General features: G+C 43.6%; 2 protein-coding genes across 2 annotated transcripts; both read right to left on the reverse strand.

Annotated features, from left to right (window-relative positions):
• Positions 1-12,099: 12,099 nt before the first annotated feature.
• LOC310856065 (NACHT, LRR and PYD domains-containing protein 3-like) lies at positions 12,100-99,560 on the reverse strand (the record flags this gene model as incomplete). Its single annotated transcript, XM_083761282.1, has 7 exons — positions 12,100-12,180; positions 28,078-28,214; positions 96,217-96,263; positions 96,429-96,602; positions 96,806-96,976; positions 97,256-97,426; positions 97,930-99,560. The coding sequence occupies 7 exons, from the start codon at positions 99,558-99,560 to the stop codon at positions 12,100-12,102; spliced, it is 2,412 nt and encodes an 803-aa protein (XP_083617408.1).
• On the reverse strand, positions 28,420-36,925 carry LOC310855967 (NACHT, LRR and PYD domains-containing protein 3-like; the record flags this gene model as incomplete). The annotated part of the gene is made up of 6 exons (XM_083761183.1): positions 28,420-28,451; positions 33,992-34,047; positions 34,243-34,416; positions 34,596-34,766; positions 35,024-35,194; positions 35,286-36,925. The coding sequence occupies 6 exons, from the start codon at positions 36,923-36,925 to the stop codon at positions 28,420-28,422; spliced, it is 2,244 nt and encodes a 747-aa protein (XP_083617309.1).
• Positions 99,561-144,179: the final 44,619 nt, after the last annotated feature.

Genomic DNA, 144,179 nt, shown 5'->3' on the forward strand with positions numbered 1-144,179 from the left:
CTTCTTTTTGGGCTCTGTCTCAGCTTCCTCCACCATCTCTTCCTGCTCCTTTAGCATCTCTCTGCCCTCCTGTTGTCCATCCTCACCCCCCACATGCTCTTCCACCTCGGCACCACCCTCTGAGGATGGACAGGGCCTAGAGGAAGAGGATATATCCTCTTCCTCTAGGCCTTGTCCATCCTCACCCCCCACATGTTCTTCCACCTCGGCACCACCCTCTGCACCACCCTCTGAGGATGGACAGGGCCTAGAGGAAGAGGATATATCCTCTTCCTCCAGGCCTTGTCCATCCTCACCCCCCACATGTTCTTCCACCTCGGCACCACCCTCTGCACCACCCTCTGAGGATGGACAAGGCCTAGAGGAAGAGGATATATCCTCTTCCTCCAGGCCTTGTCCATCCTCACACCCCCCACATGTTCGTCCACCTCTGCACCCTCTACATCCACCCTCTGCAAGAGGATATACTCTTCTTCCAGGCCTTGTCCATCGACTCCATCCTCACCCCCCCACCTCTGCATCCATACCCCCTATATCCTCTGCAAACTGTTCCCCCATCTCTCTCTCCTCTACCTCTTCTCCCATGTCCTGGGTGTCTTTCCCCTCTTCACTCCCTTGTGAAAAATTGCATGCTTTGAAAGAACAAAAACAAAAAAGGTATAGTTAAGACATTTAAATTGGCTCCATCTGGACATAATACAGGACCATTGTCATGGATATAGATATTGTGCTCTAACTCACCTTGCAGTAGGCCATCAAAGAGGCCAAGGAGCCTACCCAGCAACACTTCTCCCTCTGCAGGGAGTTCAAAGGGGAAGAGTACGTCAGCCTTCCAGCCACCAGCCTTTCCCCTCTTAGGCGTCCCCCACAGGAGGATGGGGACATAGCCCAGCGCCTTCATCTTTTCCACCTAAAGCAATGAAAAGCATAAAAGCAAACTTAAGAGACATTGTAAATGGCAGGGTTACAAAGCCCAATGAACATCTATTTCAGCTGGTGCCGTTCACTGAAAAAAGATGATCAACATGCCCTGTATGCATTAGCCTAGGCATGGCCAGACTAATATCACATTTCATGACATGTAGCTCAAAGTGCTTTACAGAGAAGCAGAATTCTGCTTCGAGACCTGATGGCCCCATCAGGTCTCGAAGCAGAGACATGTTTGAGACATCTAGCCAGGAAGTCATAGAGGTAGTAAGGTGCCTGGCCAATGAGAGCTTTATAAACAACTGAAAACTAATTTTGAAAACTATCCTGAAAACAACCAGGAGCCAATATAGTCAACTAAAACAAGAGTAATTTGTTCTCTCATCTTACAGGTAGTTTTAGTCTCTGGCTCCCACATTTTGAACTAGTTGTCTGTCAGTTTAAAAAAGTGCATTGCAGTAACCAAGCCAAGAGAAAACAAAGGCGTGGATCAGAGGTTTTGCATCGTCCAACGACAGACAGGCCCGAATTCACACAATAAATAAATTTAAATACAAAGCATAGTTGGTGACACAATTTGAAATTCAATTCATGAATCAATAATAACCACCAAGTTATCTACTGTAGTGAAAGTAAGGTTACAGTGTACTTGATTCTCTCTGCTCACTAGAACCAATAATGAGAACTCCTGTCTTGCCCTCTATTCGCTTTAGCTAAAAAGTTCTCTCATCAAGCACTTGCAACATTGTTTTCTCACTCAACAGTAAGCAAACCAACATACACTATAAGTGCACATGTATAAAGTTACAATTTGATGACTTTTAGAACTTTTAATACCAAATTGGACAATTAGTGAAAATAGCCGATCTACAAGCTCATGCCTCACTCATACCTCGCAGTGCGAGGCGCTACCAAACGATCCGTTTTGATCTTTACAACCCATCCAAACAGTCTCTGGTACCATTATGGGTGCGTTCACATATGTTTGTGCACATGAAGCTGCAGACTAATTTATGCTCTGGCCCGCGAAGATGTCACGCGCGCAGAGAACAGCCCAGACTAGCAGACCTCTAAGGTCACAACAGTTGTATATCAGAAGTTCCCTGTTGCGCAATTAAGTATAAATGTCTCCTATAGGGTGCACCTCACTGCCAACACACAAGAGGAGGTTGAATGAACTGAAACCAGCGGCCCCCAAAACCACAGGTTTGGGAATTGATTACATGAAACTCTCACCCATGAGACCAGTCTCAATGTTTGTACACAGATAATTGGTCTATTGCACAGTGAGCTATATCTGAACCCTAGACAGTGCAGATTATACATGGTTTAATTTCTCAGAAATTATTTTGAATGCAACAAGCATTCTGATGATGAATAACAACACAAGTCAATGCACCCAAGTCTGTAAATAATACAAAAACGTCCATAGTAACTACAAAATAAATACAATAGTACAAAAATACTAGAATAAAATACAAAAATAGAAAGACACAAATATGTATTACAATCACCACAGTTTTGGAACCATTTCCAGTCTTCTTTGTGTTAATGGCCCACTCTTTGCTGATAGCGCGAAACCTCTGGAGGCTTTTGTTGTGCCGCTCTTTTCTGGCCAACAGAACCCCACACTGTGTAAGAGTGAGAGGATGAGAGCACTATAAGAGGTATAATTAAGATACAAATGGGTTCTCTTAGCGGTTATCCTGTTTAATAGGGGGAAAAGAATGTGCTGTTGAGTTAATACACCACCAGGAAAATGTCAATGTCCATATCACACAATGCCATAAGCTGTCATTATTGCAACGCTAGTGTTGCCATCTTCTTGAATTCCTAAACACCTGCTTGACTGACCAGAGTTTAACAGACTCAATATCCACTTTTAGCTATAATAGGATGTGATTTATAAAAACTTAGTCAAATTCTAATTCAACAGGTCAATCCATCAGTTCAGAAATGTTTCGAAAATACATACACACTGCCTAGTGTAACAAAACTAAACTCTCATCACTGTGTTGCTTATTTAATGTCAATCAAGTTCATTTGAACTTGACCTTAATGACTCTGGCCATTGACTGTTAATCATGGCAGTATGCTAAAGGCCTACTGTACTGTATATATTACCTACCTTTCTGCACGTCTGGAGCCCACATGGCATTGTGGCCTTGCAGTGGTGGCAGGTTCTGCTGTTAGATGCATTGTGGCCTTGCAGTGGTGGCAGGTTCTGCTGTTAGATGGCATTTCTACAATTGTTTTAGGGGAAAGGGGGAAAACAATTATTTAAAGCGGTACCATGTAGCCTTTTTAATGAATAAAATGTAAATGTCTCCAATCTGTATAGTAAAGTATGTTAATATAATAACCTACTGTGCACCAAAAATAAGATTGAATGTAGTCTGTGGATGAGAGAGAGAGAGAGAGAGAGAGAGAGAGAGAGAGAATTAACATACACAACTACACCATATTATACTGTATTCCTAAATACTCTTCAAGTTAGTATTGTCATCTTTATTATTATTTATTTATACAAAAATACAGTAATACGAGTGACATCTTCATATGAGATGCACCGAAAACCGAATTTGCTTCTACAATTAACTGACCACGGGCCAATTCGGGGAGGGGGGGGGGCGTGATTGGCATTGGCATGTACTGTATGCCACTGAGGTACTGTCGTTAATGCATTGATTAACGACAGACGAGGCCTGGCTGCAAACCTGATCATTCCAGCATCCGAGTCTTCCGAGATGAACGGCACTCATTTCCCATTAGCATTGATCATTCACCATGCAGGAAGCCGGACATGGAAAGGAAGCACAAAGAATGCTGATGAATAAGCATGATTATGATCATCGAGTCCGGTAGCTCATTTAGTGCTCTGCTTTAGCATGGCCATTATGTTGGCAGCAGACAGTGACTTTATCCACTGGCGTAACATAAGGGGGTGCAGCCAGTGCAGTGCACTGGGGCCCAGCGCCCCCTAGGGGCCCATGAAGGGGGAAGAAGAAGAGAAGAAAACGAGTCAGGACGAGACGACGGTGAAAGGCAAGCCTGGTTTCAGAGGTCGCAGGAAGAGTAACACCAAGGATAAGTCAGCGATGTCACTGACTGACTGGTTTATAAACAGCTTCAAGTCCATAATACTTCCCTGTTGCATAACAGTGACATCACTGTCCTCTCCTTGTTATCTTTACCACCTTGTTTCACAGTCTATCTATGCCTCTATGGTGTGTATACTGTGTTCATGGCGCGCTGTCTGTGCCTGTCGTCAGCACAACAGGCTCAGCTGTAGACTATTTTGTCACGTTCCGTCGCGCTAATGAAACACTAGATGGGAATCATGGGATTATTATGTCATGTCAGCAGTCAGCACTATCAGAAGATAACCCAGGTAAAGATATCTGTCACTCTGCAAGTTTAACTAAAGTTTGTCCAAAGTAATTTCTGATAGCCAGGCTGCAGCCCTGCAGTCCTACAGATTGATTGAAAGTGAAACATGCAAATACATACATACAGATTGAATTAATATTTATATATCAGATCGCATCACAACCCCCCCCCCCCCCCCCCCCCATGCCACAGATTTTGGGAGGCCCACACAAGATATCTGCACTGGGGCCCACTGTGGCCCAGTTACGCCACTGACTTTATCTGAGGGCTATTAGCAATGACGACGGCGGGCACATGACTAACCTTTTAGCAGTTGAAGCATTAGTTGAAGTGAAGCTGAAGGAGCAATGCAGTCGCCATGTGCTAGCAGGCTCATGACCAACCGAAATTTTAGCAGATGCAGCAAAAGCTGAAGGAGCAATGTAGTCAGCACGCGTTAGCAGGCTCTTGACCAACCTTTTGCAGTAGTTGAAGCAATAGCTTAAACTGAAGGAGCGATGCAGTTGGCAGTGTTATCATGACTGACCTTGTGGTAGCAGCATTAGAGGTTGATGAGATGTTTAGCAGGCTGGCAGCAGGCTGAGAAGACAGAACCATGGCAGGAGCAGTTGAAGTAGCGTAGCCGAGATGATTAGTTGGCTTGCGGCAGGCTCAGAAGACAGACTTCATGGGAGCAGCAGTTGAAGTAGCGTAACCGGGATGTTTTAGCAGGCTTGCAGCAGGCAGAGAAGACCGACCTCGTGGCAGCAGCAGATGAAGTACCATAGCTGAGATGATTAGCAGGCTTGCAGCAGGCTGAGGAGACTCATGGCGGCAGCAGTTGAAGTAGCGTAGCTGAGATGATCAGCAGGCTTGCAGCGGGCAGAGAAGACCGACCTCGAGGCAGCAGCAGATGAAGTAGCTGTGATGTTTGGCGGGCTTGCAGCAGGTTGAGGAGACTCCTGGCGGCAGCATAGCGGAGATGATTAGTAGGCTTGCAGCAGGCTGAGAAGATGGACCTCGTGGCAGCAGCATAGCTGTGATGATTAGCAGGCTTGCAGCAGGCTCAGAAGACAGACTTCATGGGAGCAGCAGTTGAAGTGGCGTAGCTGAGATGATTAGCAGGCTTGCAGCAGGCAGAGAAGACCGACCTCGGGGCAGATGAAGTAGCTGTGAAGTTTGGCGGGCTGGCAGCAGGCTGAGGAGACTCATGGTGGCAGCATGGCTGAGATGATTAGTAGGCTTGCAGCAGGCTGAGGAGACGATCATGGCGGCAGCATGGCTGAGATGATTAGTAGGCTTGCAGTAGGCTGAGCTAAGGAGACTCGGCAGCATAGCTGAGATGATTAGTAGGTTTGCAGTAGGCTGAGGATGAAATGCATTCTGAAATAAATAGCAGACCTGTTAGCACAGAGGTAGCATTAGCAGAGGATGCAATGTAGCATAAGCATGACTAACCACATGTTAGAAGCAATAGGATGAGTAGCATTAGCTGACTGAGCAAAGTAAAAGCATGCACAATATATATAGCTTATTTATATGGTTCACTTTTATCTAGACATCTAACCTGAAGCTGCATAAGCAAAGCAGACTCGTTACCCAACCTAACCTGAGATGATGGCAGCTGATTTAGTGGCATCTGGAGCATGACCTGAAATGAATAAGAACGCATAGCAGCAGGATTGACTGAAATGATAAGACTTCATGAGAGCAGCAGCATTGCCTGAGATAAAACTACATGTAAGCAGCAGCAGCATGGCCTGAAATGATAAAGACTTCATGAGAGCAGCAGCATTGCCTGAGATAAAACTACATGTGAGCAGCAGCAGCATGGCCTGAAATGATAAAGACTTCATGAGAGCAGCAGCATTGCCTGAGATAAAACTACATGTGAGCAGCAGCAGCATGGCCTGAAATGATAAAAGACTTCATGAGAGCAGCAGCATTGCCTGAGATAAAACTACATGTGAGCAGCAGCAGCATGGCCTGAAATGATAAAGACTTCATGAGAGCAGCAGCATGGCCTGAAATGATGACATGTTAGCCGCAGCAGCAAGTGGAGCATGACCTAAAATGATAAAAACATGTTAGCAGCAGCAGCAGCATGGCCTGAAATAAAAAACATGAGTTTAGCAGCAGCTGAAACATGGCCTGAAATGAAAGATCAAGTTAGCATTGGAACATGTTTGCGTCAGCACTGACTGTGGCATGACCTCAAATGGTAAACATATTATGGCAGCTGAAACCTGAAATGAAAATATTTAATAAACAGCTGCACTTTGATAGCTCACAGGAGATTCATTGACTCAAGACAGACATGCATGCAAATAAATGATTGCCTCCTCTGCTATCTCTTGATATAAAACTGGGGTTACCTTTGTAACCTATACTTTTAGAGCAGTAGCTCTAGCTGTGATATCATGTAAACAGCAATAAAGGTAGAATTGAAATTGCAGGCATGAGTTAAGAATTAGCTGAATTGTAGGCATGATAGTGGCTATAGCTAGCATTAGCTGCAGGCATGACAGTATTAGCTGTGTATATGCAGCATGGTAGTTAGCATTAGCTGGATTGCAGGCATGATAAATAGCATTGGCTGAAGCAGCAGTAAGAGCAAATGGCATGTATTTTGTTTGAATAATTCATAATGGCAGTAGCCTACAAACTGTTGAAAGCTGGAATTGAGGCAACCATTGCATCTGGGAGGAATGAAGTCAGCTTGTTGGATTGGAGTAGGCTGCAGGAGGCTGTTTGATGAGAGCAGGCCACATGGAGGAAGTGAAGTAAAATTCTTCGAGAGCAGCAGTTCTGAACTTAGCTCCAGCTAAAAATATTTGAAAGAGGCCAGCTAGTGAGCTGCCACTTGTGCACCGCAGAGCACAGAGAGAGCACATCTTTCTTGTTGCAGACTGAAAGGAGAATCTTCTTCTTCTTTTGGGTTTAATGGCGGTTGGCATACCTTAATAGGTGCATTACCGCCACCAACTGGATTTCGGTGTAAACTTTACATAGACAATAAAATAAAATAAATCAAAACCCCGACTAGCTCCCCTTCAATTATATTCTCCATTCTACCCAGACCCAGCGGTCTGAGTGGGTGCAAATCCTTCTCTCAGTGTGACATCAAGATCCTCTCCACTAATGTCCTTAATGTCCAAAAATCTCCCGGCCGTGTCCAGTACCATTTTAATTCTTTCGGATTTACCCTGCACCTCCACCGCGCAGTTGATTACCATTGCGATAAATGCGATAAATGCGAGAAACCTTCTTTTGTCCATACATATCATGTCTTGCCCATGTCTGTTTGTTTCCTCTTCCATTGTGTGTTTTGTTGCCCTTGTATCATTTCCCTCCATTCCTTTCACTGCGTGAGCATATGATATTCCCTTATTCTCCCTGCTCCTCTTTGCATTTCCTTCCTCCATCCTTCTCGGACACTTTGATGCCCCTGCATAGTGGTTCCCTTTGCAGTGCATGCACTCTGGCTCTTGTGTGCTACAGGCCCCAGAACAGCTCACCTCACCACATCTCCCACACTTCTTAACAGCTCTGCAGACTGCCGCAGCATGACCATATTCTTGGCAGCAAAAGCATCTTAGAGGTCCCCTCTCATATGGCCTGACCTTGTATGTGACATAGTCCACATATATTCTTTCAGGCAGTTCGCCATAAAACGTTAGACAGACAGACTGGGTGGGCTCCTTTTTCCCGTCTCTGAAACGCTGCATTCTTCGAGCTTTGTCAATTCCGGCATCTGGACAATCTATAAATGGTTCTATGTCCATTGATAATGGTACCCCACTTATGACTCCCACTCGCTTTGATCCTCCTGTTATCTCAAAACATGTCATCCTGTGCCCATCGAACTTCTTAATGCTCGACATAGCTGTCACCATTTGCCTTTCTGAGAAACATTCGACTATCACAATGCCGCTTCTAGCAACCCTAATGGACTTCACTTCTCCGAGCACTTTTCCAATAAACTTTACCACACTGTGTTGGTCCTTGAATATCCCATCCACTTTTGATACCGCTTTCATTCCAAATACGTGTGTTTCTTCCAGATTTTCATCACTTGTCACGCTGTTTCCATTTCCCTTAGACCTTTTCCTTTTGTTTTCATTCCCCCTTGTATCTTCATCCATTCGAATCTCGCTCTCCCTGCTCCCACCGGCGTTCTCCGCCATCACACCACATTAAGTGAAGGTGGGGGCCGCATGTGGCCCCCGGGCCGCCAGTTGCCCACCCCTGGCCTATTGCGTGTTTAATAAAATGATGAACAGGCCTACATACATCTGTTCTATTCAATTGGCCTCTCTGTGCGCTCCAAAGAAAGACAGCTATCAGCTATGACATTTAGCCCATTTTAACTTTGAGATTAATAACTTTCCCATTAATTTGTAGGGGTGTTATATTTCATGTTATATTTAGCCTATTTTTTAGGGATAAGATTAAGCATAATAATTAATAAACCATACGTTTCTAAATAATAACATCTGCATCACTGCATGTTTTAATAGTGTCCCACGACTACAACACTGTTCATGTTGCCCAACAATACCTATAATACCTAAAAGCTATACAGCCTGTTTTTCAAATCCCTTTTTAGATATGGACAGGCTATAGGCTATTTTACTCCCAGCCAAGAAGGATACAGGACAGAATATAAAGATTTAAAGTAGTCACTCACTAACCTGGGAAGACAAATAACTTTGAGCATTGAATAGACAAATAATAACAATTCAAATACACCTTATAACAATCTGTTTTAACCCGTGACGGTCAAACTTCCTCACCTTACTCAAAGGCACAACCTGCTGGGGAAACCGTGCACCACACCCACAAAAACAATACTAATTATAGGCTATTAATCAGGTTAATTATAGGCTATTAATCAGGTTAATTATAGGCTATTAATCAGGTTAATTATAGGCTATTAATCAGGGCTCTGCAACCTTTTTGACATGAAGTGCTGTGTCTTTATTTTCTTGATAGTCGGCGTGCCATATCGACATTACGTTTAATTATGACACCACATCCAAATTATATATTTCCATCCGATTTTGATTTGTAGCCTACATCTTGTGATATAAACATTATGTAGCGGCCCTCGATAGTTGAAATGATGATAAAGATCGATGTGGTCTCAACGGGTGTTTATTTTGTTACAACACCGTGAAAACTATAAAAGGACAGAAGCACTGTTATGATCACATCAAACAATTTCATAGCTTTCACTCAACAATAACATCTGTGCATTAAGTTCCTCACTTCAATATTACAACCAACAATAAAATGGTTTATTCATAGCAATTATAATACAGTGATAAAATAAATCAGTCCACTTCAATACATGACCAATAAAATACCAAAAAGGGAAAATGCACAGTAACCAAATATCATACACCAAAACATACCAGAAACAAATACAAGTAATTAAATCATAAATGAGACTCCAAACCAAAACAAACAAAGAATCATGTACCTCACTCCGCTTTAGTCTGCTTCTCAAGGGCGCTAAAGGGCTGCATCAACCAGTTGAACCTCAGGGTACATCATCAAACAGTCACAGGTACACCAAACATAGTGTGACAGGCGCTGCAGAACAATATAAACAACTTCAGTCATTCAGTCAACTGTTCACTAAAACTGCAAGTTACAGGCAACCTTACTTTGAGTACAAAGGTGCATGATGCATATAAATACCTTGCTGTGCAGTGTAACAAAGTCACAAACAAACAAATGCTGGGGTGTGTCTCTTTCCCTCTGTCACTGACTCAGTGTGAGAATGGGGTGTGTCTCTCCCCCTCTGTCACTGACTCAGTGTGAGAATGGGGTGTGTCTCTTCCCCTCTGTCACTGACTCAGTGTGAGAATGGGGTGTGTCTCTTCCCCTCTGTCACTGACTCAGTGTGAGAATGGGGTGTGTCTCTTGCCCTCTGTCACTGACTCAGTGTGAGAATGGGGTGTGTCTCTTCCCCTCTGTCACTGACTCAGTGTGAGAATGGGGTGTGTCTCTTCCCCTCTGTCACTGACTCAGTGTGAGAATGGGGTGTGTCTCTCCCCCTCTGTCACTGACTCAGTGTGAGAATGGGGTGTGTCTCTCCCCCTCTGTCACTGACTCAGTGTGAGAATGGGGTGTGTCTCTCCCCCTCTGTCACTGACTCAGTGTGAGAATTCAGTATTTAAGTCCGACGTCATTTTGTAGTGCTACGTTACGTCCGGGTCCAAGTGGCACCAGCTCCCGTCCGCATCTCATTGTAAATTGAATATCTAAACGCGTGAATCTTTTTACAGTGACGTTATTTTTCAGAAAGGAAGCCATTGAGGGTTAAAATGGGTCTTAATGCTTCCAACTCGAGTGGAATTATTAATGTTTTGTACAAGTGTCCATGACAACAAAAATATATGATGTGGAGACAATAAAGACTATTATTATCATTATTATTGAAGGTGGCAACAGTCCATTTGATCGGTAAAATATTTCTGGGGTATATTTAGAATGTGTGCAGGCTTGAGTATGTTGAATCTAGTTTGCAGTATGAGGATTTATTTGACACAATAAAATAAAATGGCGATAGTATTCCATGTGGGGCAGACGGCCTGTCACTGTCAGATTTGGGAGAGCAGCGCAGCTTTGTTGTTGCGAGGAAAGCGGTAAAATTAGACTTTCGTGGTTGTTTTCGTCTCAGATTTAGTCCGACGGAGCGTCACAGTATAACTCCATGGGGACACAAAAGCGACACAAAAGTTGGACCCGGAAGTATCTCAGGAGGGGGCGCTCACGTCACAGCTAAAATACTGAATGGGGTGTGTGAAGCTAGCAGCCTCAGCTAAGTGTGGTGTGGTAACAGGAAGTTTCAAAGTAAAAGTGAAACAAAATACAGGAAGCTTCAAAATAAGATGAACAAAATAAGAAAAGTAAATAACAAATTAACTTCAACTTAGGAAATGATTGAAGTTCAAATAACTATATATCCCGGCAGTTACACATTACCTGTATAGAAAATACATACATATTATAAGCAAGCAAATTTGTGTGTGTGACCATAAGGATAGATAAGTAAGAAAAGCTAATACTCCTTCTCATGTCATTGCAGATTCCTAGCCACCGATGACAGCTTCACCACAATCGCCACAAGTTTTCACCTTGGGGTATCTACTGTGGCACAGATTGTGCGGGAAACCTGCGAGGCCATCTGGGATGTCCTGAAAGACTCATGCCTGTTCCAGACAGGGATAGGTGGCTGAGCATCGCCAGGAGGTTTGAGGAGCGCTGGAACTTCCCCCATTGTATCGGGGCTCTGGATGGGAAACATGCCGTAATCCAGGCCCCTCCCAACTCCGGATGCCTGTTCTATAACTACAAGGGCACCTTCTCTGTAGTTTTGATGGCCATGGTCGATGCAGACTATGAATTCATCAGTGTCGACATCGGGGGTTATGGTGGCAACAGTGACGGGGGACTTTTTGCCAACTCCAAGCTGGGCAGAGATCTCCAGGCAGACCAGCTGGACATCCCTCCACCATCTCTCCTACCATCGGCAGCAGAGTTGGGACCTGTGCCATATGTGGCGGTGGGTGACGAGGCCTTCCCCATGAAGCCGTACACCTCCTCCGGCCTTATTCGGGGCGCCGTCTTCCTGAAGACTCACGGGTCTTCAATTACCGTCTCTCGAGAGCCCGTCGGATGGTGGAGAAGGCCTTTGGCATCCTCACCCAACGCTGGAGGGTCTACACTGGCCCGGAAACAGCCGACAGTGTGGTGAGGGCAACCTGCATCCTCCACAACTACATCCAGTCTTCAAAGACCGTGGGCCAGAATGAGGAGCCAGATGAGGACGACTCTGAGGATGGCGAGAGCATCCTCAGACCACTGAGGAACCTGCGGGGGAACAGGGCGTCGGAGGAGTCCCAGAGAACCAGGGACACATTTCACCAGTACTTTAATTCACCAGCTGGAGAAGTGCCTTGGCAATATGCCCATGTTCGCCGTGGTTCTCGTGTCGTGTGAGGAGACACGAGAACGTTAATGATAGGTCTCTAACATCACACCGTATACATGTTTAAGCATTTATTTCATATTTACATGTCCTCTGTGGTCTCTAACATTACACCGTATACATGTTTAAGCATTTATTTCATATTTACATGTCCTCTGTGGTCTCTAACATTACACCTATAGCTACATGTTTAAGCATTTATTTCATATTTACATGTCCTCTGTGGTCTCTAACATTACACCTATAGCTACATGTTTAAGCATTTATTTCATATTTACATGTCTTCTGTGGTCTCTAACATTACACCTAGCTACATGTTTAAGCATTTATTTCATATTTACATGTCTTCTGTGGTCTCTAACATTACACCTATAGCTACATGTTTAAGCATTTATTTCATATTTACATGTCCTCTGTGGTCTCTAACATTACACCTATAGCTACATGTTTAAGCATGCATTTCATATTTACATGTCTTCTGTGGACTCTAACATTACACCTGCAATTGTTTATTTTCTTTGAATGTCATTATGCTGTTTATTCTGTTTGAAAAGTTCAATATATCTTTAAATTCAAACTGCTGCCTCTGTCTCATTCATTGGTCTTCACTTATACAGTACACTGAGCTCCCATCCACATCTGCTTATCTGTTATCCTTGTGTAACTTGGTCTGTTGCAGAAAGGAGGAATGAAGCATCCTACTTAAATCTGCTATTTTTGTTATCGTGCAACGAAAATAGCAGTTTTTAAAAGCACACAAAGCGTGGCAGAAGGTATCAAAGCCATTGTCTAGTGCCAAGAAGTTGTTCAGTTGATGAAAGACAGCTTTAAAAAATATATTTTACATAAAAATTACGTCCCAGTAGCTACCCTCAATCAGTCCCACAAGGGAAAAACCAGGGGCACACAATCTGTTGGAACTACTCTGCCAGGGCTGGGAGGTACACTTCTGACACATGGAGGGACTCTGTGGGTTGTCTCCTGTCCGGGCCCCTCCTACGTCTCACCAGGTCCACTCCTGCTCTACACTATACTATACTATACTATACTATACTATACTATACTATACTATACTTACGCCAATTCCTACAGTACAGTATGTATGAGCCTACATACTGTAGGTGGTTCTGGACAACTACCTATCCATACAAAACGTGACACGGGACATATAAATGTCCCTGCGGTCAGCAGCAACGTGCATGAAAATGTAATATAAATGTAATATAAATGTAATATAAATGTCCCTGCGGTCAGCAGCAACGTGCATGAAAATGTAATATAAATGTAATATAAATGTCCCTGCGGTCAGCAGCAACGTGCATGAAAATGTAATATAAATGTAATATAAATGTAATATAAATGTCCCTGCGGTCAGCAGCAATGTGCATGCCAACTTTGAAGTTGGTCGGTTGGACTGTGGTTTAGATCCTGTGATCTTTTGTGGCCAGATGTAATTTCTTGGGATGCAGTAAAAAATAAATAACACTCACCTTTTACTTTCTCTAATAACAACCTAAAACATGAACCGTGGTTGAAAAAAACTAAAGTTGTCCTTTAAGCTTAAATTTAAGACCAAGATGACCTTTCTATCTTGAAAATGGTTCTTTCTGTAACCTAAAGTCTGCACTATACCTCAAATCACTATACCTCTTTCTGTAGCCTAAAGTCTGCACTGTACCTCAAATCACTAAACCTCTTTCTGTAGCCTAAAGTCTGCACTGTACCTCAAATCACTAAACCTCTTTCTGTAGCCTAAAGTCTGCACTGTACCTCAAATCACTAAACCTCTTTCTGTAGCCTAAAGTCTGCACTGTACCTCAAATCACTAAACCTCTTTCTGTAGCCTAAAGTCTGCACTGTACCTCAAATCACTAAACCTCTTTCTGTAGCCTAAAGTCTGCACTGTACCTCAAATCACTATACCTCTTTCTGTAGCCTAAAGTCTGCACTGTACCTCAAATCACTAAACCTCTTTCTGTAGCCTAAAGTCTGCACTGTACCTCAAATCACTATACCTCTTTCTGTAGCCTAAAGTCTGCACTGTACCTCAAATCTATATATAGATAGATTATATAGTGTAGCCAAAAGTCTGCACTATACCTCAAATCGGTGAAAATTGTATATTCAGTCAGTATCAGCTGTAGGCCTACATTTGGAATGAAATTAATGAATGTTAAAAAGTTGTGTCCCAGCTACCATTGTTATGCAAATTAGTGCCACCATTATCGAAAAATCTACTTTCACTATCTCTCAGCCAATATTGCACTTAAATGAACAAATAAGGTGTCTAGACCTTTATTTTGAGGGTCAGGGATGAAACTCAGTGAAACTATTCTTAAAGTAACCACATATCTTCACAGATATGGTATCTAGACAGATGAAACTCAGTGAAACTATTCTTAAAGTAACCACATATCTTCACAGATATGGTATACAGACAGATGCTGAATTCTAAAGCGAGCATTATAGCAGTGGTTTTCAACCCTTTTCATATCAGGGTCCATTATTTGCCACGGACCACCGTTTGCTGAAATGTAGCGTCTCAGACCCAAAACGTACAATGTTTTGTTGTCCACACTGTATATCCATTGGCTAATAACCGGTTTGTTTCTGACCAGTGATATGAATTCACTGTATAGTAGAGATGTTTAGAGAACAAACGTGTCCAGGTCCCTCGTAGACTCCCTGTTTGTTTGTCTGTCTCTCTAAGGTCTCCATCAGGCCGGTAACCAACGCCTACTTTATGGGCGTCAGTCTAACTCCAGACCCATGTCACTCAAAATATATCAAATCATAAACATAGTCTTTAAAACCCCCCAAATAATAACAAAATCACACAATAGACAGCACAGAATATAGTGGGAATATAGTATAACTTAATCCATCCCAGAAAGCTATAGCTACACGAACGATTACGCTCACTTTATGAGGAGGCTCAAGACATCCTGCAACGGGTGAGATGGTTCATCTTTTATTTATTTCAACGTCCCGCGAGGATCGGCGTTTTGGGACTTCCTCTTATTTTGGAGTAGCCTACATTGATTTGGATTACATTCGCTTCTGGGATGGATTAAGTTTCTTTTACATCATTTACTTTGCTTTGGAGGGACTTTTACGTGCGGGAAGGAACGCTTGGAGAGAAACAGACTTTGTTTGGAAACACGGAACAATACAAAACAATAAGGGAGCGCGTGCGTGTGTGCGCGAGAAACGGACATTCACTATTCATTCATTCAACTCTGTATAACTGTTGCTTTGATTACTAGATAAAAGGTTGACGTGAGCTTTGTTTCTGACTGTGTTTTCTGCTGCTTATTTAGGCTATTTTCATTACATTCCACTTTATCAGTTGTATCCTAAGAGGAGATCATTCACAACCCGTGATTTAAATAATTAGTAGCAGTGATAGAAATATCTGACCGTTACACAATTGCTAATTGCTGTTGTATTTCTGCGTTGGCTTTGCGTCCTGCGTGGTTCGTTGTGGGTTGTAAGAGCCAAGAGCCCAGGCCCAAACCACACCACTGATTGAAAGGGATGGCACAGACCATATGGAGATTTTAACTGGGTTTCACTCAAAGGGATGGCACAGACCATATGGAGATATTAACTGGGTTTCACTCAAAGGGATGGCACAGACCATATGGAGATATTAACTGGGTTTCACTCAAAGGGATGGCACAGACCATATGGAGATATTAACTGGGTTTCACTCAAAGGGATGGCACAGACCATATGGAGATATTAACTGGGTTTCACTCATACAATGACCACATACAGTTTCCTTCTTTTTAACTCTTCTTTACTTTGTTTGTAGTTGAGTACAGTTGTACACATGCATGGGCATTGAGTAAGCGGTAAGTGGGTAAGGTGAAAAACCTTAAAGGGAAAATAAAAAATAACTAATGTAAGTATAATGCACATTCATCAATACATACTTTACATGCTTTAAACACCTGTAAATATCATTTTTACTTAGTGTCTCTTAATCAACTCATTTCTAAATCAATTCATTTCTACTCAATTCGTTTTTAAACTGTTTTAAACATAATAAACTCATGAAATGTAAATTAAATAACCTGAATGAATTAGTATAATTGAAACATTTTTATCAATCAATAATCAATTCAAATGTATTTTAAATCAAATAATCATTCGTTCATTGTTCATGTCCAATTGGCCATCATGTTTCCTTTAACTTCAACTCAAGTCATCACAAACAACAACAACAAACAATGTCCATGAACTGGCATGATCTGTCACAAGTAAACAGTTCTCTCTCTCACCGGCTGTCTCTCCAGCATTTATATGGCAGCACCGTTCTGCTCTGCTGTGTCAGTGTGTGTTGCTCCTGTTTGGAGGCACACTGCTGTTTCTCATTTATATGGCAGCACCGTTCTGCTCTGCTGTGTCAGTGTGTGTTGCTCCTGTTTGGAGGCACACTGCTGTTTCTCATTTATATGGCAGCACCGTTCTGCTCTGCTGTCTCAGTGTGTGTTGCTCCTGTTTGGAGGCACACTGCTGTTTCTCATGGAGGTTTGTGTAGGATTCCTCTTTCCTCCTCCCTTCCTGTGTTTGGCCAACGCCCTCCTCTCAGGTGCAGCGAATGCACAGACGCTGATTGGTCAGGCAATTGGGGAGTGAGTGAGTGACAATCAGCTGAGTGTCAGTGGCAATGAGTGTCAGTCTAGATTTAACCCTTTGCTCTCCATTTCTCCAAGTTGACTTCACAATGGCATTATCCCCAATGGCAGTTGCAAGGAGTTGCATTGGTGTGACATGACCTTAAGTTGGTGGTTAAAACTGTTTAGTTGCAAAAATGGTGGACCCTGTTGTAAACAAGTGGACGTGACCACACTGAACCATTGGCGTGTCGTCTCGTATCACTGTTTCCACACCTAAGCGCAAAACGTCCGACAGCCGCGGACAGAAGAAGCTGTGGCAGCTTCTTTTTCCGGGTTTTTAGACAGCGGCTGGATGGAAATTAAGCTCCACCTCCGCGGACGACTGACGCGGAGGAGAGCGTTTCCGGGATTCTGGCCGTCGCGCAACTAGTCGGCGGAAGTGTAGCTTCTTTTCCGTCCACCAGCGGTCTAAAAACCCGGAAAAAGAAGCTACTCGCAGCCGAGAACGTGCGCGGCTCTTTAGTAAGTCTGGCAGCACCTTATGGCCGCAGACATTTTCTCCAGATCTACAAGCTCACGGCGCGTCACTGAGCCCGCCACGCGCTGTGGGCTTGTAGATCTGCTGTTATTCCCACGCCAGAGGAAGACACGATTCGATTGGTCCAGCTGGACTCCGGGCGCTTGTGTAAAACAGTTGGCGGTTGGTTGGTTCACTGACAGCGCTGGTTGCGCTGCTACGCCCTTTTCTGGGAAATGTTTTATATTTACGGTAAATGTTTTTATTCACGATTGCCAAATAATCAATGCCATTCCAATATATACTGTATGTTTTTTATTGTTTTTGTTTTTATTTATTATTACACTTTATTGAAATACACTGAACCAAAGTCTTGTTAAAATGTTATTGTTCCACTTTATTTTCCCATAGCTTACTTTTTAAAGTGTATTGTCTACATGTCTTTATAAACAAATACTAATAATACATTATCCTTATTCTTGTGCTGTTGTTATTATAATAGTGTTAATGTAATATTATTAGTGCACATGTGTCTGTCCCTGCAATGAGCATCATTTTGTTGAAAAACACATTTGAGGTCAGAAATAGGAATGAAAGACAGGCTCTGGTTGACATTTAGGACATCATTAGGACATCACTAATACATTGTTGGAAATCTACGGAAGGCTAAATGCTAAATGTGTGACAGGGTGATATGGATTCACCTATATAGCCAACTAAATGGTCCATGTGTGACAGGGTGATATGGATTCACCTACAGCCAACTAAATGGTCCATGTGTGACAGGGTGATATGGATTCACCTACAGCCAACTAAATGGTCCATGTGTGACAGGGTGATATGGATTCACCTACAGCCAACTAAATGGTCCATGTGTGACAGGGTGATATGGATTCACCTACAGCCAACTAAATGGTCCATGTGTGACAGGGTGATATGGATTCACCTACAGCCAACTAAATGGTCCATGTGTGACAGGGTGATATGGATTCACCTACAGCCAACTAAATGGTCCATGTGTGACAGGGTGATATGGATTCACCTACAGCCAACTACGCCACCTGGGGAATATTTAGGCTATACTGAGATCTAACACTGAACACCCGGAGCACTTAATGACTCCACACAGGGAACAGGTTGGTTATAAAATATGAAAGGCAGGCAGAAACGTGTGTAACAAAATGTACAAAAGTATTTATTCAGCAATAATAGCATTAATCAAAGGAAACCAATAGGACTTGTTCAACAATCAACAATAGAAATAGATGCTGAGACTAAAAGGGTTGGTGACTACTAAGTGCATAACTACAGGGATATCCCTCCAGTACTGGAGAGAGAGAGAGAGAGAGAGAGAGAGAGAGAGAGAGAAGCTGGGCAGGCCACCGGCCCAGGGTGTCGGTAATGCGGCAAAACACAACTCAAATAACCCACAAAGAAATAGAAACAGCAAACTAAAGAAAAGGGGCATTACCACCACCACTGGACGGCTGTCAACTGCTCCAACGTACAGCTTGTCTCCAGCACCGGCCCTGTAATGTGAATATGTATGTTAGATCAGTGGTATAGCTTGTCTCCAGCACAGGCCCTGTAATGTGAATATGTATGTTAGATCAGTATGTACAGCTTGTCCCCAGCACCGGCCCTGTAATGTGAATATGTATGTTAGATCAGTATGTACAGCTTGTCCCCAGCACAGGCCCTGTAATGTGAATATGTATGTTAGATCAGTGGTATAGCTTGTCTCCAGCACCGGCCCTGTAATGTGAATATGTATGTTAGATCAGTGGTATAGCTTGTCTCCAGCACCGGCCCTGTAATGTGAATATGTATGTTAGATATAATACAATGACATACATACATACATGGTGGTCACTCTCCCACCCGGTGGTCGTACTGGGAGTGTGTTGACCCAGGCCCGTCAGACGGTTAGCCCCTTTCGGAACCCTCGGTTACCTTTTCTGAGTTTTGGACGGCGGTGCCCTGGGGCTCCTCGTAGGTTTTTCCACCCTCCATAGGATGCAGATGTACTGTCTGTTCTGCTCGGTGGTTTGAGTGTTGGTATTTACTGTCTGTTCTGCTCGGTGGTTTGAGTGTTGATATTTACTGTCTGTTCTGCTCGGTGGTTTGAGTGTTGGTATTTACTGTCTGTTCTGCTCGGTGGTTTGAGTGTTGATATTTACTGTCTGTTCTGCTCGGTGGTTTGAGTGTTGATATTTAGGCCCTCATTTATCAATCGAGTGTAAAATCTGCCACAGATTCGAGTGCAGGTTTCGTAGTACACCCACGTCGCCACGGCATTTATAAAGTGATCGCAAACAGCTGATCCTTCCTTAATTTCGTTCTCACGTTAATAAATGTCACGGCTGAATTTGATCTGGCACGCCCTAAGAACTCAACTCGTTTTTGCGACATGAACAACGGCAATACGTTTCCTGAAACCATGGTTACATGAAAAAATAGGTTTCTCCCGTGCCTTGCTGCCCGCCTCACTCCCCTCTCTCATACACACGCACAGCACGCACACGCAACTTGCAAGCCCAACTAACTGGTGTGTTGTTAAACAAATAAAGAACGAACACCTGCATGAATTAAATAAAGTTGTAGGCCTACCCTGTCTGTTTCACTCTCACCTCGCTTGCCTTGCTGTCATGCACGCACGCACCTACATGACACATTAAAATAAAGCTGTCTGTTTCTCCTCTCGCTTCGCTTCCCTTGCTGCCCGCCTCACCCCCCGCACGCACGCACGCACATATCGCTATTTGCAACTTTCACTGTGTGTTGTTAGTTGTATATTAAATTATGAAAGTATTTTTAATTTAATATACAACAAGATATATTAGTGAACGAAAACCTGAACCTGTGAACCATAATTAAATAACAAATAGGCACACACACGCTGCTGTTTTGCAGGTGCTCCTCCTGTCTGTCTGTCTGTCTGTCTGTCTCTCTCTATCACTGTGGTCCGTCCGTGACCAACTGACCAAGTGACCATGCACGTTCGACAGTCTATTTAGATTGCCTCGCAGACGTCGTTAGTGGCCGGGCTGTCAACTGTCATTATATGAATGTGCAGCCAAAACCGTATATAGCCTCATGTGTGGCTGGTGGTGGGCTGGCTGGGTAATATACCTATATATCCGATGCAGTTCCCACTTGCGCTGGCAGCCTGGCACGGTACATTTGGCATTCGAGCGACGCATCAGGTTTATTATATTGCACATATACCGTAACTCCAGAAAGACATCGGCCTGCTGTAGATTAGGTTACAGTAGGCTATACCACGTTGGGACTCTCTGCAGCTGCATTGCACTATGGCTACTTTCCAACGTCATGGAAATATTCCAGCACAGACAGCCCAAATCCTCACATGTATGCGCTCATGCAAAACACTGTTTAAATGGCTTAAATCAAGCGTGATTTTAATTGTAAAGTTGGAAAGCTCCTACAAATTTCATATGACACAAAGACACATCTTGTAGGTCTATTCCTTTGTTCTTTTCCTTTTCTTTTTTTCTTTTACATGTAGCCCATATACATACAGTTTTATATTAACATTTTAGGAGTGAAAACATATGCTTAGATGCCTGTGACAGCCTCTCAGCTGGTCAAACAATGCTGCTCCGCTGTTCTAAGACAGAAAAACAGGTGAGGACAAAGCGTACGACAGCTGCCGAGCAGACGTGACTTTTGATCGTTGTCACGTTCAATTTCAAGCTTTGCCGGAAATGTTAAATGCCGAAAATGTCGGTAATTTCGGCGTGCGCCCATATTTTGGCGTACGCACGGTTGATAAATGAGGGCCTTACTGTCTGTTCTGCTCGGTGGTTTGAGTGTTGGTATTTACTGTCTGTTCTGCTCGGTGGTTTGAGTGTTGGTATTTACTGTCTGTTCTGCTCGGTGGTTTGAGTGTTGGTATTTACTGTCTGTTCTGCTCGGTGGTTTGAGTGTTGGTATTTACTGTCTGTTCTGCTCGGTGGTTTGAGTGTTGGTATCTACTGTCTGTTCTGCTCGGTGGTTTGAGTGTTGGTATTTACTGTCTGTTCTGCTCGGTGGTTTGAGTGTTGCTGAGATGTTTCAAAGATACATGACGCGGATAGGAGACAACAGAAACCTGGGAGAAACTGCATTGACCGTCGACGCCGTTTAGTATTTTTTGAAGTTCTGGCTTCTCTGAAATTAAAAGCGTTTACGCCACGGACAAAGCCAAGTCTTGTCGTGACAAATCATGACGACAAACACAATGTTTTGGGCCAAACAAAGAATTAGAAAGTAGAAAGAAACGGCAGGTTACAACACTTTTTTTGTTGTTTTTCATCTTTGTAATTATTTGTTTGGTCCAAAATATTGTGTGTGTGTTGTCATAATTTGTCACGACAAGAGTTGGCTTCGTACGAAGCTTAAAAGGTCTTTAAATAAATTAATAAGTTTTGAAATGCCAATGGGAAAAATGCATTGGGATTCATTTCCTGGGCCACTTGTTGTTCTGAAAGGGGGCGGGACTCCGACGCTCTATAGTGTAAAATGTCTAGAAATAATATCATCATTTATTGTTCTAAAAGGTCAGGGTTCTCAACCATTTTTTACGGGTCCATTTGGTTTCATTTTACACTCTCAAGAGTTAAATCATTGTTAAACATTTGCATTACTTAATTAATTTACTAGGAGTCTACACAATTAGAGAATGTAGAAGAATTGTTATTTTGATCGTTTGCCTGTTATCTCTCCTAATAGTACCAACATCATGTTATCTATCCTAATGGTACCAACACCATGTTATCTCTCCTAATGGTACCAACACCATGTTATCTCTCCTAATGGTACCAACATCATGTTATCTCTCCTAATGGTACCAACACCATGTTATCTCTCCTAATGGTACCAACACCATGTTATCTCTCCTAATGGTACCAACACCATGTTATCTCTCCTAATGGTACCAACATCATGTTATCTCTTCTAATGGTACCAACACCATGTCATCTCTTCTAATGGTACCAACACCATGTCATCTCTCCTAATGGTACCAACACCATGTCATCTCTCCTAATGGTACCAACATCATGTTATCTCTCCTAATGGTACCAACACCATGTTATCTCTCCTAATGGTACCAACATCATGTTATCTCTCATAATGGTACCAACATCATGTTATCTCTCCTAATGGTACCAACATCATGTTATCTCTCCTAATGGTACCAACATCATGTTATCTCTTCTAATGGTACCAACATCATGTTATCTCTCCTAATGGTACCAACATCATGTTATCTCTCCTAATGGTACCAACACCATGTTATCTCTCCTAATGGTACCAACATCATGTTATCTCTCCTAATGGTACCAACATCATGTTATCTCTCCTAATGGTACCAACATCATGTTATCTCTCCTAATGGTACCAACACCATGTTATCTCTCCTAATGGTACCAACACCATGTTATCTCTCCTAATGGTACCAACACCATGTTATCTCTCCTAATGGTACCAACATCATGTTATCTCTCCTAATGGTACCAACATCATGTTATCTCTCCTAATGGTACCAACATCATGTTATCTCTCCTAATGGTACCAACACCATGTTATCTCTCCTAATGGTACCAACATCATGTTATCTCTCCTAATGGTACCAACACCATGTTATCTCTCCTAATGGTACCAACATCATGTTATCTCTCCTAATGGTACCAACATCATGTTATCTCTCCTAATGGTACCAACACCATGTTATCTCTCCTAATGGTACCAACACCATGTTATCTCTCCTAGAGTTTTAACTATAGAACTAAGATGAGAGAACATATTACTCCAGTTTTGGCATTACTGCACTGGCTTCCGGTTGTTTTTAGGATTGATTTTAAAATTATTTTACTTGTCTATAAAGCTCTCAATGGTCTCGCACCTTCCTTCCTACCTACATGACTGCCTGCCTAAATATGTCCCAAACCGCCCCCCTAAGGTCTTCCACTGCCGGCCTGCTCGCTTTGCCTAAAGAAATGGCAACTAAAAAATACGGGGAAGCAGCTTTTTGCTTATACGGGCCGTCGGCATGGAACAAGCTCCCACTGTACCTTCGTCAGGCAGCCTCTGTAGACATTTTTAAAGCTCAGCTCAAGACCCACTTCTACAACATTGCTTTTAATTGATCATTTATGTTTTATTATTCATGTCCTCACTGTATTGCATTACTGCTTGTTTTTTAATGTTGTTGCCTTGCTTTTCTTTTATTCTCCATTGTTCTGTAAAGCACATTGAGCTGCATTTCATGTCATGAAAGGTGCTATACAAATAAAGTTTTATTATTATTAATATTACTAATGGTACCAACATCATGTTATCTCTCTTAATGGTACCAACACCATGTTATCTCTCCTAATGGTACCAACACCATGTTATCTCTCCTAATGGTACCAACACCATGTTATCTCTCCTATTGGTACCAACATCATGTTATCTCTCCTAATGGTACCAACATCATGTTATCTCTCCTAATGGTACCAACATCATGTTATCTCTCCTAATGGTACCAACACCATGTTATCTCTCCTAATGGAACCAACATCATGTGATCTCTCCTAATGGTACCAACATCATGTTATCTCTCCTAATGGTACCAACATCATGTTATCTCTCCTAATGGTACCAACATCATGTTATCTCTCCTAATGGTACCAACATCATGTTATCTCTCCTAATGGAACCAACACCATGTTATCTCTCCTAATGGTACCAACATCATGTTATCTCTCCTAATGGTACCAACATCATGTTCTCTCTCCTAATGGTACCAACATCATGTTATCTCTCCTAATGACCAACACCATGTTATCTCTCCTAATGGTACCAACATCATGTTATCTCTCCTAATAGTACCAACACCATGTTATCTCTCCTAATGGTACCAACACCATGTTATCTCTCCTAATAGTACCAACATCATGTTATCTATCCTAATGGTACCAACATCATGTTATCTATCCTAATGGTAACAACATCATGTTATCTCTCCTAATGGTACCAACATCATGTTATCTCTCCTAATGGTACCAACACCATGTTATCTCTCCTAATGGTACCAACATCATGTTATCTCTCCTAATGGTACCAACATCATGTTATCTCTCCTAATGGTACCAACATCAAGTTATCTCTCCTAATGGTACCAACATCATGTTATCTCTCCTAATGGTACCAACATCATGTTATCTCTCCTAATGGTACCAACATCAATACAGCATGGAATTGTGATCCGTGACTCAAATGGGTCTGAGAGGCTAAATGTCATCAAATGGTGGTCCGTGTCTCAAATGGGTCTGAGAGGCTAAATGTCATCAAATGGTGGTCCGTGACTCAAATGGGTCTGAGAGGCTAAATGTCATCAGATGGTGGTCCGTGGCTCAGATGGGTCTGAGAGGCTAAATGTCATCAGATGGTGGTTCCGTGGCTCAGATGGCGAATAAATAAATAATGGACCTTGAATGATGTGAAAAGGCTTGAAAACCCACTGTTGATTATAGTGTTGTGTAAAAGGCATAGAAATAATAATAATAATAATAATAATAATAAATACTTCTTACACCACTGTAAAAGCTGTTACACAATTTAAACAATGATAAAGACAATTAAAGCATCTTTTTTTAGAACAAATATTCAATTTAATTTCTTTGATTAAACATAATATTTCTTTCTGTATCTCTTTTACAACAGAGGATCTCAAAGTGAGGTCTTTTCTTTTACAAAATGCACCGAGGTGTTCAAAACAACATGCATCAAAATATCATCTAATAATAATAATAATCATAATAGCTCAAATTTATATAGCGCTTTTCTAAATACCCAAAGCGCTTTACATAGGAACACTAGGAACAGACTTTAATAAGAAAAAAACAAAGCCAAACATAACAGATACAACAACAGCACAGGGTTAAAAAGATAAAAGGATAAACGAGGCCTCAGCTGGGGTCGGGTGTTGTGGTCGTAGTGAGCTTGTAGATCTGCTATTTTCAGCATGCAAAATCTGCCATTACGACGAAAGCAAGACCCGCCAAAATGCATGTTTGTTGACTAAATCAGCTGTAGATTTAGTCGACTAAAATCACATGATATTTAGTCAACTAAAACTAGACTATCACTAAAACATTTCTTTTTCAAAAGACTAAAACTAAAATTCAAAATAAATTGAATGTCTAAATCAGCACTGACGTACGAATACACATGTACACACGCGTGCACGCACGCACACACACACGCACGCACGCACGCACACGCACCACTGAATGGACGCTGTTACAGTGAGGTACCAACTATACCCATTATGCTACAGTACTACATGTAGCTCCTCCTCCTCGATGTGACTGTGATGATATTACAGGTTATGCAGAGGAAGGCGGACAGTGTTTTCTCCTGTGTGTGTCTGTGTGTGTGTCTGTGTGTGTGTGCGTGCGCGTGCCTGTGTGTGCAGGCTCGCGTGCGTGCGTGCGTGTCGTGGTGTGAGTGGGTGATTGTGACAGGGGGGAGGACCAGGAAAAGACGCAGCCTCGCCGGATTGGTGCACAGAGGAAGAGGCCAAGTTTAAAGGGCTGTCAGAGAGGCGGCGACAGCGAACCCGTGCCTTCCTGGCTCCCAACCCGTCCGATCCGCTGTTAGCTCTATAGCCATTTGTACATTGTGCAGCCTGAACGGAGAGCTAGCTAAATGTAACCTGTGCCGCTTGATTCAGAATGTAACTGACAGATCACAGCCCGACTTGAACACGGCCTCCTGCCAAGTTCTACTTCGCTAGGCGAGGGTTCTCAGCTAACGATAAGGGAGGGGGGGGCTGATCTTTTGTTTTCCCGTTTATATATTGTTTTCTGACAGGGAGGTTAGCGCTTGTGTTTTGTTTGGGGTTCATTTGAGGCAAGTATTCTCTTTTCCGTTCTAGTTTGTTTTAATCAGACCAGTGTGTGTCCAGTGGAAACCTCGTATGAATCTGATCTCAGGTCAGAATGGGGTTAATCAGACCAGTGTGTGTCCAGTGGAAACCTCGTATGAATCTGATCTCAGGTCAGAATGGGTTAATCAGACCAGTGTGTGTCCAGTGGAAACCTCGTATGAATCTGATCTCAGGTCAGAATGGGTTAATCAGACCAGTGTGTGTCCAGTGGAAACCTCGTATGAATCTGATCTCAGGTCAGAATGGGTTAATCAGACCAGTGTGTGTCCAGTGGAAACCTCGTATGAATCTGATCTCGGGTCAGAATGGGTTCATCAGACCAGTGTGTGTCCAGTGGAAACCTCGTATGAATCTGATCTCAGGTCAGAATGGGTTAATCAGACCAGTGTGTGTCCAGTGGAAACCTCGTATGAATCTGATCTCAGGTCAGAATGGGTTAATCAGACCAGTGTGTGTCCAGTGGAAACCTCGTATGAATCTGATCTCAGGTCAGAATGGGTTAATCAGACCAGTGTGTGTCCAGTGGAAACCTCGTATGAATCTGATCTCGGGTCAGAATGGGTTCATCAGACCAGTGTGTGTCCAGTGGAAACCTCGTATGAATCTGATCTCAGGTCAGAATGGGTTAATCAGACCAGTGTGTGTCCAGTGGAAACCTCGTATGAATCTGATCTCGGGTCAGAATGGGTTCATCAGACCAGTGTGTGTCCAGTGGAAACCTCGTATGAATCTGATCTCAGGTCAGAATGGGTTAATCAGACCAGTGTGTGTCCAGTGGAAACCTCGTATGAATCTGATCTCAGGTCAGAATGGGTTAATCAGACCAGTGTGTGTCCAGTGGAAACCTCGTATGAATCTGATCTCAGGTCAGAATGGGTTAATCAGACCAGTGTGTGTCCAGTGGAAACCTCGTATGAATCTGATCTCGGGTCAGAATGGGTTCATCAGACCAGTGTGTGTCCAGTGGAAACCTCGTATGAATCTGATCTCGGGTCAGAATGGGTTAACTGTTTAGGCCGAGACATCACACTGAACCCCCCCCCCCCCCCACACTCAGAACCCAACATAGAGAGGTTCTCTCACAGAGACACTGAACCCCCCCCCCCCCCCCCCCACTCAGAACCCAACATAGAGAGGTTCTCTCACAGAGACACTGAACCCCCCCCCCCCCCACTCAGAACCCAACATAGAGAGGTTCACTCACAGAGACACTGAACCCCCCCCCCCCCCCCCACTCAGAACCCAACATAGAGAGGTTCACTCACAGAGACACTGAACCCCCCCCCCACTCAGAACCCAACATAGAGAGGTTCACTCACAGAGACACTGAACCCCCCCTGCACACCCAGAACCCAACATAGAGTGGTCCAGTGAAGGTGGAGTGGAAGGTGTGCAGGTGTGTGAGTGAGTCAGAGGACACTGCGTAGAAGGACACAGTGCCAGCAGCATGGTCTACATAAACTGCTACTCTGTCGGAGTAGGAGGAGCCTCTGACAGGGAGGTCAGTCTCCTTATCATTGTGCCTCACATAGTAGTCTTTATCATCACAGACCAGACTCCATGAAAGGTCATTGCATCCAAACCCACTGTCATAACCCCGTTTGCTGATATGTCTGTGCGTCACTGCTGCCACAACCCGTCCACTACACTGTACCTCACTGTAACAGCGTCCACTCAGTGGTTCCTTACACATCACCTGAGGCTTGGTCATAAATCTGTCTGCATGAGGAGGATAGTTCTGACCCCGGTCCACCAGTTCCACCTTCCTGTTGTTCTCAGACAGAGAGAGGAGTCCGTTTGCTGTGTTTGGATCCAGAGTGAGTTCACACACATCTGATGAGAACAACACACAATACAGCACCAGTTTACAATCACACATCATCACAATAATAATAATAATAATAATAATAATAATAATAATAATAATAATAATAATAATAATAATAATAATAATAATAATAACGATGTTGACACTGTGTGTGTGTGTGTGTGTGTGTGTGCGTGTGCGTGCGTGCGTGTGTGCCTGACCACCTGCCCTCTACAGCCGACTGCACGATGCAAAGCGTGCCCCTGGTGGACAAAAGAGGCGCTACAAGGACTGTGTACTGCGTCTGTGTCTGTGTGTGTGTGTGTGTGTATGTGTGTATGTGTGTGTGTGTGTGTGTGTGTGTGTGTGTGTGTGTGTGTGTGTGTGTCTGTCTGTCTGTGTGTGTGTGTGTGTCTGTGTGCGTGCATGCGTGCACGTGTGTATCATTTTAGTCGACTAAATCTACAGTAGATTTGCTTCTAAGGCGTCATAATGCCTGAATTTGGTTGCGTGCATGTGTTGTGTGTGTGTGTGTGTGTTGTGTGCTTGTGTGTGCATGGTGTGTGTATGCGTGCGTGCGCATGTGTGTGTATAAGCACACATCTGTATCATTTTAGTCGACTAAATCTACTGCTGATTTGCCTCTAAGGCGTCATAATGCATGATTTTGGTTGCGTGCATGTGTTGTGTGTGTGTTGTGTGTGTGTTGTGTGTGCAGTGTGTGCAGTGTGCACGTAACTGTGTGTGTATGTGCGTGTGCTAAGGCTGTACCCTAGCCCTTATTTTAGGACTCGAACTTCGGCAGGAATTTCCGAGTGTTTCTAATTAATTAAAAAAATAACCGTCTCGATCAGAGCGCACAGCGCGCCTCCCCCGCTCTTAGCTGCGCAGTTTACATCCAATGTCTCACTCTCTCTCGGTTCTGCACTGCTGTACTGGAGAAGTATATAGCACTTTCGGTTCTGTCGATGGAAGCGCAACACGTAGCCTACAGCGCAGCGAGAGAGAGAGAGAACTAACCTTTTTCTCAAATTGTGCGATCGTGCTGGGGTGTGTACACACACACACACACACACACACACACACACACACACACACACACACACACACACACGACGCCCGGCCGTCCTGTCGTGGAGCTTGTAGATCGGCCGCGCTGCCGCGCAACGCAGTCGAATTATACACACAATGGATGGAAAGTTGGAAACCAAACATAAACAAGCTGGACACATGTATGTATGTAGTTTAGCGCTTTCCAGTTCCCTCACAAACAAAACGACTCGTGTGTGTGTGTGTGTGTGTGTTTGTTGCTGATTGGCTGATTGGCTGCAGGGAGTGCAGGCCATTACCAAATTAATGTGCACAGGGGATTTTGGAGCACAAGGAGATAGACATAACTTCTGACAGGAATGCACTAGAAACTTACTTTTTTTGACATGCTCATATCACATTCTCGCCGAGATATATTTTCGAGTTAATAAAAAAAAAATATATATATATTTTTTATAAACAAATTAAAAAAAAAAAAAACGAATGGTTCAAACCCATTAATTAAGATTCGAGTGCCAACCCTAACGAGCGAACATTCGAACCTTGAATGTTTGGGGACAGCCTTAGCGTGTGCGTATGCATGTGTGCGTGTGCGAGCGAGCGTCTGTGTGTGTGTTCTTGTGTGTGTGTGTGTGTGTGTGTGTGTGCGTGCGTGCATGCGTCCGTGCGTACGTACGCATGTGTGTGTGCGCGTGCATGCATCTGTGCATGTGTGTGTGCGTGCGTGCATGCGTCCGTGCATACGCATGTGTGTGTGCGCATGCACTTGTCTGTGCGCGTGTGTATCATTTTAGTCGACTAAATCTACAGTAATTTGCCTCCAAGGCGTCATAATGCCCGATTTTAGTATGCGCGCATGTTGTGTGCGTACGTGCGTGCGTACGTCCGTGTGTGCGTCTGTGTGTGTGTATGCATGCATGTGCATACATGTGTTGATTTTGACAGCCAATTTTGACTTAGTTTTAGTCATAGTCTTTTGAATAAAATGTTCATAAAATAGTCATAATTTAGTCACCTGAATGTCTTAGTGTTAGTTTAGTTTTAGTTAACTGAATATCATATGATTTTAGTCGACTAAATCTAGCTAGTCGACTAAAAGCTCTATGAGCTTGTAGATCTGCTATTTTGGAAAAATCACAGCAAAATAAATTACTCATACCCTATCTTTGCTTCTGGTATAGAATTATATTAAGGTTTTTCATGAAACTGTTAGAAAACATTTGTAGAATCTGGTCTCAGGTCTCAATTGGTTAACCCATTAAGACCTGGAACACATCTGTGTCACCTTAACTTTTAACCACATTAGCTGTTGAGAAATAGCAGATCTACAAGCTCGTAGCGCGGCACTCTGATCTACAAGCTCATAGCACGGCACAGAGTGCCGCGCTACTAGCTTGTAGATCTTCTATTTTTTTTGTTTTGTCGTGAAAACAAAATAAAACGAAATATTCTTTCACAGTAAACGTTTTTAACTCTAATATTTGCTTCTGGGGGTCAGTGTAATTTCCGTGTATTTTCAGATGGGGGTCGACGGCCAATTTCTGATAATTTGTGGGGTCCTTTTATATTCTATGTTTTATAACATCCTGCATTGTTCTTAAAGATGTAGTGAAATGAAAAGTATGTTTTTGTTCACACTTTTAGATAATATTTGTGGTCCTATGGTCCTGTAGGCCTATACCTATAACAATGGTTGTTTTTTGCTATTTTCTTTCTTCGTGAAAACGGGTGCAAATCTTTTATACATCTTCTTTCACAGTGACCGTTTTTAACTCAAATCTTTGCTTCTGGGGGTCCATGGAACAACTTATTTTCAGATGGGGGCTGACGGCCAATTACATACCGGTACATTTTATATTTATATATTCCATGTTTTATAATATCCTGACCTACATTGTTCTTAAAGACCTACAGTAGTGAAATGAAAAATACCTTTTTACGGTCCCTGGAACAACATATTCTCAGATTTTTTACTTATTTTTATAGGGCTAATTTGCCCTATAGACCGATTCCGTACCGGTTTCATGGTCGCAGCCTACGTATTTCCTGTAGGCGGACTCGACGTAGCTGCGGGGGTAAAACCCTCACCAGGCGCACCTCTTCCACCACAGTGAACGGCAGAGTGACTGATGTTAGTTTGCCTCAAACTTTACTCCTTTACCTGCTTTTTTACTAACACTAACATTACAAAGATGCCCAGAACATCGAGATGAACCTGTGTAGTTTATGGCTGCTCCAACAGTAGAGATGAACCTGTGTAGTTTATGGCTGCTCCAACAGTAGAGATGAACCTGTGTAGTTTATGGCTGCTCCAACAGTAGTGGCAACATAAAAAATAAAATAAAACGGAATGTCAAAATATCCACCGTGGTGGCTGAGACCTAACCTGACGCTGCCAGATCCAAGAAGCTTGCTACACAAATTTGTTTCACAGCTTATTGGGATCTGGGATCGCGGAAGCAAATTCGATGACGGGGCTGTCCTTTTTTTCAAGATACTTGGTAGATGATTGGATGGGACCGTCTGTCTATCACCGTGTGGGCGTGCAAACACAACCAATCATATTGACGTGTCTATATAGCTTCACGTCCGGTTTCGCACATATCCCGCCCTTAGCTCACGCTGATTGGTCCGATACGGAACAGATTTTTGTCAGCTCAACTGCCTGAGAGATCCCAGATGAAGGCTGTGTTGGGGAACATGGTTACCCAATACCGCCCTCATCTGGCAGCGTCAGGTTAGCTGAGACCAGAGCCATTGAGTAATGGTTGAGACAAAGCAGTGAAGGGTCCTGAAAGATACATAATTTCAGTCTTACCCAATACCCAATCTTTCTGTTTTATGAACACAAGGCTGCTGTATTTTATACCTCATACTAAGCATTTAAAGTATGAGGTATAAAGTACAGCAGCCTTGTGTTAATAAAACAGAAATATTTGATATTGGGTAAGACTTGCGTTATGTATCTTTCACTGCTTTGTCTCAACCATTACTCAATGGCTCTGGTCTCAGCCATCGCGGTGGATATTAGACATTCCGTTTATTTTATTTGTTATGTTGCCACTACTGTTGGAGCAGCCATAAACTACACAGGTTCATCTCTACTGTTGGAGCAGCCATAAACTACACAGGTTCATCTCGATGTTCTGGGCATCTTTGTAATGTTAGTGTTAGTAAAAAAGCAGGTAAAGGAGTAAAGTTTGAGGCAAACTAACATCAGTCACTCTGCCGTTCACTGTAGTGGAAGAGGTGCGCCTGGTGAGGGTTTTACCCCCGCAGCTACGTCGAGTCCGCCTACAGGAAATACGTAGGCTGCGACCATGAAACCGCTACGGAATCGGTCTATAGTGACTGCTGTCTGTCTGTCAGACCGGCATGTAGTCGGGGGGGGGGTCTGTCTGTCAGACCGGCATGTAGTCGGGGGGGGGGGGGGGGGGGGGGGGGAGGGGATTTCACCCAGATTGGACTCGGTTCAGCGGCAGCATTCTGCTTTTTAACATGCAGCGTGAGTCCGCGAGAGCCGATCTACAAGCTCACAACGCGTTGCACTTCAAGTAGAAGGCTGCCGAGTGAGCATGCTCCAAATATCCTAATAAATAAATAAATAAAAAGGTGTCGTGCTTGCGGGGGCAGTTTCTGTATGGGACTCTAGGCTAACTTGACTCTAGAACGCATGCATTTAGGCATACAAGTGCATACAAGTGATTCTTGTTGGGGGACACATGCCTACATATTTTAATCTGAGATTTGGGAACTATTTATTGATTCAGCATGAAGACTAAAGCTTTCTGAATAAATGTACACCAGCGTATACCTTCTACACTACCTTGAGAGGTGGCGCAGAAATTTGCGGAGATTCCGACCAAACAACGTCACAGTCAAGTTCACAGAGATGGCCATGAATTCCCACGTAACGTGGGAATCCTCGTAAATGCCTGTCCGCTCACGCAACGCTCACATAACATCAATTATCAATTACCAATCAATCAATTATGAGCGTAAACGCCGTTGTGAATGAGGACCATAGTGCGGCACAGAGTGCTGCGCTACGAGCTTGTAGATCTGCTATTTATTTATTTTATCGTGAAAACGTATGCAAATCTTTTTAAACTCAAATATTGGCTTCTGGGGGTCCGTGTAACAACATATTTTCAGATGGGGGTCGACGGCCAATTTCTGATACTGTTGTAAGGAGATGTATAGTCAGTAAAACACTGTTGTAAGGAGATGTATAGAGTCAGTAAAAAACTTTTGTAAGGAGATGTATAGAGTCAGTAAAACACTGTTGTAAGGAGATGTATAGAGGCAGTAAAACACTGTTGTAAGGAGATGTATAGAGTCAGTAAAACACTGTTGTAAGGAGATGTATAGAGTCAGTAAAACACTGTTGTAAGGAGATGTATAGAGGCAGTAAAACACTATTGTAAGGAGATGTATAGAGCAGCTGCATGTCTCTCAGTGCAGTGACATTCTGGGATTATTTGCCATAATCATATTAAGAAATATATAATGTTGGTCTAAATACAACGATGAGCGTTGGGGGTACATCAGCTAGGCCAGGAGGTAACAGGGGGTTCACGGCCTAAAATGTTTGGGGACCGCTGGCCTACACGTTATGGTTATTATCATCTTTTTTCAGTTCATAATGTCACATACTGATGTGGATATGACCCCCCCCCCCCAATACAAATTAACGCTACGGTAACCTTAATAACAGTACAGTAATAATGAATGAAACAGAATATAAACTTACACGTCATGCTCTTCCTCAGACCTGGTGTCAGCCAACACTCTCCACCGTGGTCCACACTGGAGTTGGAGGAGAGACAAAGTCAATATTCTCTATGATAATATAAACTATGATTTTACACCATTAAACATTAGATAATACAGAACAGCATCACAGAATGACAGAGAACATTCAGTTCAATTCATTGTTCTGACCAAAATGTTGTCACGCACGCACGCACGCACGCACGCACGCACAGACCAAGTCTCTCGTACCTAAGAGCGTCCAGTCTGTAGCGTGGATCCTTCACAACAGCAGAGAGCATCGCTTTGCCTGATTCTCCTGGATGATTGAATGTCAAGTCCAACTCTCTCAATTGGGAAGGGTTGGAGCGCAGAGCTGAGGTCAGAGAAGAACAGCCTTTCTCTGTGACCAGACATCCTGACAAACTGCACACGCACACGCACACGCGCACACACACACACACACACACACACACACACACACACACACACACACACACACACACACAGAGAGAGAGTTTCACAATGTTATATTTTGTCCCATTGATTTTAAAAACGTTTTGTTTTATTTTAACACAGTTGAACCCAGTTTCAGGCATACTGACTTGAGAGTCTCCAACATGCAGTGTGGGCTCCCCAGTCCCTCAGCAAGAAGGCTGACTCCAGAGTCCTGAAGGTCATTATTGCTCAGGTCAACTTTTCTCAGGCTAGAGCTGGAGCTGATAGCTGACGATAACTCCTGACAGCATCTCTCCGACAGGTTGCAGCCACTCAGCCTGAAGAAACAATAGTGGTAAAGCATTTAGTCATTAGACTTCTGGAAAATGAAGATCATATAATAAAATAAATAGCATACACACACACACACACACACACACACACACACACACACACACACACACACACACACACACACACACACACACACACACACACACAGAGAGAGTTTCACAATGTTATATTTTGTCCCATTGATTTTAAAAACGTTTTGTTTTATTTTAACACAGTTGAACCCAGTTTCAGGCATACTGACTTGAGAGTCTCCAACATGCAGTTTGGGCTCCCCAGTCCCTCAGCAAGAAGGCTGACTCCAGAGTCCTGAAGGTCATTATTGCTCAGGTCAATTTCTCTCAGGCTAGAGCTGGAGCTGATAGCTGACGATAACTCCTGACAGCATCTCTTCGACAGGTTGCAGCCACTCAGCCTGAAGAAACAATAGTGGTGCATGTATTAGATTTCATGTTAAATAAAGATCAAATAATATTTGAAATGTATCCAGTTATCAGTGAACCTACAGAGCTTTCTTGGAGGCTTTGAGCACGGGCAGCAACCCCAGAAGAGCCTCCTCTGAAGCAGAGTATTTCTTCAGGTCAAACACGTCCAGCTCCTTTCCTGAAGACAGCAACACGAAGACCATAGCTGACCACTGAGCAGGAGAGATCTTGTCTGTGGAGAGACGTCCTGACGTCAGGTACTGTTGGATGTCGTCCTCCAGAGAATGATCATTCAGCTCATTCAGACAGTGGAACAGATTGATGCTTCTCTCTGGAGATGGATTCTCTGTGATCTTCTCCTTGATGTATTTGATGGTTTTGATGGTCTGGAAGCTTTTCCCTTTTTGTATGAGCTTTTGTACGACCTTCTGATTGGTGTCCAAAGAGAAGCCCATCAGGAAACGCAGGAACAAGTCCAGGTGTCCATTTGGACTCCTTAAGGCCTCGTCTACAGCACTTTGGTAGAGGTGATGAATCTTGTTTTTTTTTTGGATCTTGGTGATGAACCTCTTGGAGGTTGAGAGTAGGTTGTCACCAGTGTTGATGAAAGTGATGAAGACGTGGAGGGCAGCCAGAAACTCCTGAACACTCAGATGGACAAAGGAGAACATCTTGTCCCTTGTTCCGCGAACCTCTCCAAACAGTTCTGCGTACACTGCTGCGTCGCTGATATCAATGCCAGACACTGTCAGGTGTTCTTCCTCGAAGATCAGGTCGCCTTTCATCAGCCCTTTAAAAGCCAGTTCCCCCAGAGAGAGAATGACATCATACTGTTTCCTGCCAGGAAAGTTGGTATTCTTGAGTAAGGACTGGATCTCAATGAAGTGGGAGTACATGGCGCCCTGGCTCTTTGGCAGCTCTCCTTTCTTCCTCACAATTTCTTCCATAACGTTAGAAGTGATCCAACAGAAGGCCGGGAGGTGACACATGATGTGGACGCTTTGGGACTTCTCGATGTGACAGTAGATTTGTTTGGCCAGCTGCTCATCATCAGGGAACCTCTTGAAGAAGTACTCCTTCTTCTGAGGGTCTCTGAACCCTCTCACCTCTGTCACCCTGTCAACAGAAGGGATCTGGCCGGCGGCTGCAGGTCGTGAGGTTATCCAGAATTTGGCTTTTGGAAGCAAGTACCCCTTGATGAGGTTTATCAGGAGAACGTGCACTGTGTTTGGCTTCATCGGATCAGTCCATGTCACAGTGTTCAGGAAATCTAGAGCTGGCCTCGATTCATCAAGCCCATCCAGGATGAACAGAATGCTGCACTGTTGGAAGGTGCAGATATTTATCTCCTTGGTTTCAATGAAGAAGTGATGAAGAAGTCCCTCCATGCTGTACTTGTTCTCCTTGTTCTCCTTCATCTCCAAATTCAACTCTCGGAAAGTGAATGGAAACACAAAGTCGACATGCTGGTTGGCTTTGCCTTCTGCCCAGTTCTGAGTGAACTTCTGAACTTGTACTGATTTACCAATCCCGGCCCCTCCCTTCATCATCACTGTTTTGATGGGATCACTTTGTCCAGGTGAAGGTTCCACTATGTCGTCCATGTTGATTGGTGTTTCTGGTCCAGCTGTTTGGCTGTATGCCAATTCAATCTGCGTGATCTCATGTTCTTGATTGACCTGTCCACTGCCTCCCACTGTGGTGTAGACATCTGTGAACATGGCACTCACAAGTGGGTTTGTTTCATATTTTGAGCTCCAGTGATTCAAACGCTGATTCTTCTGACTCAGATTAAACTTGAGCTTTTGTTTACACCGATCAAGAGTTTCTAAATGACCAAAGACAAGATGACATCATTAAGCATGTGTTATAGAATGACATCGTTATAGATGAAGGTGGGGAAGGTGTACTGCTGTACTTGGAGATACAAAGGTAGAGAACCCGATCTAAGTTTCTTTACTCACCCTTGCTAGCCAAGTCTTGTGTTGGAAGTTTAGGTCCTGAATAAGGAGAGGAGGATAATGAAGTGAAACGTTAGTTTGTCTATTGTCTATTGTCATTATACGTTAGCATGTATTGATGCTCTATTGTCATTATCTAAGTAACAACATTCATGCAATGGATTGCTGTGTAGTAGTAGTAGTAATGCAGTAGTATATTTTACAGTGTACCTTGCTGTGTAGCAATACAGTAGTGTATTTTACAGTGTACCTTGCTGTGTAGTAGCAGTACAGTAGTGTATTTTACAGTGTACCTGGCTGTGTAGTAGTACAGTAGTATATTTTACAGTGTACCTGGCTGTGTAGTAGTACAGTAGTATATTTTACAGTGTACCTGGCTGTGTAGTAGTACAGTAGTATATTTTACAGTGTACCTGGCTGTGTAGTAATACAGTAGTATATTTTACAGTGTACCTTGCTGTGTAGTAGTACAGTAGTATATTTTACAGTGTACCTTGCTGTGTAGCAGTACAGTAGTATATTTTACAGTGTACCTGGCTGTGTAGCCATACAGTAGTATAGTTTACAGTGTACCTGGCTGTGTAGTAATACAGTAGTATATTTTACAGTGTACCTGGCTGTGTAGCCGTACAGTAGTATATTTTACAGTGTACCTGGCTGTGTAGTAGTACAGTAGTATATTTTACAGTGTACCTGGCTGTGTAGTAATACAGTAGTATATTTTACAGTGTACCTTGCTGTGTAGTAGTACAGTAGTATATTTTACAGTGTACCTTGCTGTGTAGCAGTACAGTAGTATATTTTACAGTGTACCTGGCTGTGTAGTAGTACAGTAGTATATTTTACAGTGTACCTTGCTGTGTAGTAATACAGTAGTATATTTTACAGTGTACCTGGCTGTGTAGTAGTACAGTAGTATATTTTACAGTGTACCTGGCTGTGTAGTAATACAGTAGTATATTTTACAGTGTACCTGGCTGTGTAGTAGTACAGTAGTATATTTTACAGTGTACCTTGCTGTGTAGTAATACAGTAGTATATTTTACAGTGTACCTGGCTGTGTAGTAGTACAGTAGTATATTTTACAGTGTACCTGGCTGTGTAGCAATACAGTAGTATATTTTACAGTGTACCTGGCTGTGTAGTAATACAGTAGTATATTTTACAGTGTACCTTGCTGTGTAGTAATACAGTAGTATATTTTACAGTGTACCTTGCTGTGTAGTAATACAGTAGTATATTTTACAGTGTACCTGGCTGTGTAGTAATACAGTAGTATATTTTACAGTGTACCTGGCTGTGTAGCAGTGGTGACAGTGATGATAACTGAACCACTGATGTTACATCCAGAAAAAACAGGAGCAACCACTGCACTTCCACCATGTGCTTCATTAATGGCTCCAGCAGGGGGCACTGGAGGAGCTGCACGATATAAAGAAACATATTAGTGTTACACTCAGAGAGAGAGAGAGAGAGAGCGAGAGAGAGAGAGAGAGAGAGAGAGAGAGAGAGAGAGAGATAGCGTGATTATAATATTACATGATTAAAACAATGTGTTGGCTGCCAATAATATGATGATGACACCTTAACTCATTGACTGCTGGAGTAAATACAGAAATAATCTGTTACTGTTTAACTAATTTACAAAAGGCTCCGTCCAGATTGTTTCATGACTCACCCTCGTTAACCTTGTTAGTCGAGTCTTGTGATGGAGGATCAGCTCCTGCATAAGGAGAGGAGGATGAAGTGTGAGTGGACATGGTAAATGGTAACTGCTGTATTTATATAGCGCCTTTATGATTGTGCATTACATTCATCCATTCACACTGCGATGGCGGAGGAAACCATGCAAGGCACCAACCTGCACATTGGAGCAATTAGCCCTTCGCTAAACCCAAAAGCGGTTGTCCAATGCCAATCCAAATCCAATTCTCCGTCACATCATAGCTGTCAGTGTTATTTTTCATGGCTGTGTTGTTGAACACACACACACACACAGCTTAACGTCATGGCTGTGTTGTTGAACACACACACACACAGTTTAACGTCATGGCTGTGTTGTTGAACACACACACACAGCTTAACGTCATGGCTGTGTTGTTGAACACACACACAGCTTAACGTCATGGCTGTGTTGTTGAACACACACACAGCTTAACGTCATGTCTGTGTTGTTGAACACACACACAGTTTAACGTCATGGCTGTGTTGTTGAACACACACACAGCTTAACGTCATGTCTGTGTTGTTGAACACACACACACAGCTTAACGTCATGTCTGTGTTGTTGAACACACACACACAGCTTAACGTCATGGCTGTGTTGTTGAACACACAGACAGCTTAACGTCATGGCTGTGTTGTTGAACACACACACAGCTTAACGTCATGGCTGTGTTGTTGAACACACACACAGCTTAACGTCATGGCTGTGTTGTTGAACACACACACAGCTTAACGTCATGTCTGTGTTGTTGAACACACACACAGCTTAACGTCATGTCTGTGTTGTTGAACACACACACAGCTTAACGTCATGGCTGTGTTGTTGAACACACACACAGCTTAACGTCATGGCTGTGTTGTTGAACACACACACACAGCTTAACGTCATGGCTGTGTTGTTGAACACACACACAGCTTAACGTCATGGCTGTGTTGTTGAACACACACACAGCTTAACGTCATGGCTGTGTTGTTGAACACACACACACAGCTTAACGTCATGGCTGTGTTGTTGAACACACACACAGCTTAACGTCATGGCTGTGTTGTTGAACACACACACACACACACACACACACACACACAGCTTAACGTCATGGCTGTGTTGTTGAACACACACACACACACACACAGTTTAACGTCATGGCTGTGTTGTTGAACACACACACACACACACAGCTTAACGTCATGTCTGTGTTGTTGAACACACACACACAGCTTAACGTCATGTCTGTGTTGTTGAACACACACACACAGCTTAACGTCATGGCTGTGTTGTTGAACACACAGACAGCTTAACGTCATGGCTGTGTTGTTGAACACACACACAGCTTAACGTCATGGCTGTGTTGTTGAACACACACACAGCTTAACGTCATGGCTGTGTTGTTGAACACACACACAGCTTAACGTCATGTCTGTGTTGTTGAACACACACACAGCTTAACGTCATGTCTGTGTTGTTGAACACACACACAGCTTAACATCATGGCTGTGTTGTTGAACACACACACACAGCTTAACGTCATGTCTGTGTTGTTGAACACACACACAGCTTAACGTCATGGCTGTGTTGTTGAACACACACACAGCTTAACGTCATGGCTGTGTTGTTGAACACACACACACAGCTTAACGTCATGGCTGTGTTGTTGAACACACACACAGCTTAACGTCATGGCTGTGTTGTTGAACACACACACACACACACACACACACACACACACAGCTTAACGTCATGGCTGTGTTGTTGAACACACACACACACACACACAGTTTAACGTCATGGCTGTGTTGTTGAACACACACACACACACACAGCTTAACGTCATGGCTGTGTTGTTGAACACACACACACACACACACAGCTTAACGTCATGGCTGTGTTGTTGAACACACACACACACACACACAGCTTAACGTCATGGCTGTGTTGTTGAACACACACACAGCTTAACGTCATGTCTGTGTTGTTGAACACATACACAGCTTAACGTCATGTCTGTGTTGTTGAACACACACACACAGTTTAACGTCATGGCTGTGTTGTTGAACACATACTGTAGGCCTGGTTGACTAGATTTAGAATACACGTGTCCAGTGCATAGCCTACTGCAGGCCTGGTAGACTAGATTTAGAATACACGTGTCCAGTGCATAGCCTACTGCAGGCCTGGTAGACTAGATTTAGAAGACATGTGTCCAGTGCATAGCCTACTGCAGGCCTGGTAGACTAGATTTAGAAGACATGTGTCCAGTGCATAGCCTACTGCAGGCCTGGTAGACTAGATTTAGAAGACATGTGTCCAGTGCATAGCCTACTGCAGACCTGGTTGACTAGATTTAGAAATATTTTGAAGCTCTTGCTGCTGAAAATATATTATTTATATGGAGAAATGCAATAATTTAACTTGCATCTCTGTGGGGGAGAAAGACAGCTTGTCCTGTCTCCTCGCTGCTAACGTGCGGGTTGGGGAGGGACTTAGCGAACGGCTAATTAGGGGTTCAGTCTTGCTCAAGGACACTTCGACACTAACTCTGGGGGAGCCCACTGGGGGATCGAACTGGCAACCTCACGCTTCCCAAGTGGCCACTCTACCCCTGAGCCACTGCCACCCCTTAAATAAATGAATGAATGAATGAATTAATGAATGAATGATCTTACCAAGGTCCACCAGCAGGCGGGGTTGGTGTTCCATGAGGGCATCATAAAATGCTGCCCGGGCGTCGGTTCCTCCTGGAACTACTGTTGATGTGAACAGAGTCCTCATTTTTTCCATGGTTGTCTTCTCGGCATGAATCTCGTTGTAGCTCTCAGGGTGGACCCAGCTGTCTCCAAGACTGTCTACTACAGCCATGACTGCGGACACCCTTTGGGTCAACTTTGCCCTGTGCTGCATCACAAACTGTGCTGTTTGCAAGAGAGAAAAAGAGTGGATGAAATTAGAGAATGAAAAACAAAGCTCTCTGCATCTCCATATGCCCCACATACAAAGTAATGTAACATATTGTACAACCCTACTGTACAGCCCTGGTAAACAGAACGTAGCACCAGCTACCAACCTACTCACCGGTCACCTCGGACACTGAAATAAAAGACTCACCTTTTCTGGATTTTTCTGCATCCATTGCTTCTGAAGTCAAGTCGTTATCAGCATCCTGTTGGATACAGTCATGTTATTTCAATCATAACAATACAGAGTGATGATCGTAATATGGTAATAAATATCTATATCAGTCAATGTGGAAACAATTAGTAGGATAATATATATTTCCATTCCGTCTAACTCTACTACATATATGGTCTAACTCTACTGCAAAGCACGGGGAGAACATCACATCTAATTCATTGTGTTGCCATGAAGACTAATCCCACCGAGACAAACATTTAATAAGAATTGGGATAAATGAATGATTGATTGAAGAATTAATGAACAGATTGGATAATTACAGTATACATTTCAAGCACAACTTAATACAAAACTGTTAACTGTGGTCGACGATCATAAAGCATTACACTTGTTTACAATGGGGTCCACCATGTTCAATTCGTCATAACATTTAGAGACGCACAAATAAACTGTGTAAAGATGTGAGTGCATTAGTAACCAACAGTACCGTGGTCTGTGGACCTGATGCTGATGCTGATTGGTCCATTGTGGGTTTGATTGACGCCTCGGAGTGGAGCGACAGCAGCTAGCACTGAAGAACCTGGATGCAGTGTTGGGAAAGGTGTTTATTTAAGAACCTGGATGCAGTGTTGGGAAAGGTCTTTATTTAAGAACCTGGATGCAGTGTTGGGAAAGGTGTTTATTTAAGAACCTGGATGCAGTGTTGGGAAAGGTCTTTATTTAAGAACCTGGATGCAGTGTTGGGAAAAGTCTTTATTTAAGAACCTGGATGCAGTGTTGGGAAAGGTCTTTATTTAAGAACCTGGATGCAGTGTTGGGAAAGGTCTTTATTTAAGAACCTGGATGCAGTGTTGGGAAAAGTCTTTATTTAAGAACCTGGATGCAGTGTTGGGAAAGGTCTTTATTTAAGAACCTGGATGCAGTGTTGGGAAAGGTCTTTATTTAAGAACCTGGATGCAGTGTTGGGAAAGGTCTTTATTTAAGAACCTGGATGCAGTGTTGGGAAAGGTCTTTATTTAAGTGGTGCAACCACTTCCTTAACCCCTAGACTGCCATTCCCAATTTTTTTGTTTGGGTAACAAATTGGCATATTTTTAATTCATCGTTTTAACATACAAGAAAGATCTGGTGGATTGAAGAGATGTTTTTTTTCATTGCAGTCATTGCAAATCTATTCTCTCGATTCGCCACCAGATGGCGGGAAAGCATCATTATGCTGATTTTGGCTAAAATAGACGGATCTTCCTAAGCCCCTCCTGGCTCAACGATCAACAACAGCCTGTAGTACTTTGACCCTAGTCAATAGCTTGGCTGGTCCGGATTGCTAAGCTAATGCTATATTTTTCATAACTAAGTCAAATTAACCTCAAATCAACCCCAAAAGATCGCAAAATATCACATTTTTTACAGCGACGCACATAGAGACGGCGCGCGTGCACGATAGCGCACGATCACGCGGATTTCGGCCGTTTTCTGGTAAATTACATCCAACATTAGTGATATTAGCGAAAAAATATTAATTTTTGATCTTTTGACCCCGCGATAACTGATATTGATTGTCATTCCGTTTTTTTCCGTTAACGGGAGGTTTAGATTTTTCGATTAATTCCGTTTTTTCCGTGAATTGTAGGCCAAGGGTTAAGTAGCTTTGTTTGTGCCTGGGTGGCCGGCTGGGTGGCTACCTGTGCCTGAGCACGGAAATTGCATTTGGTTGGTTTTCAAAACCAAGTGTCACTGTTGCACAGCATACATACATACATATTAACTGTGATGATTTCAGGTGTACAGTACAGTACAGTACAGTACAGTACAGTACAGTACAGTACAGTACAGTACAGGGTAACATTGAGTAATTTCTCAACCGTTTCGGACGCAGGGCGGGTCGCCGATACGGGCCCTGTAACAATATGCTTGTTAGTTGGCTACGTGTTTCCGCACGGACATGTTAGAGTGTAACACCAGAGCAGCTACGTTATGTGTACATTGAATAAAGTGTAAGCAGCTTCAATGCTTTAATCGTCCGTTCTTCAAGTAAGAGAGGCAAGAATGAAACAGGCCTGACCCCCCCCCCCCCCCCCCCCCCTGAGCGCGATCCTGGGGTCTGGATGTTCCGGGGACCCCCGCACGGTTACTCTGTCATTTCACGACCGTTTCGGACGCGAGGTGGCTCGCCGGAAGCGGGCCGGCACCATAGAGTTATATATCTATAGAGAAGACACCCGAGTTCTCCTCCCATCCACTTGCATTGAGTTGCTCAAAAGCGCATGAGGCGGATTCACTCCTCCTTCCGGGTAGGAACAGAGTGCATTCTGGGATGGATTGGCCCCAAACACATGAACGCGCTGCCTTTGACTATCATTGTGCCGTTTGTGCTGCGTTCACGTATGAAACATTCGTTCACGTGTCATGACCCCAATCACATGAACGTGCGCAATGATAGTCAACGGAGCAGCGCTGGCTCGAGCTGCAATACCAAATCCGGCCACTATGTCCGTTTCGCCTCAGGGTTTCCTCTGGGTGCCTTCTCTAGAAATATATACTCTAAGGCCGGCACCCTGGGCGCGTTTCCTGTGGGTCTGGAAGTTCCGGGGACTTAGGTAGCATTTCATACAGACTTATATCATGTGATGTAGACAGACTTAGGTAGCATTTCATACAGACTTATATCATGTGATGTAGACAGACTTAGGTAGCATTTCATACAGACTTATATCATGTGATGTAGACAGACTTAGGTAGCATTTCATACAGACTTATATCATGTGATGTAGACAGACTTAGGTAGCATTTCATACAGACTTATATCATGTGATGTAGACAGACTTAGGTAGCATTTCATACAGACTTATATCATGTGATGTAGACAGACTTAGGTAGCATTTCATACAGACTTATATCATGTGATGTAGACAGCACTAGAATGGCATTGTATGAAGTCATAGCACTTCATAGTATATATGTATAGCATGGTATATATGGGGTTCTCAACCCGTGGGTCGCGACCCCTCAGGGCAGGGATCTGCAACAGGCTCTAAAGCACACCCCTAGTGGCTCCCTATAGCATTCCAAATAAATCAATGAAAATGTATAATGTTATTATTTCACATTTTTATTTTTCATTTATGGTTTCTATAGGAGGCCAAACGTGACAAATACTTTTAAGTTTTCCAATTTTGTAAAAATGTGTAGAATAAATATTAAGTTTCAACACATATGTCAACTAAAATGTGCGTTATAACATGCAACACACTCAGCGCCGCGCGCCAGCCAGGTGTCTGTTATAAACAAAGCGGTGGGTGTGAGAGGCTGCTGCCTGCTACGCTACTATGGCTTATACCCGGGAGACAAAGAAAGATAGCCGGCGAAAACAGAGGATTTAACAGTTCGTGGACTTCAAACTCCACCACTGCTGCTAATTTCGTTGCAACCTGGGAGATAATAAAGCTTGGCAAGCTGCATTATAATGTGTAATTATTTTTGTGGCTCCAGATAAGATTTTTAATTTATTTTTGGTCGAAAATGGCTCTTTCAACATCTTGGGTTGCCGACCCCTGCCTCAGGGGGTCGCCAAATTATTTTGGGGTGTCCCCAAGAAGAGTTTACATAGTACACATGGTACATGCGTACACCTTCCCTAATTGTTATATCTGGTTTCAGTATTCATTTATGGTGTATTGTCTCTATTATTAAGGTTATTGTAGCAGTCCATTTATATTGGGGGTCGGGAGGGGCGGGGCGGGGGTCCCGAGACATTGCCAAAGTATTTCCGGGGCTCCCCGGCCAAAAACGTTGAGATATATAGTTTGTATGTATAGTTTCATTATATAGATATTCCACTGTTAGGTTCTTAGCTCACGCATGTTTCATGAAAACTACTTTTTATGTAGGCTATGTGATGTATCGCCATGCTTTTTTGTTACATTACACTTGTTGTTACATTACATTGCATGCGTAATGTAAGTCGCTCTGGTTTAAGAGCGTCTTATGCCTAAATTGTAAATTGTTATTAAATTAGACTTAGCTCACTCATTTGATTGCCTTCGGCATCCTTCCCTGCAGGCTGAATGTCATTCGATTGACAATCCTCATTAATTAATACATTAATACATACCCTTAAGGCATTCTCTTGGCTCTAGGACTAGTAGGGACTAGGAGCTGCCAGGTTGGTCTGGATAGCTACACTATAGTCAGGACTAGGAGCTGCCAGGTTGGTCTGGATAGCTACACTATATTCAGGACTAGGAGCTGCCAGGTTGGTCTGGCTATAGCTACTCTATAGTCAGGACTAGTAGCTGCCAGGTTGGGGGTCTGGCTAGCTACTCTATAGTCAGACTAATAGTTGCCAGGTTGGGGGTCTGGCTAGCTACTCTATAGTCAGACTAATAGTTGCCAGGTTGGTCTGGCTAGCTACTCTATATTCAGGACTAGTAGTTGCCAGGTTGGGGGTCTGGCTAGCTACTCTATAGTCAGGACTATAATATATATATATATATATATATATATATATATATATATATATATATATACAGGGGCGCAATAACCGCAGGGACGCAGGGGACGAATCCCCTGCCAGCGTCACATTGGTCCCCCCCAGATGAGTTAGGGGGTCCCCCCTGGCTGGGGGGTCCCCCCCTGTATCCCCCCTGGCTCCAAAGTTATCTTAGGAGTAATACTTTTGAAATCCTGCGTTCATAAACGCGATATATTTTGAAGCATATATTTGATCCACCCCTGTTTAAATCCCAAAATGGTTTGGCCCGTTCTGTTTTCGGAAGTTTGGGAGTTGTTACACCGCCATCAGTGACCCAATGTGCTTTGCACTCTGTAATTATTCTAATAATACAGGAACTTAATTCAATAGGTCACCACTTTTGGTGTCACGCACCACTTTTGGTAAGACGATCAGTAGATGAATGGATTTACTTTATCCTTTTCATGTCAAGGACCCCCAAATGGACACGTATTAGCCCGCGGACCCCCCATTTGAAGAGAAGAGAAGGACCCCCATAAGAGAAGATTTATACAGCTCGGACGGACCCTATTTTAATGCCATTGCTGTGGGACTCCAATTGATAATCAATGTTAATTTAAAAAACTGAGAGCGTCCACATGACCCTGGAACTCGCTCAATGTCCTCTGGGGGTCCCCGGACCCCGCTTTAAGAATTATATTATTACACCATGTTGGGATTTATGGGGAAAGGAGGAGACGCCGCTAAATGCGCTAATGAAAGCACAACTGTCAATTTACAATTTACAATTTAGGCATTTAGCAGACGCTCTTAATCCAGAGCGACTTACATTAAGCAAGAACAAAAGCATGGGAATACATCACATAAAAGCATTTATCATGAAACATGCGTAAGCTAAGAAAATAACAGTGGAATATCTATATAATGAAACTATACATACACTATACATATAAACTATACATATTCACTACTATGCTATACATATGTACTATGGCGTGCTATGACTATATACAATACAATTATAGTGCTGTCTACATAACATGCTATAAGTCTGTATCAGATGCTATCTAAGTCTACAGAAATGCTATCTAAGGGCGTATAGGGTAAGTGCTACGGGCCATGATGGAGTCTGAAAAGGTGGGTTTTCAGACTACGGCGGAAGATTGGGAGTGATGCTGCAGTTCTGACAATGGGAAGTGCATTCCACAGTTTTGGAGCCAGAAGGGAGAAGAGTTTGGGACGTGTGGAGCGTTGTCCCGGCGTTTTTAGTGAGGGTACTTCCAGCTTCCCTGCGTTGGCTGATCTGAGTGCGCGGGAGGGTTTGTAGGGTTCAATCATACTTCAACACCAGGTAAGGCGCTGCAGGTTTTCCTTCCTCTCAAGGTGCATGGGTTTAACACTATAACTACATGTTAAAACATCCTCTCCTGAAAACTTCCCAGGTGTTGTACATTTTATATAGGATATAGGCTAACTTACAGATCAGATGGTCAGTGAGTTTTGACCTGTTCGAGGCGCTGCTGATAATGTGGTTAAACGTTTTGAGACAAATGGGGAGGAGGAGGAATCACAGCCAGGTAATTCATAATAATAATAATAACTGTGCCAAAACGCAGTTTTGTATGTACATTGAGTCACTGGAACAACCTCTCTGTAGTCTGACCCCAAACCCTAACCCAGGGGTCGGCAACCCAAGATGTTGAAAGAGCCATTTTCGACCAAAAATAAATTAAAAATCTATCTGGAGCCGCAAAAATAATTACACATTATAATGCAGCTTGCCAAGCTTTATTATCTCCCAGGTTGCAACGAAATTAGCAGCAGTGGTGGAGTTTGAAGTCCACGAACTGTTAAATCCTCTGTTTTCGTCGGCTATCTTTCTTTGTCTCCCGGTATAAGCCATAGTAGCGTAGCAGGCAGCAGCCTCTCACACCCACCGCTTTGTTTATAACAGACACCTGGCTGGCGCGCGGCGCTGAGTGTGTTGCATGTTATAACGCACATTTTAGTTGACATATGTGTTGAAACTTAATATTTATTCTACACATTTTTACAAAATTGGAAAACTTAAGAGTGTTTGTCACGTTTGGCCTCCTATAGAAACCATAAATGAAAAATAAAAATGTGAAATAATAACATTTTCATCGATTTATTTGGAATGCTATAGGGAGCCACTAGGGGAATGCTATAGGGAGCCACTAGGGGAATGCTATAGGGAGCCACTAGGGGTGTGCTTTAGAGCCTGTTGCAGATCCCTGCCCGGACCATAACCCCACCATCCCCCCCTCCCCTAGGGTGGTGGGGGGTGTTGTAATATCCAACAGGCTGTGTACTGATAACAGGTACTTGTACGTGAATATGCAATGTACTTATATATGTATATGGATAGATGTGTATGGTGCACTGAACTGTAGCAGACTTTATGAGCTGCTAGGCCGCATGCTGGCAGGCAGGGATTGTGATGTCTAGTCAGTGACGTCAGTAGGACATGAAGTATCCAAGCATATATATGATCCTGTAAGTGTAATAAAACCTTGTGAGTGATTTGATGTGACCCCAGTCTCGTGTCACGTTAATGTCCTCTCCCGAGCAGGCCTGCCCGTAAATGTCCGTCTGTCCGAACCATGGAAATGTCAACCGGGTCGTCCCACACCAGAACCAGACGAGGGTCCGAGTACTTAGATATTTATCATAACAGGGGGGGACTAGCGTTCGGTCCGTGTTGCGCCACTGCCTATGTCTATATCAGTGGTTCTCAAACTATTTCATGTCAAAGACCCATTTACATTTTATAAATAAATGTATTTATTTGTAAAAACAAAAAGGTACAATCTTTTTCATTTCTACTACTTCAAGCATGAGGAGGCTGTCAGTGCAGGGAGAGCAGCTGGCATGGAGGTGAAGACATCAGTGTTAAGGTTAATTATCAACGTTAAAACGGGACAAATCCACATAAAAAAAGGACAATTATTTTCGCCGCTGCCCTTAGGGCGGCGTCGTACGCATTAAGACACTAGAATCTCACTCTTGACATTTTCTGAAATATGGCAGCCCTGTGTATATATATATATATATATATAATAGGTTTTTTCAGAAAACTGAGGATTTAGAGCAGGGGTGTCGAACAGTTGCGGACGCACGCTCGATGTCTCAGTCAGGCAATGCTATAATCTATCTATCTATCTACCGTAAATCCTCCAATAAATTACCGGGCCCCTATTAATCACCGGGAATGGCGTTAAATTAAGTAATAAATTCCGGCCTCCTTTTATGAGCCGGGGTTTTTTGTGTTGTTTTTTCCCCCAAGTGCCGTATCTGTTACTTTGGCTGCTCTGGCTGGCTGTGCCTGTCACGTCAGCGTCCACTGTCCAGATGCCGTGGCGCTCGGCTCGCACACAATACAACAACAAAGTTAACTTGGGGAGAGAGCCCCCACAGATCTGCCCTTCATGCAACCAACGTTGGTTCTATAAACGGCAGATCGATGAGCACATGGGGGGGGTTTGCAGCCTGGCGCACTGGCGCAGCTCCATGCGCGTTGTGGATCTCATTTTATGGAACGAACGTACCACCGGTATGCTGTTAGCTTGTTGCTAACGGGACCCTGTTAGCAACAAGTCTCTCTCTCTCTCTCTCTAACACGTGTTAGAAAGACGTGTTAAGAGAGAACGTCTCTCTCTAACGCGCTCGCGAGAGAGAGACGTTCTCTCTTAACACGTCTTTCTTTCTCTCTCTCTCTCTCCCCCCTCACGTTGAAGCACTGTAGTGTTGCACTGTTCTGATTTGATATTAACGGTATATGAAATAGCCTATCATACATTTTATTTTTATGTTATTATTTGCATCTGAACTTGTCAGTAGCCTAACTGTAGGCCTTTACCACAGTACTGTGGTAGTCTATCTCAGTTGAAGTTATATACCGGTATATTTGTGAATGTGACCAGATTTGACTGAGGGACTGCCATTGTATTTTTTTTTCATGTCATATGAAAGCAGGGAATCATATAGCTTCAAATGACATTGGTTATTCAAGTTAAATTGATGTGTTGATGTTATTATGGTATTTACCATAGGCAATATGCCAATAATGGAAAAACAGTTAAAATGACCATTGAGCACCTGCAACTGCACTGTTCAATACCGTATTTCATGAGGACTTGGTTTCAATAGGCTACAGCCTATGTGTCCTTGAACGATGCAAAAACGCTAATCCACGCCTTTGTTTTTTCTCGGCTTGATTACTGCAATGCACTTTTTTCAGGACTGCCTAAGAAAACAACTGACAGATTACAACTTGTCCAAAATGCAGCAGCCAGAGTTTTAACTAGAACTAAGATGAGAGAACATATTACTCCAGTTTTGGCTTCACTGCACTGGCTTCCGGTTGTTTTTAGGATTGATTTTAAAATTATTTTACTTGTCTATAAAGCTCTCAATGGTCTCGCACCTTCCTACCTACAGTACATGACTGCCTGCCTAAATATGTCCCGAACCGCCCGCTAAGGTCTTCCACTGCTGGCCTGCTCGCTTTGCCTAAATAAATGGCCTCTAAAAAATACGGGGAAGCGGCTTTTTGCTTCTACGGGCCGTCGGCATGGAACAAGCTCCCACTGTACCTTCGTCAGGCAGCCTCTGTAGTTTAGGGCCATCGGCATGGAACATTTTTAAAGCTCAGCTCAAGACCCACTTCTACAATATTGCTTTTAAGTGATCTTATATATTTTTTGTTATTCATGTCCTCACTGTATTGCATTACTGCTTGTTTTTTAATGTCGTTGCCTTGCTTTTCTTTTATTCTCCATTGTTCTGTAAAGCACTTTGAGCTGCATTTGATGTCATGAAAGGTGCTATACAAATAAAGTTTTATTATTATTACATGAGCCCAATATATTTTACTGTATTCTAACTGACCCAAAATGTGATTTGTTCATTATGTTCAGTTTGAACATTTGAAATAAATTCCTCCTCCTTCTTATAGCTGCCTCCTTTCAATAAAAGCCCGGTATCGGGATCGGTTGAGACAAATAATAGCCCGGGTTCCTAAAAGAGGATTTACGGTATCTATGTATGCTCAGACCCAGCCAGCCACACACACAGTGCTCAGACCCAGCCAGCCAGCCACACACGTTAGGTGAATCTCAATTGAGAGTGTAGACACTGAGAACTTAGAGTATATATATGAATAGAGAAGGCACCCAGAGGAAATCTTGAGGCGAAATGGACATAGTGGCCGAATGAAGGTATTGCAGCCTGGCCCCAAACACATGAACGCGCTGTCCGTTGACTAACATTGTACACGTTCACGACGGACGACGCTCGTGCGCGTTCAGCGGCAGCGCGTTCATGTGTTTGGGGCCACTCACCATTGCAATCCGTCCCAGAATGCACTCTGTTCCTACCAGGAAGGAGGAGTGAATCCGCCTCATGCGCTTTTGAGCAACTTAATGCAAGTGGATGGAAGGAGAACTCGGGTGTCTTCTCTATAGATATGTAACTCTATGACTGAGAAGTGCGTATTTCGTGGTATATGACGTCACAGCGCCGCGCCGGGAGTGCTTCCCATTCCACAGAGTGCAAAAGTGTCCTGTTGACACTGCACTAGGCCACGCACTATTTTCCCCCGCCCGAGCCCGCTTCCAAAGGCCAGTGGGGATGTACCCTCCCGGTGCAGTGTACATCGCCACGGCGCAGCCGTACTGCGCATGCAGGCTCTCGGCATTTCTACCCCTTCCCCACCAGCCCGCAGCAGAGCAGAGGACAGCAACAAGAGGAAAAGAAAGATGTCGGAAGAAAGTAAGTTAAATAACTTAATTACTTACTTTCAAGTTATTTTAGCGGAGTATTCAGTTGTTTAAACTTCATACATGCGGTCATTCAATCACAAAACAGCCCATTCAAAAATATCCCACAACGATGTCGGAGAATCCAGAGAGCCACAGGTCTCGCCCCGGGGGCTGCCAGCAAGGAGATGCACCCGCCTCCACCTCTCCCCGGTCGGCACAGGCCGAAGCGATTCCCCCCGTCCCTCCCACGGAACGAAACGATCCACGTGCATGACATGAATCCACTGTGGACACCCACAGCCCACATGCAACTCGCCCCCAACCGTTCCACCCCCCCAAATGTCAAGTGCACCACAAATAACAGCCACTATATTATTGTTATTATTATTATTATTATCACGTCGAGTCTATGGTCGAATCTGATTCAACCTGAGTCCCGATTCCTTGCAAAGAAAAAAAAATCCACCGACGTTGTGCTTAAACTAAACATGCGTTGTGTGTATGTGTGTCTGTCTGTCTGTCTGTCTGTCTGTGTAAGACACCAATTGTAATTCAGACGTGCCGTGAATGAAAGTTATTTAGAGGGGTACACTCAGTCAAATGTTTGAGAACTACTGCTATAGAGGACTAGAAAAGTCCACACCAAAAATAGAAGATATACAAGCTCACAACACGTTGCAGTGCGACATGTTGTGACTTGTGAGCTTGTAGATTGGCTATTTTCAGTCATTTATTAATTCATGTTATTTTAAGGTGAAAGTGATCAAACTAGCAATAGAATACAAGTTTAGAAGCATATTCCAGAAACACGAACAGTCTCAGAAATGCCATGATTTCTTCAGCTGGTCTGCCTAAAACATCATTACATTGAGATTCTATTTAGCTTTATTCCATGTATAGTATAATGCACTTAATACTTTAACCTTCTTATGGTTTCATCTGTGTTAAATTATGTATTGTCTCTATTGTGTTAATGTGGTGTATTGACTTCAAGTTCTAATGTTTATGACATGGCAACCTGTTGTAAAGTCATCATTGGACCACAACAGAACATAATTATTACCCAAGCACAAAAGCCATCTTTCTTTTTTTTAACAATAAGGGAATTCTGAGTTGTAGCACTACTGCCATACAAATAACCTGTTAAGCCAGTGGTTCTGAAACCTTCATTCTCCACTGCCTTAGGAGTGCATGTATCCAAAGACGGGTGAGGAGGTGGCCTGCAGCGGCGGGCCTACAGCAGCACCATCACGTGAGACTGCCATGTCTGGAAGTCTCTGGAGCGGAGCCGGACTGCTGGCCTACAGCACCACCAGGCCTACAGCACCACCAGGCCTACAGCACCACCAGGCCTACAGCACCACCAGGCCTAGCCGAGGCCATACCAGACCATAGTGGTACAGCTGCACTGGGGTCTGGAGCAGGGTCAGGAACACCAGGGCCCAATGTGCAATGTTCAATGAATGTACTTTTTATGTATTTATTTGTGTTCATTTTCTACTGGAATTACTTGATTTTGACGTTATTTTTTACATGATTGAGTCTGAGATACGGTATCCTTGTTCAATGTTCATTCATTTTTATACTGAAGACAAAATAACAATAAATAAATGTTGTATTTACAAAGTTGAATTGAACTATTTACATACTCATACATACAGTCATACAACTAGGGATGCACCGAAAGGGAAATTATTGGCCGAAACTGCAGTGAATACCGAATATAGGAAACAGTTGGCCCCCCGAAAACCGAATATCCGAATATGATTAATATTATATATCTTTTTTTCCTACCATTGCTGTCATGGCCATACCTTAAAGCTATCTGATTTATGGCAAAATAAATGGGTATGGCAAAACAACTTAAATTAATCACACACAAACACATTAATCATGTTACCAAGATTGCCTTTTTTCACCTTAGAAATATTGCACGAATCAGAGCCTATTTGTCTTTGGACGATGCAAAAACGCTAATCCACGCCTTTGTTTTTTCTCGGCTTGATTTACACTGCAATGCACTTTTTTCAGGACTGCCAAAGAAAACAACTGACAGATTACAAGTTTACAAAATGCAGCAGCCAGAGTTTTAACTAGAACTAAGATGAGAGAACATATTACTCCAGTTTTGGCTTCACTGCACTGGCTTCCGGTTGTTTTTAGGATTGATTTTAAAATTATTTTACTTGTGTATAAAGCTCTCAATGGTCTCGCACCTTCCTACCTACATGACTGCCTGCCTAAATATGTCCCGAACCGCCCGCTAAGGTCTTCCACTGCTGGCCTGCTCGCTTTGCCTAAAGAAATGGCAACTAAAAAATACGGGGAAGCAGCTTTTTGCTTCTACGGGCCGACGGCATGGAACAAGCTCCCACTGTACCTTCGACAGGCAGCCTCTGTAGTTTAACAAACTCCCACTGTACCTTCGACAGGCAGCCTCTGTAGTTTAACAAGCTCCCACTGTACCTTCGACAGGCAGCCTCTGTAGTTTAACAAACTCCCACTGTACCTTCGTCAGGCAGCCTCTGTAGTTTAACAAGCTCCCACTGTACCTTCGTCAGGCAGCCTCTGTAGACATTTTTAAAGCTCAGCTCAAGACCCACTTCTACAACATTGCTTTTAATTGATCTTTTATTTTTTGTTATTCATGTCCTCACTGTATTGCATTGCATTACTGCTTGTTTTTTAATGCTCCATTGCTCTGTAAAGCACTTTGAGCTGCATTTCATGTCATGAAAGCTGCTATACAAATAAAGTTGTATTATTATTATTAAATAATAATCACTATTATGGGTCCATAAAACATTTATTCAGCTCTTTTGAATGCATTAATTGCATACACTATTCAGTGATATATTTTCTGCCTAAATTAAATAACTGAGTGACAGCATTTGTAAGATTTGTGTTAGATTACACAGTAAAATAATATTGTGATAAATGTAGCCTATCCATTTGGAGCTGAGAGTTGGCCTGGTTTAACCTTTTCATTCATGTAAATGCAAATGTAATTAACTGATTAAGAGTATCATTCTGATTAATTAATTTCTCTCAGTTGAATTAACAGTTTATAGCCTACTCACTTTACAGTAGGTATAGGCTATAGGCCTATATGTGGTTGTTTAAATGTAAAAGTAGACCTATATTAAATGACATTATAGCAATAAACTTAGCCTATATGATCAGTGATTGATCGGTGCCTGCTAATACAAATCAAACAGCAGATGCGACGATAGTCTGTATTCTGTCCAAATGTAAAAACATTTATCATTATGAAGTGTATGGCAGGCTATATGCAGTTTGGTATATCCTTCCTTTCAGAAACTCTTTGCAACGAGTCAGGACTCAAGCCAAATCAGATTCGACGTAGTAATAATAACAATAATAGACTTTTTATAGAATAGCTTTTATTTACACTGCACCCGACACCCGGGGAAACAAAACAACTGGAAACGAACCGCATGCAGGCTGCAAACATCCACAACAAACAGACCCACATCACACACGGGCACCACGTCACCTCACAGGAGAAACATCCACAACAAACAGACCCACATCACACACAGGCACCATGTCACCTCACAGGAGAAACATCCACAACAAACAGACCCACATCACACACGGGCACCACGTCACCCCACAGGAGAAACATCCACAACAAACAGACCCACATCACACACGGGCACCACGTCACCCCGCAGGAGAAACATCCACAACAAACAGACCCACATCACACACGGGCACCATGTCACCCCACAGGAGAAACATCCACAACAGACCCACATCACACACGGGCACCACGTCGCCCCACAGGAGAAACATCCACAACAAACAGACCCACATCACACACGGGCACCACGTCACCCCACAGGAGAAACATCCACAACAAACAGACCCACATCACACACGGGCACCATGTCACCCCACAGGAGAAACATCCACAACAAACAGACCCACATCACACACGGGCACCATGTCACCCCACAGGAGAAACATCCACAACAAACAGACCCACATCACACACGGGCACCATGTCACCCCACAGGAGAAACATCCACAACAAACAGACCCACATCACACACGGGCACCATGTCACCCCACAGGAGAAACATCCACAACAAACAGACCCACATCACACACGGGCACCACGTCACCCCACAGGAGAAACATCCACAACAAACAGACCCACATCACACACGGGCACCATGTCACCCCACAGGAGAAACATCCACAACAAACAGACCCACATCACACACGGGCACCATGTCACCTCACAGGAGAAACATCCACAACAAACAGACCCACATCACACACGGGCACCACGTCACCTCACAGGAGAAACATCCACAACAAACAGACCCACATCACACACGGGCACCACGTCACCCCACAGGAGAAACATCCACAACAAACAGACCCACATGACACACGGGCACCACGTCACCCCACAGGAGAAACATCCACAACAAACAGACCCACATCACACACGGGCACCACGTCACCCCACAGGAGAAACATCCACAACAAACAGACCCACATCACACACGGGCACCATGTCACCTCACAGGAGAAACATCCACAACAAACAGACCCACATCACACACGGGCACCACGTCACCTCACAGGAGAAACATCCACAACAAACAGACCCACATCACACACGGGCACCACGTCACCCCACAGGAGAAACATCCACAACAAACAGACCCACATGACACACGGGCACCACGTCACCCCACAGGAGAAACATCCACAACAAACAGACCCACATCACACACGGGCACCATGTCACCCCACAGGAGAAACATCCACAACAAACAGACCCACATCACACACGGGCACCATGTCACCCCACAGGAGAAACATCCACAACAAACAGACCCACATCACACACGGGCACCACGTCACCCCACAGGAGAAACATCCACAACAAACAGACCCACATCACACACGGGCACCATGTCACCCCACAGGAGAAACATCCACAACAAACAGACCCACATCACACACGGGCACCACGTCACCCCACAGGAGAAACATCCACAACAAACAGACCCACATCACACACGGGCACCATGTCACCCCACAGGAGAAACATCCACAACAAACAGAGCCACATCACACACGGGCACCATGTCACCTCACAGGAGAAACATCCACAACAAACAGACCCACATCACACACGGGCACCACGTCACCCCACAGGAGAAACATCCACAACAAACAGACCCACATCACACACGGGCACCATGTCACCCTGCAGGAGAAACGGGGGGCAATCGCCCCGGCCCAACGCCGACAAAGGAGAGGTAAAAACAGGCACATCTCCCCGCTGGCAGCCCCCAAAGCCAGACCTTGACTCCTTCAAAACCGCTCTCAAAGGGCACCTACGGATGGCTGCAATTCGAAACTGGCCTCTGTAAGATCTGACCCCCCCCACCCCTTTCCCCTCACTGTATATGTATCTTTTCCCTTTTTGCTTCCTTTATGATGAATTCCTGTTCTGTTCTTTAGCTACATAGAAATGTCTATTTGTATGTCTCTAAATGTTTTGATGAATTGAACAAGGTGGACCCTGTTGTAAACAAGTGTAATGCTTAATTGGGTCGTCCACTCACAGTTAACAGTCTTTGTATTGAGTTTTGTGCTTGAAATGTACTGTAAATTCTGCAAACTGTTAATAAATATTTCAATCAATCAAATCAATCAAACCTACGGTTCTCTGAATTGTCCGACGCCGTTGTGGGATATTTTTAAATAGGCCCTTTTATGATTAATTGACCACATACATGAAGTTTAAACAACTAAATACTCCCCAAAAATTACTTGAAAGTAAATTCCGTGGGCTAAAAAAGTAGTTTTAACAACTTTTAACAACACTGCAGTCAGTCGGTGTAAACAGCAATGGCCGCCAGTCGAGAACCCAGCTCCACTCGGCTCCGCCCAGCTCAGCTAAGAGTGAACGTCGTCCCAATCCACAGACAGTCCTCTCCGTGTGCCCTAATGCAACCTCCACAGGGTAGTGCCCTAATGCCACCTACACAGGGTAGTGCCCTAATGCCACCTACACAGGGTAGTGCCCTAATGCCACCTACACAGGGTAGTGCCCTAATGCCACCTACACAGGGTAGTGCCCTAATGCCACCTACACAGGGTAGTGCCCTAATGCAACCTCCACAGGGTAGTGCCCTAATGCAACCTACAAAGGGTAGTGCCAGTGCAGTGCTCTACCCTATCCTACCTAGTACCGCACCTAGTAGGGTGAACACCCTGAATTGGGATTCACCTATAGTGCTCAGACCCAGCCAGCCACACACATAGTGCTCAGACCCAGCCAGCCAGCCAGCCACACACATAGTGCTCAGACCCAGCCAGCCAGCCAGCCACACACATAGTGCTCAGACCCAGCCAGCCAGCCAGCCACACACATAGTGCTCAGACCCAGCCAGCCAGCCAGCCACACACATAGTGCTCAGACCCAGCCAGCCAGCCAGCCACACACATAGTGCTCAGACCCAGCCAGCCAGCCAGCCAGTCAGCCACACACATAGTGCTCAGACCCAGCCAGTCAGCCAGCCACACACATAGTGCACTTTTAGGGCGAGTGGGAATGACCTTTGGGCAAGTAGAAGTTGACATGTAGCCTCTGAGCACTTGTAAAAGTCCGGGAATTAAATTTTTACTCAAGTGAAAGGTACAAAAGCTACATTTGAATCCACGAGAAAAAAAATGTTATTTTGGACACTTCCTGATAACAGTTTTTGTACAGAAGAGGTTTAATTCCCGGCACGCACACATGCGCACATGCACACGCACACACAGCATCATGTTATGCTTTAGCTATTGAAAAATAGCAGATCTACAAGCTCGTAGCGCGCCACTCGGTGGCGCGCTACGAGCTTGTAGATCTGCTATTTTTGAAAAATCAAAAGAACGACTGACATTTTTAGAAGCTGATCTCAGGTCAGAATGGGTTAATCAGACCAGTGTGTGTCCAGTGGAAACCTCGTATGAATCTAATCTCTGCAGGTCAGAATGGGTTAATCAGACCAGTGTGTGTCCAGTGGAAACCTCGTATGAATCTGATCTCAGGTCAGAATGGGTTAATCAGACCAGTGTGTGTCCAGTGGAAACCTCGTATGAATCTGATCTCAGGTCAGAATGGGTCCACTAGTCGACCTTGTTGGTATACTAGTTTTTTTTATTATAGTATTATTTTGTAATATAATTATAGTTTATAGTATTTTCTTTCTGATTTTATAGGCCTAAAGATCAGGTAGATTACAGTTATAGTCCCAATGTACATAGTTTAAAGAAAAGGGGGGGGGTTACACATATAGGTATAGTTAAACAACTAGTAGGCCTAAAAATGACTAGAAATGAATGCCCTAACACACACACACGCACGCGCACACACACCATGTAGAACTCTTTACGTCACTGACTGTCAATGTTGCACCACACACACACACACACACACACACACACACACACACACACACACACACACACACACACACACACACACACACACACACACACACACACACACACACACACACACACACACACACACACACACGTGAGCACACACACACCATGTAGAACTCTTTACGTCACTGACTGTAAATGTTGCACCACATGACACTTATAGGAAGTACCACACACACACACACGAACCTAACAGTAGAATATCTATATAATGAAACTATATTGTGCTGTATGTCTACATAAAATGCTATATTCTAAATGACATAAGTTGAGCATTTGCATTGGCCTGTAATGTCGTAGACTGCAGTCATTCACTGACAAATTGGAGGTGAAGAAATTCAACAGAAAAAGGGAGTTATCATCTCTAGAGGGGGAAGTGCAGCGGACTGTCTGGTTGACTCATTATTATCAGGACATTATACTTAGTGGACAATTGGTTGAGAAACAGTGGAATGTACAGTATACACATGGGAGGCATACAGTAGCAAGTGTTACAAAAGCATTGATCTTAGCCCTTAGCCCATATCCCCACCCAACACAACAGTGGTCCCCAGGTTGATTCTAAGTCAGGGTGGTGGTCCCTGGTTCACACTCAGTTGAAAACCCCTGTCGTAGAGGTCAGGACAGACAGACAGACAGACAGACAGACAGTGTCTCACCTCCATGTTGCTGTGTGTTTTCCAGGTGTCTCTCAGGGCTGTGTCTTCGCTCTGCTGTGTTCTCTCTCTCCCTCTCTGCTGTGTTCTCTCTCTGTCTCTGTCTCTGTCTCTCTCTCTCTCTGCTGTGTTCTAGTGCTATGAGGAAACAGATGCTCTCTCTCTCTCTCTCTCTCTCTCTCTCTCTCTCTCTCTCTCTCTCTCTCTCTCTCTCTCTCTCTCTCTCTCTCTCTCTGAAAAGACCGTTACTCCAAAACACACCCCTTCATTACAACACTTCCTCATTACAACTGATGCTCTCTCTACCCTCTCTCTCTCTACCCCCCCCCCCCCTCTCTCTCTCTATCTCTCTTCCCCTCCCTCAGGTTGGGGGTCTGGCTAGCTACTCTATAGTCAGACTAATAGTTGCCAGGTTGGGTGTCTGACTAGCTACTCTAAGGTGGAGGAACATTCTGTTTAAGCGGCCCGTGCGTGGACGCGAAATCGCCCTCCAGGGCGAGGCCGCTTCTCACCCCCAGGGTGTCGTACTGGTACTATATATTCATACGGTCATAATGTACAGCGTAATACAGTAGCAGTGAAACACTGATACTAGTTTGTGTTATTAGGCTCAGGATGGTGAATTGACATCCAGATGAAATCAAAGAGACATTTTACCTTCATAGAGGAGGCCCATCATCATGGCCCATAGCACTTATCCCACCCCCTTAGATAGCATTTCTGTAGACTTAGATAGCATCTGACACAGACTTATAGCATGTTATGTAGACAGCACTATAATTGCATTGTATATAGTCATAGCCAGGGCCGCTTTTAGGGTAGATCGACTGGTGCCGTCGCACTAGGCCTCGCGCATGCGAGGCCTAGTGCTATAGGCAGCGTTTTGATTTTTTTTGATTTTTATAAATAAAAATAAACACTTTCCATCTCAGATATTTCACATGACAGATTTGAGTGCCTCCCTCCCAGCCCCAGGCTCCTCTATTCTATACTCTTCCTATAGGCTCAGCCGCTCCGTCTGCGTGAATGCGTGATCAATCAAACGTGCTGTAAACAATGTCAGGTGGTACCATGGTTCATTGCGGCAATGCGGTGTGCTAGTTTGGAGGGAATTTTGAAACAGGTAACACACAAATAATGTCGAGACAACGCGATAAATGGAGGAGATTTGCCTCAGGATCCGAAAAAGAGAAAAAAGCAAAGAAAAAGGAAGCATTCAATGCCACGCTAAGAGGTTCATTTGACATATTCATTACGAAAATCACCGATCCGACGAGCCCCAACCAGCCGCGGGGCCTCGTGTAGAGACAACCGGGAATGACGAGGCAGGGGAAGGTAGACAACCGGGAATGACGAGGCAGGGGAAGGTAGACAACCGGGAATGACGAGGCAGGGGAAGGTAGACAACCGGGAATGACGAGGCAGGGGAAGGTAGACAACCGGGAATGAGGAGGCAGGGGAAGGTAGCAGCAGCTCCGCCGCCGGCAGCAGCAGGAGCAGAGCTGCCCACGGTGCCCACAGCCCAGGCCCGGCCGCCCGCTCAGAACCACGAGCAGCAGTGAAAATGAGGAAGAGGAGGCCGCCCCCTCTCAGGTAGCCAGTAGTGGCCTAATGCCCTTCTTTTATTCTATCATTTTATGTACAGCACCAATATTTATATTTTATCTGAAAGGCGCTTCATGAATGAACTTATCTTTTAACTTATAGGTGACGGCAAATACGAGCAGGCATGAAAATGAGGTGATGTTTTTTCTATAATGTTTTAGAGCACCTTACTTAGCAATTGTTTTGAAAGAAGCTTCAGGCTATTAATAAAATTACCGTACCGTACCTTACAGGACGAAGATGCAAGCACTGAAGAGGATTAAAAAGTTATGCGAAACAATCGGGTTGAGAGCGTGCAGCAATACAGTACCAACTTAAAGACATTAAGGCTGCCTTGCTTGAAGTGGCAGAGACCACTACTGATCCTAAAATTAACAGTGAGGCCAAGTCGCTGGCCAACTATGAGCTGGAGAGTTTTGAATTCATTCTTGGCATGATTATTTGGTATGACATGTTGTTTGCTGTAAACACTGTGAGTAAGAATATGCAGTCTAAGGATATGCAGCTGGATGTGGCTTTGTCTGATATTAAGGGACTGATTCAATTCATGACGAAATACAAAGCAACTGGATTTACGTCTGCAAACGTAACAGCAAAAGAGATTGCTGCAGAGATGAATATTGAGGCAGTTTTCAGGGAGACACGTGCGCGAAAAAGAGACGCGCTTGGTATCCCACTATCTGCAGAGCGCCTATTCGAAACGGACTATTTCATTAAAATAGTGGACCAGGCGCTCTCAGCACTAAGCTCCAGGTTTAAGCAATTGCAACAATTCGAGGAAACATTTGGATTTCTTTTGAACCTATCCAAACTTCGTGGAATAGATGAAACTGAACTGATGGAAAAGTGTAAAGCTTTGAGCACGTCTCTGACAGATGGAACGTCTACGGACATAAACGGAGATGACATGTTCACTGAACTGCGCGTATTGTGCCAAACCGTGCCCAATGAAGCCACGACTGCGTTGGAAACGCTGCAGTTTCTAAAAAAAAGGAACGAGACATTCCCTAACTGCGAAGTTGCCCTTCGCATCTTGTTAACAACCCCTGTCACAGTGGCATCTGGGGAGCGCAGTTTCAGCAAGTTAAAACTAATAAAGAACTATTTGCGCACCACAATGTCCCAGGAGCGCCTGTGTGGACTTTCCATTGTAGCAATAGAGCAGGACGTTGTCGCTAAATTAAAATATGAAGACATTATTTCAGAATTCGCGGCAAGGAAAGTGAGGAGGAAAATCCTCACATAATTATCTTCTTTTTTGTGTGGAATGTCAATGGCTGATTATTGCTGCATGTGAATGATGTTGTATAATAAACAAGCATATACAAACTTATGTCATGTTAAGGCTTCATTATTTATAATAATGATCAAACATGTATAAACTAACAGTGTTAAACGTGCAGTATATATATTTTTTCTTCACAGTAAGCCTCTTTATTTTTTTATAGCTTCCTTACAACAAATAAAATAACATAATGTGGACCACAATCTCTGCATTCACACTGTAAGGCTGCTAAACTGGGCAGTGCATGTCAATTTATTACTCATTGGAGATGAGAACCTGGCTTGATATTTGTAGAAAAGTGAAGGCAAAAGTAAGTATTACTTTTGCTGCGCGCGCAGGGCCTCGCACAGAAATCTCGCACTAGGCCTCGCATTTCTCCCAGACGCCCCTGGTCATAGCACGTCATAGTACATATGTATAGCATAGTAGTATAGATGTATAGTTTATATGTATAGCTTCATTATATAGATATTCCACTGTTACTTTCTTAGCTTACGCATGTTTCTTGATAAATGTTTTTATGTGATGTATTCCCATGCTTTTGTTCTTGCTTAATGTAAGTCGCTCTGGATTAAGAGCGTCTGCTAAATGCATAAATTGTAAATTGTAAATTGTACTGTGAAATATAATGAAATGTACCCATTCTACATACTGTGAAATATAATGAAATGCACCCATTCTACATACTGTGAAATATAATGAAATGCACCCATTCTACATACTGTGAAATATAATGAAATGCACCCATTCTACATACTGTGAAATATAATGAAATGCACCCATTCTACATACTGTGAAATATAATGAAATGCACCCATTCTACATACTGTGAAATATAATGAAATGCACCCATTCTACATACTGTGAAATATAATGAAATGCACCCATTCTACATACTGTGAAATATAATGAAATGCACCCATTCTACATGCTGTGAAATATAACGAAATGCACCCATTCTACATACAAAGCTCACATCACAGCTGTCACTCGATCCTGTAGGTTCACACTCTATAACATACGACGAATTAGACCGTTCCTCACCCAGGAATCAGCCCAGCTCCTAATCCAGACAACAGTCTTGTCAAAACTCGACTATTGTAACTCCCTCCTTACTGGCCTACCAGCATGTGCACTTAAGCCTCTCCAGCTGATCCAAAATGCCGCAGCTCGCTTGGTCTTCAACCAGCCAAAATTCTCACATGTCTCCCCCCTGCTCCGCTCCCTCCACTGGCTCCCGGTCGCTGCGCGCACAGAATACAAAACTCTGATGCTGGCATTCAAAGCAACCAAAGGTATGGCTCCCCCATATCTTACAAGTATGATCGAACCCTACAAACCCTCCCGCGCACTCAGATCAGCCAACGCAGGGAAACTGGAAGTACCCTCACTAAAAACGCCGGGACAACAACGCTCCACACGTCCCAAACTCTTCTCCCTTCTGGCTCCAAAACTGTGGAATGCACTTCCCATTGCAGTCAGAACTGCAGCATCACTCCCAATCTTCCGCCGTAGTCTGAAAACCCACCTTTTCAGACTCCATCATGGCCCATAGCACTTACCCCACCCCCTTAGATAGCACTTTATGTAGACTTAGATAGCATTTGATACAGATATGTCAGTCATTCTTCGATTTTTCAAAACAATAGCAGACCTACAAGCTCGTAGCGCGCCACTCGGTGGCGCGTTATGAGCTTGTAGATCTGCTATTTTTCAATAGCTAAAGCATAACATGATGCTGACACCAAAAGGCCCATAGCACTTACCCTACCCCCTTAGATAGCATTTCTGTAGACTTAGATAGCATTTGATACAGACTTATAGCATGCTATGTAGACAGCACTATAATTGCATTGTATATAGTCATAGCACATCATAGTACATATGTATAGCATAGTAGTATAGATGTATAGTTTATATGTATAGCTTCATTATATAGATATTCCACTGTTACTTTCTTAGCTTACGCATGTTTCTTGATAAAAAAAATTATGTGATGTATTCCCATGCTTTTTTGTTCTTGCTTAATGTAAGTCGCTCTGGATTAAGAGCGTCTGCTAAATGCCTAAATTGTAATTGTAAATTGAACGGGAACCCATTTTGGTGTTAGCATCATGTCATGCTTTAGCTATTGAAAAATAGCAGACCTACAAGCTCATAGCGCGCCACTCAGTGGCGCGCTATGAGCTTGTAGGTCTGCTATTTTTGAAAAATCGAAAGAACGACTGACATTTTTAGAATCTGATCTCAGGTCAGAATGGTGTTAATCAGACCAGTGTGTGTCCAGTGGAAACCTCGTATGAATCTGATCTCAGGTCAGAATGGGTTAATCAGACCAGTGTGTGTCCAGTGGAAACCTCGTATGAATCTGATCTCAGGTCAGAATGGGTCCACTAGTGGACCTTGTTGGTACTAGTTGATAAGATGTATTATTTTCTTTCTGATTTTATAGGCCTAAAGATCAGGTAGATTACAGTTATAGTAATAAAGTATAAAGTATAAAGATCAGGTAGATTACAGTTATAGTCACCAATGTACATAGTTTAAAGAAAGGGGGGGGTACACATAATAGGTTTAGTTAAACAACTAGGCAACTAGAAATGAATGCCCTAACACACACACACACACACACACACACACACACACACACACACACACACACACACACACACACACACACACACACACACACACACACACACACACACACACACACACACACACACACACACACACACACACACACACACACACACACACACACACACACCATGTAGAACTCTTTACGTCACTGACTGTCAATGTTGCACCATGACAGGAAGTACCACACACACACACACACACACACACACACACACACACACACACACACACACACACACACACGTGAGCGCACACACACACACACACACACACACACACACACACACACACACACACACACACACACACACACACACACACACCTAACAGTAGAATATCTATATAATGAAACTATATTGTGCTGTATGTCTACATAAAATGCTATATTCTAAATGACATAAGTTGAGCATTTGCATTGGCCTGTAATGTCGTAGACTGCAGTCATTCACTGACAAATTGGAGGTGAAGAAATTCAACAGAAAAAGGCAGTTATCATCTCTAGAGGGGGAAGTGCAGCGGACTGTCTGGTTGAGTCATTATTATCAGGACATTATACTTAGTGGACAATTGGTTGAGAAACAGTGGAATGTACAGTATACACATGGGAGGCATACAGTAGCAAGTGTTACAAAAGCATTCATCTTAGCCCTTAGCCCATATCCCCACCCAACACAACAGTGGTCCCCAGGTTGATTCTAAGTCAGGGTGGTGGTCCCTGGTTCACAAACAGTTGAAAACCCCTGTCGTAGAGGTCAGGACAGACAGACAGACAGACAGACAGACAGACAGACAGTGTCTCACCTCCATGTTGCTGTGTGTTTTCCAGGTGTCTCTCAGGGCTGTGTCTTCGCTCTGCTGTGTTCTCTCTCTCTCTCTCTGCTGTGTTCTCTCTCTCCCTCTCTGCTGTGTTCTCTCTCTGTCTCTGTCTCTGTCTCTCTCTGCTGTGTTCTAGTGCTATGAGGAAACAGATGCTCTCTCTCTCTCTCTCTCTCTCTCTCTCTCTCTCTCTCTCTCTCTCTCTCTGAAAAGACCGTTACTCCAAAACACACCCCTTCATTACAACACTTCCTCATTACAACTGATGCTCTCTCTACCCTCTCTCTCTCTACCCCCCCCCCTCTCTCTCTCTCTATCTCTCTTCCCCTCCCTCAGGTTGGGGGTCTGGCTAGCTACTCTATAGTCAGACTAATAGTTGCCAGGTTGGGGGTCTGACTAGCTACTCTATAGTCAGACTAATAGTTGCCAGGTTGGGGGTCTGACTAGCTACTCTATAGACCGATTCCGTACCGGTTTCATGGTCGCAGCCTACGTGTTTCCTGTAGGCGGACTCGACATAGCTGCGGGAGCAAAACCCTCACCAGGCGCACCTCTTCCACTACAGTGAACGGCAGAGTGACTGATGTTAGTTTGCCTCAAACTTTACTCCTTTACCTGATTTTTTACTAACACTAACATTACAAAGATGGCCAGAACATCGAGATGAACCTTTGTAGTTTATGGCTGCTCCAACAGTAGTGGCAACATAACAAATAAAATAAAAACGGAATGTCTAATATCCACCGCGATGGCGGAGACCAGAGCCATTGAGTAATGGTTGAGACAAAGCAGTGAAAGATACATAACGCCAGTCTTACCCAATACCAAATATTTCTGTTTTATTAACACAAGGCTGCTGTACTTTATACCTCATACTTTAAATGCTTAGTATGAGGTATAAAATACAGCAGCCTTGTGTTCATAAAACAGAAAGATTGGGTATTGGGTAAGACTGAAATTATGTATCTTGCAGGATTCTTCACTGCTTTGTCTCAACCATTACTCAATGGCTCTGGTCTCAGCCATCGCGGTGGATATTAGACATTCCGTTTTATTTTATTTGTTATGTTGCCACTACTGTTGGAGCAGCCATAAACTACACAGGTTCATCTCGATGTTCTGGGCATCTTTGTAATGTTAGTGTTAGTAAAAAAGCAGGTAAAGGAGTAAAGTTTGAGGCAAACTAACATCAGTCACTCTGCCGTTCACTGTAGTGGAAGAGGTGCGCCTGGTGAGGGTTTTACCCCCGCAGCTACGTCGAGTCCGCCTACAGGAAATACGTAGGCTGCGACCATGAAACCGGTACGGAATCGGTCTATAGTCAGACTAATAGTTGCCAGGTTGGGTGTCTGACTAGCTACTCTATAGTCAGACTAATAGTTGCCAGGTTGGGGGTCTGACTAGCTACTCTAAGGTGGAGGAACATTCTGTTTAAGCGGCCCGTGCGTGGACGCGAAATCTCCCTCCAGGGCGAGGCCGCTTCTCACCCCCAGGGTGTCGTACTGGTACTATATATTCATACGGTCATAATGTACAGCGTAATACAGTAGCAGTGAAACACTGATACTAGTTTGTGATATTAGGCTCAGGCTGGTGAATTGACATCCAGATGAAATCAAAGAGACATTTTACCTTCATAGAGGAGATGACATCGGGGTCATCAGAGGGTCTTCATCCCTCCTCTCAAAGTGGGAAGAACATCTGTGGTGTTTCCCCTGGAAGAGTCAGGAAGAGGAACACAGACCATGAGCACTGGACTAGAAACACAAACCATAAACAATGGACTAGAAACACAAACCATAAACAATGTGGACTAGAAACACAAACCATAAACAATGTGGACTAGAAACACAAACCATAAACAATGTGGACTGGGACGAAAGTCACTCTCACCAAGATGGGGGTGGGGCTCGATAAACAATATATTATTTGACCCCTGGTCCCTCTGAGGACCCCTAGGGGCCCCGGACCCCCTGCTGAAGACCCCTGCCTCAGCCCATATGCTAATTGTCCAGAGAATGAATAAAGATTCACTCAGTCTTACACACAACACTACTCTGCTACCTTACTCCAACATGAGGGTTTATGAGGGTCAAATGGTGGTTCCGTGGCTCAGATGGGTCTGAGAGGCTAAATGTCATCAGATGGTGGTCCGTGGCTCAGATGGGTCTGAGAGGCTAAATGTCATCAGATGGTGGTCCGTGGCTCAGATGGGTCTGAGAGGCTAAATGTCATCAGATGGTGGTCCGTGGCTCAGATGGGTCTGAGAGGCTAAATGTCATCAGATGGTGGTCCGTGGCTCAGATGGGTCTGAGAGGCTAAATGTCATCAGATGGTGGTCCGTGGCTCAGATGGGTCTGAGAGGCTAAATGTCATCAGATGGTGGTCCGTGGCTCAGATGGGTCTGAGAGGCTAAATGTCATCAGATGGGTCTGAGAGGCTAAATGTCATCAGATGGTGGAGGATTATGTGGTATATGGAACCACATTTCATTAATAATTGCTTTAAACTAGGGCCGGAACTAATTGCGATTAATTTAGATTAATTAACTACAGAAAAATTAATCGCGATTTATACAGATAAATTAATCGCACCTTTTTTTTCACCGTGGAACGTTTCTCACTGGGGGCTTTTCTATAGTACTGAAAACTGGAAATAATAAAAAGTCACCCCATTTTGTGTTGCCTAAATGCCTAGAACTGGAGGTCTGACAAAAAACAGTAACAATATGAAGTAAGTACAGCTTTGTGATGTCACTGAGATGTACTTGTTACTGTTACTAATTTCTTTTCAGACCTCCAGTTCTAGGCAACACAGAATGGGGTGACTTTTTATTATTATTTCCACAACAGGTATATTAATGACAGTAAAATGTTGAAAATGAGTGGTATCCTGTAGTCACTATTCATTGATTCACTGGGATACCAAAAAACATTTAAGAAAAAGGTTTCTCGGGTTGAATATTGATATGCGATTAAAATGCGATTAATCTAGATGAATTAATCGCAAAGCCTCTGATTAATTAGATAATTTTTTTTAATCGAGTCCCAGCTCTACTTTAAACTAAAAGTGTTACCCTGGTCCTTTTCTCCCCTGAGAAGAGAGACCAGGACAGACGCATTGTCACCATTCACAGCTGGCTCTCTATGGCAAATAGGTATGCTAAATAGATCTAGATCAAATAGGTATGCTAAATAGATCTAGATCAAATAGGTATGCTAAATAGATCTAGCTTGTTGATAGCAGCATCTAGAGCAGGGGTGGTGCAACTTTGACGATGGCGAGGGCCAATATATACTTCCACACTCACTCCCTAGGGCCACGTATTATTATTATTATTATATAATATGGTATTGACGCGTTTTGAGCTTGTAGATCGGCTATTTTTGCTATATTCAAATTGAAATCTTGAATTTTTGCTATTTTTTAATTGGAATCCTGAAAATTTAAATTTTTATGTCATTTCAAATGCCTTTAATTATACTTGTGTTGAGCAAGGAGCTACTCATTTAGACTGAAGTAATTAAAGCAGGTCATGTTTGCATGTTGTGGAATTGTAAACAGCTGAAACCAACATTATATCAGTATTCTGACATTAACCTGAGGGCCACATTAAGTGAAGGTGGGGGCCGCATGTGGCCCCCGGGCCGCCAGTTGCCCACCCCTGGCCTATTGCGTGTTTAATAAAATGATAAACAGGCCTACATACATCTGTTCTATTCAATTGGCCTCTCTGTGCGCTCCAAAGAAAGACAGCTATCAGCTATGCCATTTAGCCCATTTTAACTTTGAGATTAATAACTTTCCCATTCATTTGTAGGGGTGTTATATTTCATGTTATATTTAGCCTATTTTTTTGGGATAAGATTAAGCATAATAATTCATAAACCATACGTTTCTAAATAACATCTGCATCACTGCATGTTTTAATAGTGTACCACGACTACAACACTGTTCATGTTGCCCAACAATACCTAAAAGCTATACAGCCTGTTTTTCAAATCCCTTTTTAGATATGGACAGGCTATAGGCTATTTTACTCCCAGCCAAGAAGGATACAGGACAGGATATAAAGATTTAAAGTAGTCACTCACTGACCTGGGAAGACAAATAACTTTGAGCATTGAATAGACAAATAACAACAATTCAAATACACCTTATAACAATCTGTTTTAACCCGTGACGGTCAAACTTCCTCACCTTACTCAAAGGCACAACCTGCTGGGGAAACCGTGCACCACACCCACAAAAACAATACTAATTATAGGCTATTAATCAGGTTAATTATAGGCTATTAATCAGGTTAATTATAGGCTATTAATCAGGTTAATTATAGGCTATTAATCAGGGCTCTGCAACCTTTTTGACATGAAGTGCTGTGTCTTTATTTTCTTGATAGTCGGCGTGCCATATCGACATTACGTTTAATTATGACACCACATCCAAATGATATATTTCCATCCGATTTTGATTTGTAGCCTACATCTTGTGATATAAACATTATGTAGCGGATCGATAGTTGAAATGATGATAAAGATCGATGTGGTCTCAACGGGTGTTTATTTTGTTACAACACCGTGGAAACTATAAAAGGACAGAAGCACTGTTATGATCACATCAAACTATTAAACTATAAAAGGACAGAAGCACTGTTATGATCACATCAAACAATTTCATAGCTTTCACTCAACAATAACATCTGTGCATTAAGTTCATCACTTCAATATTACAACCAACAATAAAATGGTTTATTCATAGCAATTATAATACAGTGATAAAATAAATCAGTCCACTTCAATACATGACCAATAAAATACCAAAAAGGGAAAATGCACAGTAACCAAATATCATACACCAAAACATACCAGAAACAAATACAATTAATTAAGTCATGAATGAGACTCCAAACCAAAACAAACAAAGAATCATGTACCTCACTCCGCTTTAGTCTGCTTCTCAAGGGCGCTAAAGGGCTGCATGAACCAGTTGAACCTCAGGGTACATCATCAAACAGTCACAGGTACACCAAACATAGTGTGACAGGCGCTGCAGAACAATATAAACAACTTCAGTCATTCAGTCAACTGTTCACTAAAACTGCAAGTTACAGGCAACCTTACTTTGAGTACAAAGGTGCATGATGCATATACCTTGCTGTGCAGTGTAACAAAGTCACAAACAAACAAATGCTGGGGTGTGTCTCTCCCCCTCTGTCACTGACTCAGTGTGAGAATGGGGTGTGTGAAGCTAGCAGCCTCAGCTAAGTGTGGTGCGGTAACAGGAAGTTTCAAAGTAAAAGTGAAACGAAATACAGGAAGCTTCAAAATAAGATGAACAAAATAAGAAAAGTAAATAACAAATTAACTTCAACTTAGGAAATGATTGAAGTTCAAATAACTAGTATCCCGGCAGTTACACATTACCTGTATATACATATTATAAGCAAGCCAATTTGTGTGTGTGACCATAAGGATAGATAAGTAAGAAAAGCTAATACTCCTTCTCATGTCATTGCAGAATCCTAGTCACCGATGACAGCTTCACCACAATCGCCACAAGTTTTCACCTTGGGGTATCTACTGTGGCACAGATTGTGCGGGAAACCTGCGAGGCCATCTGGGATGTCCTGAAAGACTCCCTCATGCCTGTTCCAGACAGGGATAGGTGGCTGAGCATCGCCAGGAGGTTTGAGGAGCGCTGGAACTTCCCCCATTGTATCGGGGCTCTGGATGGGAAACATGCCGTAATCCAGGCCCCTCCCAACTCCGGATGCCTGTTTTATAACTACAAGGGCACCTTCTCTGTAGTTTTGATGGCCATGGTCGATGCAGACTATGAATTCATCAGTGTCGACATCGGGGGTTATGGTGGCAACAGTGATGGGGGACTTTTTGCCAACTCCAAGCTGGGCAGAGATCTCCAGGCAGACCAGCTGGACATCCCTCCACCATCTCTCCTACCATCGGCAGCAGAGTTGGGACCTGTGCCATATGTGGCGGTGGGTGACGAGGCCTTCCCCATGAAGCCGTACACCTCCTCCGGCCTTATTCGGGGCGCCGTCTTCCTGAAGACTCACGGGTCTTCAATTACCGTCTCTCGAGAGCCCGTCGGATGGTGGAGAAGGCCTTTGGCATCCTCACCCAACGCTGGAGGGTCTACACTGGCCCGGAAACAGCCGACAGTGTGGTGAGGGCAACCTGCATCCTCCACAACTACATCCAGTCTTCAAAGACCGTGGGCCAGAATGAGGAGCCAGATGAGGACGACTCTGAGGATGGCGAGAGCATCCTCTGACCACTGAGGAACCTGCGGGGGAACAGGGCGTCGGAGGAGTCCCAGAGAACCAGGGACACATTTCACCAGTACTTTAATTCACCAGCTGGAGAAGTGCCTTGGAAATATGCCCATGTTCGCCGTGGTTCTCGTGTCGTGTGAGGAGACACGAGAACGTTAATGATAGGTCTCTAACATTACACCGTATACATGTTTAAGCATTTATTTCATATTTACATGTCCTCTGTGGTCTCTAACATTACACCTATAGCTACATGTTTAAGCATGCATTTCATATTTACATGTCTTCTGTGGACTCTAACATTACACCTGCAGTAGTGTTTAAGCATTTATTTCATATGTTTTCTCCTCTCCTGAACACAGTCTTGTTTTCTCCCCCCCCCCCCCCCCCAATTGTTTATTTTCTTTGAATGTCATTATGCTGTTTATTCTGTTTGAAAAGTTCAATATATCTTTAAATTCAAACTGCTGCCTCTGTCTCATTCATTGGTCTTCACTTATACAGTACACTGAGCTCCCATCCACATCTGCTTATCTGTTATCCTTGTGTAACTTGGTCTGTTGCAGAAAGGAGGAATGAAGCATCCTACTTAAATCTGCTATTTTTGTTATCGTGCAATGAAAATAGCAGTTTTTAAAAGCACACAAAGCGTGGCAGAAGGTATCAAAGCCATTGTCTAGTGCCAAGAAGTTGTTCAGTTGATGAAAGACAGCTTTAAAAAATATATTTTACATAAAAATTACGTCCCAGTAGCTACCCTCAATCAGTCCCACAAGGGAAAAACCAGGGGCACACAATCTGTTGGAACTACTCTGCCAGGGCTGGGAGGTACACTTCTGACACATGGAGGGACTCTGTGGGTTGTCTCCTGTCCGGGCCCCTCCTACGTCTCACCAGGTCCACTCCTACGTCTCACCAGGTCCACTCCTACGTCTCACCAGGTCCACTCCTGCTCTGCTCTGCTCTGCTCTACACTACACTACACTACACTACACTACACTACACTACACTACACTACACTACACTACACTACACTACACTACACTACACTACACTACACTACACTACACTACACTACACCACACCACACCACACCACTATACTACACCACACCACACCACACCACACCACACCACACCACACCACACCACACCACTATACTACACCACACCACACCACACCACACCACACCACACTATACTATACTATACTATACTATACTACTATACTATACTATACTATACTATACTATACTATACTATACTATACTATACTATACTACTATACTATACTATACTATACTACTATACTATACTATACTATACTATACTATACTATACTACTATACTATACTATACTATACTATACTATACTATACTATACTATACTATACTAAACTATACTATACTATACTTACGCCAATTCCTACTGTACAGTATGTATGAGCCTACATACTGTAGGTGGTTCTGGACAACTACCTATCCATACAAAACGTGACACGGGACATATAAATGTCCCTGCGGTCAGCAGCAACGTGCATGAAAATGTAATATAAATGTAATATAAATGTAATATAAATGTCCCTGCGGTCAGCAGCAACGTGCATGAAAATGTAATATAAATGTAATATAAATGTAATATAAATGTCCCTGCGGTCAGCAGCAACGTGCATGAAAATGTAATATAAATGTAATATAAATGTAATATAAATGTAATATAAATGTCCCTGCGGTCAGCAGCAACGTGCATGCCCACTTTGAAGTTGGTCGGTTGGACTGTGGTTTAGATCCTGTGATCTTTTGTGGCCAGATGTAATTTCTTGGGATGCAGTAAAAAATAAATAACACTCACCTTTTACTTTCTCTAATAACAACCTAAAACATGAACCGTGGTTGAAAAAAACTAAAGTTGTCCTTTAAGCTTAAATTTAAGACCAAGATGACCTTTCTATCTTGAAAATGGTTCTTTCTGTAGCCAAAAGTCTGCACTATACCTCAAATCACTAAACCTCTTTCTGTAGCCAAAAGTCTGCACTGTACCTCAAATCACTAAACCTCTTTCTGTAGCCTAAAGTCTGCACTGTACCTCAAATCACTAAACCTCTTTCTGTAGCCTAAAGTCTGCACTGTACCTCAAATCACTATACCTCTTTCTGTAGCCTAAAGTCTGCACTGTACCTCAAATCACTAAACCTCTTTCTGTAGCCTAAAGTCTGCACTGTACCTCAAATCACTAAACCTCTTTCTGTAGCCTAAAGTCTGCACTGTACCTCAAATCACTATACCTCTTTCTGTAGCCTAAAGTCTGCACTGTACCTCAAATCTATATATTTAGATAGATTATATAGTGTAGCCAAAAGTCTGCACTATACCTCAAATCGGTGAAAATTGTATATTCAGTCAGTATCAGCTGTAGGCCTACATTTGGAATGAAATTAATGAATGTTAAAAAGTTGTGTCCCAGCTACCATTGTTATGCAAATTAGTGCCACCATTATCGAAAAATCTACTTTCACTATCTCTCAGCCAATATTGCACTTAAATGAACAAATAAGGTGTCTAGACCTTTATTTTGAGGGTCAGGGATGAAACTCAGTGGAACTATTCTTAAAGTAACCACATATCTTCACAGATATGGTATCTAGACAGATGAAACTCAGTGAAACTATTCTTAAAGTAACCACATATCTTCACAGATATGGTATACAGACAGAGGATGAAACTCAGTGAAACTATTCTTAAAGTAACCACATATCTTCACAGATATGGTATCTTGACAGATGCTGAATTCTAAAGCGAGCATTATAGCAGTGGTTTTCAACCCTTTTCATATCAGGGTCCATTATTTGCCACGGACCACGTTTGCTGAAATGTAGCGTCTCAGACCCAAAACGTACAATGTTTTGTTGTCCACACTGTATATCCATTGGCTAATAACCGGTTTGTTTCTGACCAGTGATATGAATTCACTGTATATCCATTGGCTAATAACGGGTTTGTTTCTGACCAGTGATATGAATTCACTGTATAGTAGAGATGTTTAGAGAACAAACGTGTCCAGGTCCCTCGTAGACTCCCTGTTTGTTTGTCTGTCTCTCTAAGGTCTCCCTCAGGCCGGTAACCGACGCCTACTTTATGGGCGTCAGTCCAACTCCAGACCCATGTCACTCAAAAGATATCAAATCATAAACATAGTCTTTAAAACCCCCCAAATAATAACAAAATCACACAATAGACAGCACAGAATATAGTGGGAATATAGTATAACTTAATCCATCCCAGAAAGCTATAGCTACACGAACGATTACGCTCACTTTATGAGGAGGCTCAAGACATCCTGCAACGGGTGAGATGGTTCATCTTTTATTTATTTCAACGTCCCGCGAGGATCCGCGTTTTGGGACTTCCTCTTCTTTTGGAGTAGCCTACATTGATTTGGATTACATTCGCTTCTGGGATGGATTAAGTTTCTTTTACATCATTTACTTTGCTTTGGAGGGACTTTTACAAGGAACGCTTGGAGAGAAACAGACTTTGTTTGGAAACACGGAACAATACAAAACAATAAGGGAGCGCGTGCGTGTGTGCGCGAGAAACGGACATTCACTATTCATTCATTCAACTCTGTATAACTGTTGCTTTGATTACTAGATAAAAGGTTGACGTGAGCTTTGTTTCTGACTGTGTTTTCTGCTGCTTATTTAGGCTATTTTCATTACATTCCACTTTATCAGTTGTATCCTAAGAGGAGATCATTCACAACCCGTGATTTAAATAATTAGTAGCAGTGATAGAAATATCTGACCGTTACACACTTGCTAATTGCTATTGTATTTCTGCGTTGGCTTTGCGTCCTGCGTGGTTCGTTGTGGGTTGTAAGAGCCAAGAGCCCAGGCCCAAACCACACCAATGATTGAAAGGGATGGCACAGACCATATGGAGATATTAACTGGGTTTCACTCATACAATGACCACATACAGTTTCCTTCTTTTTAACTCTTCTTTACTTTGTTTGTAGTTGAGTACAGTTGTACACATGCATGGGCATTGAGTAAGCGGTAAGTGGGTAAGGTGAAAAACCTTAAAGGGAAAATAAAAAATAACTAATGTAAGTATAATGCACATTCATCAATACATACTTTACATGCTTTAAACACCTGTAAATATCATTTTTACTTAGTGTCTCTTAATCAACTCATTTCTAAATCAATTCATTTCTACTCAATTCGTTTTTAAACTGTTTTAAACATAATAAACTCATGAAATGTAAATTAAATAACCTGAATGAATTAGTATAATTGAAACATTTTTATCAATCAATAATCAATTCAAATGTATTTTAAATCAAATAATCATGTTCATTGTTCATGTCCAATTGGCCATCATGTTTCCTTTAACTTCAACTCAAGTCATCACAAACAACAACAACAAACAATGTCCATGAACTGGCATGATCTGTCACAAGTAAACAGTTCTCTCTCACCGGCATTTATATGGCAGCACCGTTCTGCTCTGCTGTCTCAGTGTGTGTTGCTCCTGTTTGGAGGCACACTGCTGTTTCTCATTTATATGGCAGCACCGTTCTGCTCTGCTGTCTCAGTGTGTGTTGCTCCTGTTTGGAGGCACACTGCTGTTTCTCATTTATATGGCAGCACCGTTCTGCTCTGCTGTCTCAGTGTGTGTTGCTCCTGTTTGGAGGCACACTGCTGTTTCTCATTTATATGGCAGCACCGTTCTGCTCTGCTGTCTCAGTGTGTGTTGCTCCTGTTTGGAGGCACACTGCTGTTTCTCATTTATATGGCAGCACCGTTCTGCTCTGCTGTCTCAGTGTGTGCTGCTCCTGTTTGGAGGCACACTGCTGTTTCTCATTTATATGGCAGCACCGTTCTGCTCTGCTGTCTCAGTGTGTGTTGCTCCTGTTTGGAGGCACACTGCTGTTTCTCATGGAGGTTTGTGTAGGATTCCTCTTTCCTCCTCCCTTCCTGTGTTTGGCCAACGCCCTACTCTCAGGTGCAGCGAATGCACTGACGCTGATTGGTCAGGCAATTGGGGAGTGAGTGAGTGACAATCAGCTGAGTGTCAGTGGCAATGAGTGTCAGTCTAGATTTAACCCTTTGCTCTCCATTTCTCCAAGTTGACTTCACAATGGCATTATCCCCAATGGCAGTTGCAAGGAGTTGCATTGGTGTGACATGACCTTAAGTTGGTGGTTAAAACTGTTTAGTTGCAGAAATGGTGGACCCTGTTGTAAACAAGTGGAGGTGACCACACTGAACGATTGGCGCGTCGTCTCGTATCACTGTTTCCACACCTAAGCGCAAAACGTCCGACAGCCGCGGACAGAAGAAGCTGTGGCAGCTTCTTTTTCCGGGTTTTTAGACAGCGGCTGGATGGAAATTAAGCTCCACCTCCGCGGACGACTGACGCGGAGGAGAGCGTTTCCGGGATTCTGGCCGTCGCGCAACTAGTCGGCGGAAGTGGAGCTTCTTTTCCGTCCACCAGCGGTCTAAAAACCCGGGAAAATAAGCTGCTCGCAGCCGAGAACGTGCGCGGCTCTTTAGTAAGTCTGGCAGCACCTTATGGCCGCAGACATTTTCTCCAGATCTACAAGCTCACGGCGCGTCACTGAGCCCGCCACGCGCTGTGGGCTTGCAGATCTGCTGTTATTCCCACGCCAGAGGAAGACACGATTCGATTGGTCCAGCTGGACTCCGGGCGCTTGTGTAAAACAGTTGGCGGTTGGTTGGTTCACTGACAGCGCTGGTTGCGCTGCTACGCCCTTTTCTGGGAAATGTTTTATATTTACGGTAAATGTTTTCATTCACGATTGCCAAATAATCAATGCCATTTCAATAGGCCTATATAATGTTTTTTTTTATTCATTATTATTACACTTTATTGAAATACACTGAACCAAAGTCTTGTTAAAATGTTATTGTTCCACTTTATTTTCCCATAGCTTACTTTTTAAAGTGTATTGTTTATAAACAAATACTAATAATACATTATTCTTATTCTTGTGCTGTTGTTATTATAATAGTGTTAATATAATATTATTAGTGCACATGTGTCTGTCCCTGCAATGAGCATCATTTTGTTGAAAAACACATTTGAGGTCAGAAATAGGAATGAAAGACAGGCTCTGGTTGACATTTAGGACATCATTAGGACATCTCTAATACATTGTTGGAAATCTACGGAGGGCTAAATGCTAAATGTGTGACAGGGTGATATGGATTCACCTATATAGCCAACTAAATGGTCCATGTGTGACAGGGTGATATGGATTCACCTACAGCCAACTAAATGGTCCATGTGTGACAGGGTGATATGGATTCACCTACAGCCAACTAAATGGTCCATGTGTGACAGGGTGATATGGATTCACCTATATAGCCAACTAAATGGTCCATGTGTGACAGGGTGATATGGATTCACCTACAGCCAACTAATTAGTCCATGTGTGACAGGGTGATATGGATTCACCTACAGCCAACTAAATGGTCCATGTGTGACAGGGTGATATGGATTCACCTACAGCCAACTAAATGGTCCATGTGTGACAGGGTGATATGGATTCACCTACAGCCAACTAAATGGTCCATGTGTGACAGGGTGATATGGATTCACCTACAGCCAACTAAATGGTCCATGTGTGACAGGGTGATATGGATTCACCTACAGCCAACTAAATGGTCCATGTGTGACAGGGTGATATGGATTCACCTACAGCCAACTAAATGGTCCATGTGTGACAGGGTGATATGGATTCACCTACAGCCAACTACGCCACCTGGGGAATATTTAGGCTATACTGAGATCTAACACTGAACACCCGGAGCACTGAATGACTCCACACAGGGAACAGGTTGGTTATAAAATATGAAAGGCAGGCAGAAACGTGTGTAACAAAATGTACAAAAGTATTTATTCAGCAATAATAGCATTAATCAAAGAAAACCAATAGGACTTGTTCAACAATCAACAATAGAAATAGATGCTGAGACTAAAAGGGTTGGTGACTACTAAGTGCATAACTACAGGGATATCCCTGTGAGAGAGAGAGAGAGAGAGAGAGAGAGAGAGAGAGACAGAGAGAGAGAGAGAGAGAGAGAGAGAGACAGACAGAGAGAGAAGCTGGGCAGGCCACCGGCCCAGGGTGTCGGTAATGCGGCAAAACACAACTCAAATAACCCACAAAGAAATAGAAACAGCAAACTAAAGAAAAGGAGCATTACCACCACCACTGGACGGCTGTCAACTGCTCCAACGTACAGCTTGTCCCCAGCACGGGCCCTGTAATGTGAATATGTATGTTAGATCAGTGGTATAGCTTGTCTCCAGCACGGGCCCTGTAATGTGAATATGTATGTTAGATCAGTGGTATATAGCTTGTCTCCAGCACAGGCCCTGTAATGTGAATATGTATGTTAGATCAGTGGTATAGCTTGTCTCCAGCACCGGCCCTGTAATGTGAATATGTATGTTAGATCAGTGGTATAGCTTGTCTCCAGCACCGGCCCTGTAATGTGAATATGTATGTTAGATCAGTGGTATAGCTTGTCTCCAGCACAGGCCCTGTAATGTGAATATGTATGTTAGATCAGTGGTATAGCTTGTCTCCAGCACCGGCCCTGTAATGTGAATATGTATGTTAGATCAGTATGTACAGCTTGTCCCCAGCACCGGCCCTGTAATGTGAATATGTATGTTAGATCAGTATGTACAGCTTGTCCCCAGCACAGGCCCTGTAATGTGAATATGTATGTTAGATCAGTGGTATAGCTTGTCTCCAGCACCGGCCCTGTAATGTGAATATGTATGTTAGATCAGTGGTATAGCTTGTCTCCAGCACCGGCCCTGTAATGTGAATATGTACGTTAGATATAATACAATGACATACATACATACATGGTGGTCACTCTCCCACCCGGTGGTCGTACTGGGAGTGTGTTGACCCAGGCCCGTCAGACGGTTAGCCCCTTTCGGAACCCTCGGTTACCTTTTCTGAGTTTTGGACGGCGGTGCCCTATGGGGTCCCTCGTAGGTTTTTCCACCCTCCATAGGATGCAGATTTACTGTCTGTTCTGCTCGGTGGTTTGAGTGTTGGTATGTACTGTCTGTTCTGCTCGGTGGTTTGAGTGTTGGTATTTACTGTCTGTTCTGCTCGGTGGTTTGAGTGTTGGTATTTACTGTCTGTTCTGCTCGGTGGTTTGAGTGTTGGTATTTACTGTCTGTTCTGCTCGGTGGTTTGAGTGTTGGTATCTACTGTCTGTTCTGCTCGGTGGTTTGAGTGTTGGTATTTACTGTCTGTTCTGCTCGGTGGTTTGAGTGTTGGTATTTACTGTCTGTTCTGCTCGGTGGTTTGAGTGTTGCTGAGATGTTTCAAAGATACATGACGCGGATAGGAGACAACGGAAACCTGGGAGAAACTGCATTGACCGTCGACGCCGTTTAGTATTTTTTGAAGTTCTGGCTTCTCTTGAAATTAAAAACGTTTATGCAAAAGCCAAAGCCAACTCTTGTCGTGACAAATCATGACAACAAACACAATATTTCGGTCCAAACAAAGAATTAGAAAGTAGAAAGAAACGGCAGGTTACAACACTTTTTTTGTTGTTTTTCTTCTTTGTAATTATTTGTTTGGTCCAAAATATTGTGTGTGTGTGTTGTCATAATTTGTCACGACAAGAGTTGGCTTCGTACGACGCTTAAAAGGTCTTTAAATAAATGAATACGTTTTGAAATGCCAATGGGAAAAATGCATTGGGATTCATTTCCTGGGCCACTTGTTGTTCTGAAAGGGGGCGGGACTGCGACGCTCTATAGTGTAAAATGTCTAGAAATAATATCATCATTTATTGTTCTAAAAGGTCAGGGTTCTCAACCATTTTTTACGGGTCCATTTGGTTTCATTTTACACTCTCAAGAGTTAAATCATTGTTAAACATTTGCATTACTTAATTAATTTACTAGAAGTCTACACAATTAGAGAATGTAGAAGAATTGTTATTTTGATCCATGTTTGCCTGTTATCTCTCCTAATAGTACCAACATCATGTTATCTATCCTAATGGTACCAACACCATGTTATCTCTCCTAATGGTACCAACATCATGTTATCTCTCCTAATGGTACCAACATCATGTTATCTCTCCTAATGGTACCAACATCATGTTATCTCTCCTAATGGTACCAACATCATGTTATCTCTTCTAATGGTACCAACATCATGTTATCTCTCCTAATGGTACCAACACCATGTTATCTCTCCTAATGGTACCAACATCATGTTATCTCTCCTAATGGTACCAACACCATGTTATCTCTCCTAATGGTACCAACATCATGTTATCTCTCCTAATGGTACCAACACCATGTTATCTCTCCTAATGGTACCAACACCATGTTATCTCTCCTAATGGTACCAACATCATGTTATCTCTCCTAATGGTACCAACACCATGTTATCTCTCCTAATGGTACCAACACCATGTTATCTCTCCTAATGGTACCAACATCATGTTATCTCTTCTAATGGTACCAACATCATGTTATCTCTCCTAATGGTACCAACACCATGTTATCTCTCCTAATGGTACCAACATCATGTTATCTCTCCTAATGGTACCAACATCATGTTATCTCTCCTAATGGTACCAACATCATGTTATCTCTCCTAATGGTACCAACACCATGTTATCTCTCCTAATGGTACCAACATCATGTTATCTCTCCTAATGGTACCAACATCATGTTATCTCTCCTAATGGTACCAACACCATGTTATCTCTCCTAATGGTACCAACACCATGTTATCTCTCCTAATGGTACCAACACCATGTTATCTCTCCTAATAGTACCAACATCATGTTATCTCTCCTAATGGTACCAACACCATGTTATCTCTCCTAATGGTACCAACACCATGTTATCTCTCCTAATGGTACCAACATCATGTTATCTCTCCTAATGGTACCAACACCATGTTATCTCTCCTAATGGTACCAACACCATGTTATCTCTCCTATTGGTACCAACATCATGTTATCTCTCCTAATGGTACCAACATCATGTTATCTCTCCTAATGGTACCAACATCATGTTATCTCTCCTAATGGTACCAACACCATGTTATCTCTCCTAATGGAACCAACACCATGTGATCTCTCCTAATGGTACCAACATCATGTTATCTCTCCTAATGGTACCAACATCATGTTATCTCTCCTAATGGTACCAACATCATGTTATCTCTCCTAATGGTACCAACATCATGTTATCTCTCCTAATGGAACCAACACCATGTTATCTCTCCTAATGGTACCAACATCATGTTATCTCTCCTAATGGTACCAACATCATGTTCTCTCTCCTAATGGTACCAACATCATGTTATCTCTCCTAATGACCAACACCATGTTATCTCTCCTACTGGTACCAACATCATGTTATCTCTCCTAATGGTACCAACATCATGTTATCTCTCCTAATGGTACCAACATCAATACAGCATGGAATTGTGATCCGTGACTCAAATGGGTCTGAGAGGCTAAATGTCATCAGATGGTGGTCCGTAGCTCAGATGGCGAATAAATAAATAATGGACCTTGAATGATGTGAAAAGGCTTGAAAACCCACTGTTGATTATAGTGTTGTGTAAAAGGCATAGAAATAATAATAATAATAATAATAATAATAAATACTTCTTACACCACTGTAAAAGCTGTTACACAATTTAAACAATAATAAAGACAATTAAAGCATCTTTTTTTAGAACAAATATTCAATTTAATTTCTTTGATTAAACATAATATTTCTTTCTGTATCTCTTTTACAACAGAGGATCTCAAAGTGAGGTCTTTTCTTTTACAAAATGCACCGAGGTGTTCAAAACAACATGCATCAAAATATCATCTAATAATAATCATAATAGCTCAAATTTATATAGCGCTTTTCTAAATACCCAAAGCGCTTTACATAGGAACACTAGGAACAGACTTTAATAAGAAAAAAACAAAGCCAAACATAACAGATACAACAACAGCACAGGGTTAAAAAGATAAAAGGATAAACGAGGCCTCAGCTGGGGTCGGGTGTTGTGGTCGTAGTGAGCTTGTAGATCTGCTATTTTCAGCGTGCAAAATCTGCCATTACGACGAAAGCAAGACCCGCCAAAATGCATGTTTGTTGACTTAATCAGCTGTAGATTTAGTCGACTAATATCACATGAAATTTAGTCACCTAAAACTGGACTATCACTAAAACATTTATTTTTCAAAAGACTAAAACTAAAATTCAAAATAAATTGAATGTCTAAATCAGCACTGACGTACGAATACACATGTACACACGCGTGCGCACACGCACACACACACACACACACACACACACACACACACACACACACACACACACACACACACACACACACACACGCACGCACGCACGCACGCACACGCACCACTGAATGGACGCTGTTACAGTGAGGTACCAACTATACCCATTATGCTACAGTACTACATGTAGCTCCTCCTCCTCGATGTGACTGTGATGATATTACAGGTTATGCAGAGGAAGGCGGACAGTGTTTTCTCCTGTGTGTGTCTGTGTGTGTGTGCGTGCGCGTGCCTGTGTGTGCAGGCTCGCGTGCGTGCGTGCGTGTCGTGGTGTGAGTGGGTGATTGTGACAGGGGGGAGGACCAGGAAAAGACGCAGCCTCGCCGGATTGGTGCACAGAGGAAGAGGCCAAGTTTAAAGGGCTGTCAGAGAGGCGGCGACAGCGAACCCGTGCCTTCCTGGCTCCCAACCCGTCCGATCCGCTGTTAGCTCTATAGCCATTTGTACATTGTGCAGCCTGAACGGAGAGCTAGCTAAATGTAACCTGTGCCGCTTGATTCAGAATGTAACTGACAGATCACAGCCCGACTTGAACACGGCCTCCTGCCAAGTTCTACTTCGCTAGGCGAGGGTTCTCAGCTAACGGTAAGGGAGGGGGGGGCTGATCTTTTGTTTTCCCGTTTATATATTGTTTTCTGACAGGGAGGTTAGCGCTTGTGTTTGGTTTGGGGTTCATTTGAGGCAAGTATTCACTTTTTCGTTCTAGTTTGTTTTCATCAGACCAGTGTGTGTCCAGTGGAAACCTCATATGAATCTGATCTCAGGTCAGAATGGGTTAATCAGACCAGTGTGTGTCCAGTGGAAACCTCATATGAATCTGATCTCAGGTCAGAATGGGTCAATCAGACCAGTGTGTGTCCAGTGGAAACCTTGTATGAATCTGATCTCGGGTCAGAATGGGTTCATCAGATCAGTGTGTGTCCAGTGGAAACCTTGTATGAATCTGATCTCAGGTCAGAATGGGTTAATCAGACCAGTGTGTGTCCAGTGGAAACCTCGTATGAATCTGATCTCAGGTCAGAATGGGTTCATCAGACCAGTGTGTGTCCAGTGGAAACCTCGTATGAATCTGATCTCAGGTCAGAATGGGTTCATCAGACCAGTGTTATGAATCTGATCTCAGGTCAGAATGGGTTAATCAGACCAGTGTGTGTCCAGTGGAAACCTCGTATGAATCTGATCTCGGGTCAGAATGGGTTAATCAGACCAGTGTGTGTCCAGTGGAAACCTCGTATGAATCTGATCTCAGGTCAGAATGGGTTAATCAGACCAGTGTGTGTCCAGTGGAAACCTCGTATGAATCTGATCTCAGGTCAGAATGGGGTTAATCAGACCAGTGTGTGTCCAGTGGAAACCTCATATGAATCTGATCTCAGGTCAGAATGGGGTTAATCAGACCAGTGTGTGTCCAGTGGAAACCTCGTATGAATCTGATCTCGGGTCAGAATGGGTTCATCAGATCAGTGTGTGTCCAGTGGAAACCTCATATGAATCTGATCTCAGGTCAGAATGGGTTAATCAGACCAGTGTGTGTCCCAGTGGAAACCTCGTATGAATCTGATCTCAGGTCAGAATGGGTTAATCAGACCAGTGTGTGTCCAGTGGAAACCTCGTATGAATCTGATCTCAGGTCAGAATGGGTTAATCAGACCAGTGTGTGTCCAGTGGAAACCTCGTATGAATCTGATCTCAGGTCAGAATGGGGTTAATCAGACCAGTGTGTGTGTGTCCAGTGGAAACCTCGTATGAATCTGATCTCAGGTCAGAATGGGGTTAATCAGACCAGTGTGTGTCCAGTGGAAACCTCGTATGAATCTGATCTCAGGTCAGAATGGGTTAATCAGACCAGTGTGTGTCCCAGTGGAAACCTCGTATGAATCTGATCTCAGGTCAGAATGGGTTAATCAGACCAGTGTGTGTCCAGTGGAAACCTGGTATGAATCTGATCTCAGGTCAGAATGGGTTAATCAGACCAGTGTGTGTCCAGTGGAAACCTCGTATGAATCTGATCTCAGGTCAGAATGGGTTAATCAGACCAGTGTGTGTCCAGTGGAAACCTCGTATGAATCTGATCTCGGGTCGGGAAGGTCGGTTTTCCACACCTGATGTCTCGGGTCCCCCTAGGCCGAGACATCACACTGAACCCCCCCCCCCCCCCCCTCAGAACCCAACATAGAGAGGTTCACTCACAGAGACACTGAACCCCCCCCCAAGAACCCCACTCAGAACCCAACATAGAGAGGTTCTCTCACAGAGACACTGAACCCCCCCCCCCCCACTCAGAACCCAACATAGAGAGGTTCACTCACAGAGACACTGAGGACCCCCCCCCCCTCCACACATAGAACCCAACATAGAGTGGTCCAGTGAAGGTGGAGTGGAAGGTGTGCAGGTGTGTGAGTGAGTCAGAGGACACTGCGTAGAAGGACACAGTGCCAGCAGCATGGTCTACATAAACTGCTACTCTGTCGGAGTAGGAGGAGCCTCTGACAGGGAGGTCAGTTCTCTTCTCATTGTGCCACACAGCGTAGCGTTTATCATCACCTTTACAGGACAGACTCCATGAAAGGTCATTGTATCCAAACTGACTGTCTTCACCCCGTTTGCTGATATGTCTGTGCGTCACTGCTGCCTCAACCAGTCCACTACACTGTACCTCACTGTAACAGCGTCCACTCAGTGGTTCCTTACACATCACCTGATAGTAGTCCATAAATCTGTCTGCATGAGGAGGATAGTTCTGATACTGGCCCACCCGTTCCACCTTCCTGTTGTTCTCAGACAGAGAGAGGTGATTGTATGCTGTGTTTGGATCCAGAGTGAGTTCACACACATCTGATGAGAACAACACACAATACAGCACCAGTTTACAATCACACATAATAATAATAATAACAATAACAATAACAATAACAATAACAATAACAATAACAATAACAATAATAATAATAATAATAATAATAATAATAATAATAATAATAAGAATATGAATATAAACGATGTTGACACTGTGTGTGTGTGTGTGTGTGTGTGTGTGTGTGTGTGTGTGTGCGGTGCCTGACCACCGCCTGCCCCGCCTCTACAGCCGACTGCACGATGCAAAGCGTGCCCCTGGTGGACAAAAGAGGCGCTACAAGGACTGTGTACTGCGTCTATGAATATGAATATAAACGATGTTGACACTGTGTGTGTGTGTGTGTGTGTGTGTGTGTGTGTGTGTGTGTGTGTGTGTGTGTGTGTGTGTGTGTGTGTGTATGTGTGTGTGTGTGTGTGTCTGTGTGCGTGCACCTTGGCTCTAGAACACGGGTAGTGTGTGTGTGTGTGTGTGTGTGTGTGTGTGTGTGTGTGTCTGTGTGCGTGCACCTTGGCTCTAGAACACGGGTAGTGTGTGTGTGTGTGTGTGTGTGTCTGTGTGTGTGTGTGTGTCTGTGTGCGTGCATGCGTCATTTTAGTCGACTAAATCTACTGCTGATTTGCCTCTAAGGCGTCATAATGCCTGAATTTGGTTGCGTGCACGTGTTGTGTGTGTGTGTGTGTGTGTGTTGTGTGCTTGTGTGTGCATGGTGTGTGTATGCGTGCGTGCGCATGTGTGTGTATGCGCACACGTCTGTATCATTTTAGTCGACTAAATCTACTGCTGATTTGCCTCTAAGGCGTCATAATGCCTGACTTTGGTTGCGTGCATGTGTTGTGTGTGTGTGTGTTGTGTGTGTGTGTGTGTGTGTGCGTGCGTGCATGCATGCGTCCGTGCGTATGTACACATGTGTGTGTGCGCGTGCATGCGTCTGTGCATGTGTGTGTGCGTGCGTGCATGCGTCCGTACATACGCATGTGTGTGTGCGCGTGCACATGTCTGTGCGCGTGTGTATCATTTTAGTCGACTAAATCTACAGTAATTTGCCTCCAAGGCGTCATAATGCCCGATTTTAGTACGTGCGCATGTTGTGTGCGTACGTGCGTGCGTACGCCCGTGTGTGCGTCTGTGTGTGTGTATGCATGCATCAGTGTTGATTTTGACAGCCAATTTTGACCTAGTTTTAGTCATAGTCTTTTGAATAAAATGTTCATAAAATAGTCATAATTTAGTCACCTGAATGTCTTAGTGTTAGTTTAGTTTTAGTTAACTGAATATCATATGATTTTAGTCGACTAAATCTAGCTAGTCGACTAAAAGCTCTATGAGCTTGTAGATCTGCTATTTTGGAAAAATCACAGAAAAAATAAATTACTCATACCCTATCTTTGCTTCTGGTATAGAATTATATTAAGGTTTTTCATGAAACTGTTAGAAAACATTTGTAGAATCTGGTCTCAGGTCTCAATTGGTTAACCCATTAAGACCTGGAACACATCTGTGTCACCTTAACTTTTAACCACATTAGCTGTTGAGAAATAGCAGATCTACAAGCTTGTAGCGCGGCACTCTGTGCCGTGCTATGAGCTTGTAGATCTTCTATTTTTTTTGTTTTGTCGTGAAAACAAAATAAAACGAAATATTCTTTCACAGTAAACGTTTTTAAGTTTTAGTTGTTAACGATAGTTCAACTTAGAGCTGTAATGCTCCATCATCCGTCTGCTCCAATCAGATCTGCGTTACCTTGTCCGCACCCCTTTATAAACGGTCCTCACTTCCCTTCGCTCATCTGTGCTTCCGTTCAGGTAGTCAGGTAAACGCCCATCGATCATGTCAGATCCAGATGACAGCACCTCTCACCGCCGCAGCTCCAGGCTTGCTGCCGCCGAGTACGTCTCCTGGCCAGACGAACTTATTTACGCCGCGCTCTCCGGCCACGGCATCGTTCCCGAACGGGGCCTAACCCACTCTCAGCTAGTGGATCTCCTTCTCGCCACCATCGAGTCCTCGCAGACTCAGCAGCACGAGTCCCCCAGCCAAGGCAAGAGTAAGGGTAAAAAGAAAAATGCAACCCCGCGTTCAGCCGAGCTCACCCAGGACGAACCCGGCGGCTCCCAGGCCTACGCTGGCCCCGTTCAAGATCCGCATTCGCCGCCATCTCACGACTCCACCGCCCTGCTGCTGTCAGCCATGGCCACCCTGGCCAGCGCAGTCGGGGCACTCGAATCACGGCTCTCTCAGCAAGCGCCCGTGCTCCCTCCTCCAGCGGCCGGCAGCGCCACGCTCTCGTCCTCTTTTCCTCCTCCAAACAACCCAGTGCCTCCCCACCCGCGGTCCGGGTTCACACTCTCCTCCGCCCAGCCAGTTGCCCCTGCCGGTAATTATTTCATTTCTCCCTTTTCCGCCATTTCCTCTCACCTCAGAGCCCAAATAACCGAAGGGAAGGACGTTAACCTAGCCTCTCTCATCCTCCCCACTCCCGAATGCGACAGAAAGCTGGTAGGCTCCGACCAGCTCTCTGCCGTGTTCCGCGCCTCCGATCCCCGCCTTAACCGTTCCCTCGACTTCTGCGACTTCGTCATAGCCTTCGGCCTGTTTAGGGACACCCTGTGTGATGCCTTCCCAGAGCGTAGATCCGAGTTAGACTCCTACCTCGCTCTCATTAGCGAAATCAAACGTAGATACGGCGGCCCCATGTTTTACGATTATCATAAAGCCTTCTCAGCTAAAGCGGCTAACTTCCTCGCTCGCTTCAATTCTAGACTCAACTGGGCGTGCCTAGACACAGAGCTGCTCATTCTGCACGTAGGCGGCCACAGGGCCCTTACCTGCCATCTGTGCAACCAAGTAGATCACTCCGCCGAATCATGTCCCAAGTCCGTGTTTCTCGCTCCCTCTGTGAAAAAAGAAAACCGCCCAAAAACTTCGAATCCTTCCGCCTTCGATTCTCAAGATCCCTACCCCCAGGACCAGCCCCCCCCGGGCCAGAGGGACTCCCGCGGAAGAGAGCTACTGCAAAGACCCCCACCCAAAGTCCGTGTGCCCGAGGCGAACCCGCCCTCCGAGGGATGCCAGCAGGGAGGGTCCATCTCACAAAACTCCTCGATACTCCAAACCATTCTAAGTAGCCACCCCTCCACCCCCATCCACATTCACGCTTTATCCGCCGCTCTATCATCTCACCCCGACCCAGTATTCACGGACTATCTTCTCACAGGCTTATCGCAAGGTTTCCGCGTCGGCGTTCTCTCACCCCTCACTCACTCTCACGTGTTTCCTAATCTCCAATCTGCCCTGTCAGAACCAGAAATAGTCGCTTCTCTCCTGGAGAAAGAGGTTCTCAAAGGCTTCATGGTAGGGCCCTACCCCACCCCGCCTTTCAATCCGTTTCGCAGCAATCCCATCGGGATCGCTACGCGAAAGTATTCAGGGAAAAAACGTTTAATCATAGATCTGTCAGCCCCCCGTCACGACCTGTGCCCCAGCGTAAACTTCATGATTCCGCTCGAAAACTTTTCTCTGCATTACGCTTCTATCGACGACGCAATAAAACTCATTAAAATAGCAGGCCAAGGCGCTTGGTTGGCAAAAGCAGATATCACAGACGCCTTTAAAGTAATGCCAATCCATCCGTCCCAGTGGTCCCTTTTCGGCGTTAAATGGGAGAACTTGTTTTATTTCGCCACTCGCTTAACGTTTGGCTGTAGAAGCAGCCCCCACATTTTTAACCAGCTTTCGGAGGCGCTCTGCTGGGTTCTGCTGAACGTTAACCGTCTACCCTTCGTCCTCCACCTTCTCGACGACTTTCTGTTAATAGATTTTCCCTCCCAGTCCCCCCCCACCAGCCTCCGTTCACTCAAAGAAACGTTTAACGCCCTAGGGGTTCCCCTCTCGTCCGAAAAAACAGTCGGCCCGGCCAAGTCCGTCGAGTTTCTCGGCATCCTCCTAGACTCCGTAGAAATGAAAGCTTCCCTCCCGTTGGAAAAGCTAACTCGTGTCAAAGAATTAATCCAGAGCGCCGCTTCACCGCGCACCAAGCGCCAGCTGCTTTCACTTCTGGGTCATTTTAATTATGCAATCAAAATAATTCCCCAGGGCCGCTCGTTCATATCCCGGCTGCTGGAGCTGGCTAGCAGCGTCGATTCCCTCAGCGACGTAGTTGTTCTAGACGCAGGCTGTCAGTCCGATCTCTCATTTTGGTCAAAGTTATTGCAAGATTGGAACGGTATTTCCCTCTTCTATCACGACCCCGTAACTCCGGCTCACGAAATGCACTTATTCACCGACGCGGCGCCTTCTGCAGGTTTTGGGGGGATCTTCCAAAGGGAATGGTTCTCCGACAGATGGCCCGTCGAACTAACTCAGCCACCGGTTTCTATAGCCCACTTCGAACTGTACCCCATCGCCGTAGCCTGCAAGCTCTGGGGGTCCCGCTGGGCTCGCAAGCGTATAGTGTTCAACTGCGACAATGAGGCCACAGTCTTCGTCATAAATAAAGGCCGCTCCTCCTCCAATCAGATCATGCCCCTTATGAGATTCATCACCTGGTCCTCCGTCATGCTCAACTTCACGGTCCGCGCAGCTCACGTCCCCGGCCACCTTAACAATATCGCCGACTGCCTCTCTCGTTTCAAACTCCAGGAGTTCCACCGGCGATGCCCTTCCGCCAAGCCACTCCCCCTGATCTGCCCGGCGCACCGAGAACTGGTTCTGTCCTGATGCCCCACATCCATCACCTCCGTGCTCTCACCAACATCTATATTAAATCCGCTTTCTCCCCGCCACTGTTTCCTGCTATGCCTCGGCCTGGCGCAAGTTCGGTCAGTTCTGCGCCTGTCACTCCATTCCCCCCTTCCCAGTACTAGTCTCGACCGTCGCCCCTTTTCTCACTTTTAATTTCAAGTTTAACCACCTCAGCCACAGCTATATGAACAGCCTATTAGCAGGGGTCCAGTTCCACGCCCGCCTTCATGACCCCTTTTTCCCTAGCCTGTTCACCAACCAATATATCAAACTCCTCCTAAAGGGCTTTCAGCGATCGTCACGCCACGCCCCAGACCAGCGTCTCCCCATTACTCTAAACATTCTCCACTCCCTCGTCTCGGAACTCAGGAAAGGAGTCTTCACTCCGTATTTAGACCTCCTCCTCGAAGCCGCCCTTCTCCTCGCCTTCTATGGATTCCTTAGAGTAGGCGAGTTCACAACCAGGTCCACGGCGTTCGACCCCTCCAGAGACGTCTGCGTCTCCGACCTGCGCTTCACCCCCACCTGCTTCAACCTATCTCTGAAACACTCAAAAGCCGACCGTGACCACAGAGGCTGCCTCGTCTCGGTGGCCAAGGTCCCCGGCAGCTTCTGCCCCTTCTCCTCCATGCTGCGCTTCCTCTCCGCCAGAAAACGCTCCTCCGGCCACCTTCCTCTCTTCAGCCTCCCGAATGGTCTCCCTCTCCACCAGCACGCCTTCACCTCTCACCTCCGCTCCCTGCTCCAAAGATGTGGCCTCCCGCCTGACCGTTACTCCAGCCACTCTCTGAGGATCGGCGCCGCCACCACCGCTGCTGCCAGCGGCGTCTCTGTCCCGACCCTGCGGGCCCTGGGCAGATGGTCGTCCAACGCCTTCTCCTCCTACGTTAGACCTTCCTCCGCCTCCGTGCTCGATGCCCAGAAGTCCATGGCGTCCTCCAGCGCGGTACCTACATTGACTGGTGGATGTGTCGGGTGGCGGGTACCTCCTCTTCTGCCCACTTCTAAACATGTTCTCCCTCTCCAGGACGCCCATGACTCACTTCCTCCTAAACGACGGTCGACCCGTCCTCCGGCCACACGGGCCTCCTCCGCCGGGAGTCTCCCTGTCTCACCACCATCGCCAGGTGAACCAAAGTTCTCGCCACTGCTCCTTCTCGCAACCCTCTGCCGAGAGGTCGTCCACTCCTACGCTACTAACCCCACTCTCTCTTTTCCATCCGCCTCTGCAAGGTCCCATCTCCGCAGGCTCCTCTCTCTCTCCTCCAGGCCCCAGGCGGTCCAATGGCGCCCTAGGGCAACCCAAGCGGTAAACGACCTCCAGGTATGTTCTTTAAATTCCTTTTGGGGGGCAGGCTCAAGAGCCCCCCCTGCCTCCGCCAGGCAGGATCCGAACCGAGGCTCTGGTCCGTCCCCAGGGGGCCCACGCCAAAGCTCCTCCACTGTCTCCTCCTCGTACCGTCATCATTCTGTTATCATTCTGTTATCATACTGTCAGTCACTTCTCTGTCCATTCACTCAATCCCAGCTCCATACTGTAATCAATTCATCTGCAATAAATCTCACCTCCAACCTCCACCCTCCGTCTTAAGTGTAAGCTCGTTAAGAGTTGAAGTTTTAGTTGTTAACGATAGTTCAACTTAGAGCTGTAATGCTCCATCATCCGTCTGCTCCAATCAGATCTGCGTTACCTTGTCCGCACCCCTTTATAAACGGTCCTCACTTCCCTTCGCTCATCTGTGCTTCCGTTCAGGTACCCGCCACCTCCCCGACGACCGCCCAGCAGCAGGCTCCACCAGGTCGGCCCCAGGGGGGCAGGCTCAAGAGCCCCCCCTGCCTCCGCCAGGCAGGATCCGAACCGAGGCTCTGGTCCGTCCCCAGGGGGCCCACGCCAAAGCTCCTCCACTGTCTCCTCCTCGTACCGTCATCATTCTGTTATCATTCTGTTATCATACTGTCAGTCACTTCTCTGTCCATTCACTCAATCCCAGCTCCATACTGTAATCAATTCATCTGCAATAAATCTCACCTCCAACCTCCACCCTCCGTCTTAAGTGTAAGCTCGTTAAGAGTTGAACTCTAATATTTGCTTCTGGGGGTCCGTGTAATTTCCGTATATTTTCAGATGGGGGTCGACGGCCAATTTCTGATAATTTGTGGGGTCCTTTTATATTCTATGTTTTATAACATCCTGCATTGTTCTTAAAGACGTAGTGAAATGAAAAGTATGTTTTTGTTCACACTTTTAGATAATATTTGTGGTCCTATGGGCATAGGCCTACCTATAACAATGGTTGTTTTTTGCTATTTTCTTTCTTCGTGAAAACAGGTGCAAATCTTTTATACATCTTCTTTCACAGTGACCGTTTTTAACTCAAATCTTTGCTTCTGGGGGTCCATGGAACAACTTATTTTCAGATGGGGGCTGACGGCCAATTACATACCGGTACATTTTATATTTATATATTCCATGTTTTATAATATCCTGACCTACATTGTTCTTAAAGACCTACAGTAGTGAAATGAAAAATACCTTTTTACGGTCCCTGGAACAACATATTCTCAGTTTTTTATTTACACACACACACACACACACACACACACACACACACACACACACACACACACACACACACACACACACACACACACACACACACACACACACACACACACACACCTACAGTCAATTGACCCCATAACAAAACAATTTCAATAGGCCTACTGCAGGCATTACTACACTAAACAACGTTGGATTTGTACAGTGCAGAATGCAGATAAGTGTAGCCTATGTTCTTATTATAATTGTGAGTTTGTTTTTTAACATGCAGCGTGAGTCTGCGAGAGCCGATCTACAAGCTCACAACGCGTTGCACTTCAAGTAGAAGGCTGCCGAGTGAGCATGCTCCAAATATCCTAATAAATAAATAAATAAAAAGGTGTCGTGCTTGCGGGGGCAGTTTCTGTATGGGACTCTAGGCTAACTTGACTCTAGAACGCATGCATTTAGGCATACAAGTGCATACAAGTGATTCTTGTTGGGGGACACATGCCTACATATTTTAATCTGAGATTTGGGAACTATTTATTGATTCAGCATGAAGACTAAAGCTTTCTGAATAAATTTACACCAGCGTATGCCTTCTACACTACCTTGAGAGGTGGCGCAGAAATTTGCGGAGATTCCGACCAAACAACGTCACCGTCAAGTTCACAGAGATGGCCATGAATTCCCACGTAACGTGGGAATCCTCGTAAATGCCTGTCCGCTCACGCAACGCTCACATAACATCAATTATCAATTACCAATCAATCAATTATGAGCGTAAACGCCGTTGTGAATGAGGACCATAGTGCGGCACAGAGTGCCGCGCTACGAGCTTGTAGATCTGCTATTTATTTATTTTAACGTGAAAACGTATGCAAATCCTTTTAAACTCAAATATTGGCTTCTGGGGGTCCGTGTAACAACATATTTTCAGATGGGGGTCGACGGCCAATTTCTGATAATGTTGTAAGGAGATGTATAGAGTCAGTAAAACACTGTTGTAAGGAGATGTATAGAGTCAGTAAAACACTGTTGTAAGGAGATGTATAGAGTCAGTAAAACACTGTTGTAATGAGATGTATAGAGTCAGTAAAACACTGTTGTAAGGAGATGTATAGAGGCAGTAAAACACTGTTGTAAGGAGATGTATAGAGTCAGTAAAACACTGTTGTAAGGGGATGTATAGAGTCAGTAAAACACTGTTGTAAGGAGATGTATAGAGTCAGTAAAACACTGTTGTAAGGAGATGTATAGAGTCAGTAAAACACTGTTGTAAGGAGATGTATAGAGCAGCTGCATGTCTCTCAGTGCAGTGACATTCTGGGATTATTTGCCATAATCATATTAAGAAATATATAATGTTGGTCTAAATACAACGATGAGCGTTGGGGGTACATCAGCTAGGCCAGGAGGTAACAGGGGGTTCACGGCCTAAAATGTTTGGGGACCGCTGGCCTACACGTTATGGTTATTATCATCTTTTTTCAGTTCATAATGTCACATACTGATGTGGATATGCCCCCCCCCCCCCCCCCCCCCCAATACAAATTAACGCTACGATAACCTTAATAACAGTACAGTAATAATGAATGAAACAGAATATAAACTTACACTTCTTCACTCCTGGTATCAGCATGCAGACTCCACCGTGCTCCACACTGGAGTTGGAGGAGAGACAAAGTCAATATTCTCTATGATAATATAAACTATGATTTTACACCATTAAACATTAAATAATACAGAACAGCATCACAGAATGACTGAGAACATTGTTCTGACCAAAATGTTGTCACACACGCACGCACAGACCAAGTCTCTCGTACCTAAGAGCGTCCAGTCTGTAGCGTGGATCCTTCACAACAGCAGAGAGCATCGCTTCGCCTGATTCTCCTGGATGATTGTAGGTCAAGTCCAACTCTCTCAAATGGGAAGGGTTGGAGCGCAGAGCTGAGGTCAGAGAAGAACAGCCTTTCTCTGTGACCAGACATCCTGACAAACTGCACACGCACACACACACACACACACACACACACACACACACACACACACACACACACACACACACACACACACACACACACACACACACACACACACACACACACACAGAGAGTTTCACAATGTTATATTTTGTCCCATTGATTTTAAAAACGTTTTGTTTTATTTTAACACAGTTGAACCCAGTTTCAGGCATACTGACTTGAGAGTCTCCAACATGCAGTTTGGGCTCCCCAATCCCTCAGCCAGGAGGCTGACTCCAGAGTCCTGAAGGTCATTATTGCTCAGGTCAATTTCTCTCAGGCTAGAGCTGGAGCTGATAGCTGACGATAACTCCTGACAGCATCTCTCCGACAGGTTGCAGCCACTCAGCCTGAAGAAACAATAGTGGTAAAGCATTTAGTCATTAGACTTCTGGAAAATGAAGATCATATAATAAAATAAATAGCACACACACACACACACACACACACACACACACACACACACACACACACACACACACACACACACACACACACACACACACACACACACACACACACACACACACACACACAGAGAGTTTCACAATGTTATATTTTGTCCCATTGATTTTAAAAACGTTTTGTTTTATTTTAACACAGTTGAACCCAGTTTCAGGCATACTGACTTGAGAGTCTCCAACATGCAGTTTGGGCTCCCCAATCCCTCAGCCAGGAGGCTGACTCCAGAGTCCTGAAGGTCATTATTGCTCAGGTCAATTTCTCTCAGGCTAGAGCTGGAGCTGATAGCTGACGATAACTCCTGACAGCATCTCTCCGACAGGTTGCAGCCACTCAGCCTGAAGAAACAATAGTGGTAAAGCATTTAGTCATTAGACTTCTGGAAAATGAAGATCATATAATAAAATAAATAGCACACACACACACACACACACACACACACACACACACACACACACACACACACACACACACACACACACACACACACACACACACAGAGAGTTTCACAATGTTATATTTTGTCCCATTGGTTTTAAAAATGTTTTGTTTTATTTTAACACAGTTGAACCCAGTTTCAGGCATACTGACTTGAGAGTCTCCAACATGCAGGGACTCCCCAGTCCCTCAGCCAGGAGGGAGTCCTGAAGGTCATTATTGCTCAGGTCAATTTCTCTCAGGCTAGAGCTGGAGCTGATAGCTGACGATAACTCCTGACAGCATCTCTTCGACAGGTTGCAGCCACTCAGTCTGAAGAAACAATAGTGGTGCATGTATTAGATTTTATGTTAAATAAAGATCAAATAATATTTGAAATGTATCCAGTTATCAGTGAACCTACAGAGCTTTCTTGGAGGCTTTGAGCACGGGCAGCAACCCCAGAAGAGCCTCCTCTGAAGCAGAGTATTTCTTCAGGTCAAACACGTCCAGCTCCTTTCCTGAAGACAGCAACACGAAGACCATAGCTGACCACTGAGCAGGAGAGATCTTGTCTGTGGAGAGACGTCCTGACGTCAGGTACTGTTGGATGTCGTCCTCCAGAGAATGATCATTCAGCTCATTCAGACAGTGGAACAGATTGATGCTTCTCTCTGGAGATGGATTCTTTTTGATCTTCTCCTTGATGTATTTGATGGTTTTGATGGTCTGGAAGCTTTTCCCTTTTTGTATGAGCTTTTGTACGACCTTCTGATTGGTGTCCAAAGAGAAGCCCATCAGGAAACGCAGGAACAAGTCCAGGTGTCCATTTGGACTCCTTAAGGCCTCGTCTACAGCACTTTGGTAGAGGTGATGAATCTTGGTTTTGAAAACCTTTCCAAATGAGGAGGTTGAGAGTAGGTTGTCACCAGTGTTGATGAAAGTGATGAAGACGTGGAGGGCAGCCAGGAACTCCTGAACACTCAGATGGACAAAGGAGAACATCTTGTCCCTTGTTCCGCGAACCTCTCCAAACAGTTCTGCGTACACTGCTGCGTCGCTGATATCAATGCCAGACGCTGTCAGGTGTTCTTCCTCGAAGATCAGGTCGCCTTTCATCAGCCCTTTAAAAGCCAGTTCCCCCAGAGAGAGAATGACATCATACTGTTTCCTGCCAGGAAAGTTGGTATTCTTGAGTAAGGACTGGATCTCAATGAAGTGGGAGTACATGGCGCCCTGGCTCTTTGGCAGCTCTCCTTTCTTCCTCACAATTTCTTCCATAACGTTAGAAGTGATCCAACAGAAGGCCGGGAGGTGACACATGATGTGGACGCTTTGGGACTTCTCGATGTGACAGTAGATTTGTTTGGCCAGCTGCTCATCATCAGGGAACCTCTTGAAGAAGTACTCCTTCTTCTGAGGGTCTCTGAACCCTCTCACCTCTGTCACCCTGTCAACAGAAGGGATCTGGCCGGCGGCTGCAGGTCGTGAGGTTATCCAGAATTTGGCTTTTGGAAGCAAGTACCCCTTGATGAGGTTTATCAGGAGAACGTGCACTGTGTTTGGCTTCATCGGATCAGTCCATGTCACAGTGTTCAGGAAATCTAGAGATGGCCTCGATTCATCAAGCCCATCCAGGATGAACAGAATGCTGCACTGTTGGAAGGTGCAGATATTTATCTCCTTGGTTTCACTGAAGAAGTGATGAAGAAGTCCCTCCATGCTGTACTTGTTCTCCTTGTTCTCCTTCATCTCCAAATTCAACTCTCGGAAAGTGAATGGAAACACAAAGTCGACATGCTGGTTGGCTTTGCCTTCTGCCCAGTTCTGAGTGAACTTCTGAACTTGTACTGATTTACCAATGCCGGCCCCTCCCTTCATCATCACTGTTTTGATGGGATCACTTTGTCCAGGTGAAGGTTCCACTATGTCGTCCATGTTGATTGGTGTTTCTGGTCCAGGTGTTTGGCTGTATGCCAATTCGATCTGCTTGATCTCATGTTCTTGATTGACCTGTCCACTGCCTCCCACTGTGGTGTAGACCTCTGTGAACATGGCACTCACAAGTGGGTTTGTTTCATATTTTGAGCTCCAGTGATTCAAACGCTGATTCTTCTGACTCAGATTAAACTTGAGCACTTCTTTACACAGATCAAGAGTTTCTAAATGACCAAAGACAAGATGACATCATTAAGCATGTGTTATAGAATGACATCATTATAGATGAAGGTGGGGAAGGTGTACTGCTGTACTTGGAGATACAAAGGTAGATAACCCGATCTAAGTTTCTTTACTCACCCTTGCTAGCCAAGTCTTGTGATGGAAGTTTAGGTCCTGAATAAGGAGAGGAGGATAATGAAGTGAAACGTTAGTTTGTCTATTGTCTATTGTCATTATACGTTAGCATGTATTGATGCTCTATTGTCATTATCTAAGTAACAACATTCATGCAATGGATCGCTGTGTAGTAGTAGTAGTAGTAGTAGTAGTACAGTAGTATATTTTACAGTGTACCTTGTTGTGTAGCAGTACAGTAGTATATTTTACAGTGTAACTTGCTGTGTAGTAGTACAGTAGTATATTTTACAGTGTACCTGGCTGTGTAGTAATACAGTAGTATATTTTACAGTGTACCTGGCTGTGTAGCCATACAGTAGTATATTTTACAGTGTACCTTGCTGTGTAGTAGTACAGTAGTATATTTTACAGTGTACCTTGCTGTGTAGCAGTACAGTAGTATATTTTACAGTGTACCTGGCTGTGTAGTAGTACAGTAGTATATTTTACAGTGTACCTTGCTGTGTAGTAATATAGTAGTATATTTTACAGTGTACCTTGCTGTGTAGTAATACAGCAGTATATTTTACAGTGTACCTTGCTGTGTAGTAATACAGCAGTATATTTTACAGTGTACCTGGCTGTGTAGCAGTACAGTAGTATATTTTACAGTGTACCTGGCTGTGTAGCAGTACAGTAGTATATTTTACAGTGTACCTGGCTGTGTAGTAGTACAGTAGTATATTTTACAGTGTACCTTGCTGTGTAGTAATACAGTAGTATATTTTACAGTGTACCTTGCTGTGTAGCAGTACAGTAGTATATTTTACAGTGTACCTGGCTGTGTAGTAGTACAGTAGTATATTTTACAGTGTACCTTGCTGTGTAGTAATACAATAGTATATTTTACAGTGTACCTTGCTGTGTAGTAATACAGTAGTATATTTTACAGTGTACCTTGCTGTGTAGCAGTACAGTAGTATATTTTACAGTGTACCTGGCTGTGTAGTAGTACAGTAGTATATTTTACAGTGTACCTTGCTGTGTAGTAATACAGTAGTATATTTTACAGTGTACCTTGCTGTGTAGCAGTACAGTAGTATATTTTACAGTGTACCTGGCTGTGTAGTAGTACAGTAGTATATTTTACAGTGTACCTGGCTGTGTAGCCGTACAGTAGTATATTTTACAGTGTACCTTGCTGTGTAGTAGTACAGTAGTATATTTTACAGTGTACCTTGCTGTGTAGTAATACAGTAGTATATTTTACAGTGTACCTTGCTGTGTAGTAGTACAGTAGTATATTTTACAGTGTACCTTGCTGTGTAGTAATACAGTAGTATATTTTACAGTGTACCTGGCTGTGTAGTAATACAGTAGTATATTTTACAGTGTACCTGGCTGTGTAGTAATACAGTAGTATATTTTACAGTGTACCTGGCTGTGTAGTAGTACAGTAGTATATTTTACAGTGTACCTTGCTGTGTAGTAATACAGTAGTATATTTTACAGTGTACCTGGCTGTGTAGTAATACAGTAGTATATTTTACAGTGTACCTGGCTGTGTAGTAATACAGTAGTATATTTTACAGTGTACCTTGCTGTGTAGTAATACAGTAGTATATTTTACAGTGTACCTGGCTGTGTAGTAATACAATAGTATATTTTACAGTGTACCTTGCTGTGTAGTAATACAGTAGTATATTTTACAGTGTACCTTGCTGTGTAGTAATACAGTAGTATATTTTACAGTGTACCTGGCTGTGTAGTAATACAGTAGTATATTTTACAGTGTACCTTGCTGTGTAGTAATACAGTAGTATATTTTACAGTGTACCTGGCTGTGTAGCAGTACAGTAGTATATTTTACAGTGTACCTGGCTGTGTAGTAATACAGTAGTATATTTTACAGTGTACCTGGCTGTGTAGTAGTACAGTAGTATATTTTACAGTGTACCTGGCTGTGTAGCAGTACAGTAGTATATTTTACAGTGTACCTGGCTGTGTAGCAGTACAGTAGTATATTTTACAGTGTACCTGGCTGTGTAGCAGTACAGTAGTATATTTTACAGTGTACCTGGCTGTGTAGCCGTACAGTAGTATATTTTACAGTGTACCTGGCTGTGTAGTAATATAGTAGTATATTTTACAGTGTACCTTGCTGTGTAGTAATACAGCAGTATATTTTACAGTGTACCTTGCTGTGTAGTAGTACAGTAGTATATTTTACAGTGTACCTGGCTGTGTAGTAATACAGTGGTATATTTTACAGTGTACCTTGCTGTGTAGTAATACAGTAGTATATTTTACAGTGTACCTGGCTGTGTAGTAATACAGTGGTATATTTTACAGTGTACCTGGCTGTGTAGCCGTACAGTAGTATATTTTACAGTGTACCTTGCTGTGTAGTAATACAATAGTATATTTTACAGTGTACCTTGCTGTGTAGTAATACAGTAGTATATTTTACAGTGTACCTGGCTGTGTAGTAATACAGTAGTATATTTGACAGTGTACCTGGCTGTGTAGTAATACAGTAGTATATTTTACAGTGTACCTGGCTGTGTAGTAATACAGTAGTATATTTTACAGTGTACCTTGCTGTGTAGTAATACAATAGTATATTTTACAGTGTACCTTGCTGTGTAGTAATACAGTAGTATATTTGACAGTGTACCTGGCTGTGTAGTAATACAGTAGTATATTTTACAGTGTACCTTGCTGTGTAGTAATACAGTAGTATATTTTACAGTGTACCTTGCTGTGTAGTAATATAGTAGTATATTTTACAGTGTACCTTGCTGTGTAGTAATATAGTAGTATATTTTACAGTGTACCTTGCTGTGTAGTAATACAGCAGTATATTTTACAGTGTACCTGGCTGTGTAGCAGTACAGTAGTATATTTTACAGTGTACCTGGCTGTGTAGTAGTACAGTAGTATATTTTACAGTGTACCTTGCTGTGTAGTAATATAGTAGTATATTTTACAGTGTACCTTGCTGTGTAGTAATACAGCAGTATATTTTACAGTGTACCTTGCTGTGTAGTAATACAGCAGTATATTTTACAGTGTACCTGGCTGTGTAGCAGTACAGTAGTATATTTTACAGTGTACCTGGCTGTGTAGCAGTACAGTAGTATATTTTACAGTGTACCTGGCTGTGTAGTAGTACAGTAGTATATTTTACAGTGTACCTTGCTGTGTAGTAATACAGTAGTATATTTTACAGTGTACCTTGCTGTGTAGCAGTACAGTAGTATATTTTACAGTGTACCTGGCTGTGTAGTAGTACAGTAGTATATTTTACAGTGTACCTTGCTGTGTAGTAATACAATAGTATATTTTACAGTGTACCTTGCTGTGTAGTAATACAGTAGTATATTTTACAGTGTACCTTGCTGTGTAGCAGTACAGTAGTATATTTTACAGTGTACCTGGCTGTGTAGTAGTACAGTAGTATATTTTACAGTGTACCTTGCTGTGTAGTAATACAGTAGTATATTTTACAGTGTACCTTGCTGTGTAGCAGTACAGTAGTATATTTTACAGTGTACCTGGCTGTGTAGTAGTACAGTAGTATATTTTACAGTGTACCTGGCTGTGTAGCCGTACAGTAGTATATTTTACAGTGTACCTTGCTGTGTAGTAGTACAGTAGTATATTTTACAGTGTACCTTGCTGTGTAGTAATACAGTAGTATATTTTACAGTGTACCTTGCTGTGTAGTAGTACAGTAGTATATTTTACAGTGTACCTTGCTGTGTAGTAATACAGTAGTATATTTTACAGTGTACCTGGCTGTGTAGTAATACAGTAGTATATTTTACAGTGTACCTGGCTGTGTAGTAATACAGTAGTATATTTTACAGTGTACCTTGCTGTGTAGTAGTACAGTAGTATATTTTACAGTGTACCTTGCTGTGTAGTAATACAGTAGTATATTTTACAGTGTACCTGGCTGTGTAGTAATACAGTAGTATATTTTACAGTGTACCTGGCTGTGTAGTAATACAGTAGTATATTTTACAGTGTACCTTGCTGTGTAGTAATACAGTAGTATATTTTACAGTGTACCTGGCTGTGTAGTAATACAATAGTATATTTTACAGTGTACCTTGCTGTGTAGTAATACAGTAGTATATTTTACAGTGTACCTTGCTGTGTAGTAATACAGTAGTATATTTTACAGTGTACCTGGCTGTGTAGTAATACAGTAGTATATTTTACAGTGTACCTTGCTGTGTAGTAATACAGTAGTATATTTTACAGTGTACCTGGCTGTGTAGCAGTACAGTAGTATATTTTACAGTGTACCTGGCTGTGTAGTAATACAGTAGTATATTTTACAGTGTACCTGGCTGTGTAGTAGTACAGTAGTATATTTTACAGTGTACCTGGCTGTGTAGCAGTACAGTAGTATATTTTACAGTGTACCTGGCTGTGTAGCAGTACAGTAGTATATTTTACAGTGTACCTGGCTGTGTAGCAGTACAGTAGTATATTTTACAGTGTACCTGGCTGTGTAGCCGTACAGTAGTATATTTTACAGTGTACCTGGCTGTGTAGTAATATAGTAGTATATTTTACAGTGTACCTTGCTGTGTAGTAATACAGCAGTATATTTTACAGTGTACCTTGCTGTGTAGTAGTACAGTAGTATATTTTACAGTGTACCTTGCTGTGTAGTAGTACAGTAGTATATTTTACAGTGTACCTGGCTGTGTAGTAATACAGTGGTATATTTTACAGTGTACCTTGCTGTGTAGTAATACAGTAGTATATTTTACAGTGTACCTGGCTGTGTAGTAATACAGTGGTATATTTTACAGTGTACCTGGCTGTGTAGCCGTACAGTAGTATATTTTACAGTGTACCTTGCTGTGTAGTAATACAATAGTATATTTTACAGTGTACCTTGCTGTGTAGTAATACAGTAGTATATTTTACAGTGTACCTGGCTGTGTAGTAATACAGTAGTATATTTGACAGTGTACCTGGCTGTGTAGTAATACAGTAGTATATTTTACAGTGTACCTGGCTGTGTAGTAATACAGTAGTATATTTTACAGTGTACCTTGCTGTGTAGTAATACAATAGTATATTTTACAGTGTACCTTGCTGTGTAGTAATACAGTAGTATATTTGACAGTGTACCTGGCTGTGTAGTAATACAGTAGTATATTTTACAGTGTACCTTGCTGTGTAGTAATACAGTAGTATATTTTACAGTGTACCTTGCTGTGTAGTAATACAATAGTATATTTTACAGTGTACCTTGCTGTGTAGTAATACAGTAGTATATTTTACAGTGTACCTGGCTGTGTAGTAATACAGTAGTATATTTGACAGTGTACCTGGCTGTGTAGTAATACAGTAGTATATTTTACAGTGTACCTGGCTGTGTAGTAATACAGTAGTATATTTTACAGTGTACCTTGCTGTGTAGTAATACAATAGTATATTTTACAGTGTACCTTGCTGTGTAGTAATACAGTAGTATATTTTACAGTGTACCTTGCTGTGTAGTAATACAGTAGTATATTTTACAGTGTACCTTGCTGTGTAGTAATACAGTAGTATATTTTACTGATGTGTTCTGCATTGAGTCAAGACACAAAGTGACAGATGTGTTCTGCATGAGTCAAGACACAAAGTGACAGATGTGTTCTGCATTGAGTCAAGACACAAAGTGACAGATGTGTTCTGCATTGAGTCAAGGCACAAAGTGACAGATGTGTTCTGCATTGAGTCAAGGCACAAAGTGACAGATGTGTTCTGCATGAGTCAAGGCACAAAGTGACAGATGTGTTCTGCATGAGTCAAGGCACAAAGTGACAGATGTGTTCTGCATGAGTCAAGACACAAAGTGACAGATGTGTTCTGCATGAGTCAAGGCACAAAGTGACAGATGTGTTCTGCATGAGTCAAGACACAAAGTGACAGATGTGTTCTGCATGAGTCAAGGCACATGGGGGTGTTCCATGTTCCATGGCTTTAGGCCAAAACAAGCTTGCATGAGTAATGCCTGTTCAAAGTGCCTGTTTAGTTATGCCACCTTTTTAATTGTGTATTAAATTACATTATTATTTTCATTCAAAATAAAAAAGGGTGATATTTCGATTAGGTAGAATAAAATGTATTTAAGGAGAAGTCTTCCTAACGCTATGGACCAGTGGTAAGTATGATCCAAATGTATTTAAGGAAAAGTCTTCCTAACGCTATGGACCAGTGGTAAGTATGATCCACATTTACTTTACCTGCATCTCTCTCCAATGCAGCAATTTTGTTTTTGAGCTCCTTCACCAGTTCGGTCTCCTGATTGGGTACACCATCCTGTTGAACACAGTCATGTTATTACATTTACATTTCAACATGAAGGAAAGGAGCCAGCATCTATCATCATGTGTTCTATCATCATGTGTTCTATCATCATGTGTTCTATCATCCTGTGTTCTATCATCCTGTGTTCTATCATCATGTGTTCTATCATCATGTGTTCTATCATCCTGTGTTCTATCATCCTGTGTTCTATCATCATGTGTTCTATCATCATGTGTTCTATCATCATGTGTTCTATCATCCTGTGTTCTATCATCCTGTGTTCTATCATCATGTGTTCTATCATCATGTGTTCTATCATCCTGTGTTCTATCATCCTGTGTTCTATCATCATGTGTTCTATCATCATGTGTTCTATCATCATGTGTTCTATCATCATGTGTTCTTTCATCATGTGTTCTATCATCATGTGTTCTATCATCATGTGTTCTTTCATCATGTGTTCCATCATCATGTGTTCTATCATCATGTGTTCTATCATCATGTGTTCTATCATCATGTGTTCTATCATCATGTGTTCTATCATCGTGTGTTCTTTACCAGCTCCCGTTGCACTTTGTAGACAGCATCAGTAATCCCCTCCTTGTGCACCTTATACGACTTTTCTGTCACAGCAACGCATTCTGGGAACAACACAGACACACAGACACAAACAAACACAGACACACAGACACAAACAAACACAGACACACAGACACAAACAAACACAGACACACAGACACAAACAAACACAGACACACAGACACAAACAAACACAGACACACAGACACAAACAAACACAGACACACAGACACAAACAAACACAGACACACAGACACAAACAAACACAGACACACAGACACAAACAAACACAGACACACAGACACAAACAAACACAGACACACAGACACAAACAAACACAGACACACAGACACAAACAAACACAGACACACAGACACAAACAAACACAGACACACAGACACAAACAAACACAGACACACAGACACAAACAAACACAGACACACATACACAAACAAACACAGACACACAGACACAAACAAACACAGACACACAGACACAAACAAACACAGACACACAGACACAAACAAACACAGACACACATACACAAACACACAGACACAAACAAACAAACACAGACACACAGACACAAACAAACAGACACAAACAAACACAGACACACAGACACAAACAAACACAGACACACAGACACAAACACACAGACACAAACAAACACAGACACACAGACACAAACAAACAGACACAAACAAACACAGACACACAGACACAAACAAACACAGACACAAAGTTAATTCAGACGCTCAGACACAGCCCCCTTGAGGAGAGAGAGAGAGAGAGAGAGAGAGAGAGAGAGAGAGAGAGAGAGAGAGAGAGAGACGTTGTATGTTTCGGGAGCTTTTAAAACAGTGTGCGTATCTCCCCTTTCCTTTCATAGAACCAGGGGAACTATGTACTAGCTTGTAGATCTGCTCTTCTCATAGAACCAGGGGAACTATGTACTAGCTTGTAGATCTGCTCTTCTCATAGAACCAGGGGAACTATGTACTAGCTTGTAGATCTGCTCTTCTCATAGAACCAGGGGAACTATGTACTAGCTTGTAGATCTGCTCTTCTCATAGAACCAGGGGAACTATGTACTAGCTTGTAGATCTGCTCTTCTCATAGAACCAGGGGAACTATGTACTAGTAGCTTGTAGATCTGCTATTTTCATAGAACCAGGGGAACTATGTACTAGTACCTTGTAGATCTGCTATTTTCATAGAACCAGGGGAACTATGTACTAGTACCTTGTAGATCTGCTATTTTCATAGAACCAGGGGAACTATATACTAGCTTGTAGATCTGCTATTTTCATAGAACCAGGGGAACTATATACTAGCTTGTAGATCTGCTATTTTCATAGAACCAGGGGAACTATGTACTAGCTTGTAGATCTGCTATTTTCATAGAACCAGGGGAACTATGTACTAGCTTGTAGATCTGCTATTTTCATAGAACCAGGGGAACTATGTACTAGCTTGTAGATCTGCTATTTTCATAGAACCAGGGGAACTATGTACTAGCTTGTAGATCTGCTATTTTCAAATGGCCGAAATGTATAGGCTTGAAGTGGTTATAATGTATGTTTTCTAATCAAAATCTAAATTAAAATCTCCAAAGTAACTAAAGTAACTCAAGTTTTCAAATGATTTTAGTGGAGTAAAAGTAAAAATTTTGGCTCAGAGATGTAGTGGAGTAGAAGTAAAAGTACTGGAAATTGGAAATACTCAAAAGTACAAATACCTCAAAATTGTACAGTACTTAAGTAAAAGTACTTAGTTACTTTACACCACTGCCAGTATCTATTCTGTGGGTGGGAACATTCCATGTCTGCTCACCTTCAAAACGAGGTCTTTTGTCAGGTGTATGGTTCCAGCACTGCTCCATGAGGTCCAGCAGCCTCTTCAGCCCCATGACCTTCGAACCTTCAACCTTCAGACCTTTAACATACTCTAGGGGCGGCCTTTCTCCTGTGGATTTATCAAACTCTGGAATGCTGTGGCCGGTGTCTGAGGGAGTGGAGAGGACGATAGACCATTTGATTGATTGAAACCTCTATTTCAGGGGAATCCAATTGAGAGTGCAGAGACCAGGGTCTCTTTTTCAATAGCGCCCTGTATACAGAGTTAGGGGTTAACCCTAACCCTGTACCTGTATACAGGGTTAGGGGTTAACCCTAAATCTGTATACAGGGTTAGCCTTAACCCCTAACCTTGTATACAGGGTTAGGGGTTAACCCTAACCCTGTATACAAACAAGAACATTTACAGCATTGATTCCACATACATTACATGGACACAAAGTACAAAAGATATAATACACAAACACACAGAAACAGAACCTTATAACCAAATATTACAACAAGCAGGTCTGCCTTCCTCTAGTGTGACGTCAGTTAAGAGTCTGTTAACAATAGTAAAAGAACCCCATGTACTCAGGCCTCCCACATGAAAGTCCAACATCTTAACCACTAGACCAAAGGGATATCCCTGTGGACCATATTAGGCTGTTGAGGCCATCAGGCAGAGGCTCTGAGCCTCTCTGCTACACTATAGCACCACCATCAGGCTGTGAGCCTCTCTGCTACACTATAGCGCCACCATCAGGCTGTGAGCCACTCTGCTACACTATAGCACCACCATCAGGCTGTGAGCCACTCTGCTACACTATAGCGCCACCATCAGGCTGTGAGCCACTCTGCTACACTATAGCACCACCATCAGGCTCTGAGCCTCTCTGCTACACTATAGCGCCACCATCAGGCTGTGAGCCACTCTGCTACACTATAGCACCACCATCAGGCTGTGAGCCACTCTGCTACACTATAGCGCCACCATCAGGCTGTGAGCCACTCTGCTACACTATAGCGCCACCATCAGGCTGTGAGCCACTCTGCTACACTATAGCGCCACCATCAGGCTGTGAGGCACTCTGCTACACTATAGCGCCACCATCAGGCTGTGAGCCACTCTGCTACACTATAGCGCCACCATCAGGCTGTGAGCCACTCTGCTACACTATAGCACCACCATCAGGCTGTGAGGCACTCTGCTACACTATAGCGCCACCATCAGGCTGTGAGCCACTCTGCTACACTATAGCGCCACCATCAGGCTGTGAGCCACTCTGCTACACTATAGCGCCACCTTCAGGCTGTGAGCCACTCTGCTACACTATAGTGCCACCTTCAGGCTGTGAGCCACTCTGCTACACTATAGCGCCACCATCAGGCTGTGAGGCACTCTGCTACACTATAGCGCCACCATCAGGCTGTGAGCCACTCTGCTACACTATAGCGCCACCATCAGGCTGTGAGCCACTCTGCTACACTATAGCACCACCATCAGGCTCTGAGCCTCTCTGCTACACTATAGCGCCACCATCAGGCTGTGAGCCACTCTGCTACACTATAGCACCACCATCAGGCTCTGAGCCTCTCTGCTACACTATAGCGCCACCATCAGGCTGTGAGCCACTCTGCTACACTATAGCACCACCATCAGGCTGTGAGCCACTCTGCTACACTATAGCGCCACCATCAGGCTGTGAGCCACTCTGCTACACTATAGCGCCACCATCAGGCTGTGAGCCACTCTGCTACACTATAGCGCCACCATCAGGCTGTGAGCCTCTCTGCTACACTATAGCACCACCATCAGGCTGTGAGCCACTCTGCTACACTATAGCGCCACCTTCAGGCTGTGAGCCACTCTGCTACACTATAGCGCCACCATCAGGCTGTGAGGCACTCTGCTACACTATAGCGCCACCATCAGGCTGTGAGCCACTCTGCTACACTATAGCGCCACCATCAGGCTGTGAGCCACTCTGCTACACTATAGCGCCACCATCAGGCTGTGAGCCACTCTGCTACACTATAGCGCCACCATCAGGCTGTGAGCCACTCTGCTACACTATAGCGCCACCATCAGGCTGTGAGCCACTCTGCTACACTATAGCGCCACCATCAGGCTGTGAGACACTCTGCTACACTATAGCACCACCATCAGGCTGTGAGCCACTCTGCTACACTATAGCGCCACCATCAGGCTCTGAGCCACTCTGCTACACTATAGCGCCACCATCAGGCTCTGAGCCACTCTGCTACACTATAGCGCCACCATCAGGCTGTGAGCCACTCTGCTACACTATAGCGCTACCATCAGGCTGTGAGCCACTCTGCTACACTATAGCGCCACCATCAGGCTGTGAGCCACTCTGCTACACTATAGCGCCACCATCAGGCTGTGAGCCACTCTACTACACTATAGCGCCACCATCAGGCTGTGAGCCTCTCTGCTACACTATAGCGCCACCATCAGGCTGTGAGCCACTCTGCTACACTATAGCGCCACCATCAGGCTCTGAGCCACTCTGCTACACTATAGCGCCACCATCAGGCTGTGAGACACTCTGCTACACTATAGGGCCACCATCAGGCTGTGAGCCTCTCTGCTACACTATAGCGCCACCATCAGGCTGTGAGCCACTCTGCTACACTATAGCACCACCATCAGGCTGTGAGCCACTCTGCTACACTATAGCACCACCATCAGGCTGTGAGCCACTCTACTACACTATAGCGCCACCATCAGGCTGTGAGCCTCTCTGCTACACTATAGCACCACCATCAGGCTGTGAGCCACTCTACTACACTATAGCGCCACCATCAGGCTGTGAGCCGCTCTGCTACACTATAGCGCCACCATCAGGCTGTGAGCCACTCTGCTACACTATAGCGCCACCATCAGGCTGTGAGACACTCTGCTACACTATAGCGCCACCATCAGGCTGTGAGACACTCTGCTACACTATAGCGCCACCATCAGGCTGTGAGCCACTCTGCTACACTATAGCGCCACCATCAGGCTGTGAGACACTCTGCTACACTATAGCGCCACCATCAGGCTGTGAGCCACTCTGCTACACTATAGCGCCACCATCAGGCTGTGAGACACTCTGCTACACTATAGCGCCACCATCAGGCTGTGAGCCTCTCTGCTACACTATAGCGCCACCATCAGGCTTGTTTGCCACTCTGCTACACTATAGCGCCACCATCAGGCTGAGAGACACTCTGCTACACTATAGCGCTACCATCAGGCTGTGAGCCTCTCTGCTACACTATAGCGCCACCATCAGGCTGTGAGCCACTCTGCTACACTATAGCGCCACCATCAGGCTCTGAGCCACTCTGCTACACTATAGCGCCACCATCAGGCTGTGAGACACTCTGCTACACTATAGCGCCACCATCAGGCTCTGAGCCACTCTGCTACACTATACTAATAATAATAATAAACGTTATTTATATAGCACCTTTCATACATAAATGTAGCTCAAAGTGCTTTACAGAGCAGAAAAGATAATAAAAACAAAAGCAAAACAAAACAGCATTAAAACAGGCATGCAGTTAAAACAATAGGACAATAACGCAGTGTCAAATCAGGAGAAGGCAGTAAAGATAAGAACAGATAAACTAAGGCAACGACATTAAAAAAACAAGCAGTAATACAATACAGTGAGGACGTGAATAACAAAAAATAAAAGATCACTTAAAAGCAATGTTGTAGAGGTGGGTCTTGAGCTGAGCTTTAAAAATGTCTACAGAGGCTGCCTGACGAAGGTACAGTGGGAGCTTGTTCCATGCCGACGGCCCGTAGAAGCAAAAAGCTGCTTCCCCGTATTTTTTTAGGCAAAGCGAGCAGGCCAGCAGTGGAAGACCTTAGGGGCCGGTTTGGGACATATTTAGGGAGGCAGTCATGTAGGTAGGAAGGTGCGAGACCATTGAGAGCTTTAAAGACAAGTAAAATAATTTTAAAATCAATCCTAAAAACAACCGGAAGCCAGTGCAGTGATGCCAATATGTTCTCTCATCTTAGTTCTAGTTAAAACTCTAGCTGCTGCATTTTGGACAAGTTGTAGTCTGTCAGTTGTTTTCTTAGGCAGTCCTGAAAATATAGGACCACCATCAGGCTGTGAGCCACTCTGCTACACTATAGCGCCACCATCAGGCTGTGAGCCTCTCTGTTACACTATAGCGCCACCATCAGGCTGTGAGCCTCTCTGCTACACTACAGCGCCACCATCAGGCTGAGGCTCTGAGCCACTCTGCTACACTATAGCGCCACCATCAGGCTGAGGCTCTGAGCCACTCTGCTACACTATAGCGCCACCATCAGGCTGTGATAATCACAATATTTGATGAGATTGAGAAAGAAGAGAACATCAGAAAGCAACAAAAAAAAAGACGAGAGAATTACTCACGTAACATTTTGCAGAGCAGCATAGCGTAACTGAAATCAGAAGACATGTATTAGTAACTAGCTTACATATCCACATATCACACATGTATTGCATTAGCAACTAGCTTACATATATCCACATACCACACATGTATTGCATTAGCATTGGCAACTAGCTTACATATCCACATACCACACATGGGACAGACAGCAATAGCAACTCATTAACAGCATCAGTGTTATAGTCTGCGAGATAATTTGCAAAAAACTAATAATCTAATCAAGCAGAAAAATCAACAACTATTGAATGTTCTACTTGGTATGAAGCATATGCCCTACAGCTAATCAACAACTATTGAATGTTCTACTTGGTATGAAGCATTTGCCCTACAGCTAAGCAGCCGTCGGGTGAACTACCCATAGATCCGAAGTCCCGTTAGTCCGAACATGCACTGCTCCCGTGCTTGCGGTTAGGTTTAGGTTTGCTCCCGTGCTTGCGGTTAGGTTTAGGTTAGGGTTAGAGATAGGGATAGTAATTTCGGAACAATGAACCTTCTGACTAATGACATGGCACCGCTGTCGGTGCATTACGTTGGATATTGACAGGTGAACGATGAATACCTGTAGATATCAAAGGCGTAGGTGACTCCTTCCTTCTCTGGGGGCGCATAGAAGGCCGTTTCTGAGGCCATGTTACGAGGGACTGTCTCGTTGTCAAACTGGGAGGGGCCAAAGTCAGTGATCTGGATGAGAGATAGATAGATAGATAGATAGATAGATAGATAGATAGATAGATAGATAGATAGATAGATAGATAGATAGATAGATAGATAGATAGATAGATAGATAGATAGATAGATAGATAGATAGTGGGAGAGAGAGACTATTAATGTATATGTACTATTAATTCAGTTGCATTAGTTCTAGTTACTGTACGTATAACATGACGTCACTAACGATCTCCATGTGGAATATCCATCTTTGTTTGGTTTAAAAAGTAAAACCCTGGAATTCCAACAACACATACACAATTATGGACATAATCATTCTTGAAGAAACCTGGTGTAGATCAGATGCAGTCACCCACTGGGTAACAAGACAACTCGCCCCGTTTCTGTTTTCCTCCCAGAATTTTCCCCAGTGAGGGGTGGGAGAGGCTGGACAGCAGACGGCTGGACGTTGCATTTCTCTAACTATGAACTTTCATGACAGCAGAACAGCCTAAGTACAAATATAATTGATGAAAAGCTACTACAGTGAAGTCTGTTCACAGAAGTTGTTGTAGGATATGTGGGGATTATCTGACAAGGTACCATTTGAGGGGGCAAGACCTTACATATACTAAATAATACTAAATTGTTTATAGGTTCAATATAAGTCAAATAATATAGCCTTTCCACAGGAGTATCTTTTTATATTTTTCATAGCATATTACAAAGTTATCCCCCTCACTGGGGAAAATTCCAGGAGGAAAAACGGGCAAGCACCGGGGCGAGTAGTCCAGTATTCACCCAGTGCCCCTCAGGCTACCGAGAAATTACTGTTTCTTCTATAAAAAATCCCCCAACTAAAAAGGGAAGAGACTCAGGGGGTATCATCATAATGGTATAAATCAGATTTGGAAACCTACATTTCACAAATAAAAAAGGAAACCTCACATATTTGGCTTAAGATTAAGAAGGAGATCACTGACTCTAACCAAGATACCTACCTATGTGCCGTATACATCCCACCCTCTGAGTCTCCATACTTCAGAGATCTGCCCATGTCTCCACAATGAAATCAACCACTTCCAGGCCCAGCGGAAGGTGTTGATTTGTGGAGACCTAAATGCAAGAACAGGCCATATGCCTGATTTTACAAGAGACATGGGTAATAGTCACATATTTGTGGACTGGACTAAGGAAAGGAAAGGTACTATGTTTACCCAGGGTAACTGGACTAAGGAAAGGAAAGGTACTATGTTTACCCAGGGTAACTGGACTAAGGAAAGGAAAGGTACTATGTTTACCCAGGGTAACTGGACTAAGGAAAGGAAAGGTACTATGTTTACCCAGGGTAACTGGACTAAGCATCAGATACAGGTATGGAAGAACCATTTCTACGAATTATATAATAAAATAACAATGAACCCAGAACAAAGAAAAACATATGAAAAAATGCATTAGAATCAGCAATTAAACAATATCAAAACCCTTTATAGACTACCAAATTACTGAAAAATAATTGAATGACAAGCTTCAGACTCTGCAGCCAAAAAAGGCCTGTGGAGCAATACTAAATTAAATGCTAAAAAACACAGACACCAAAACAGAAACTGTTCAACTTGATTCTGAGTGTGGGACACTTCCCTTAACCCAGGGGTCGGCAACCGGCGGCTCTAGAGCCGCATGCGGCTCTTGAGCACTCCCCTGGTGGCTCTCTGTAGCATTACAAAAAAATCGATGAAAATGTATAAAGTTTATTTTTTCACATTTTTATTTTTCATTTATGGTTTCTGTAGGAGGCAAAACGTGACAGAAACATTCTTAAGTTTCCCAAATTTGTAAAAATGTGTAGAATAAATATTAAGTTTCAATAATGTCAACTAAAATTCGCGTCATAGCATGCGACGCATGCTGCGCGCCAGACACTATTATAAACAAACCGGTGGGTGTGTGAGGCTGGTGCCTGCTACGCTATGGCTTCTACAGGGAGAAAAAGAAAGATAGCAGACGAAAACAGAGGATTTAACAATTCGTGGACAGACGCTTATGCCTTCACAGCCAATGCAGATGGATTTCCTGTATGCTTGATCTGCAGTAGCCCATGACGCAACAGCAGCCTGTTTTCGCAATCGCAGTCCAAACGTGTATATAAACATTCCGATTTCAAATATAAGGTCCTCGCCACATGTGCCACGGGGGTTAGAAATTTGCTGGTACAGTGATTAGCATTGCTGCATCCCGCGTTGTTTAATAAAAAGCATTTTTATCCGAGCGCCCCGGCTACTTTTCTCAAACGGGGTTGGGAAATCCACAGTTGCACACCGGTTGGGGGCGCGTAGTTGAAAGCCAATGGCAAAATAACAGCTCGGATAAAAATGCTTTTTATTAAACAACGCGGGATGCAGCAATGCTAATCGCTGTACCAGCAACATTTTAACACCAGTGGCACACGTGGCGAGTACTTTATATTTGGAATCTGAATGTTTATGTACACGTTTACAATGTAAATGTAGCGATTGCGTAAAACAGGCTGCAGTTGCCATGACGCACCATGGCTAAATCTGCAGTGACAAACTTATCAAACAATAAATAAAACGTGGCAAGCCGTTCAGACGGTGACTACAGTATATGAAGGAGTCATATAGACGTTGAAGGAGTCATATAGACGTATTATCTCCCGTGTTGCAACGAAACTATAGCAGCAGCCAGCATGAGTGGTGGAGTTTAGCTGCGATCCACTTCTTAAAAGTTAGTTTGCTGACTTTGCTCCCTTCTGCTTTCTTCAGCAGTTCTGCGACTGCAACAGCCCTCTTTCTCTCATTCATGCAAACTTAGCATGCTTTCCCTGGAAATGTCTTTCAACGTTACTTTTTTATTGTTTGATAGTTTGTCACTGCAGATTAATAAGCATACAGGCAAATACCGATATTGTAAACCTCCCAAAACACGACACACTTGTGTGGAAAACATGGAATGCTCTTCCAGACAATTACGGAAGCGCACTCGCCTATATTAGTTTGCATTGCACAGTGCGCTCAGTACGCTATTTCCGAACGTGCCCGTAATGAAAGTTAAACCATAGCGCACTTTTTATTTTGATAGATAGGCTAATATCCACTTGCAGCCCTTTTGTCTTCATTATATAAGCATTTTAAGGCTTAAATTTTTTTGCGGCTCCAGATAGATTTTGAATTATTTTTTTTGGTCGAAAATGGCTCATTCAACATCTTGGGTTGCCGACCCCTGCCTTAACCTGACTCTGCTAGACGGGGGCGGTATTGGGTAACCATGTTCCCCAACACAGCAACCATCTGGGATCTCTCAGGGAGTTGAGCTAACACCGAACCGCTCCGTGGTTCGAACCAATCATATAGACACGTCAATATGATTGGTTGTGTTTTCACGCCCACACGGTGATAGACAGACGGTCCCATCCAATCATCTACCAAGTATCTTGAAAAAAAGGAACAGCCCCGTCATCGAATTTGATTCCGAGATCCCAGATCCCAATAAGCTGTGAAACAAACTTGTGTAGCAAGCTTCTGATCTGTCAGCGTCAGGTTACACTTCCCTGACATGTGGAACAAAGGACTTGACCATTTTCAAGAGTGGAGATAAATTAACAACTACAAAGGCATTTATGTGAACAGTAATTTGGGTAAGGTATTTTGCAGTATTTTAAACTTTTTAAAGACTCATCAACTTCCTTATGAAGCACAATGTCTTATAAGTAAAGCACAAATTGGATTCTTGCCAAATTGCAGGACATCAGACCATATTTTCACCCTCCACACCTTAATTGATAAACCAAAACAATAAGAAAATGTATGCCTGCTTTGTTGATTTTAAAAAGACATTTGATTCAATCTGGCATGAGGGATTATTTTATAAATTATTAGAAAGTGGTGTCGGGGGGGGGGGGGAAAGATATGAAATAATTAAATCAATGTATACAAACACTAAATGTGCAATAAGAATTGGAAACAAACAAACGACATACTTCACTGAAGGGCGTGGAGTGACCCAGGGGTGTGGAGTGACCCAGGGGCGTGGAGTGACCCAGGGCGTGGACTGACCCAGGGCAACCCAATCTCTCCAACCCTCTTCAACATTTATGTTAATGGACTGGCCAAATGATTAGAACAGTCTACTGCTCCTGGTGTCACTCTACATGACTCTGAAATCAGATTCCTCCTCTATGCAGATGACCTGGTGTCACCAACAGAAGAGGGTCTACAGCAGAACTGTCACCAACAGAAGAGGGTCTACAGCAGAACTGTCACCAACAGAAGAGGGTCTACAGCAGAACTGTCACCAACAGAAGAGGGTCTACAGCAGAACTGTCACCAACAGAAGAGGGTCTACAGCAGAACTGTCACCAACAGAAGAGGGTCTACAGCAGAACTGTCACCAACAGAAGAGGGTCTACAGCAGAACTGTCACCAACAGAAGAGGGTCTACAGCAGAACTGTCACCAACAGAAGAGGGTCTACAGCAGAACTGTCACCAACAGAAGAGGGTCTACAGCAGAACTGTCACCAACAGAAGAGGGTCTACAGCAGAACTGTCACCAACAGAAGAGGGTCTACAGCAGAACTGTCACCAACAGAAGAGGGTCTACAGCAGAACTGTCACCAACAGAAGAGGGTCTACAGCAGAACTGTCACCAACAGAAGAGGGTCTACAGCAGAACTGTCACCAACAGAAGAGGGTCTACAGCAGAACTGTCACCAACAGAAGAGGGTCTACAGCAGAACTGTCACCAACAGAAGAGGGTCTACAGCAGAACTGTCACCAACAGAAGAGGGTCTACAGCAGAACTGTCACCAACAGAAGAGGGTCTACAGCAGAACTGTCACCAACAGAAGAGGGTCTACAGCAGAACTGTCACCAACAGAAGAGGGTCTACAGCAGAACTGTCACCAACAGAAGAGGGTCTACAGCAGAACTGTCACCAACAGAAGAGGGTCTACAGCAGAACTGTCACCAACAGAAGAGGGTCTACAGCAGAACTGTCACCAACAGAAGAGGGTCTACAGCAGAACTGTCACCAACAGAAGAGGGTCTACAGCAGAACTGTCACCAACAGAAGAGGGTCTACAGCAGAACTGTCACCAACAGAAGAGGGTCTACAGCAGAACTGTCACCAACAGAAGAGGGTCTACAGCAGAACTGTCACCAACAGAAGAGGGTCTACAGCAGAACTGTCACCAACAGAAGAGGGTCTACAGCAGAACTGTCACCAACAGAAGAGGGTCTACAGCAGAACTGTCACCAACAGAAGAGGGTCTACAGCAGAACTGTCACCAACAGAAGAGGGTCTACAGCAGAACTGTCACCAACAGAAGAGGGTCTACAGCAGAACTGTCACCAACAGAAGAGGGTCTACAGCAGAACTGTCACCAACAGAAGAGGGTCTACAGCAGAACTGTCACCAACAGAAGAGGGTCTACAGCAGAACTGTCACCAACAGAAGAGGGTCTACAGCAGAACTGTCACCAACAGAAGAGGGTCTACAGCAGAACTGTCACCAACAGAAGAGGGTCTACAGCAGAACTGTCACCAACAGAAGAGGGTCTACAGCAGAACTGTCACCAACAGAAGAGGGTCTACAGCAGAACTGTCACCAACAGAAGAGGGTCTACAGCAGAACTGTCACCAACAGAAGAGGGTCTACAGCAGAACTGTCACCAACAGAAGAGGGTCTACAGCAGAACTGTCACCAACAGAAGAGGGTCTACAGCAGAACTGTCACCAACAGAAGAGGGTCTACAGCAGAACTGTCACCAACAGAAGAGGGTCTACAGCAGAACTGTCACCAACAGAAGAGGGTCTACAGCAGAACTGTCACCAACAGAAGAGGGTCTACAGCAGAACCTGGCTCTGCTTGAAGCATTCGGTCAGTCCTGGGCCCTGACAATTAACCCTGACAAAACCAAAGTAGGAATATTCCAAAAAAGGTCCACGAGTCGAAAGTACAACTTCACCCTAGGAACAACAAAAATCCAACAAACACATAATTATACAAACCTAGGGCTGAAGATCAGTTCCACTGGAAAGTTTAACTTGGGTATGAACTGAAAGAGAATGCAAGGAGAGCTTTCTACGCCATCAAAAATCCCAATTAGGACCTGGCTCAAAATATTATAATATATTGCAATATATGGCAATATATTTGGGGTCCACTCACAAAAAAAGATTTCTTGTCTTATAAACGCCATTGACACATTATGACGCAAATTGTAGGCCTACATCATATTGTCTCTGTATTGTTAATGGCGTTCCCCATTCTCAATAGAAGTCTATGTAGAAGAGCCTCCATTGGACTGAAGCCCCATGAAGTGAACAGAGTTGTCGTAACTAGGGATGGGTATCGTTAGGATTTTTTCGAGTCCGGTACTGATTCCGGTTCTGCTTATCGATTCCGGTTCTTAACGGTTCCCTATTTCGGTTCCAAAATGATATAAAAGAGGTCAAAAGTTTAACAAAAAAGCTCAATGTCAATTTAAGACATGTAATGAATAAATAGTGTGACATCCTCTTCCTCCTCATTCAGTTGAGCCATTTGTGGATAATATAGTAAAAAAATAAATGGTATAAACTTAAGGTCAATTGTTTTTCACAAAGCTTTTATTACAAAGACTTTGCTTTAAGACAGATGAATAGAGTATAGACCAACATCCTTTCCTTTAACAGTTGAGCCATTTGTGGATACTACAGTTACCTCTTACTACTACTGACAATGACAACAAATATGCCTGAGAGACTGTCACAGTCTGCATGGCATGTCAGAGCAGAGTGTATACTGTATACTAAAGACATGTATAATGAATAGTATAACATCTTCTCCTTTATTGAGCCATTTGTGGATAATATAGTGATTATTTTAAATGTATCTATATAATATCGATTCTGTATTTACCCAGGGCAATAGTGTTACTAACGGTTTTGGAACGGTTTTGGACACAGGCTACTTATCTTATTACCAATAACAAATAAAAGCATGTCTGAGATCTGAGAGCAACACACACACGATTGACTGTGTAAATTAGCATCGCTAATGAAGGGGAAGGGGAAGCGCGTCAATGGGGGATCATTGAAAACAAAGGCGGCTTGCAACAGAAATGTGCATGCACACGGGCTGCCCAAAGTAGGCTATCTTTTGTTGTTTTTTCGCCACCTCTCGAAGTTAGACTGTATCTGACCCTACGCCGTGATCACACACACACACACACACTCACAGTCACACACACACGGGTGCGCACTCGAAGTGAGTGCACCGACGCTTTCTCTCCTTGTCTCACGTTGATTCAATGCTGCGCACGTATGCAGTGAAGACTCAGACAAGGCGCAAGATTCCTGTCCCCTCTTAAAAGTTTCCTCCCATAAACTTTACTTGAAAATTACGTTTAAGAAACTTTAATAATGATGTCGCCTCAGTGCCAGGCACAGCGCGTCTCTCTGTCTCTAGACTCCTCGACAACTAACTCCATGCAGAGAGATGGCTCCGCCTCTGCAAGCCACAAGCCCACAACTCGTCGCTGATGCAACGCGGTGTAGGCTTGTAGATCAGCTCTGTTCCCTGCGCATCTATTAAGGGAAGAAAATAAATAAATAGCGTGTGACCGCGTGTCTGTGGGAACTGATAGAGAGAACCGAAATTGAATTATTGTAATGGGTACCCGGTACCCAGGCACGTTCTGTTCGGTACATACTTGGTACCGAGATTCGGGACCCACCCCTAGTCGTAACTCTGTCTTACTCTATGGCTCTGGACATGTAGCCTAACCACATCAAACTGTGTTTCTGTGCCAGAAGAGGGACATGCGTGATGGTAATCCCCCCCAAAAGGGACTGACCGTGACATTGAGGCCTGAGTCCAGCAGTATGTTGTTACCTTGACATTGAGGCCTGATTCCAGCAATATATGTTCTCACCTTGACATGGAGGCCTGAGTCCAGCAGTATGTTGTTACCTTGAGATTGAGGCCTGAGTCCAGCAGTATGTTCTCACCTTGACATTGAGGCCTGAGTCCAGCAGTATGTTCTCACCTTGACATGGAGGCCTGAGTCCAGCAGTATGTTGCCAGGCTTCAGGTCCTTGTGGATCAGAGCAGGATCCAGACAGTGAAGGTAGTTCATGCCCAGAGCCACTTGGTGAGCCAGCCTAAAGACCAGAGGCCAGGGCGGCAGGTGATTTAGTTTCTTCTGGTGATGGTCGGGGTAAAAGAGAGAAACGTTTAATTCACAATCTCAGAGACACAAATGCAAAACAAAGTCTGGATAAAGCCTGAAAAAAGACCTCAGGTTAACTAGCTCACTATAACCACATCCCTCTAACCTGCTAAAAGACCTCAGGTTAACTAGCTCACTATAACCACATCCCTCTAAGGGACCGAGCAATGCCTCAACTTATTTACATCCAACCATCTTCCACCGCTTATCCGTAGTCGGGTCACGGGGGCAACAGTTCCAGCAGAGAGCTGCAGACTTCCCTCTCCAGAGCAACATTAGTGACTTCCTCCTGGGGGATCCCGAGGTGTTCCCAGGCCAGTTTGGAGATATAATAATAATAACTTATAACATAATGTCTGTGTAACACCTTAATTGCCCAGGGTTATTTAATCCATTAAATTACAACAGTACAACGGAGCACTTTTACCGACGGACCGGATGTTGTTCCGGATGTGGCTGTAGCAGCTAGATGTAGACCGGATGTTGTTCCGGATGTGGCTGTAGCAGCTAGATGTAGCCAAACCACTCTCGATGCGATCGACAACAACGGGAGGTAAGAATAAATCTATCGCTAGCGACTGGACAGCGGAGGGCCGTCTAACACAGGTTCTGTTTTATATTTAGACAGGATGATTTAGATCGCGAGTTATTAACGTTTTAAGATTTCCGTTGTCGTCGGCCTTAAGTCTCCTGAATGTCTGTCTTTCAGAAACACCGCCGTATCTCCTCAACGCCTGCACCAATCGCTCCCACTTTCCACACATGCATTGAACATGATAATATGGAGGTCTTAACGAAGCCCTTTTTGCAATTTAACAAATTATAAATTAATAATGGATTTATTAGTGAATAAAAAATGTGAAAACGCACCCAGGGCGCAGTAGGGGGGGCAATATCTCACAACGGGTAAGGGCTAGTACTGTAAATCAACAAATCCGTAAAGAGGTAAAAAGCTTACCAGCAAGTCGTCGAGGGAACTCTCCATCATCTCCATGACCAGACCCTCACTCTGGAGGCCGCAATGATTGGGTATGATACCCTTGAAAAGCCCCATGACCCTTATGATATACTGGCAGTCTGCCGCACACACCATGAAGGCAGCCTCTCTCCTTAATTCATCGTGTCTTAATTCATCGTGTGACCTGAGGACGACACATGAGTTGATGACATCATACACATACATGACAACCTGAGGACGACACATGATGGCAACATTGGCACAGGGGAGGGTGATCATGCTCTGGCACACTGGCACATGTGTGAGAGAGAAGGTTTTTCTTTTCAAATTAAATGTTCCAAAGAAAGTGTAGTCAGTTAAACTAAGTCCATTAACATCTACAAATTACATGATAATTTACATCCTGCACATAATTCTACATTCATTCAAAACTGGGGAGGGATTAGGTGGGTTATTGTTCTCAATTTAATGATCATTACATCCTGTTATGTGTGTGTGTGTGTGTATATATATATATATATATATATATATATATATATATATATATATATATATATATATATATATATATATATCCTGTATGGACAATCAAAATCAGTTGGGAATATTAAATTTTGTTAATTATGTATGGCACACTGACTAAAACATGACACTTAATGTATAGGCTTTTTAGGGCATTTTATTTGACCAATCTGGAAACTAAATCGTGTCTAATAACATACAACTAAAACTCCCGGGGAAAATGTTGGTGTTTAGCATAATATGTGACAAAAAAAGTCCAAATGTCATCATTCTTTAAGTAGCATGAGACATATGAAACTGGGGTTTTCATGGTTCTGAATCCATTCAGACATATGAAACTAGGGGGTTTTCATGGTTCTGAATCCATTCATATGAAACTAGGGGTTTTCATGGTTCTGAATCCATTCCAAGCATTAGTTTGTCACAAAAAACACTCATCGGGCTAAATTCGGACAGATCCACTTGCCCAAATGTGCTGACCTCATCAGAATCATCTAGTTTCATACTTACTTAATACTTAATACATACTTAAAGAATGATGACATTTGGACTTTTTTGCCTTATGATGTTAATGGTATATGGTCACATATTATGCTAATAACTCACATTTTAATCTCTTACCCATTATCAATACCTAATATTTAATCTCTTACCCGTTATCAATACCTAATATTTAATCTCTTACCCGTTTATACTTTTAACGGCCACGTCATATCCCCGCTGAAGATGCTTGGCCTTCCAGACTTTACTAAATGCACCACCAGCAATCTCATGCCATGAGCTCTTCTCAAAACTGGACTGATCCATCTCTGTCAGATCATTCACTTTCTGAATGACCGCATCGGGCGGGGCCATCGTTCACTGGAGAGAGAGAGAGAGAGAGAGAGAGAGAGAAAGACACAACAATGATTATATATATATCTTGTCATGCCTGTTGTGTGAAAAAGTTTAAAAGTATACTAGGCCGTATTGTGAGGTCCCTTTTCGTTCAGGTCCGTTCCCACGGAAGGGGGACTACACAATTTTTTCTCCATAAAAGAGATTTATAGCTAGAGAGTACTAATAAAAAAGTTCTACTCGTCCTTTGCTGCAGTTATTTTATAATCCGCGATCTAAATCGGGACTATTTCTTACAAGGCGTAATAATATGTGCAAGGGGAGTGGTGTGGTTTTGGTCACGTGGACCAATCGCGTAGCCGCTTTATTCCCTTCCCATAATAATCTTAGAGCCATGGCGAACACTAGTTCAAGCAGTGAAGAGAGTAAAAAGAAACCAAAACAGCGGAAAAAAGTGCGGAAAAGGGATTCAAAGGACTCTAAACGATGCTATATGCACTTTTTGTCAGTAGGCTACAGAATGAGGACGTCCAGGATTTTACCCAGACAAGGTGGGACACTTACAGGTCTCTCGTCAAACAGTGGCTTTGTCTGGACGGCGATCTTAAAGTTATCGCTGAAACTTTTAAACATTGCGTGGACGTTGATTTTGACCATGTTCCCGAGGACGCTGGGTTTCACGCGACGTGTTACTGTCGCTTTATATGTAAAAGACGATTGTGTTTGGCCCAGAAACGCTGCACACAGAAGGTGCAGGGGGGAGAAGCAGAACCAGATGCAGTCGCTGCCTCAGACAGCCGCGGCCCCGACAGAGCCACATCTGAAACCCCCCGCAAAAAACTTCGTTCTCGGACAGGTTTGCCCGTCCCTTCTGCTGGCCCTGTCCTTCCAGCCATCTGCATCATTTGTAAAAAAGTGGACAAATATATTACTGTTGGTGGAAAACGTCAGAAGGATCGACTTTCACAGGCAGAAACTGTGTCTGCAGGTAAGCTCTCTCTCACACTCACACACACACACACACACACGTTATCACGGTACTGGAAAACATGCATGCCCGTTTTGGACTGAAATATTGATTTGTCATATTATGAAAATAACTGTGCTATTTACATATAGACCTATCATTGTTTGTTCCATTAAATCAGAGGTCTTTGATGTGCTGTGTTTGAGGCCAAGGCTTTGTGGGGTCACTCCTCTATCCTTATTATATAGCTAAATAATATATATTATATAGCGTATTATATTACTTATCATTGATTAAAAATAAGTGTTTATCTACAGAACAGAGATTGACTGATTCACTATTTTATTAGCTAACCCTAACCCAGGAATGCAGGGGGCAGGTTACAAGTGCCAGCTGGCCCTTTGTTCACTGTGTTATTTACAGCCCCCCACCCAACACACACACACACACACACACACACACACACACACACACACACACACACACACACACACACACACACACACACACAGAGATAGGGAGCATTTTCTTTTATTGCCTTGATCTTGCCTGCCCCCCCTCACTTCTTTTTTTCTTGTAATTTTCTTGTAATAAGGATAAAAGATACAAAAACAAATTTCACCCACTTTTTTAATTGTAAATGTGTGATTTGACAGTAAAGCTGATTATATATATTTTTTTTGTTTTCAGGCCAGTTGCAGAAGGCTGCTGAGAAGAAGGAAGACTCTAGCATCCTTTTGCATATCAAAGACAAAGATTGTGTGTCTCTGGAAGTGCGGTACCACAGGTCCTGTTACAGAGAATACACAAGGCCAACGTCTACGGCAACACATACTGCAACCACAGATGAAGTGTGAGTTATTCAATTGCATTAACACTGCACATTTCAAAAGTAAGGCTTTGACCAACAACATATACTCTGTATTTTGTCTGTCTTTAGATACACATGTTAAGTATTTTTTTGTCTGCGTGTGTGTTTTCAGAAATGAACAACCCTTTGCTGCCAGCTACAGCATATTCTGTGAACGAGTCATCCGTAAAAGGATTATCGATAATCAAGAAATCCTGAAAATGAACCAACTGAGGAAGAACTTCATAGACATCGTTAAGAAGAATGAGGATATTGATGCTTCAGACTACAGGTAACTGTGTCCTTGACAGAAGAATGAGGATATTGATGCTTCAGACTACAGGTAACTGAGGATATTGATGCTTCAGACTACAGGTAACTGTTATTATTATTATTATTATTATTATTACAGGTAACTTGTCCTTGACAGTTCAGTAAACAAAAAATAACCTCTGTCATACTGAAAAGTTTACATTTTATTGATTTATTCGCTCACAAGAAAGGCTATGACAGTATGTTTAAATTAATTTGTTTCTCATCGTGAAAAAAATCCCTTTATTTATACATTTGTTCTCGTCTTTTTCTATATTTTCATTTTGCAGGCAGGATAAACTGAAAAGGCGGTTGTCCCGTGATTTCCCCCAGTTGGTGTTTCACAGCCCTGCAAAGTGCAACATCTCCGAACTTGTTTTTGTTGAAACATTATCAGCAGATACACTGTTAGACAGGCTACCTCATCCATCAGACACAACAACAACTGAGTCAACAGAGGTAAGCCAAGCTGAAAGCCAAGCTGAAAGTGACAATCTGGAACTCACATCTGGACAATCTACAGAGCACACAAGGACACTGTATAGTGCAGGACTGATATTGAAGAGAATTGTACATGAATCTCCTGGTATGAAATGCCCCTGGCCTCCCACAGCAGAGAATTTGAATGTAGCTGAAGCAAAATCTGTTGTGCCAGTTGAACTATTCAATGTAATTTCCTGGATTATAGGTGCAACAGAGGAACCAACACTAGACTGTTATGTTGATATTCCCGAAGATGTGAACCTAAAAGTTTTATCTGTTTGTCAAGACATTGTTTATCTTGCTTCTAAAGGTCGGAAGCAGACGCCTAAGTCACTGTGTCTTGGTCTAACTGTTCGCCATTTAACAGGTTCATCCAATGTTCTGTCACTACTCAATAGATTAGGACACTGTGCTTCATGGAACACAGTTGTCAGTCTAGACACTAGCCTAGCTCAACTACAACTTCTAGAGGGCAGAGACAAAATTCCTAAGAGGTTCTCAAAGAAGGCACCTACCATACTGGTGTGGGATAACATTGATTTTGGGGAGGAGACACTGTCAGGTCGTGGAACTACTCACCATACAAATGGCATTATGCTACAAAGTTCTGTTGTTGAAACAATGTCTAGACCAGACAGACAGCCACTGCCGAAGTCAGTTTACTCATTGAAAGCACCTCCTCCCTTCCTTGTACAACACTATCCACAGTCTAAAAGACAAGGGCCACAGAACTTGTTTCAGGATGAAAATGTTCCATTGCAGGCGGAAACGTACAGGTTGAACACTGTGTCTGCTGCCAAAACAGAACTGGCATATGTTTTAGTGAAGTACATAGATGCTGAAGCATGTACAGTACCAGGCTGGACAGGTTTCCACACTATGCTACAAAGTGATGCCACTCTACCTAAGTCAGCACTGTATTATCTTCCAGTCATTGAGGCTTCACCGACAGAGATGTCAACAGTTAACACTATTCTCAAGCGAAGTGTTGAACTTGCTGATCAGCTAGAACTGGACCATGTAGTGTTAGTTTTTGACCAAGCTATATATGCCAAAGCTCAGCAAATCCGCTGGAAAGATGATGAGTTGACAAAGCGTCTTGTGGTTAGACTAGGTGAGTTTCATACATGCATGTCCTTCCTAAAAATATTTGGTGATGCAGGACTGCAAGACATACTCATTGAGTCTGAAGTCGTTGGCCAAGGATCCATCAATGGTGTGATCAGTGGGCATCATTACAACCGCAGCATGAGGGCACACAAACTTATGTATGAGAGTCTGCAACGTGCCAGATTCAGCACATTCCTAGACTCATTAACACCAGAGGAGAGAGATGAGTGCATGGCTGTCATCACTGAGATCAAAGATGCTTTCCTAGACAGAACAATGGATGTTTTGTGTGAAAATGAGAAGTTTGACAAAATCTGTTCAAAGTATGCTGTCTTTGTGGAAACGAGAAGTGCAGAAAACCCAACGTTTGCCTTCTGGAGTTCATACATTGACATGGTACAACTACTCCTGCTTTTTGTGAGAGCAACACGTGAATCAGACTGGCAGCTTCACCTGTCAACAGTGCGCCTGATGATGGCATGGTTTTTTGCTTACGACCGTGTAAACTATGCTAGGTATTTGCCTGCATACTGGCTGGAAATGGTCAATTTGCCTCTCACACATCCTTCTTGTCACAAAGACCTCAGTGTAAAAGGCCAGTGGACTGTCCAACGTCAAAGTGCACATGGATTTGCTTCCATTGCTTGTGACCAGGCTATTGAGCAAACATGCAATAGAGATTCCAAGACAAAGGGTGGCTGGACAGGGATAACACTGAATCGGGATGCAGTGTCTCGCTGGATATTGTCACAACATGAAAGAGCTGCCATTGCTAGACAATGTGAGGCAATGGCTGGTAAATCTCCTGAAACACGGAGATGAAAAGATCTGGACCAAACACGGATTGATGCTGATGAAGGTGCTGTGACCAGAATAAGTTCCACCATAGATTCTATGCTGAACCCATTTGACATACACCAAGATGGCATTGTTTGTCTTAGCTCAGGGACAGTAGCAGCTGATGATGTCAAGAATGATTTGCTTGCAGCACAAGAAAGAGGTGAAGAAGCTGTCAAAGTCTTTATGGACCAAAGACTGTTGTCAAAATCAGTCGACATTTTCGCCCCCATCAAGGCACAAAAACTGAAGACCTTCAGTGACCAGGCAAAGACAAAGAAGAAATCTGCAGCAGGCAAAGATGTGATTCTGCGTGCTGACAAGAAACTGTTCTCCAGACTACTCATTGTTGGTCAAAATAGAAAGATAGACCTGAGGGAAGTTCTGTCCTACTCCTTTAGCCAGTGCTGACGGGTCACTGGCTAAAACAAACAAATCGGCTCTGATGAATATATTGGAGAACAAAGACAAAGACTGCTTAGTTCAACAAGTTCCGTCAGATGGAGCTATTCTCTTTGATGGCATGGCAGTCATTCAAGTCATTCGTTCCAAACCGGACACCTTTGGAGAATTGGCTGAAAATGTACTACAGTATGTGCTCAAATTAGCTCAGCACTTCAAGTGTACACGGATAGACTTCGTCATTGACCAGTATCCGAAAATCAGCATTAAGAACCTAGAGCGGTCACGCAGGGCTGGGGTCGGTACACAACGGGTGCAAATCTATGGACGGGATCAAAAGGCACCAACACAATGGAAAAAGTTTCTATCAGATGGAACAAACAAAGAAGAACTGGCAGAATTCCTCTATGTTGCATGGCGAGATGCTGACCTCACAGTTTTGGGCAGAGACCTCAGCTTGTACATAGCACATGGAGAACTGTGTCACTGTGTTTCCGTAAAAGAGGGTTCACAAACTGTCACTGCTGTTCATGACATGAGGAATGTGACACTAGGGTATTTGTACATGCACAGCATGCTGCACAAGAACACCAAACTGTAATCATCAAAAGCCCTGATACTGGCGTGGCAGTGATAGCTGTAAGTCTGCAGAGAGATTTACAGTGTAGCTTGTATTTCTTGACAGGAGTAGGCAACAGAACGAGGATGATTGATGTGGCTAAGGTGTCAGCAGCTCTTGGCACCAGTGTTTGTTCTGCACTCATTGGCATCCATACCTTCACAGGTTGCGACTCAACCAGTGCCTTTTATGGCAAGGGCAAAGGGAAGACATTTTCTCTTGCTTGCCAGAAAGAAGAATACCTGACTGGGTTCACAAATCTTGGCAGCAGTTTTAACCTTGACCAGGCAACTTTCAACACACTGAGCAAATATGTGTGCCACCTGTATGGCCAATCATCTGCCAAAAACGTGAACGATGCAAGGTACAAATCATTCTGTACGGCATCATCAGCTTTGCCAGAACTGTCCATTCCCCCAACAAGTGATGCTCTCCACCAACATTGCAAAAGGGCAAACTACCAAGCAGCAGTGATGAGACGTTCTCTGACTAGTAGGATGTGTGCTCCTTCACCCATTGGCAGTGGATGGGGCATGGAGGATGGGGAGTTAACAGTACAATGGATGACTAGAAATCCTGCCCCTGATAGTGTGTTGCAGGTAGTCCACTGTAATTGCAAAAAAAGCAAATGTGAGACTGAAAGATGTTCATGTATGTCTGCAAAACTGTTTTGCACTGATTTATGTCACTGCCAGGACTGTGAAAATGTGTCAAAGGAAACAGAAGAAAGAGGTACATGGGATGATGACTCTGATGAAAGTGATAGGGATGAGTAACCCAACATGTTACCATGTAGGCCTACTACTTTTTTTTTTCAACAATTATTATGCATTTGTATGTTATTTTGTATTTTCAATTTTCATATATTTCCTTGGCCGGGGGGGGGGGGGTGTGGATGTACAGATGACAGATGCTGTGACCCTTTGCTGTGACCCACTTGTAAATAAATAAATGTTTCATACCATATGTTGTAATAATTCTGACCTCTACTACTTTAATTCTTAGTCTTGTCCATTTGTTGCATTATTCCAATTTAGGGGGCGTGGTAACATTTTGATAGATTTTCTGCCATGTTGGTCCAAGGTGCCCTGATTTTCTTTTCTACCTTTCATTACACATTAGGTTGAGACATTTTCTATGTATGAAACATAAGCTCTTGGCACAATTTACTGTGTAGGTTTCATTGTACTGTGTGGCAAACACTTAAGTTGAAGCATATTCTTTAACAAATATGCTACATTTCATGATATAAATTCACATATGAGTAAACTAAAGGCACCAATACTTATGTCAGATGTTATGTATATGCATTTGACATTTGAGAAAAAAAAATTGTTGCCAAAAACACATTTTACAAGCAAAAACAGCAGCACACGATTTTCGTTTTTTTGGTTATACACTGTTTATACATTTATGGCTTTAAAAAAAAAACAGCAGGTTTTTATGAGTAGAACTTTTAACCCAAAGTCTAGAAGGGCATTATCTATGAAAAAATGCATTGAATGCGTAGTTCGCTTGACATGGGAACGAAACTCATTTTCTAAGCACTTTTTCATGGGTCCCAACACGGCCTATACATGATTTATTTAAAATGGGGTGTGTGCGTGCGTGCTTGTGTGTGGGTGCGCGTGTGTGTGTGTGTGTTTGTTAGTGTGATGTCATTGAAAAATTGAGTAATGCGTTCATGCATGAGTCATTAGCATATGTTAATGCATTCATTATATCAATTGCTCAAATGGGTCTGAGAGGCTAAATGTCATCAGATGGTGGTCCGTGGCTCAAATGGGTCTGAGAGGCTAAATGTCATCAAATGGTGGTCCGTGGCTCAAATGCAGAATAAATAAATAATGGACCTTGATATGAAAAAGGTTTTAAACCACTATATTTCACTGTTATGTTGTCCAGCTATTAAAGTTTAAATTGTAAATTGCAATGGGCCTCCTGCACAACAAGTACTTTTACTTTTGGCATAGGCCTACTTCACTTATAGTTTGATGTCTGTACTTTGAACATTTAATCATGCCAATGATTACCCAACTTCTGACAGACAATGAATACAACTGTGTTGATACTTTTAACATGAGTAAAACAAATGAGTATATATTCTACTCTATTAATACAACTGTGTTGATACTTTAAACCTGAGTAAAACAAATGAGTATATATTCTACTCTATTAATACAACAGGGTGTTGATACTTTTAACCTGAGTAAAACAAATGAGTATATATTCTACTCTATTAATACAACAGGGGGCTGATACTTTTAACCCGAGTAAAACAATTGAGTATATATTCTACTCTATTAATACAACAGGGGGCTGATACTTTTAACCCAAGTAAAACAATTGAGTATATATTCTACTCTATTAATACAACAGGGGGCTGATACTTTTAACCCGAGTAAAACAATTGAGTAGCCTTCCGTTAGATGCAATTCAACTCAACTCTGTTCAATTAGATCCTTTTTAATCTAACTGAGAGATTCCCAATTCAATTCAATTCAATTCAATCCAATCCAATTCAATGTAGTCCTACAGCAGTCCTTACCTGTCGAGTCGTGAGGAGTCCTGGTCTGTAGAAATGCCGACGATGGATTTGAATGGACTGGGAAATCAAATGTAAAGTTGTTGAATGTGTTCTGGTTGCAGTCAGTCAGACAGTCAGTGTCCCAGTGTCAGTGTCAGCGTGGAAGCTAGCCAGTCAGTGTCCCAGTGTGAGTGGGGAGCAGCTAGTCAGTCAGTGTCCCAGTGTGAGTGGGGAGCAGCTAGTCAGTCAGTGTCCCAGTGTGAGTGGGGGAGCAGCTAGCCAGTCAGTGTCCCAGTGTGAGTGGGGAGCAGCTAGCCAGTCAGTGTCCCAGTGTGAGTGGGGAGCAGCTAGTCAGTCAGTGTCCCAGTGTGAGTGGGGGAGCAGCTAGTCAGGGAGTGTTTTATAAACACAGACTAGACATTGCACCTGGGAGGAAGAGGAGGAGGAGGAGGAGGAGGTGCCTGATATGGAGATTGGCTAAGAAAGACTCGACAAAGACAATCAGACCAAAATGATTGGATCCTTTGATATGCGGGTCACTGCTGGCCCCGTCTTGTGTTTTGGACGAGGATGCCATTGTAAAGTGATTGAATCATTGTAGGGATGTATCATTGTAATCAGATGTATCATTGTAATCAGATGTATCATTGTAATCAGATGTATCATTGTAATCAGATGTATCATTGTAATCATTGTAATCATTGTAAAGTGATTGAATCATTGTAGGGATGCAGGGAGCCTGCAGTCCACCCCAAATATCAGAGGACCTTCATGCCCCCTTCTGTATATCTCAGTATCTTTACTAATCTATTCAAGACTTATACACTGATGCAAGGACTTAAGCTTCTAAAATAAATACTGCTGCTGTAATTAAAGAGAGAACATACTCTCAATAGTGGATAGACTGAATGATTAACTACCCCAAAAATATAGTTTACATTTTACCACTACTATTAACTTAAAACAGAATTCTTAATATTGTAAGCATAATGATATTGTCGCATTGTGATATTTGGCCATAACCAGGGCTGCCAACTTTCAGAAAAAGCCAAGAGTGAGACTTTAGTGTTTTAATGCGCGCAACGCAAAAAAAGTTGCCTTTTTTAATGTTGATTTGGCCTTTTTTAACATTGATTTAGAGGAATACAGACATCCAACCCTAGAAAAAAAAGTGAGTGATGCAACGCTGTGTGGGGGTCCCCGGGGGTCTCCCCAGAACATCCAGACCCCCATGAACACACGCGCCCGGGGGGCCGGGCCGGTTCCGGTGTGCTGTTTTCATGCTCAGACCAAGCCAGCCAGCCAGCCACACACATAGCTCCGAAAGGGAGTGGTTGCACCACTCAAAGAAATCCAAAAATAGGCCTATATGAACATATATTTGTACATGCCACATCAACATATTTGTGGATATATTGTTTTTGTTTAAACTGCAAAAGAAAATGATATCTGCATATTATGCTGAATAATAGGGCATTTTGAATAATAGCATTTAACAAAATGAGTGAAAGAGTTGCACCAGGTGAAGAGATGGTCAGTCTCCTATTGGTCATATGGTGCACCTTCTCCATGTGTGCCTATGTCTTCTATTAAATATCCATATTGGTTTACATAAAAACGTATTCTGATGTGATAAAACAGACTACATCACAAATTAATCACCCACCTCAGTGGAACATTCTCTGTCTGTCAGTCAGTCAGTCAGTCAGTTGTGGTCTCTCTCTCTCTCTCTCTGAACAGAACTAATGAGTCGCGATGCGGCCCCTCCCCCTTCACACACACACACACCACAGACATATTATAATGTGCGTCTGGCACCGTTCCTCATCTCGCGCAAGAGACGCCACACACCAAATATATATATAGAAGAGAGATAGTCACTTGTTGTGGAGGCTATTGTCTTCCATGAAAAATATTTCGAAGCGATGTTAAACTCTGCATGGCTCATTTCCATGCGTCACAGTCAGGGACCCTGCTGACGAGTTGGAGGTTACACTACTGCATATAACAGCATATGCATTATCTCATGCAGAACGGCTACTCTGCCGTTTGTGAGGACGCACACATCGGCGCGCGGAGCCGCGGAGAAAACTGTTATTATGAGAGCCGGCTTGGCTTTTTTGGCACATTATATGCCCCCCTCGGCGTGCATATTGTAAGTGCGTGAGAAATGGTGGGTGTGGCGTGAGTGCGTGTGAAAGACGTCTCATGCGTGAGTCTCACGCTGAATGCGTGAGAGTTGGTAGGCCTGGCCATAACTCCCTCCTCTGAGGGAGCTACCTTTGGGGAAGGGGGTTGTTGTCCAGACAGGGGCCAGACTGGTGAACTGTGGGTCATGGGTTCAATAGTGGGTGAAACGTTACAATGGTAATATGTTGTAAAACAATGAGTAATGGTAATATTTAGTGGTTTTCACTTTTACAAAAACAAATATATAATATAATAATTCTTCTTAACCGTGCACTTGCACGACAGCAAACCTATTATGGGGAACATTCACCAAAAGCAGCTGATCTACAAGCTCACAAGCTGTCATGATGTTGTGCAGCCTATATATATTTTGGTTATTTGATTTTATATAGTGCTTAAATTAGTCCTTTAATGCAGACCGATACAAATAAGGCAACATAAACCCATAATAATTGAATACTTCTGGAAAACATCATTGGTTTGTGATCAGTTTGACTGCTTAATGAACAGTAAAGACATCAGGATTAGGTTAAACCTGGCTGTTAGCCTGGTCCGGAGCAGGCTAAGTCCAAAGCATTAGTTTCCATGGTAACTAATGTAGCATCACTTTCATGAAACCGAATCAAGCCTCAACATATCCAGGTTAACTGGTTAAATTAATCTGGCTAAATCAGGATATATTAAACCAGGATATGTGTTAAATCCCGGCTTAATCTCTAATCCAAGTTTGGTGAAACAGGCCCCTGGTTGTTATGATGTTGTATGGTCCCTTTCCCCTTTGAGTTATGGGCAGCCCTAGCGCCGCGAGTCAGAACCCAGTGGTACGTAAGGTTTCTGACATTTGGATAACTTTACCGGTACACAGACATAAATAACTTCGGAAACGTCCTTGCTGCGGTTACCTGATGCGGGTCCGATGGTCCTGATGGTCCTGGTTACCTGATGGGGGTCCGATGGTCCTGATGGTCCTGGTTACCTGATGGGGGTCCGATGGTCCTGATGGTCCTGGTTACCTGATGGGGGTCCGATGGTCCTGATGGTCCTGGTTACCTGATGGGGGTCCGATGGTCCTGATGGTCCTGATGGTCCTGGTTACCTGATGGGGGTCCGATGGTCCTGATGGTCCTGGTTACCTGATGCGGGTCCGATGGTCCCGATGGTCCTGGTTACCTGATGCGGGTCCGATGGTCCTGATGGTCCTGATGGTCCTGGTTACCTGATGCGGGTCCGATGGTCCTGGTTACCTGATGGGGGTCCGATGGTCCTGATGGTCCTGATGGTCCTGGTTACCTGATGGGGGTCCGATGGTCCTGATGGTCCTGATGGTCCTGGTTACCTGATGGGGGTCCGATGGTCCTGATGGTCCTGGTTACCTGATGGGGGTCCGATGGTCCTGATGGTCCTGGTTACCTGATGGGGGTCCGATGGTCCTGATGGTCCTGATGGTCCTGGTTACCTGATGGGGGTCCGATGGTCCTGATGGTCCTGGTTACCTGATGCGGGTCTGATGGTCCTGATGGTCCTGGTTACCTGATGCGGGTCCGATGGTCCTGATGGTCCTGGTTACCTGATGGGGGTCCTGATGGTCCTGATGGTCCTGGTTACCTGATGGGGGTCCTGATGGTCCTGATGGTCCTGGTTACCTGATGCGGGTCCGATGGTCCTGATGGTCCTGGTTACCTGATGCGGGTTCGATGGTCCTGGTTACCTGATGGGGGTCCTGATGGTCCTGATGGTGCTGGTTACCTGATGCGGGTACTGATGGTCCTGATGGTCCTGGTTACCTGATGGGGGTCCTGATGGTCCTGATGGTGCTGGTTACCTGATGCGGGTACTGATGGTCCTGATGGTCCTGGTTACCTGATGGGGGTCCGATGGTCCTGATGGTCCTGGTTACCTGATGGGGGTCCGATGGTCCTGATGGTCCTGGTTACCTGATGGGGGTCCGATGGTCCTGATGGTCCTGATGGTCCTGGTTACCTGATGGGGGTCCGATGGTCCTGATGGTCCTGGTTACCTGATGCGGGTCTGATGGTCCTGATGGTCCTGGTTACCTGATGCGGGTCCGATGGTCCTGATGGTCCTGATGGTCCTGGTTACCTGATGCGGGTTCGATGGTCCTGGTTACCTGATGGGGGTCCTGATGGTCCTGATGGTGCTGGTTACCTGATGCGGGTACTGATGGTCCTGATGGTCCTGGTTACCTGTATTGCCTATGGCTTTCTTCATAAACCGACAGGTACATCATTGCAAATATTTTGGAATATGAAAAGATTGGAACGATGGCAAATCAAGTAGCTATCTGACCTATAGCTTTAAGTTCCATTTAGTGTAACATACTAACGGAGCATGTCCAGTAGCCATTGACAACAGTAATGTAACCAAGTGGAGCAAAGGATTTACTTTTATAACTATGACTACGCCACCTTGAGATCGTTCAAGGAATTAACAGAATAGACCAGTAAACTGGGTTCCCCAACATATGCAAGTTCATTTATAAGGACTTGAGACAAAGTTCCAAAAACAGGAATTTATTAAGATTAACCACACAAGGGTTAAAACACTACATGTACACAGTATTTATTAGAAATACAGTTAAAACTACCAATATATTGTAGAATATTAAAATACAGTTCCATACAACCCCAGAGATACAGTTAAACAGACAAGCAATGGCAATCACTGACCACAATAAGTATAGCCGGAGTCAACTGGCCAGTGGGCGACAACACTTCTACAGGGGCAGCTAGCTAAAGGGGTAGAGGGGTAGGTTAGCTCACTATGCCCTGCAGCCAACCACACAGCAATCACACATACACAGCACACAGAAAGAAGAAGCGCCACCATGAAAAGAGGTGCACGCACACACGACAATATTGCAAACCTTTGGGGCTGTGGACTACAGTGAAACCTAGTGAAACCCCCTGTAGCAGTCAGTTACACCACTCGGCTCTGTTGAAATCAGTTAACGCACTGTGTGGGGGAGAAACAAAAGGAAACAGATAAACAAAAGGAAATAGCTCAATACTACTCAAAAGAAACAATGATTAAATCAACCTAAACAAAGCAGCAGTGGCTGGGATATAACAAACATTTAGTACATTAGACTATACAACAAATAAAGTATCTGATAGAAATTTATCTACCATATGACTAGAATGCAAGGACTGTATAGGACTGTATAGGACTGTATTAATAATATTAAACAATAGCTTAGGATCGATAGCTTGAGAGCTAGAGAGAGCTCCGGAGCACCGGAACTGAATAAATACTTTAGAAAGTAATCTAAGTACCATAAATACTCTTTACCAGAATAGAAGCAGAGGGCTTGTAACTTTACAGAAATGGTTATAAAAACCTTTTAGGCTATAATGAGTAAAAGTCAGAGTATAACAGAGTTAACAAAATACCTTAGAATGAATTTGACAGACACAAGAAAGAGAACTCAGACAAGCAGAACTTAGAGGGAGGTTCAATCAAATATATTCACCATTGCCTCGGGAGAGAAGAAGACATGCCATCCGGACAGCGTTTCACAACGATCTCTGCCCATGTTCAAATTGAACAGGGTTGATATAGCATACCGTAATCAATACACCGAAAAATGTGTTGAACAACAAGGTTAAAAAACATATTTGTTCACAAATGGACAGATAATGCAAGACGTCACGAATATTGCACACAGGAACTATCTCACGGGGCAGAGATAGTCCTGATATGAATATCAGTTAGTGGAACCGGGGGAGACAGGGCATGACGTCATTGAGTGCAGTTTACCAGTCTGTTAGAGAGAAATCTAACTTTCAAAGGCAAAAACACAGAGGCTGGGTGTTATGGCCAACGGAAACAAAACAATTCTTATCTACCAACGCTGGCTAGGGCTAAAGTATTACTATCGAGACTCAGAACCATACTATTTTAAAGTCAGTGGGACAACCGGACATCAAATGTCAGTCACAGGGCAATTAGATTAAAAGGTCAAAAGAGCATTCACCCACAAACTAGACCAAATATATCTATCAGTATCTCATCAAGTTATAACTTTTTGTTTTTGTGTATACCTTAATTGTCCGTTTGTGCTCACACACTTCCATGAGTTTGGCACAGGGCACATGAATGGACATCAACCTGAAGTGTAACATATAGTTTAGAATAGATTACAGAACATGATTAAAACTATACATTAATGAGACATGCTACTCACCCTGGCAGTAAAATTAATAAACACAACAGCAGACCCAGGTCTCAGGACCCACGGCCAGGCCAGCATTCACCAAACTTCTGCTTGGAAGAAGACGGGCCTTTAATAGTTACCTGATGATTGTCAATGAGGAAGTGCCCCTATGGTGGCCTCTGAGGCGCAACTTCAACTGGCTACAAGTAGGGATGCACCGATCCGGCTTTTTGGCATTCGATACCGATTTGGATACATGGGGGTCCAGTATCTGCCGATACAGAGTACCGATCCGATACCCCCCACAAAGAAACGTAATAACCTATTAAGCTGTATGCCTCACTGTGTGGAGTCTGGAATCATTATTTTGTGTAAGGCAACATCAAGGCTTGACTTAAACATTACTTTCCCAACTTTGTAAAACAAAATGTAACAAACACAGATATAAATGCACTGAATTATTTATTTATTATAATGAGGTATGTGGTCAGCTGTATGTCTGGCTCAGGGAAGAGGACGCCCCCTGCCTTGCGTAGTCCCGTGGGAGGCAAATCTCAATGATTGGGGCATTATGGGACACAAGCTAAGGCTTGATCACCCTTTAGCTGGCCACCTTTGATGAGGGTGTATACTATAGTGTTGGAAGGCCGAAACACCCGCTGATTCAAAGGCACACTACTGAGGATGTGTCCCAAAATTGACATCATACCCTTGATAGATAAAAAGGGTCTTATTTGTATACAAACTAATGTCCAGTGGTCATATTCTCCTTCTCCTGAACTATGAGCCAGGTCGGGTCATTGATATTGTCACCTTATTCATAATTTTACTCTTAACCTACTGCCTGTTGTTCTCCTTATCATCATAATGTCATGTCATCCATGTTTATGGTCAAAATATGCTTTCATCTGTCTCATTTAATATCTTGTTGACTCCTTATTCAGTCACCATGTTCCTTATTCAGTCTCCATGGGGTCTGCCTCCAGCTATACAAACTTTCAATACTGTAGGCGCTGTTTTTAATTCAACATGCAGCTGCTGTGTTATCAGTCTAGTTTGACCTTGGCCAGTTGGCCTAGTAACTTGGTACAGGGAAAGAAGTTATCTACAGGTTGCCTCGCAACGCCTGCCTAGGCGCTGCCGCTCTCCAGGCCTCAATGGGCATCAATGACTGAACCAAGGAAGATGAACTCTGCGTCGCTACGCCATCCTCATCATCTAGGCGTTGGACTAATGAGGGACAGCCAACACTGGTTTTGTCATCTGACATTGCGGACATGAAACATCTCCAGCCAATGAACATTATATCAACAAATCTGACGGGATCTGCAGTATTTAGCCTGGAACAAATGCTGTGAAGAGGAGTTCAGTTCAGTTCAGCTTCGGGTTCTTTTTGGAATCAACAATTGATTATTCTAAATTATGATTGTAAATACTATTATTCTGAACCTGTAGCACATTCTCTATGTAAATTGACTTTATACCTACTAAAAATAATTGTTAAACCTTAAACTCTCTCCGATCTTTATTTCATCTGCCTTTTTAAGGTATACTATTTTTGGTACAGTGATGGTCATTTAAAGGGCTACTCACTCATTTTTAAGGTAAATACAGCACAGTATTTAATTGCTCCCTGCTGGGTTATTTGAAGTTATAGAATTTACAGTATGTCTTTACAAATTATACAGTCCTTTCAGAGCTATCATTATTAAAGATGGATCCCATTTAAATGTATCCATCAACCCTAGTTGAAATACACCTCCTAATGCCACTCTTAACATCAAGGCAATCTCATGTGAGCCCACACCATCTAGTGGCACAATGGACAGTCTTAACATCACGTCCCGTGTTTTAGGATTCAGTAGCCATTGACTACAGTAGAACCCTGACACTGTAGACCTTATAGGGCGAGAAAAGGGCGAGGTCACGTGCACGCATCGGCCTGGGTGACGGCAGACTGCTGGGCGAGCGCTGGCGCTTTGACATGGGGGGGTCAGATCAACATATGGAATTAATTCTGTACTGGCCATATATGGAGCGTGTCTTGAGTATACAGGGATTAATTAATGAGGTCAGATCAACATACAATATGGAATGTCAGCTCAACAGGTCAGCTCCATATATGGAGATCTAAGGGTTTGAGGTTTGAGATCAGATGTAGAGTCGCTGGCCAATATTGATGACATCAGATCAGGGATGTCATCAATCAGGGCTCCATCCCTGATGATGTCACGTGATGTCACAAGGTGACTAACTGACTGACAGGACATTTATGTTTTCATAGTAAATGTGACGTTGCGGTCGTTATTACAACATGGTTAAGAAAACATCCAAATACAAATAGAAAAAGGAAAGTGACACACGGTCCATAATGTCAAAACTTCCGCAGTGAGAAGACCTTCAACACTAAATGTTGCTCAACAGAGAAATGACGATGATGTTCATAAAACCCTGGCTCCGTATACCAACACTATGCTCTCGTAAACCTGATCGTATGAAGATAAATATCATACAATACAGTATGTAACCTCTGACTGGGAGTTATAATAACATACTGAAGACTCTGAGCTCTGAGGAAGATGTTCTAATGATGGTCTAAATACAGATCCTGGAAACTGAAGGAAAATCTCATACGTTACAATTTGAATTGTAGATTGAGCTGAAAGCTCTGATGTGGTACAGTATGCTCTGAAAGTGTGCCCATGGAATATGCACTGATAGAAGCTGCACGTCCAAGACAAAACAGAGCTGTAGAGCTTCAGATATATTGATGAAGAAAATCATGGACCATGTGTCTTCAGGATGTTATCATCATAACGCTTAGTTTAGTGTCATCACTTTCATTTGATTAAATTAAAATATGTGAACATTTGGTCTGCTGTTCTGATTCTTTGTTTAGTCTGGCAGCTGCTTTATTTCCTTTAGAGGTTTAAGGTAGCTTTATTTCCTTTAGAGGTTTAAGGTAGCTTTATTTCCTTTAGAGGTTTAAGGTAGCTTTATTTCCTTTAGAGGTTTAAGGTAGCTTTATTTCCTTTAGAGGTTTAAGGTAGCTTTATTTCCTTTAGAGGTTTAAGGTAGCTTTTATGATGTTTATATAATACAAGAGGAGCCGACGATACGACTTAATCAACCTTCCTCATTGTCTCTGTTACTATTATCAACCTTATTCAGTCTTCTTGGTGAGACCTCATTGTCTCTGTTACTATTATCAACCTTATTCAGTCTTCTTGGTGAGACGGCTGCAGGCATACTCTCACTCTCAACATGTTCAACTTGTTCCGACTGGTGTAGTTTGCTCAGCAACATGGTACATGATGAGATATCTTTAATTTGAAGGAAAGTATATTTTCTGTATTTGGAGCCAGGGTTTTCATCATCATCATCATCATCTCTCTGTTGAGCACCATTGCATCTGCTTTGGGGTTTTTGTCATTATGGATCTTGTTTCTTTACTTTTTCTAAATGTTTACCCATGCACCCCAGAACAACTGGTTTACTCCTACAATGATGGTCTCCAGACTCACAATTCACTTGCCGCCCGCAAAACCCGCACTGTGTCATTCCCCAACTCTTCCCCCTGGTTCTCCCCCCACCTACGTCAGCTGAAAGCAGAAGGTCGCCAGCTGGAGCGGCTTTCCAGCAAAACTGGTCTCACTGTCCACAAAGAGATGTACCACTCCCACATCCTTCTCTACAAAGATGCCCTCTCCTCAGCGAAATCTCAATATTTCACGGACAGAATCACTGCTGGTGCTGGGAACACCAGGGCCCTGTTTTCAGTGGTAAATAACTCACTCTGCCCCCCGGATTCCCTCCCCCCACACTTCTACTCCACTGACCACTGCAACTCCCCAATGTCATTTGTTAATACAAGAATAGCCAATATTCATCAGCAACTGTCCAGTTGTCCACCTACTTTTGTTCCCCACCCCCCCCCCTCTCTCTACCTCTCTCCTGTTTCAAACTCCTTTCTGCCACTGATATAGCTAAACTCATCTGGACATCCAAGCCATCCACCTGCCAACTTGACCCCCTGCCATCCTCCCTGGTTATAGCCTCCCTCCCCTCTCTGCTGCCCCTGATAACTGCCATCATTCACTCCTCCCTCACCTCTGGTTCTGTCCCTCCATCTCTCAAAACTGCTGCAGTCACACCTTTATTAAAGAAACCTGGTCTAGACCCCAACATCTTCAATAACCTACGCCCCATCTCCAACCTGCCATTCCTTGCAAAACTTCTGGAAAAAACAGTTGCTTCACAGATCCAAGCTCACCTCACCAACAATAACCTCTATGAACAGTTCCAGTCCGGTTTTCCCCCGTCACAGCACAGAAACAGCCCTCCTAAAAATCACCAATGACCTCCTGATTGCTGCTGACTCTGGACTAATATCAATCCTCATCCTCCTGGATCTGAGCGCAGCGTTTGACACCATTTCACACTCCACCCTCCTCGAACGACTAGCATCCATTGGTATATCCGACACACCCCTAGACTGGTTTCACTCATACCTCTCTGGCTGTACTCAGTTCATTCAGCTCAAATCATTCACTTCCCATCCCTCCCCCATCTCCTCCGGTGTCCCCCAGGGCTCTGTACTTGGCCCTATCCTATTTATCATTTATCTCCTCCCCCTTGGACAGATTTTCCGCAAATACAACATCCTCTTCCACTGTTACGCGGACGACACCCAGCTCTACGTCTCCTCCAAACCATCTTCCACCTTCCCACCCTCCTCCCTCTGTACCTGTTTGCAGGAAATCAAGTCCTGGTTCACCTCCAATTTCCTCAAACTCAACAGTGATAAGACCGAGGTAGTCCTCATTGGTTCCAAATCCACACTCACCAAGCAACCCAGTTTCACTCTCACCACAGACAGCTCCTCGGTTTCCCCCTCCCCTCAGGTTAAGAGTCTGGGTGTCGTCCTCGACAGTACCCTTTCATTCCACACCCACATCAACACCACCATCCGATCCGCCTACTTCCACCTCAGAAACATCAACCGCCTTCGCCCCTCACTCACTCCCCACAGTGCCGCTATCCTGGTTCACTCTCTTGTCCCTTCCCGCCTGGACTACTGTCATTCCCTTCTCTTTGGTCTCCCCCACAAACTCCTCCATAAACTCCAACTGGTCCAGAACGCTGCTGCCCGTATCGTCACCAGAACCCCTGTCATCAGTCACATCACCCCTGTTTTACACCAACTCCACTGGCTCCCCATCAAATACCGTATCCACTTCAAGATCCTCCTCCACACATTCAAGGCCATCCATAACCTCGCCCCCCCCCCATACCTGTCTGACCTTGTCCACGTCAATATCCCCACCCGGTCTCTCCGGTCTGCCTCCTCCCTCACCCTGAAAGTCCTCCCAGCCCGTCTCTCCACCATGGGCTCAAGAGCCTTCAGCCGCTCTGCCCCTCACCTCTGGAACTCCCTCCCCCCTGACATCAGAAACATGGACTCTATCACCATATTTCAAACTCACCTCAAAACCCACCTGTTTAGGCAGGCCTATGACTCT

The sequence above is a fragment of the Protomyctophum parallelum genome (genome assembly GCF_964188405.1).
Source record: "Protomyctophum parallelum genome assembly, chromosome: 3".
Classification (NCBI taxonomy): domain Eukaryota; kingdom Metazoa; phylum Chordata; class Actinopteri; order Myctophiformes; family Myctophidae; genus Protomyctophum; species Protomyctophum parallelum.